This window comes from Hydra vulgaris, chromosome 12 (genome assembly GCF_038396675.1).
Source record: "Hydra vulgaris chromosome 12, alternate assembly HydraT2T_AEP".
NCBI lineage: Eukaryota > Metazoa > Cnidaria > Hydrozoa > Anthoathecata > Hydridae > Hydra > Hydra vulgaris.
In genome coordinates this window covers 7315482-7437560 of record NC_088931.1, presented here as the reverse complement: position 1 = coordinate 7437560, position 122079 = coordinate 7315482, and the positions used below count along the sequence as shown (strand labels likewise).

The window sequence follows — 122079 nt, the reverse complement described above, 5'->3', positions numbered from 1 at the left end:
AAGTTTTAATTTTAAACTGATTTAAATACGAGTTGCATTGCGTGGTATTATACCATGTCTAAAGCAAGGTAAACACAGTTGTGGAAATGACCCAAAAAATCCCTTGGAGGGGTGATTCTACAGGTTATTGTAATCACTTTAAAACAAAAGTTAAAATTTTTTAATTACGTCCGCAGGAGAAAATTGCATTTGAAGTTTTTGTGTAATTTACACTAAGAAACTTATTTTTTTAAATGCATTTTCACTGCTAAAAGTCACTAAAAAACCCTTTTGTTTTGTCTTATGAGTTGCAAGTATTGCTGAACAACATTGTATTAACCTATTGTTTAACTTTTTTCTCTTTAATAAAAATTCAAATTTAAAGGCAATAAAACTGAAATATGTTGGCACCAAATTTTTGCTGCTGAAATAATGTAAACAAATAAATTGGCATTTCTGTTAAAAGTTAATTTGCCTTTGTCAAAAAATGCCTAATTCAAAAAATACTCATGGTGATTGCAAAAAATATGTTTGCTTTTCGCATATTAGCCAATTTTTTAATTGAAAGAGTCAAGAATATTTTAAAGTGTAATATTAATTTCAATGATGAGAAAATTCCAACTGGCATTTGCAATTCATGTAGAAGCAAACTACAACGACTTGATACTGTTTGTATTGTTGGACAGAAACCAGACTTGTATTCGATTATAAGTACAAACAGCAACTGTTTACTGCTGAAACATTGGTGCAAGTTCAAAACAGTACGAATCTTTCTAATGTTGGTGTGAAAAGACTTGCATCAGCTCTAAACAACTTAATGTTAAAAAGAGCGAAAACTTGACAACCTATGGAAAAAATTAGCAGATTTTTTCATGATGTCTAATATTGTCATTCTAAACAAAGAAATAAAAAACGAAATTCGAAAAGTTATTCACTACAAGAACTTGAATGCATTAATAACCAATTCTTTCTGTAAGAAGACTTACATCAGATTATTTAGTTAAACTAGGAATTGATGGGGGTTGTTCATTCTTGAAAATTACCCTCAGCGTAATTGACACATATTCAAAGCAAAGTTATACTTAAGGATCATTATGTCTCCAATCAAGTTCTTCTACCCAGGATTTTTATCTTATGTTTATAATAATATAATAATGGTTTTATTTTGAGACTACTGGCTATTAAACAATGTTGCAGAAATTTAGAGAGAAATATTTAGATTATATTTATGCTAAAAGAATCAAAATAAGAAAATATATCTGAATTAATATTATTGTGCTGTTTTTTTCGTTTTGGTGATTTGTAGTCGGCATTTTGAAGTTTTTTAACGTTTTACAAACAAGTAAACAGAAGAATTGTAGAAAATACTACTCTGTTGCAAATGTTTTTTTTTGTGGATATTAGTGTTAAAGATTACAATGGTTCAACATCTCAGATTGCAGTAATTTATCATACTCTGATGATGAATATTTATTCTGATTAGCGATTTAGTTAATGGATAAAAATTTTGTATTTAAAGTCTAACTCTGAAAATAATAATAAATCATTATCAGATAACTCAATTCATTCAGATCATCCAAGAGCTGAGACAAAAACCTAAACAATAATACTTTTTGTTAAAGACTCGATAAAGTTGTCTTTATCAGAGAAAATTATGACGTAGACCAAGATAGGATGGCTTCACTTGACTTTCATGAGCCTTAAATTTTTGTTTTTTTTAATTTATTTCAATTCACCTTCCCAAAGCAAATTAAGACCACTACAGTCGAGTTGGCTACTTTTAGTTGTGGTTAGAACCCTCTCTCAACTCTGTAACTCCGAAACACGAACCTTGACAAACAAGGCAACTGCGTGGAGAAACAAGTTGAGCGCGGTACTATTAAAGACGTGGTGGGAATCGAACTCAGAACTTCTCGCTTATGAGGCGAGCGCTCTGCCATAAGGCGAGACTAGAGCTAGTTGCAACAAGGATAAATTGCAACAATGCGTTTTAAAGAATGGTTTTTATATATTATTCCAAAATATTTTTTACATCATTTAACTATAATTATAGCACGTCAATTATAAAAAACTTATAGTAATAAAGTAAAAACTTGAAAAGTTATTGATAGTTTTAAATTTTTCGATATAAAGTTCTATTTTTTGTTTTCAAAGTTTTATTAAGTGTTACTGTAAACTTAGATATATGACCATAATATAATAACGGTAAGTTAAAAAAATCATTTTCAAACAAAAAAAGATAAAAGAAAACTTAGATTTATTTAATGTAAATAGTTATATACATTGGTTAGAGTGATAATGATAATGATCATTTGCTTGGGGTAAGTTGAATCATAAAATTCAAAACTATCGTGTTTCACAATTTCATATCGCGGTCCCTATCTCTATCCATAATTACAAAATTAGATAACCTAAATTGTTTGAAAATCTTACTAAAAAAATTCGTTTTAAATATAAACAATTATATGAACTTACACTAAACTAATACTGAAACTAGAGCCAAAATTAACGTTGAAACGAAAATCTCAAAAAAACTTCAATAACAAATATTAATATAAAAAATATATAAATCAAAAATAATTTTATTTATGCCTAATCATATATTTATGTGTACAAAATCTAGCATTTATCAATTATTTATTATCTTACATTTTATTATATGTGAGTCCAATATAAAATGAACTACCACTATATTTTGTGAAACTAGAAACATGTAAAAACAAAAATACAAAAAATATTACCAGTACAAGCGGTTTCTTGATGACAAGACCATCTGGTCTTCTGCAAGTTTCCCGCGTTCTTTTAATAATAATGATACCCTGCAGTTATATTTTTTGTATTCTATAAAGTTGTGAGATTTTATTTTTTCTCTTACCATCATATATTTTATAAACATTGTAAATTTGTATCAGTTATATAGATAGAATCACGACATTGTAAAGATAAAAGAACAACAACAAAAAAAAAAAAAATTGCGGATTTTATTGATTTTGTTGATTTTACTCGGTTTTCTAGTTATTTCTAAAGTAATTGACGTTTTTTTAACGAAAGTAGTTCTAGAAAACAAAAATCTGCTACTACGCATCAATAAAAAAACCCATTTAAGAAATCTAATTGTTAAAATGAAATGTAATTAATTCTTTAGTTTCTTTTGTTTGTTTTTCAATGAAAGTCAGGAGTAGCTAGGAACTTCTTTTTTTTATCGTTATCTAAGATTATCTAAGTTTGATTTTTGTTTTTTTCTTATGAAATTTTAATGACCTTGCGAGGCTTATACTTTCAAACTATTGTGTTGCAACCTACCCCGTTCACTGTTGCAACTTGCCACGAAGCGGGGTAATTGCAACTTTTTTGTTTCACTATTGCGAAACAAGTAAGTTTTAAATTATATTTATCAATGTTGATTTAATACATCACTAAGATCTATTTTAAAACCCCCTGATAAAAAATTAAAAAAAATCAAAGTTATGGGAGTTGGACGCTGTTTTTTAAACTTTGTTGTAACTAGCCCCGGTCTCCCCTACACCACTACCGCAGTAAAGTAAAGTATTTTATAAATTTGTGTATAGTATAAAAAATTGACGATCTGAACTTGTGGAATATATTAAAGTATACTTTATTTAAAGTAATAATTATTTTAAGGTTATAATATTAATGTCTTATTTATATACATTCATAATAGATAGTATTTATTAATCAACCATTATGAATGAAAGCAACTATTAATCTAACTATTTATTAGTTAATAGTTAGAATTTATTGTAACTGTTGAACAATTATCAACTTTTAAAATAGATTATTAACAACCGTATGGTTTTCAATAAAACATTTTGCAATTTTGCTAATTAGTTTTAATTACGTCGTTGTTAAGATTTTCATACGATAAAACTAACATCCGATCAACGTTGTATTTGCATCGGAGAAAGTAGCCGAAGTTTGTGATGTATTTACATACGCTGGCCCAACGTAAGTGTGTATATATACATATATGTGTGTGTGTATATATATATATATATATATATATATATATATATATATTCATATATTTTGCTGCTCATACAATAATATAAAAAAATTATTCCATATACAAAAAGAAAAAAATATATTTATTTATTATTATTTTTTTTTTTTTGTAGTTATTTTAGGTGCTCCTAGAAGTCCTTACGGTCTTATCACATTTATATTATATTTATATAAACAGGCAGGGGCTCAAAGAAGATATGGATGACCAGAGTCAACACAATTTTTTCATAGAGCCCCGATGTGAGCTTTAACAAGTGCAAAGAAAAAAAATAAAAAAAAAACAAAATTAAAAAGAAAAACTCCGTTAAAATCTTTAGAAAATAACAAAACTCCGTTAAAAAAAATATAGAAAAAAGACAATAATAGGAATAAAGTCCTTTGAATATATCAAAAAAGTAGGTTAAAAAACGATAGGGGAGATATATTATTATTGTAAATATATAATAACATTAAGATATATATTTAAAACAAAAAGTTTATACGCTGCCCTCTTAATTAAATTCAACAAATATGAAAATATCGTATAACAAGAGTATGATTTTAAAAGGTTATAATACTGCTCTTTACGGCGAAGAGGTTCACAAAAAAAACGAAGAAAAAAACAAAAAACTCGAAGGTACGAAATGTAAACGAAAAATCTTCTTCAAAAAAGAATATCAAATTTAAAGGTGAAAATATAATGAATAAAAACAAGAGAACTTGAAGACCATTTTGGTCAAATTTTACCTGACGCCATTATATTATTTAATGAAAACTATTCGTATTTTACGCCTGTAATGTCTTCCTTTTTGACGGTTTGATGTAGTTTTGTAGCAAATTTTTTGTAACGTTTTTTATTACATCTGATGATGCTGACCGCTATAGGTCAGCGAAATATTGTAAATATATAATAACATCAAAATATATTTAAAACAAAAAGTTTATACGCTGCCGTCTTAAATAAATTCAATAAATATGAAAATATCGTATAACAAGAATATGATTTTAAATTATATTTTATTTTAAACTTGCCAAATATCTTTCTGATTTATTGTCTCCTTATATACCTATATTTTATTCCACCTGTGACTCTTTTTCTTTTGTTGAGGAATTAAAACAAGTTGATATAACTAACAAATATATAGTTTCCTATAATGTTGAAAGCTTATTTTCTAATATTCCACTTATTGAAACTATGAATATAGCTACTGATCTATACTTTAAAGATGAAACGTGCTTAAAATATTTTTCTAAAGCTCAGTTAAAAAAATTAATTCAAATCTCAACATCCGGTTCTCATTTCTTATTTAACGGTAAATATTATGATCAATTGGCGTTGCAATGGGTTCTCCTTTATCGCCAATTCTAGCTAATGTTTTATGGGGTTTCACGAACAAAAATGGGTTAGTAATTGCTCTTCCTCCATACCGATTTTCTATAAATGTTATGTGGATAATATTATCGCTATTTTTAATTCAGAGTTTGAAGCTCAGGAATTTTTTACACATCTTAATAAACAACATAAAAGCTTAAAATTTACTATGGAAAAAAAACAAGATAATCAAATTGCATTTTTAGATGTTCTTATCAATAAGTCTGTTTCGCTTTCCACATCAGTTTATCACAAAAAAACATATACTGGTCTTTTACACAAATTTTCCAGTTTTGTTCCCTATTGTTAAAGAATTAGTCTTATACGTTGTTTAATTGATAGAACATATAAAATCAACAGCACATGGCTAGGTTTTGATAAGGACATAAAAAATCTATCTAATGTTTTAAAAAATAACCAATATCCACATAAAATAATTGTCACTGAAATTAAATTATTTGTTGATAAAAAGTTAAATTCATCTGTAATAAATAGTATTGATAACCATAATATAAGATATTATAAGCTTCCATTTATAGGTTTTTACTCAAATTTTACTAAATCTAAAGTTAATAAAATCATTAAAAAATATTGTAAAGATGTTATAATTAATTTAATTTTCACTATCAACAAATTACAAAACAGTTTATGTATAAAAGATCCACTTTCTAAGCTGCTCAAATCCAATGTTGTTTACGAATTTTCTTGTGCTGGATGTAATGCCAGTTATATTGGAGAAACCTCCAGACACTTTTGATTTTGTATTTATATCCAGAGTTTTAAATTATATTTTATCTTTTGAAAATGTAGTAATGTAGTAGGTTTTGTAATGTTAACTACGAAACATGTCAATATTAGAAAATATTGTGTTTTTCTTTAAAATATGTTCACATTTATTGCTATTGCGTTGCTCAAGATATATATATATATATATATATATATATATATATATATATATATATATATATATATATATATATATATATATATATATATATATATATATATATATATATATATATATATATATATATATATATCTTGAGCAACGCAATAGCATTAAATGTGAACATATTTTAAAGAAAAACACGATATTTTTTAATCTTAACATGTTTCGTAGTATATATTTTATATATATATATATATATATATATATATATATATATATATATATATATATATATATATATATATATATATATATATATATATATATACATATATATATATATATATATATATATATGTATGTATGTATGTATGTATGTATGTATGTATGTATGTATGTATGTATGTATGTATGTATGTATGTATGTATGTATGTATGTATGTATGTATGTATGTATGTATTTATGTATGTATGTATGTATTTATGTATTTATGTATGTATTTATGTATTTATGTATTTATGTATGTATGTATGTATGTATGTATGTATGTATGTATGTATGTAAATTCATCGTAAACGTCGGCTGTCCGATGAAAATACAACGTTGATCCAATGTTAGTTTTGTCGTATGAAAATCTTAACAACGACGTGATTAAAAATAGTCAGCAAAATTGCATTCGTCCAACGTATATAAAAACATCGTAAAAGTTGGTTGTTTTTCCGATCTAAACCCAACGTTGATCCAATGTATATGAATCAACGTTAACTCAATGTTTATAAGGTAATGTTAATCCGATGTCTATGGATTAATGTTGGATTACATACATTGAATCAACGTTGATCCATATACATTCCCAGCTAGCACACATACGTTGATAAAACGTTAGAAAAATGTTGTGCGTTTCGTTGGCCCAACATCGACCGCCAACGTTGTTTTTATATCATTTTGGTTACAAAAACGACGTCGCCAACAACCAAAAAACTACATTGATCGAACGTTGTATTTAAAGTTGGCATTGCATAACGTTTTACAACGTTAGCACAACGTTGTATTTTACGTTGGCGAAACGTTGTATTTTAAGTTGATTCAACGTTATATTTTACGTTTGCACAACGTTATGTTAAACTTTCATTGGAATTAAATTAGTTTATATTATAGTTTAGCATATACATATAAACTTAAATTAATATATATTTATACGCGTGTATAGTTGTATATATGTACTTATATATACATATTTCCATCAATTTGATGAATCAACATTGTTGATGACATATACATATAGTAACTATTATTAGGGGGAGGGGGCAAGGAGGGTCCAAAATTTTAAGAACTTTTATTAGTTTTTTTTAATGTTTAACCACTTTTTCTTAATAATTATTTATGCTGATTTCGAATTTCATAATGTTTTTACTTCATTATCAATATTTAGCCTTCTATTCACTGTGAACCTCAGTAAGGTTTGAAATCTACGCACATCAGATTTTATTTTATATACACTTAGTTACATAAAGAATAATAAATAATTGATTACTTAAAACCTCCAGTTGAGTGGAAAAATGCATAAAAATCAAAAAATAAAATTAATACTTTTAAGTTATTTTAATTATCCGCAATTTTCAACAAAATAACTTTAATTTGTCGGCGGTTTTTGTTGTTCGAGCTGTAAAAAATTTAGTTTTGCAGCATATGCATTGGGATTAGCAAGTGCAGAACGTGTTGCTTCAAGTATCCTAAAAAATGCAAAATGCAAATATTTTTAGAGGAGAAAAACTTGCAATTGCTACTCATGGGAAACCGTTAAGTATTGTAGCTGGGATTATTGACAAAAAAAGTGATCGTGCAAGTTTAAATCAGTTGTTTTTTGGAACAACTATGGAGCTTGTAAAATGTTTAGAACTATCCCAGTGTAAAACCAAAAAAATGTGCTCTATATTTAGAAAGAATCTTGGATTTCAAATTAGTATTGAAGGAGATATATTTAAAAAGTTATAAACTTTAAAAGCTGAAATGAATGAATATTTTCTATGTTAAGAAGAAGAATTTTTGCTGGTGATATAGTAAATAAATCAATGGTTTGTATAGAGGATATTGATGAACTTATACATTTTATAATCACTGAAAGAAATATTGATCCTCTTTCTACAATTATAAGGGTTGCTGTGGATTCCGGTCAAGGTTTTTTAAAAGTCACAATGAATGTTTTTAATCCGCATGATAAAACTAGCAACCAAACTGACCTTGATGATGCTGGAGTGAAGCGTTGTTTTATTGTTGCTATTGCAGAAGGAATATCTGAACACAATAGAAATCTTAAGAAATTAGTTGATCCTCTTAATCTTCAAAATATTAATTATTCTGTTGGATTCAATTTAAAAAGTGCAAACTCAATGCTTGGCATTACAAGCCATGCTGGAAAATATAGTTGTTTGTGGTGTGGAGGAGAGAATCTTTTGGATTGTGGAGTAAAACGAATTCTTGCTTCTCTTGATTATCAATACAGTAAATATGTAGAAGCTGGAAAGCCAAAATAAAAGATGGTTGATTATAAAAATGTAATTAATCCAAGAGTTTTATATCTTGAAGAAGATCCGAGCACAATTATAGAAAATTTAGTTCCAGTACCTGAGTTGCATATATTAATTGGAATAGTTACATCTTTTGGAAAGTTTTTATCAAAACTATGGCCTGGCTTTAAACAATAATTAAACTCAAACTATATATATTTTAGAGGTTATCATGGCATTGGGTTTGATGGCAATAATGCCAACCAACTTTTAGATAAGTTAGATGTTCTTACTCGTGATATTGCTGATCAAGGAAAACTTGATTTATTTCCAGTTAATGAAGTTTAAGAAAGTTTAAAGCAGTAAAGCAAGCTACCTTTGGAGAAAAAATTATTGGTGATATGGAATCTGCTGTTATTGAATTTAAGACAACTAATGCTAATTCAATGGAATATATTAAACATTATTTTGAAAAATATTTCTTTAAATATAATATGGAAAGTTCATATTGCAATTAACCATATTGTACCACTTCTAGAAAGTAATAATTAATAAAAATTTAATAAATAGTTAACATGTTTATAATTTTAGTTATAATATTAATATATTAATATATTGTTGACCAACAATAGCAGGCCCGGATGCATATTTTGAAACCCTATACAGGCTCAGAAATACCTAAGAATAGCGCAATCTGATACGTTGGTTTTGAAAGAGAGGCATGCGCGCGTTTGCTGAAAGCAAAATAAATTTAATTGCTATTAAAGAGAAAGTAATTGTTTTTTTGTTTTTTTTGAATAGCATTAGAATTGAATAAACATAAGAAAGTTATTTAGTTAAGTAACTTTAATAAAAAAGAATTGCATCGGAGTTATAATAAAGTACCACAGATATATTTTATTTTGATATATATATATATATATTTTTTGGTATAATAATTATTTTTATGTATAATCAAATTTAATGTTTGCTATATTATATAATATAGATTATCAATATAATTATATTGACAATATAATAATCATTTTTACATTGTCGATATAATAAATGTAATAACATTTAAAAAAAAAAAAAAAAAAAAATATATATATATATATATATATATATATATATATATATATATATATATATATATATATATATAAGTGATATAGTTAAGTGATTTTCTACTAATATATAATTGCTCTGTTTTTTTAAGAACATTGAGCACTCTATTGTGTAGAATACTTTTTAAAGTATTCTACACAATCTATATATATTTTATATATATATATAAAATATATATATATATATAATATATATATATATATATATATATATATATATATATATATATATATATATATATATATATATATATATATATATATATATATATATATATATATATATATATATATATATATATATATATATATATATATATATATATATATATATATATATATATATATATATATATATATATATATATATATATATATATATATATATATATATATATATATATATATATATATATGGAAAGTGCTATGCAGCAACTCATTAATAATTTACATAAGCATTACAATCATACGTTTAATAAAAATTTAATGTCCTTTTCCATGTGATTTTGCATTTGCTGCATTATTATTTATATTTTTTGCCAAGCTTCTCTCTTTTTTTTTTTCTTTTTTTTTTATCTCCATTAGGAGGACGACCAACAGCTACACTTTTTAGACTGCGTGATTTTGCATGGGTGCGTCTGCCAACTGAACTTGGTTGTATTTTAATTATACTTTTACTCTTTACAGTGGCATGTACACTTCTTTTTATGCATAGCAGTGTATCTACAGCTTTAGGGATGCTAAGAACACTTTTTAACTTGGTATTAATTTTTGCTACAGATGTTATTCCTAAATTGTTATTTGCGCACATATTTTCTAATTGCTTCATTTGCATATAAAACTCTGACCATACTGTTTGTTGTTGAGTACAATCGAAGTCTTGCACAATTAAATTTATTGGTGTATTTTCTGCTAGTGAAAGGGAATTGGTTTCAAATGTAGTAATTGGATTACTAAGCAGAGACAAATTTTGTTGTGTCTCATTGTACACATTCATTTCCATTATAGAGAGAAAAAACTCTGGTGGAGGACCATCTTCTCTAAGTGCTAAAATTCCCAACTTATATCTACATTTTTGGGTTGTAGCTGGAGAATTTGGAAAAACTCCAGCATAAGTTTCTTGAACCATTGCTTGATGTTTGCAAAAAGCACCAAATTGCCCAATATAACAGGAACATAAACCTACTTCTATGTTTACTTCGTATTCTAGTTCCAGTGGTTTTGTAACACTTTTCACAGTATAACAATTACTAACACCATCAATGGGTTGAATGCAATCATGGTAGTTAATTTTAAGTCTTAAGAATTTTTTTTGATGCAGAAGGTACTCTATTATGAGCAAACACTAAAATTCTATCTTGGTAATATACCTCCCACACAAAGCATATATAATCAACAAGAGCAACAATGTTAAATGCTTTGCAACGTTGGTGAACAATGTCTTTTAGAATTCTTAGAGTAGCCTCAGAGTAATTGTTTGTATGGTGCCCTCTTGTAATAAACTTCTTTCTATCAAATGATGTCCATTCTTCTCGCCTTTAAAAAATTTTTCTGAATTGCTCAATAAATTTAACATGATTGCAATTTAGAATGTCGTTAACAGCAATGGTTAAGTCTTCCTCAGTCAAAGCATAGACTACCTATAAAATAAATTATTATTAGTGAGTCCTATATATATATATATATATATATATATATATATATATATATATATATTATATATATATTATATATATACATATATATATATATATATATATATATATATATATATATATATATATATATATATATACATATATATATAGATGTATATAGATATATTAATATATATATATATATATAATATATACATATATATAAAGTATATATATAAATATAAAGTATGTATATATGTATGTATGTATATATTTATATATATACAAATATAATTAAAGGGTTTTTTATTATAAAATAAAAAAAATACCTTTCTAAATAGGTTCACAAGTATTTGCCTATCTTTAGCATGAACACTGTTTTTGATTTTCAAAAGCCAGTGTCACTCAGCCTGTGCTACATGAAACTGACAAAGTAACTGATGAGTACCTGGCCATACCACTTTTATAGCATCTTTCTCAGCTTTACTGTCGTCAGTCATTGCTAAATCTGGATACTATAAAAAAACAAACAATTTCATTTTTATTTTTTTAAATTAATTTACTTCCAACAATTGTGTCAAAAACTTTACTAAAATCTATAGACTTTTTTATAAAACCTGTAGACTTTTAAAATATTTTATAATTGATAATTGTAACAAAGAAAACAACAATTAATGCTTATATAATACTGTTAAATAATCTACCGATTGTCCTCCAAATAATCCAGCATATGTTTCTTTAAGTAGACTAAATGCAAGTGTGTAGGAAGCTGTACATTGTCCATTATATATCAAAACACTTAACGGAACTGCACCTGCTGATGTTGCTGTAAAGACAACTGTTGTTGTGGAGCATGTAGAGTCAACGCTACTTGTAGAATCAATGAAAACTATTTCTCTAGAAGTTTTTATTTTCTGGGCACGACGCATTATTGGTGTTGCTATAACAACTGCCTAAAGGTCACCTTAAGTTTTGATATGAACTTCATGTCCTTAAAAAAAGTTTATGTTAAAAATATTACAATTATTTTATGATAACATAATCTTATGTATTTATTTAAATGTATAGTTATTGGTAGAGGTCTTCTCGCAACCTCATTGTTTTGAATTTATAGTTTTAAGTTTTTCATATTTATTTAGAAAAAATTACTAATAAATGGAAATTTGTACCAAAATATTGATATACATATATTTTTAGGGTAATGTTACTTATGTTTAATTAACTTAAATATCATTTATACTTTTAGTCTTCAGTGTTTTCTATTTTTATATTAAAATTTTAAAAATAATATATTATTAATATATTATTTTTAAATTTTTTTTTCTATGTTTGTTATATAAAGGAATATTGTTTAGAAAATTGTTATGAATAGTATTAAAAAAGACAACAGGAAAAAAATCTTTTGTTCAGCTTTTTTATGAAAACTTTTCAAAACTCAGCTATAAAATTGCATCAAACTTTTTATTTTTTTTTTCCCATACATTTATATCTATATCACAGGAGGATTAACTTAAATACTTTCTTGCTATCTATGCTTTGAATTATTGTTGTTGTAACTTGTAAACATTTTTATTTGTTATACAGGAATAAATATTAAAGTATTCAAAAAATGAAAACTAAGTTTTCCTTATTATTTGGAACAAGGTCTTTTAATCCAAATTGTAAAGCAGAAGCAGTATTTGCAAAAAAGCACACAAATGCAAAAAACAGACATGATAACATTATAAGATAAGGGTGTAAGAGGGCAGTGTTTCGTTAAATCAGGACTTTCCCCTTGATTAAAGATTGATAAACAATAAATTGACACCTGGATAGTAAAACAAAGACAGGGAAAGAACGGCAATACTGCTTAATATTATTAGAAGAGAATTCAATTGTACGCTTCGTGAAAAATAAAAATAGATGCTTGCAAGGTATCAATAAAGCACCATTGACCAAATAATGTTAGATACATTGAAAATAAGACATTACACCTACAAAAAGTTGAGTGGAGGGCAAAAATATTAGCCACTATCACCTGCTGCAAAATTGGCATTAAAGAATCAACAGTATGTTTTTAAATAGCTTCAATTTTTAGTATCTAAAGCACTCATATAGCTGAATTCTATTTACACAAACTTAATAAATTTTTTTTTTTATCTTATGATCTGTTTGCATAATTTTTTTAGATTTCGGTTTTCATTTTGGTTATGATTTCATGCAAAAGATGATAATTTAACAATCAAAGGCCAGGGACAAGTCTCAATCAACAGAGCCTTAAATTTTACAAGGAAAATGGTTCGCAATCACTAAGGTTTGTTTTTTTATTGAAAAGATATTACGTCATGTTTCTAGAGAATACGTATTTACCTTACCTTTTGTATTATAATAATGTGTTTCTCATTAATGCTCTTTCCTCCCTTTTAAAGTGTAAATAGGTATAACTGATTTAATCAGTTAAATTTTAGATGCACTAGCAGAGCAACTTCTTGCAGCTGCAGTTATGACAGAAGCAGAGCAAACTGAAGAAGAGATTTGGAAAGTAAATATTGACACCACAAGAGTTTTTAATAATGATGCAATTCGTCAATTCATTCACTATGATGTTGATGGAACTTCTTTTGGTTTAGTCTATGCTGCGAAAGGAGATCAATGTAAAAAAATGCAAACAAAAAACAGAATTTGTTAGCATCCATTCCTTCATGTCATTCTCAGGTTTGTTTTTATTTTAATTTTCAATATTTACTAACTTAATGCAGCATAGGCAGCTGTAAAACCTCTTATAATCTACATTTTCTGTAAAATTTCCTTTCATTAAAAATTGCTTTAACTTAGGTTCACTAAATATTTAACTACATTAAAAGTAAAAGTAATAAAACTGTGCTGCTTAGTAACTTTTTAAACTAACTTAAACTGAAATAATATTACTAATAAAGCTACACCTTACAATTCCAGGAAAGGTCTGTATGTGTTAAATGATATTTTGCAATGTACGTATAACAACCCTGATGTTATCTAATGAATCAGCAGCCAACATTAAAACATCTACATTCAATCTACAATCTAAATCAACAATCAAAAAAACCTCTTCAAAACATGGCGTATCAGATGGCCATACACTTTTAGCTGCTGTTAAAGAATTCGATGAGTACTTGAAAGAGAACAAGATTTAAAGAATTGTTGTCCTATTAATAAATGGAGACAGTTTGAGATTTGATTATCATGTTATGTCATTCCTTCAATCAAAATGAATGACTAATTATTAGACCTGGTAAACAAAAGTATTTATCACGGATATAGAAAGACAAAATGTTTACTGAGGCAAATGCGTTAAACAAAGAAGCATTCATGCTTATTTTAGCGAATATATAGGGGTTAAATTGGCAACAAAACCCTCTATATATAACCAATTAAGCTTTGAGCATTGTATTCATGCAACAGGATAGAGCAAAAAATCGTATGGAGACTATGGAGATTAAAAAAGTCTACATCTAAATCTATCAATCAAATCGACACAAATAACTCAAGTGCATGATAATCAAGAATGCTGAAGATGTTTTGAGTTTAGTTGAAGACATAAATAAAATGAAAGAACAAAAACTTCGAAAACAACTGCAAAATGCAGGAAAAAAAAAGAAGAAGAAAAGAAAGTCTTTGTTAAATGTACTGAAAACATTTGTAAAGTAAAAAAGTTGAGAAAATGCCCAAAATGCCACAATATTTAGAAATGCCAATGCAGCAAGTTAGCATGGCGTGTTGATGCAAAAAAAAACTTACAATGATTTTTCCTGCTACAGCTTTGCAAAGAATACTGACAAATCGAACAAATAGCTTATTTAACGCAGATAGTGATTTAGAGAGCAATGAAAAATTTATGAATATTGAGTTATTGTATAACTCAAACATTCTTCTAATGCTTCATTTATAATGTCATGTTATAATCAAAGGACAGTCAAGAGCTTATAAAAAAGTCAAGATAGCTAACTGACAAAGCTAACATTTGCATTTTTAAAAGTATTGTTAGATTTAATATTGTTAGACTGAAAAAGTTGCTATAAAAAAAAAGAGAAAATATTCGAAAATACTCAAAAAAGTTTTTTTATTTTTAAATAGGCCTGGCTATAAGTTGTAGCCAGGTCGGGTGGTTTTTTAGAGTGCTTTAGTTTTTGCGGTGCATATACCTGTAAGGACACTGCCTAAACATTAACAAATTAAAACCCGCAAAAAAAATTCAAGCTAAGTAACATTTTTCAATAGCCTCCATTCCCCAAGCGACAGGCAAAAAGGTAAGGATATCACTTGCAAAAAGTTTTAATTACATTATTTTATTTTTAGTTACTTAAAGTTTAATTTTATTATCTTTTATTCTTTAATTCCAGTGAATTGGTTTAAAAAATTAATAATAACAAACTTTTTAGCACTAGATAAGACTTTTTTTTGTCAAGTACCCTAACAAATAAACCTACCTTGTTTTTTGTAAAATTCCGTTTCGATAAAAGATCTTAGTTTACCAATAGGATCTGTGACTGCGCCGTAATTTTCCGCCGTATACATGCGATGCCAATAATAAACTTGATTTAGTGTAGGATTTTCTCTAGCATCTGCTGTCTTTTGCTTGCTAGCTATACCATATTTAATCGAAAGTTTTTTTCGATGAATACGTCGCGCCTCGCCTGGTGTCATATCATTAGAGAAATATTCGTTAAAAGTTTCCTAAAATGTTAAAAACTCGAATTCACTTATTTCTGGTTTCAAACGTTTATCTATTAAATTATCTATTAAAACTTATATTTCATAGTTAACTATTTGCCTCTATTACATGTTTTTTTAAACAGCATTTTTACAAATAGTTTTAATAACGTAAAGATTTCACTATCGGAATGCTCCAAATTTAAGAAACTTCAGACCGCTCCTTAAAAAGTGTTTCCTATATATATTATATTCATATATAAGTATTTCATATATAGTATATAGCAGGTTACCTGTAATCCATTGTCGTAAGGTTACCTGTAATCCATTGTCGCTTTGAAGAAAACGTAGTGCATCAACTGAAAAAAAATCCTTGATAAATTATTTGAAAAAAAGAATTACTTTGACTAACAATTTTTGGTAACGCATTTTAGTGTAACTATGATTACTTTGAAATATGCTAACGGAAAATAACTCGCCTCTTGGAATGAAGATTTCGTTGAATAATGAGTTTCGTGTTGTTTGCAGCTCCAAATTTTTCCATCCATTCCTCGGCTGTTTTATCCGAACTAACACTAATTCTTATATAAGAAAATTTTCAGTCTGAAGAACAACTTCAGTTATATAGTCGTCTGGATAAATAAAATTCATCGTTGTAAATTTTTCTGTAACTAAAGTTTAGAATCATATATAAAATAAATTTTTTTATTAACTTATAGGTGATCAATCTTAAAAAGAATATTGTATACAAAAACTTAAAAAAACTTTATTTAATGAATAAGCTGTATTTCGTTAATAAGTGTGCACACGTAAAAAACGTCCGTAAGACGTCGCAAATATGACATTTGCGACGTCTTGTGAACGTTTTTTAAGACACTTGTCTTAAAAAACGTTTTTATTGTTAAACGAGTTAATAAAATTTAAAAAATAAGGAACTAATTTTTTTATTATTAAATGCGGAAAACATAGTATTATTGCTTCAACAAAAAGTGGCTTAAAATTTGATCTTTTAATGATAAGATTTGTTAATAACGAATCATTATGTTCTAAAAATCAGTTCTAATCGTCAGGTTGGTATTTTTTTACTGAATTAATGTTAGGTTTTTGAGCTATTTTAAAGTACTTATATTACCAAGTGGTCTGGGTAATATGAGCTCTTTAGCTACTTTTTTAAAACCTTTGTGTTTTTGTTAAAAAAACTTCGGGTGCAAACATCTAAGTGGATCATGAGTAGGGATCCCTAAAAATTGTTTATTTGTAAAAATTTTGGATCCAGCATAATAATTTTTGAAAATAGTCTAATTTTCGCTTAAGGTGCTCATAATACCCTAATCTATCCTACATAAATATCTTAAAATTACATCAATATTAAAGATTGAAATTTTGCACAATGTTAGTATACTAGTGTAACTTGTGCCTGAACCAAAAATATTTAAAAAGAATTTAAATGATCTAAAATGGCAGACTTAATAGTAAAAAAATATATATATTTAGCGATAAACCACTCAGTTAATTGGGTAATTGCAAATCAATTTATTTTATTTTAGGATCAGGCACTAAAAACTTGAATAATGAACATATCCTGAAAATTTGAAGCTAAGATAATGATTTTTTTTATTGAGATATTGTTTTCCTACAGCTACTCGTGAAAAAAAAAGAAACTGAAAAAAATCAATTTTAAAATTAGGTCATGTACACTACCCAGTTAAATCACCAAAATTAATGTAAAATCATGTACACTACTCAGTTAAATCACCGAAATTATGAACGCTACTCAGTTAAATCACCCTTAACCAGGCCAGCACTTAACATGTTGCCCATATTGTGCAATATTCAAAAAGCGCTTCAATATTTTATTAAGTATGCCATCATATATATTGTATGATTAACACATACACTATATGGAAACTGCAAAGGAGCATGTAAAGTATTTTCACATTTGCAATGTGAGAATACATTACATGTACAATACAATAGCCATATCTATATTGTTTTTATTAATAGCTAAAAATACATTTTATGTAAAAAAAAATATAGAGATAAAAAATATAGAGATAAATAAATATAAAAAACAGTTAAAAATTTATAAAATAACTTTTATCAATATTTTCTAATAAATGATTAAAGTCAATAGAATTAATAAATTATTTTTACAAATGTTATTAACAGAAAAAGGAAAACACTGAAAAAAATATAACATTTTTGTATGTTCATTTAAACACAGAAGAATACATTACTATAATACGAAATAATATAAAACAGAGTAAAATTTTTTAAATAATTTACAATTTTTATTAATTTATTTTCACAAAGTATTTAAAAAATTTTTTAATATATAATTATTTCATAAGATCTGAATCTATTGAGATAATATCAAGATTACTTAGTCGGTTCTGCACCATGATTTTCACAAATTAGATTTTAATTTGAGTTTCGAAAGTGAAGATAAACAAGTGTTGCTATTTGATAACAAAAAACAAAATCCTGACATTATTGAATGTCAAATAGTAGTAGTAATAGCCACCATAAAAGCAAATAAACAACTCTTGAAGTTAACCGATAGATGTCACTGTTTTTGGTTACAATCACATACATGTAGCAAAGGATACAATTATAATTGATAATATATCATGATATAAATAATAGTCACAATTTTTGTTTTTATTGAAATGTTATAACTGACAGTTGGTATCTGAAAACAAAAATTATACTTAAATCATATAGTCAATATAATATAATACCATATACTATATAAATTAAAATATATTTATATAAATTAAAATATATTTATATAAATTAAAATTGTGAAATTTTTTACATTAAGGATATTTAAAAATAGTAAATACTATGCAAGTAAATTAAACACATGACAAAAATCAAAAATAATAATTAAAGAGGGACAATAAAAGGAGTATTATAAAAGGGTATATAAAAATATGAATATTATTAATAATAATATTAATTATGAAAATAATAAAAGCATATTTTGGAAAAAATATACCTTTAATAATAATAATAATAAATATAATGAGAATAATAAAATTTAATTTAAGAAAAATAAAATAACAAATGAAATAAATAATACTTTAGTTATTAATATTAAACGTATAATAAAAAATGACAAAAATTAGATAAATATTAGTTCAGAGAAATAACAAACAGTTGCAGAAAGGCGTTAGTTTTTAAAATAGATAAAAGTAAAAAAAAACTTCATGTTACTAGCTATCTTTAGAATGTACAAAAAAATCTAAGATTGTAATTAGTTAATTAAATAAATTTTAATACTAAATAATTTATACTCTGTGAAACATGGTACAAGCACAATTTTATGGTCAATGCCTTAGTTAAAGCAAATCTTAGTGCCAAATAAAGTTACAGCATCCATAAAGAAATTATATAACTGAAATTGACACTAAAATGCTCAGATTGCAGTTGAAAAGTTGGTCATAATTGACCAACATCTGCCAAACTATTTTCATCTGTCTGGTGCAAGAAAAACAAAAAAAGATCAGCCTTAAAGCAAATAAGAGGAAAATAATATCAAGGTTTCTAAAAGTAGTGTAAATCTTTTTAATTAAGGTTTTATTTTTTTGGAACAAGCAAGTAACTACTGTTGTATAGTTAAAAAAACAAAATTGTTCATCAGTTGAATAGGCCAAGGACCCCCGACATTTGTTACAGCCTAATATAAACTCCAGTAGGTGCAAAACATATGCATCAGAATAGCTACATATGCACATATGTAGCTATTCTGATGAGTTATTGCAAAGGAGATCAAAAGTCTTGTCAGATGGAGCTATGATTAATATTGTATTTTTTTGATTTTCCAAGAATTCAAATGGAAATTAAAACTGTAAGACGTAAAAGATTAGACGTAAAAGATCAAAAAGATGCCCAAATAAAAAATAAAACAATCAAAATAATAACAAGAAAATGAATAAATAACACCAGTAATTGTAAACTGTTTACAATTACTGTTTTAAAAATAATAATAGTAAAATAACGTTGATGGCAAAAAAAAAAAAGAAATCAATGTAGATGCAAGAATCAAAATTTAAAAATATTATTTATATAATACTTAATTTACTTTTATGCTTAACATAAAACTAATCTAAAATTATTTTATGTAATTAAAACTATAACTTTTCTGTCAGTGCATAACTATCCGACTGTTGTTTTGAAATTAATATTTGTTTATTAGAAACTAATTTTCTTACTATTGTGAACATTTTTAATTTATTATCATTACTATCTTTATTAATTGAAATTTATTATTTCAAAAAGGTGGCCACACTTTTTTTCTGAGTTAAAAAATTAAAAGATTTACGGAGATTTTAAAGGAAAACTTGGAAAAACGAAAAAAAAAATTAGTATTATTTAGGAGGATTTAAACATTTTTTAAATTATTATTATCATTAATAATAAAATAAACTATAATCATATTATCAAATACAACAATCATACCTGACAGATTGATCAAAGCATACTTCACTTAAAAATTTATTTTAATGATTAGAATAACTTTTTAAGCAAACTCTTCTTTTATTTTAATAGGATTAAGTTAATTTCATCAAAGATAGGCTTTAAAAACTTGGTGAGAATAAAAATTCACTATGAATATTTTTTTTTGTAGATTTCTTTGGATTAATTAATTCATCATTTGGATTTTTACAAAAAATAACTTCGTCACGAAAAAAACACTCGTCAAGATTTCACTAGACTTACTGTCTTGAAAAACAAAAAGAAACATTCCGCTCGAAAACAACTTGTTTAACTGCACTGTTTATTACGAAATTCTGATATAGTATATATTTTGTATTTTTAAACTAACGCGCGCATGCCTCTCTTTCAAAACCAACGAATCAGATTGCGCTATTCTAAGGTTATTCTGAGCCTGTATAGGGTTTCAAAATATGCGGCCCGGATTTACCCCATTTGGGGCCCTAGGCAGATTCAAATTTTATAATGATATATTAATCCTTTATTCAAGAATCAAGAATATACTTTTAAAAGCAACTTCAATTATTGACACTCAATCAAATTTAAAAAATGGACTTCGATATGTGAAAGTATGTTTTATTTTCAAATTTTACATTAACTTTTTTCAACACTTTTCCTTAGCAAATTCTTCAATCAATTCGTCGAAATCAATTTTTTTCATCAAATCTACATTACTTGATAGCAATGAAAAACTATTTAATGTATTTTGTATCATAGTTGATCTTAAATAATTTATCGTAAGTCTTAACGTTGAAAAACTTTGTTCTCCAGAACAGTTAGTGAGCATCAAACATAAATAGATTCTTAAAATTGTTTCGGAATTCGGAAACACAATTTTCATTTTTTTTCTTTAATAATTTTATATAATGATAAATGACTTATAGGTAAATCTTCACTTTTGCAAGTTAACTTAATATAATTATGCAAATGAATTAGTTCATTATACAAAGCTTCATCAATGTCTTCATAGTATTGCTCCATAATTTTTTGGACGGAAGGTGTCTGGAAGCAACTTTTTCGCTTCTGCTTCAATGACATTATAATCGCTAACTAATTTATCAAAAAAATCACCAAGAGATGAGTATAAATTCGAGCAAGTGTGTGGGGTAATTTTTGAATCTTGTAGACATTTTGAAACTAAGTTTATTCGACTCAGGACGGTGTTCCAAAAAACTGTTTGTAATGCAAATTCAAATTCGTCCATCTTTCCAATCAGATTATGTGCCTCCGCTCTCGAATTCGAAAACATAAATCTTCCGCGATTTCATTCAAAGAATCTTCTATGTCTTCGTAGTTACGATATATTCTATTCATAGAGTCTGCACAAGCACTCCATTGGGTTTTAGACAGATTTAACAGACCTATCCGAAAATTTCTCCAGAACAGCCCATCGTTTGGTTGATGACGAAAAAAAGTTATATATTTGTTAAACTATTCCGAAAAAATTAATTGACTCTATACAACAATCAACACCAGATGAACCCACTAAATTCAATGAATGTCCAGCACACGGCAAAAAGGTGGCCAACTTGTTGATATTCAAAATTTTCGTCTTCATACCTTTATATTTTCCAGAAATGTTTGGCGTGTTGTTATATGATTGTGATCTACAGTTGGATATGTCCGAGCTGAGAGTTGAATCCAAAAAATTGATGGTTACTTCAGCTAATTTCTCACCCGAGTGATCCTCAACTTGCACAAAATTGATAAATCTTTCAATTGGTTCAAATTTTGTATCATCAACATATCTCAAGATAATATAAAGCTGATCTTTGTGACTAATGTCTGGTGTAGAATCGACGGATAAACCAAAATATTTTGAAATTTTTACTTCGTTGCAAATCGACTGTAAAACTTTCTTGGCCATCAGTGCAACGAGTTCGTCACAAATAGTCTTTGATAAATAATTAGTTTTTCCAGATCCAACATTTCCATAATTTTTCACATGTTCAGATAGAAAAGGATCAAACTTCGAAATAAGCTCCAGTAATCCTATAAAATTGCCATTGGATTCTTTGCCGAAACTTTCGTTGGATCCTCTGAAAGCCAAGTTTTTTTCTATTAAAGAACAAATCACTGCTACTACTCGTTTCAAAACTTGTCGCCAGTAATTTCGTTCCTTTCTGATTTCAGAGTCCAGCTGAATTTTTACACTATAATTATTTTTATGCTCTAAATACTTCATCAAAGCTTCTCTATGTTCGGGTGAATTCTCATGACTTTTTAACAATAAAAACGAATTCTTCCAGTCTCTAAATCCATGCATTGCTAGGGAGAACTGAGAAACTCTAAACAGCAACTTTGCACACAAAGCAAAACACACTACCTAGCGATGGTAAATATATTAACCATTCTCGTTTAAATTCTTCACCATTGGCTTTTTTGCTAGTGAAAAGGTTTTTTGAGCAATAGCGATCGTTTTCTGCATACGACGTTTTTGAAGCCAAAAATGCGTCAATTATATTCTGACAGACTTCGGGCCCCTTTTGAATCTATAATTCAATATCCTCCTTAGACAAATTAGCCCATAGTCCGGCATCATTCTGTCTATTAATTTTAGCACTCAGATCATTTAAAGTTATTGCACTTATTGGAGATGATTGACAACAAGCTATTTGAGTTGATGTTCAACTTGTTTCTCCGCGCAGTGGCCTTGTTCGTCAAGGTTTGTGTTTCGGAGTCATAGAGTTGAGAGAGGGTTATAACCACTTTTAAGTAGCCTCCTCGTCTGTAGTGGCCTTCTGGGCCTTGGGGAGGTGAATTAACATAACCTAATATTTATAAACTAAAAAAATGTGAATTAACATAATAATTAATAAACTAAAAAAATCAGTTTATTAATTTAATTTTAACTCTACAAACTTTTTTCTCTCAAAAAGATTTACTTTATAATTAAAAAATGAAATTAAAACAAAACATAAATTACATATATATATATATATATATTATATATATATATATATATATATATATATATATATATATATATATATATATATATAATTTATATGTTTTATTTTAATTTCATTTTTTAATTATAAAGTAAATCTTTTTCAGAGAAAAAAGTTTTTTGAGTTAAAATAAAATTACAAAACCAATATATATATATATATATATATATATATATATATATATATATATATATATATATATATATATATATATATATATATATATATATATATATATATATATATATATATATATATATATATATATATATGTGGAGTCAGAAGTTTACATAAATTGTTCAAAAAAATATTTGAAAGAATATTTCCATTGTGTCGCTGCATCTCAAAATTGTAAAACGCTGAAATCATCATTAGAATATTGCTTAATGATACTCTGCGTACTCTATCCTTAATTGCATTGAAAACTATAAAAGAAAATATTACTCATTGACAGGTATTATCTGTGGGAATATTAAGCCCACCACGGTCAATTGAGTATTGTCCATACTTTTGGTGGTAAAAAGTGGTTTTATCTAGCAATTTATTTTATGAAAGTTCTTTATCTTTATTACGAGTTAAATACCCTGATATATATATAAGAGCCATATTTGTATCGAGAGAAATAAAAGATTCGAGATCTGGTAGGTTGTCAATAATCTCAGCAGAGGGCTTATCCAATAGAAAACCACAATTTGGACAAGAATGGGTTGTATCAAGACTTATCTCAACAGCTGGGTTATCAAGTAACAGCAAAAGCTTAGCTCTTGAAATATTTAACTTTTCAGTTACTTGTTGTACTGTTATGAAATATGTACCTCCTGAACCTTGGTGCAATTTGCTAAATTCTTTTTCCAATGGATCAGTAGAAACTCACTAAGAATGACATATTGATGTGAGCTATCCAATAATGATTTACATAGTTCAACAATACCATTACATGTGTGGTAAATTGGCTATGCAGTGTCACAAGTAAGTTGTTTCTTCCTTTTACCTTGCTTTCCAGCCATATTTCCAAAATTCAATATATTTTCTTATCTATTATCATTAGGATCTCTAATTACTACTTGAAGTTCATTATTGAATCTAATATCAGCACCTGTTCCCTTAACATTGAGAACTTTCCACCATGACACAACAATGCTAAAAAAATCTGATATATTTTGTCTTTTTTTTTATATGCTGCAGTCCTGAATGATTAATTAAAGCGTGGTAAGTTTTGTCACAAAATACGCTTAAACAGGTAGAAACTGATTGCCTCTCAATTGGCTTTGGAAATATTGAAGTTTTACTTAAGTTGTATAGTTGAACTAAATTTTTAGATTCAAGTTCATAAAGTTCATAAAGACAATCTGTGCTACTTTACATACTTTTTTTTTATCATAAAAAATAAGTTGAGCAGTTTTTTCAGTAAGCCAATTATTTCTAATGTTTTTAAGCAAATGGACATAATCAAAGATTAAGAAAATACCATCATTCGTCAACCAAGGTTTATCTGGAGTTGATCTTTCAAAGATTTAAAAAAATGCCTGATTAATTCTGTTTCCATTGCACATTATAGCTTTAACTTGACCCGAAGACTCCTTTATTGATTGGACAGTAATATTAATTTGTTCAAAAAGAAATTGAGAGCTTAGTTTACTCATAGGAATCATTTTGGAAATGAATGATGGTCCAACAAATAAGCAATTTACCATTAAACCCAATATAGTTTTTGCAAGAGAAGTTGAATCGTCGATTGCTTTTCCGAATAATGTACCACCATGGTGTAACAATATTTTTTTAACATAAACCTCATCATGCAATAAATAACAAAGATTCTGTTTTTCTTCAACAGATTGAAAAATATTAGTCAAAAAATGTTTCTCATTTAATTTAGAAACTTTTGAAGTTATTCTTGTCAAAGTTCTTACAGAAGGCAATTGGTAATCTATTCGCAATTGGTTATACAAAGTTCTGGATGTAGCAAAATACTGAAAAGATCTAATAAAAACCTCCTTAGAATAAATCATACTACCAACGCACTGTGTACCAGTAGAAGCTAAATATTCCTGAATTACAATTTCTTTTCAGCCTGGAATTAAATTTTTCAAATAACGCAAAACTTCTTCTAAGACCATGTGTTGATTTTTAAAATTCTGTTTTTAGAAATTGAAGGAACTTTATTTTCGGCACCATAATGATAAGTTTAAAAATGCAAATCCTCACTAATCTTGATTAAAAAATATGAAACTCCATTTTAATAAACTTGTGATTTTAAATGAATATTGTTATTAATCATAAAGCATTCTAATGGAACACCTAAATCTCTTTCATTATTTAAAAGAATTTTTTTCATTTCACCAAAAAGTACTCTATCTTTTCCTTAAAAAGTGGATAGTTTATCTTGAGCGAAATTTCCAAAACACGAAGAAGCACGAGTTGTTGCACGTAATGGAGGAAGATGGGTAGAAGTTTGACAAGACGGTAAAATAGATGGTGGAAATTTAGGACGATATTTTCCTCTAACTATTTGTTTTTTAAAATTTATCGGTTAATACAACTCACGAACTACTGTGTTATTAGTTACTTACAAGTTTGCATTTGGAATTACTTTAATCCACATTTGTTTTTCTTCTTCATTTTTAAGAAATTGGTATACTGAAAGCTTTAAAGTATCAGATTTCTTTTTTGCACATTAATAATTTGTAGTGCAGCCATAAATGCAACATTTTTTGCCCATATTTTGGTATCACTAAAATGGCGACTAAAGTTAAGCGAAATTTAAAATAGTCAGATACGTGGTTTGCACATTGGCAAGGCCTGCAGTATCGCAATGGTTTTTTCTAAAATAAAGGAAAAAGTCAAATATTCTAATATTTCTTTGCCGAAATGAATGAAATAATGCACTAATTAAATTCTTACATTAATTTATTGAATTGTACTATACTTAAAAATCATTTTTAATCTAAGTTTCTAGTTTATTCTGTAAAAATAAAATTCAAACTTTAACTTATTAAGTTGAAATTTGATTTCTATTTGAAAATTTGATTATACCCTACATTATAATTTTACAAATTATGAATAAACAAGAAAGGGGTGTATGTTTTCACTAAAAAATTACTCAAGTAATTTTTACGAGATGGCGCCCGTAGAAAAAACATGTTTTTCAAATTAATAATTTGAAACTATGAACGTTTATGTGCAAACTCACAATATATAAAGTTCAATTTTTTGTCAATACAATAGTTGATTTTTTATCAAAAGTTTTCAATTCAAATATTTATTTGTTTTGGAATTGGATCTCCTGATGCTTGGGGCCCTAGGCAGTGCCTAGTCTGCCTATAGCTAAATCCAGGCCTGTATGTATCATTTTTAAATTCCTAAATACATTTGAAAGTTTTATTTAAAAAGTAAAAGCCATGCGACATATATTTTTGCTTTTTATATAGCATTATACATTTTCCAAATTTATTTTCTCTAAAATTAACCCTTATAATAACTAAATACCTTTTATTTGATTTTTACATTTTTTTTACTGAACTCAAACTGTAATATTGTAGATAAAATATAAATTGCTGAAATAAACTACCGAATGCCTCTTGAGTATTAATGCAAGATAATTGAATCACAGTAAATTAATGACTGCTTTACAACTTGTTATGGCAGACGACTCAGTATGCAATGTATCAAAATTTTTCTGGAATTCTTTGAGATATTTACATGGGAATTCATGATCAAATCCACAGGAATGACAAATGAATCGGAAACAGTTGTGGGTCTGGTCTTAGTAATGCCGATGAAAAACTTTCAGAAGAAACCCTGATTTCGTAGCTGATAAGGGTTTTCCACAAGATAGATGTGACATTATTAAGACATTAACTGACAAAAACCATTCAAAAATGGAAACCCAGGAAAAAACTGATGCATATTCTTTGAAAGATGACAGAATTTAGTTCTTGGTAAAAATAAAGCTCGAACTTGACAAAAGAATTGATTTTTTTCTAAAAACATTGAAAAATTTTTATGAAGCGAAACGAGAAGACATTAAATAGTTAATGAAATTATTTTGTAGACCACATGTACCTTTATTTTAGATAAAAACGGTTTACGCAAAAAAAATTTTTGTTTGGAAAACATTAAAAACAGTCTAGTACCTTGCTCCATCATGCGGGAAATTAATGTACACTGTATGGTGGATCAGCAAAAACCAGAGTCTACCTCCCTTTGTGGTCTACAATGTCCTGCACCTTCATGATGCATGGTATAAAAAAGAACTAAAAAATACAATGTATGGAGTAATCAGGATGGATGGAGGATCATTTTTTGAAAATTTGATGTACATAATTGTGAAAAGAATTATGAAAGTCAACGTAACTGCTGCGTGATGGACACAGTAGCGGTAGTTCATATCGCGTACCAGTGTAAAACCATGACATCTCAAAATTACCTATTATGAGAAATTTAATGTTAAAGTTTTAGGTTTACTTTATTATAGAAATAACGATAGACTATTAGGAAATAGAGACACTGCTTTCATTGTTTCATTTTTTTTTTTTTATATCAAAAAACAAAAATCTTATTCTTTTTGTAGACCAATATTCCGATTCTTATATTTAAAGTAAATTTTGAGATGTTATGGTCTTGCACTGATACAGCGATATGTTGCTATATTATTTAACGTATTCTGCTAGCAAAAAAGCTCATATTACTTTGCAAACCTGCAAACACAAGTTACGTGTAGCAATCTTTTGGTGTTTTTTTTTTTTGCTCCTTTGAAATGTCATCAGAAAAAGATCCTTAAAAATTGGTTAAGAGAAGGCAGACTAAAAATGTTAAAAATAAAAAAATCTCAAGCATTACTAAAAGCAAAAAAACATGAAGTGTTGGTTTTAATGGTAATGATCTATGCTGATGATTTAAAACCTATAAAGATAGTGAATATGCAGCGAAGCGTGAAGAACTAGTTAAGTCTAGCTAAAAATTAGTAAATGAAAAGGTTGTGAAAAATCTACATAGAGCGATTGAGTCTATACTTACACCTAGATATAACCCACCAGTGGGGTAATATGGATATATGAAAAGTAATGTTAAAAAAGAAATAGTTATTTAAAAATATATTTACATTCTATTCATTGCGAATTTTTATTGTATACACCCTGAATGTTTAAAAAAAAAAAAAGGAATCATATGGTGGTTACGAACTAAAAAAAAAATTCCCATAAAAATAGAATATTCATATAATATTTTTATCCATATTACCCTGACAAACAATGGATTAAATATAAATAATATCAAAATTTTTTTTAAACAAAACAAAATTAAAAAAATAACATCAGGTATCTGAAAAATCAAATTATGATATTTTAAATATACTATTTTTAATATAAACTTAAAAAAAAAAAAAAAGTGAAAAGTGATTTTTTTTAAAAAAAAAAAATACAATTTTCCCTGAATAATGTAAAAGTATTAAGGCTCAAAAAAATATTAAACCGTCGCACTCTTAAAGTACTTAATAAGACAGAGTGATTCATCAAGAAGTTCGTCACATTCAGACCAAGTATTTTTTATCATATCCAACAAATCTGCGGCCGTTGTTCTTAACTGTTCAGTACTAATTATAAGGTCACCATGAAGCTGAATAAGAAAAATATTTTTAATACAATTTACAAATAACATTTTAAAATAAAATTCTTAAAACAAATTATTAAAAACTGTACCTTTAAAAACAATGCAATATACGCTTGTACTATCTCATAATCTTTTCCTAATTTCAAAGCATGTTCAAATAATCTGATTTGACATGTTAATAGGTCTATATCACCTCCAAGCTCTGGTGAGAGCGCTCGAAATTGTATATCTGTTTCTGATGGCGTTAACAATTTCAATTTTTCAATTATTTCAGTGACTAAAAATAGTATGGGCGTATTATTTCAGTGATAAAAAATACGAGTAACCAAGAAGCAAAAAACTTACCTTTGTGTGTATCAGGGAATTTTCCGAATTCGCGAAGTGACTTTTGTAAAGAAGTTTCTTCGTGGAACTTTTTAACTATAGTCAGGCGACTTTCTGAAGCCTAAAAAGAAAACATAAAAGTTAAAGAAACCGCTATCCTTTTATAATAACTGATATATAAAAATGAATACATTTTCTTGGCCACCAGTTAATCCTTTACTTTTGTCAAAAGTGAGTTCTAAACCAGCAACTGTGGGTAAAAAAAAAGGTGCAGCTTCAGGTTTCTTTGGAGGTTCCTTTGGTTTATTACGACTCTAAAGAAAATTTTTAAATACTTTTAATTTCTTACAACAATCACAATTATAAACTAATTATAATTATAAATTAATAATTAATATCATAAATAAATTTTTTAATTATTAAAGCAAATCAATTTTAATTAACTATATATTAAATGTATTTAATCATAAATTTTAAAAAAAGACATACTATGAATTCCTTTTATCTATTTAACCTTGAAAATACATAATGAATTCATGTTTTAAAACTTTGTTTTAAGATGTTTTTTAACTTTTTTTTTAATTATTAAAATTAAAACTTTTAAATAAAATTATTTTATTCTCTTACTTAATATCAAAATGCAAGATTCATACTTTGCATATACTATAATTAGAAATGAAATTCAAAGCCTTTAAAACTGCACATGTTCTTAAAAATATTTATTATAAGAAATAAGTATTATGCAGACTTTAGGATTAAAAGTCTTCATAATTATTCATAAAATCTGTCTCAAGAGAATACAGACTTTACTTTTTGTTTTTACTAGCTGATCCTTATTTGGAAATTTCAGTTAAATACTAGGCTTTAGATGCTAAAATCTATACCAAACCTGAATAGTACACTTTGAATACAATAACAATGATAATGAAATAAAAAGTAGTAATAAGATGAAATAGAAATGAAGTAGTAGAAGAATAACATCAATAATAACAAAACTAATAATAAAATAATTTTTAATCTAATATGTTTTATGTTTAATGTTATTTTTTTAAATCAATGATGATTATAATTTACAAACAAAATAATCATAAATTTTAATACTTTTATTAGTTCTAAACTTGTCAGGCATTTCCATTTTGAGTCAGGTAGTAAAGACAAAGTTATGACATAATCTCCTAACTGATCTGGAGATATATATTTTTCGACATTGCTTGTGATTTCTTTTTCTTCAAGTGGCTCTTCTAAATTTTCTGTTGGATCTGTAAGGTTGTGAAAAAAAAATAAAATACATTGGACAAAAAAAATAGAACAAAATCTGAATGAACTCAACAAATCAAAAAACTTAACTTTATTATATAGAATTAGTATGAAAATTAGTAGTCAAACTAACAAAAACAAAAAATAAATGAAACAAATATAATTTGCATTTCTTGCACAACTTTTAGTTGTGCAAAAAATGCAAAAAGATTTAGTTGAAAACAACCAAGTTGTCCAGTTTTAAAAAGTTCTTGTTCAAGAAATAGAACTTGCACAAAGTCGTGCAAGAAATGCAATAGAACATATAAAGCAAGAGCTTATTTGTCCTGTATTTAGCAAAAAATGCCACAAATATAATAAAAATTATTGAGCAAACTGATGCAATTGAAAAAAAATATACACAAACAGCACTGTTCAATAACAAGTTGAACCTGCGTAATTAGATAAAATAAGTTGTAAGTAAAAGCTTTAATAATCTTTAAAACCAACAATAAAATTGTAGGTATACAAAATCAACACTGGAACTGAAGTTGATGCCACGCTGAAAAGCATACAAACAACTAACATTACACTATAGTCTCACTTATGCAAACATCAAACTAAGAGGTTTTGGTAGTAATTAAACACGACTTTCACAAATTTTTAAAAACACTGCAAAGAAACGTGCAAGAAAGTCATTGTCATTTTAGTAATTACAATAAATTACAAAAAAAGTTTACTCTTTTCTCTTACTCTAATTTTCTTGCCATTAAAACAAAGCAGATGTACAAATTCAAAGTTATTTAAAAATTACAAAAAGCAATACTACCTTTTGTCTAATATAGTATTTCTAGCAAAGTTTTGAAAAACCAGAAATTACTAAAAAAAATTTTAATATATGTTAATTGTGCTTTTAAAAGGTTTAAATATACTACCAGCTAGAAATGGCTCAATACTTGCAAGAGTTCGAAAATACTTTATTGAGAACTATGATTCTAATAAAAAATATTTACCTTCAGCATATGTTGCTAAATGTAGACAATGTAAATGTAGACAAATGTTTTAAGATTAAAAATGGAGAGAGAAAAAATAATACCTGGCCTTTATGATTTTACTAAAGTTATTTTTACAACTCTGACAAGATTAAATCTTTTGTGCTATTACATTATTTGTAAAGTTGCTTGTTTCAATACAATTGAAACAAGCCAAATGAAAGACCTTCATAGCAATAAAATTTTTTATTTAAAACAAACTCACAAAGCAGCCACTTTTTTTCATACTTGGTCAGGTCACAAATAAATCAAATTTAGCTATAAAATTAAGTCAATGTGACAAGGCACTCGAATCTTTCTACAATTCTTCAACTATAGAGAGATCTATCAAATGGTAATAAAAAAGTGGAAAAACACTGCAACCAGACGTTTTTTGCAATGACATTGCTGGATTGGTTAAACATATTATTAATCAGTGTAGCTTTTCACGAAAGATGATATTAAACAGCCAAAAGAAAATAAAACTTTCACGAGATACATGTTCTCAAGCCTTTCATGACTCAGGTGTAAGAAAATGATGATCTTGTTAAGTTTGTATTTTCTTGAAAATGACACATTTTCAATTGGCATTCACACTAGAAATGTTTTTTTTGATTAGGCTAACTGCAGCAAAATATATAGATCCATCCTTAGGGTGAAATCTCTTAGAATGATTTTAGAAAAAAAGCAATGTTAGATCCAATTCCATTATATGAAAGCTCTTAGTGTTAATTTAAAGAAAACAAAACTTTCAGCTATAAGTTACAAAAGTTATAAAAACCTCCTTCTGCTAAATTTTTCTAATATTCTAAAGTCATTTAGCCAATTATGAGATTCCAAAAGCCAAGTGCAAGAGCTGAAATTGAATTTTGAAAGAACAAACAGGCTTTTTGATCATTTAATAACCATCCTTAGTACAAGTAACTCTTTGAAAGCTACTGACTGTTCAAACAAACTTAGCATCTACAGGCACCACTAACCCATGGAATAAAATTTAATAGAAACCGATGTAAACATCCTTTAAATTCTACTAAAATTCTTATATTGGTTATTTTATATATTATTTTATCATATTGGTTATTGGTATTCTTATATTTATGTGATTGAAATTGAAAAGTCTAAAATAAGAGCCAAAATACACTTTCATATGAAATATGAAAATGTATTTTGGCATTAATAAATAAATAAAGCAGTTGTGTAAGACATGTCTGGAAAACTCAAAAAAATAAAAGAAACAATTGTATTGAGTAAATTATCCATTTCAAATTGGTGGAACTGATTTTAATGTTGGAACTGATTTATTTCACTATAAAATCAGGACTTCTGATTTATTTCACTATAAAATCAGGACTTCTGATTTATTTCACTATAAAATCAGGACTTCTGATTTATTTCACTGAAATAACCAGAATAGAGTTAACTGATTTAATCAGAATAATAATAATCCGAATTGATTTCACTAAGAAAAAAAACAGTGGCAGATTGTCATGATTGATTGATGATGGCAGATTAACACTAACTGAAAACAAAAGATAAAAATTAGGATGCCACTATGTCAAACAATGTAAGTAACAACAATGAAACAAATGACGCATTTATAAACCAACACAAGTTGTCAACTGATAAAATAAAAATAAATCAAAAATAAAATACAAATGATAATAAATCAACAAAGCAAATGTAATTTCAACAAGATTGAGAAATACAAAGATTAGAAAGAACTTTTAGAAAACCTAAACACTATGATGGCTATGAAGTCAATTTGTAAAAGAAGGTATAATAGTTGTTACTCAAATGATTCACTTGGACATTAAATGATTGAATTTAAACAATGCCCTAAAGAAAATAGGAATGGTTTACACACAAAATGTAAATAAGTACTAACTGATTTTTAAATGAAAATTAGTTAGCTCCGAAGAAAGGTAAAACTAAAGAATGAGAGAATACTATATAATGTACTATATAACCTATTCAAAGACCATATAACCTATTCAAATATATATATTTTATATAAATCTAATATAATAAATCTTATTTACTTTTTTCCCATTCAATAATCAAAATAACAGATTTTAAGTAAGTAAAAGACTTTTATGGATTTTTTTTTGCAACTCTGATGCTGGGATAAAATGTTAAGTATTGGCTAATGATTTAAATATATACCTATACAACATATTATTTAGTAAAAAAAACATCCAACTGTTGATTGTACAGATGTAAAGTTAGATTGGTAGAAAACCATCACAAAATAAAAAACAAATTCACAAAAAGATTTAATAAGACCATTAAAGTTAAGATTTTTTAAAACAACAATAGAGGACACAAAACTATACAATGTTATAGAACAAACAGAAGAATAGAAAAATTTAAATTATATAAACCAAATAAAAAAGGGAAAAAGTTTTCAAAATAAAGTTTCAATTGTTTAAATATATTTCATGAATGATCATGCACAGAAGTTGCGAATTTGTCGATTTATGTTTATGAAAATAAACTACTTGTGAGTATTTCAAGTGAAAATATATTTTTGATGAGAAATAGCAGTCATCAAATATTTCTAGCTCTAGTATAGTGTTTTGAAAATAATTGTATATTTCTAGCTCTAGTATAGTGTTTTGAAAATAATTGTATACTTCTTGCTCTAGTATAGTGTTTTGAAAATAATTGTATATTTCTTGCTCTAGTATAGTGTTTTGAAAATAATTGTATATTTCTAGCTCTAGTATAGTGTTTTGAAAATAATTGTATATTTCTTGCTCTAGTATAGTGTTTTGAAAATAATTGTATATTTTTCAAACTATTGCAACATTAACACATATAATAAAAAGGGAAAAAAAAAAAAAAAAAGAAAATTAAAGATAAAAATATATATTTAATTTATTCAGGTAGCCTAAATATGATAAAAATATTTTAGGCTGCCTGAAAAATTAGACTGTTTATTATTATTTTTTTTAAATTGTTTATTTTATTTTATATATGTTATATATGCTCTTTAAGAAAATCATAACAGTATGTATATTACTTTAAGACTTCTAACTGTTAAAACAAAGAAAAAGAAAAATTATGCACAGAAATGGAAATGCCAAAATATTAAGGAAATTACATTTTACAAATTACAAAAAAAATATATTTTAAAAGATAATTTTACCATCTGTTTCTACATGAGTTTTTGGCAATGATAACAATATTGGTTCATAATTATTTGGAAGCGGAGAAGGATGAACTCCAGAATATGTCACTTTATTAGACCTAAATATAGATGTTACTTTATTAGAACTAAATACTTAACTATGTTACTTGATTGCATAATACCATATAAGGTGCTATTACAGAGTTCCCCAAACAGAGTGTTTTATTTTAATTTTGCCAGTTTTTAATAAAAGATAGTGTTTTAATTTTGACAAACCCTATAAATGAAATAAATATTTTATCTTGGATTAAAATTCACATTATGTTTATAAATACATACATACATACATACATACATACATACATATATATATATATATATAGTTTGTTGCATATGGGAAGCACGGAGGGTAAAAAATGATTCTTACGCCAACACATACGTCACTTTTAATTACTTTTGACTTTCGTCCAACATTTGCGTGTTGGACGAAAGTTAAAACCATTAATTTAATTACAAATTAATTGTTTTTTAAAAAAACCACAAAAACGCAAATTTAATTGACTAGAATGTTTTTAAAACATTCTGAATGTTTTTAACAATATAAACAATGTTTTTATTTTTATTTTTTTTAATAAAATATTTTTATTTTTATTTTTTTTACTGTAAATCATGCGCAGAGTGTTGCTACATCGACTATCTTATAGCCTGACTCGCAAGTGAGTGCTGCTACATCGACCGACAAATAGCCTGACTTGCAAGGGAGTGCTGCTATATCGACTGACCAATAGCCTGACTCGCAACAGAGTGCTGTTACATCTAATATCTTTTAGCCTGACCCGCAAGGGTGTGCTGCTACATCGACCGAGGGTTTGGTTGGGGCAGGCAGTCTATCAATTAATAAAAAAAAAAATTCCGGTCTTGCATTTTAATTTTTACTTTTTGTCAACAAAATATGGAAAAAACTTTCGGACAACATATAAGAGTTCTATATATATATATATATATATATATATATATATATATATATATATATATATATATATATATATATATATATATATATATATATATATATATATATATATATATATATATATATATATATATATATATATACACACTATAGCATATTTATGTGAGCACTTGCTTACTTTTTTTGCTTATCTAAATCGATACGGCTTTTTTAGAAAAAGAAGAAAACGAAGAATAATGAATGAAAAGATTGCTGACCCATGCCAAATCTTCAGACGATGTAGCAGTACTCCACTGCGAGTCAGGCTATTTGTCAGTCAATGTATGTACTGTATGTACTGAAGCCCCCAGAAGCATGCTATTTTAGTATGACATCACACTGCTCACCTAAATCACCATTATAAAATAAATATATATATATACACACACATGTGTTATAGAATTATTGATTAGCCAAGGTATGGGTTGTAAAATAAGTCCATATTTGGCCTGGGCTCCGGTCACTTCCTACATTTAACATTATCATTTTTTCCATAGACATTAAGCTGGCTATGGAAAAAAATCATTGCGCTAAACTAGCAGCAATGATAATAAGGAAATGGTTGTTGAAAGTTGGTTTACCAGGTTGTGTTAACATCAAAAGCCTCTTTTTACTGGTGCACATTGCAGGAGATTAGACTTTGCGTGTGCTCACAAGAACTGGGATCTTAAAGAATGGAAGAGAGTTTTATGGAGTAATGAAAGTTCCTTTCAATTTAATGAAAATTTAATGAAAGTTCATTTTGTGGAGCTAAAAAAGCAATTGAAAGGCATCACCAGTAGGAAAAATATAAGCCAGAGTGCATCATACCAACAGTCAAGTATGGTTCCAGGTCATTGATGGTGTGGATTGTATGACCTGGCATAAAGTTGGACATCTCTCAGGTGCGTAAATTCCATGGATCAATACCAGTGCATTAGAGTACTGAAGGAATATGATGCTGTCTACCAAAAAACTTTTTGGTGTAAACCCTTTATTATTTTATATATTAACAAGACAACTCTCCATGCTACAAAGCAAGGTTAGTGATAGCATACCTTGAAGAGTCAGACATGTCAGTGTTGGATTTGCTACCACAGAGCCCTGATATGAATCCCATAGAGCATTTATGGAAAATTTTATTCCGCAAGATTCAGGGAACAAGGCCTGGTTAAAAGATAAACTTTGGGCTACTCTACAAAAGGCCTGGAGGGAAATTGCACTGCCTACCATACAAGCTTTAAGTTTATGCCATGACGTATGAAGGCAGTAATTCTAGCTCATAGGGGACATTGACATTATAATATCAAAAAATATTGATATTGTTGAATACTTTTATGCAAAAAAATATAAACTTACAATATTTTAATGAATTATTTAAATAAATAGAATATTTGCAACTAAAAAATTATTAAAAACTGTAGTTTTTATCTTTCTTATTTAATTAATTAAATTCTTAATTAATTGTATGGGAAACTTTAACATCAACTTTAGCGTACTTAGATAACAAATAGTTACTAGTTTTTCCTAACTTTATTGCTTACAGCGTTTTCAGAAAAAGAAGAAAAAAAAGAAAAGATATTTGCCCCGTGCTAATCCTCAGTTGATGTAGCAGCACACCAAAAAATCAAGCAAACACTAAAAAAATATTTATTTGGTTTATTATTCTATACCATTTGCATTAGGTTTCCATAGCTCCACACTTATGTGGTTTGGATGGTTTCTGTAATGTCCTTATTTATTTAAATATAAGATTATGAAAGATTTTAAGGATTTTTTTTAATACTTAACCCACTTCCTAGCATTAATCTGTTTTGCAAAATAGATCTAAGTACTTTAATTGGGATACAACCATGTTTTATTTTTGTTTACACAAAAATAATACATGGTGCTGTGGTATTTATACGGCTATTATCTAATATACATATGTTAGGTTTTAACAGCATTGAATTTATCAAAAAGATTTTTCAAAAAATTGATTCCACATGGATTAATTGTTTCTTGATGGAGGTTATTTCACACCATAATTGTTCATTAAAAAAGTTCTATCTTGCCGAGCCGGAAACACCTCTTCAGAATATCTTTTGGTCATGTCTTTGTGTCCCCAAAGTATTTTCTGTGATCACTTTTTCATTTGAATTATGCCAATCAATTTTGTCTGTGTAAAATTTAAAAACCTGAATTCACCACAATGATGCCTCTCTTCTAAAGGCTGGAAAATATCTTTCCTTGTATTTGTCCTCAGATGTCCTATGCACTTGTATTATTTGTTTTATATCCTTATCATAGTATGGATTCTAGACTGAAGCAGCATATTCTAAATGGGGACAAACCAAAAATGTCTACAGTAGTCTCATTGAACTTTTGTGATTTTTAAAACTGTGTTCTATTAGACCAAGTTTTTTTTTTTGCTTTACTAATTGTCATTTTAATGAGTTGTTCCCATTTAAAATTTTATGATATAATCAGTAAGAATGGTTTCACAATGCACCTATAAACACTAATTTTTGCAGAAATTATTTTCACAATTTGAATCCAGTGTTTTAACATGCAATAGCATTTTTAGGTCTCTTTTACTTGCTATAACATTAGTGTTATAGCAAGTAAAAAAGAAAATAAACGCTTTATTTGCATATATTTTAATAATACATACAGGTACACAACACAAAAAATATAAATTATAATAAATATTTTAAATATTTTTATAAATAAATTTAGATACATAAATACATATTATTATAAATACATGATTATAAATACATTTATTAAAATGAACAATACAAGTATCTGCAGAAAAAGAAGAGTTTTGGTGCATTACCTGTTAATCTAAAGTTAAATCTCTACACAATTACAATCTTTAACATATCACCCAAGATGAATGGAGACAAAATAGCTCAATGGAAATAATAATAGTATAATGGAGACAAAAAGTAGACATATATATGAAAAGAATACTATTTCATTTAAATGTTGTGAATAAAATTGATTAATTGGTGAGTTCCAATAGCACATATTTTATAAAAAATATTTATTTTAAGAGTTCAATCAAAAACAAGTATATCTTATTAATTACTTGAAAAGTTTTACAGTAAAAGAGTAAAACAAGGTTTTATAAAAATTAAAATAAATACATTTATAGTTATAATTAAGCAGTAAATATAGTTAAACTATTAATAGTATTATAAACAAATAGTAATTATGATGGCATTATATATATACATACATACATACATATATATATATATATATATATATATATATATATATATATATATATATATATATATATATATATATATATATACACACACATATATATATATGGGGGATGCCTGCTAACTTGTTGGACGTACTCAAAAAAATTAAATAAAAGTATTTCAACAACAATTTTCAAACAAATTTTGCACAGTTATCTGAAACGGTTGGAAAGAAATTAAAAACTGGAAAACATAACAGTATTTCGGTTTCATAATTTTGCAATTAAAAATAATGATGTGATTATGATTATGATGATGAGGTTAAATTAACTTTGGAATTGTACGACTTAATTAGAAATTTAATTGACATACCTTATTTTATTTTGTCATATAGAACTTTATTTTTTAAATATTTTCTTCAATTAGTTAAAAATAAATCAAAATAATTATTTCAGTTAAAACAAATTTTGGACTGTAAAAATTTTATTAAGTTTTATTGGTAAACTATAATCAGGAGACAAAATAAGTTAGTAACAACAAATATACATCAAAATATATCAATGGACATTATTTTATTACACTAGACTGCGTATCTTTTTAATAAATTGCATTTTGAATTACAAATGAGAAAAAAAGTTTCAAATATGGAAAACAAATTTCGGACTCCCTTTTAAACATACACCCTGCTTAACTTGTGTTTTATCAAATTTGTGTTTTATTAAACATAAAACATGGCCATTGATTAGTTCAATTGTCGCTTAATTTGTTTATGTAGCACTTCAAATCATGGCATGGATACTTAACAAAGTTTTTTATTCCTATAGTTTTCTGTCACAAAGAATGTATTTATATCAATAGAACATTTAATTGTGCAACCTCTGCTACTGCTACTTCTACTGAAGTTAATAACAAATTTTTATTTTATTGTTGCACTGTGTATAACAAGACATGTTTTTAATATAACTCCTTTAATTACACAATTGTGCAAGCAAGTAATAATGATAATTTTTGTAGTTTAAATCTTTTAAAAGATTTTGTCTTTTTACTTAAAAATATTGTTAATCAACACCTTCAAATACGCTTTGAACAAGTCTTAAAATTGCATTTTAAATTATTTTAAATTGTTTACCACTGTTCCTTTGCTAGACCATCTGAGTACTGAGTTTAAAACAATGTTCAATGATACAACTTTAAAGTGTTATAAATCACCTGTCTTTTGGCTTCTTCAAAAAACAATTACAGAAATTCAGTGTTTTTGTTATACTAGTTGGAAATATTACATCATATCTTTAAGTGTCTTTTATTTAAACAAAGGTTTTATTAGACTTATTTATTATTGCCAAACCAAAGGCTTTATTACGTGAGTCTAAACTGTCCAAAATTTGATTGAATTTTGCTTCAATAACTGAGTTTCAAAAGTGAACTCAATATAATAATATTGATAATCACAAGCAACACATCTTTTCTTTACTAAGGCGTCTAAAAGGTTATACAAGAATTTAAAAAAAGAAGTTGCAAAGCAAAATGGTAGATAAAGTCTAAATGGTTTAGTTTTGCATTTTATGCAGTTATCTATAGATAGTTAACAAGTTTTGAACAAGTTTATTATGAAATTATTTTTTATAAAAATTTAATTAAAATTTTAAACCAACCTCTGTTAAGGCTTCTTTGTAGAAAACATTCTCAAGAACGACATATTTTACATGCAATAAATGCAATCATTAAAATAGAAAGCAAAGGTCCATCAAAATCTATATATACGAGATTCAAAACTGCTTGGCCAATGCATTATGAAAATGTTCAAAAAAATATGGATTAGTTATCAAGGTTTCCATGGTGCGAAGTTTGTGGAACTCTATTAGAAGATATGGCTAAAAAAAGTTAATCTTTTTGCAAAAAAGCTTTGGAACTTCATACTTTCCCCAGAAATGATTATAAACATCTGTGTCAATATGTCATTGTTTTTCTGGAAGAAAGGGAGGCAGTTCCTGGATTTATTATACACAAACCAGCTGCTGAACATGAAGCTAGATTTATGGCAGACGCTTTATACATTTTTGCAATGAAACTTACTCAACCAATCCTAAAGTTTTTAACCCTAGAGGAAGAAACAGTATTTTCAAAGGCTGCGATACATGTAGCTTCAGTTCATGCAAAAAACTTTCTTTAATCAAATCAAATTGTTTCTGCTGCTCATAATGATTTGTGTACGGTTAAAGAGATGATAAAAATGAAAGATTTTGATGCTGATGTTCCTCAAGCTTTTATTTCAAGCTATCTTAGACACAGTTATTATCTTTCTGAAGAAACAGTTATCTTTTGTTTATTTGATAAAAGTCTTGACAATAAAGTTAAAGAAAAAGTTGCTCAGCAGTTGTTAAAATCAAATAAACCTGAAATCTTTAAACTTGAAAAGTTAAGGCCTGTAGAAATAAATGAAAAATCAGAACTAAATGATTACATTGGTCAAAATTCATGGCTGTTATTTAAAATAGTTCCTTATTTTTCAAAGTGCTTAGAAAGTCCACCTGATTTGTGGACTGTTGATTCAGATTATAAAAAAATGCAAAGGTTTATAAAGAGATTAGTCTGTGTCAATGACTGTTGTAAAAGAGCTATTAAATTGGTAAAAGAAATTATTGATTCAACAATTAAAGAGGAAAAGTTACAAGATATTTTACTGGGTTTGAAGGAACACAGAATTAATTTTCCATTTTATAAGTGTAACTGGTCCAAAGAAATTCTTAATAAATTGTAAGAAAAGTTTAACTTTTTATAAGAAAAATTTTTTATGTATATTATTTACAAAACGTGCTTCTAAAACCTTTAGTCAAAGTCTTTTACATTTTTAACAGTTTACTTTTATTTTTTTATCTTTATTAAGTACAGTATTTGGATTCCTTATTTAACAAACTTCTTAAATGCAAATTTTATTAAGTTTTTTAATGAATATTTAGGAGTATTTAGATAAATATACAATTGAAAACATAGTAAAAACCAGGTCTTTAAAAGAAACCAGGTCAAAATGTGTTATCTCGAGAAATTTTAAATATTTTGAGCTCAAATTTTATACGAACCTACCTAATAGTAGAGTCAGCTCACACAAAAAAAAATTTATTAGTTTTGTTGGTCCTTGATGCAATTAAGATAGCAATTTAATGAATAATTGGTCAAAAATGACTTTTTTAAAAATATTCAAACCCTCACGGAGGTCAGGAAAATTGAAATATTTTTATAACTTGTTTTGGAATTGTCTTGTATATCAATGGAGAATGGGAAAATAAAGTGGCAAAAATACAGTTTTTTCGACCATTAAAAACGGATCTGCCTACTGTATATATACAATACTTCAGCTGAGTATTTTCAACAAAAAAAATTTTTTAATTTGCAAAAATCATATTTTTAGCTAATATGTTATAAGCAATTTAAAAAATTATTGAAACATTTTTATAAAACACAGTCCATCCAAAACTGAAACAAATGGGGAGGAGAGCATAACTTTTCTTGGACTTACCCAAAAATTTTTGGGTAAGTCCAAGAAAAGTATATATATAGTATAGTAAAAGTATATATATATATATATATATATATATATATATATATATATATATATATATATATATATATATATATATATATATATATACATATATATATATATATATATATATATATATATATATATATATATATATATATATATAGATCTATAGTTTGTTGGCTTTGGGAAGAGCGGAAGGAAAAAAGTGATTCTTACGCCAACACATACGTCACTTTTAATTACTTTTGACTTTCGTCCAACATTTCCGTGTTGGACGAAAGTCAAAACCATTAATTTAATTACAAATAAATCGCAAATTTAATTGAACAGAATGTTTTAAAAACATTCTGAATGTTTTTAACAATATAAACAATGTTTTTATTTTTATTTTTTTTAATAAAATGTTTTTATTTTTAATTTTTTTAATAAAATGTTTTTTGTTTTTTTTTACTGTAAATCATGCGCGGAGTGTTGCTACATCGACTATCTTATAGCCTGACTCGCAAGGGAGTGCTGCTACATCGACTGACAAATAGCCTGACTCGCAAGGGAGTGCTGCTACATCTACTATCTTTTAGCCTGACCCGCAAGGGAGTGTTGCTACATCAACTGAGGGTTTGGTTGGGGCAGGCAGTCTCTCAATTAATAAAAAAAAAATAATTCCGGTCTTGCATTTTAATTTTTACTTTCTGTCAACAAAATATGGAAAAAACTTTCGGACTACATATATATATATATATATATATATATATATATATATATATATATATATATATATATATATATATATATATATATATATATATATATATGCCTTGGCGGGAAGCAAGAGCTTTAGCTCTTGCTCTCGCCCACACTCTTCTAAAGCAGTTTACAGGGGCAATTTACGGCTCTCGCAAAAGTATTTTCATAAATATAAACCACTTTCTTTTCTTCTCTATTTTCAGATATTGATTAGAAAAGTTAAAAATTCTTTTGCAAACTACATCGAATAAACAAAAATCAAAGTGCCAGTTTCAGATTATTTTTTTTTAGTCCAAAATGCGATTGCTTACTTTTAGTAAAGTTCTATTAATCAAGTGTGAAAACCTTGATTTATAGAAAATTTTACTTTTTAATAAATTGCTTATTAAATACAAAATTTAATTTTACAAGCAAATGCTTGTAACACAAGTAAAATTAATTTTTTTATCTTATAAGCAATTTATTTAATAAATAAACAGGTAGCTCGCCTAAAAACTGAAAGTTCTCATTAAATGCTGTTTATAGGAGCAGCTTGCATGTTGGCTTTTATATATATATATATATATATATATATATATATATATATATATATATATATATATATATATATATATATTTATATATATGACACACACACGCACTAGTATTAGCAGTGTGTTTCAATTATAAGATATTGCAAAAATCCAGTAAAATTCCTTCTTATGCAAATTATATTATTTTCTATTAAAATTTCAAATTTCTTTAAAAATTAATCATTTTGTAATGTTTATTAAAACAAGATCTTTTGTCAATTGATTTTTAGTAAATTTAAGTAAATTTTAAATAATAATTATAATTGCATTAAATAATTATGGTTTAAGGTGGATTTTTATGTAAAGTAAAAACAGTTTGTTTTAGTTTATTTAATTTAAAGATTTTCATTTCTGTTTCGATCTGCGGAAAAATTTCTGTAAGCGGAAATTCGCCTTTAAAGTAAAGTAATACAAATTGTTTTTATTCATGGATCATAATTTAGAAAAAAAGGTCGCCATAGCACTTTTGTGTTTTAAGGCATCAATTTAAGCTTTGTTTTAAAATACAGACTCAAAAAATTCAATTAAAATTCTAACAAATGAGTTGTTTATAAATGAGTTTTTAATTTTAAAGAGTAGATTTTTAGGTTTGAATAAGTTACTCAGCTTAAAGCTCTTATAAAAATTTGTTTACACACATTATATTAGATTTAAAAACACTTTATACTTTTATTACAATTACATGGTATATAAATATTATTTTATATTATTATACTATTTATAATTATAATTAAACAATAAATATAGTTAAATTATTAATAGTATTATAAATAAATAGTAATATTGATAGCATTATAGTAACAAAATGAAAATTTTTATTACTAGAATATAAAGTTACCACAAATATATTCCAACATCATCTTGATGAGTTGTAGCTAAAAACTCGCTAGTTGGAGAAAAAGCAGCACTACTTGCAGGCGTATCAACCATAAAACAATCAACCAACCTACAATAATAATTAAAAAAAAAACAACTAACCACCAAATTAAAATTTAAAAATAAAAATGTGATTAACTAAACAACCTTGATGATGGTACATCCCATGTCCTAATTGTGCCATCCATTGAAGAAGACAATAACCATCTTGCATCAGAACTCCAACTCTATTAAATTATTTACCTGTAAATACACTATTTGCTTATGTTATAAAAAAGAAAAGAAAAGAAATATTATTGCTATGTTGCAGCTACACATGAAAATAATAGAAAATATTAATTATTTTATTTTGTTCAAAATTTGAAAAAAAAAACTTACCATGTCTGTTATAATATTTGAATGACCAACAAATGTTCTAACCATCTTCTTTGTATCGATATCAACAACTTGAATTGAGAAATCATCAAATGAAACAGCTAGTAATGAACTAAAAATTTTGATGAAACTTTAAAAAGTTACTTATTTTAAATTTTTACATTTTTTTCAGAATACAACTAAAACAACATAAGAGTGTAATAGATCTCTGATTTAGTACATTAAAAAAATATATATTGTATATGTTTACATAAGGATTAAAAGTTCAACTTAAAGTTCATAAAAATGTTCATGAGTTATTATATATAATTATATATATTGTTAAATCATTTATTTACAACTCATTGTAAACTCATATATATTAGAATTTATATGTTGAATACAATTCGCATGTTACGTATGTGAAACAAAATTTAGTTATGTTAGTTTATTTTTTAATTTTTGTTACAATATTTATACATTACTGTAATGAAAATAAAATTCTCATGAACATTTTTATGACAAAATTCTCATGAACCCTAACCGATAACATTTTTTCTGATAAAAATCTTATGAACCCTAAACGATAACATTTTCCAGATAAAATTTTCATGAGCCCTAACCAATAATATATTTTGCAGCCTTGTTTTGAATCTATTTTAAGTCAAAAACTCTGTAACATTTTGAGGAAAAATATTCCATGCAGGAAAAATATAGTAACAAAATTCGAATATGGTAAATATTTATTTTTAATGAATATATAAGTATATAAAAAAATATAAAGTATATATACAGTTAAATTGAATTTAAAACTTTTATTATTTATTTATATAATATTATGCCATATATTCAGTTAAATTAATATTGAGTTTAAATTTTAACAGTATTGAGTCTAGAAAATACAATTTTTTTAAATTGTCTTGTTATCTTGGAACTACTAAGGCTGAATCCTTATTACAGGTAGTTATAATTAATTATGTTACAGGTAGTTATAATTAATTATGTTACAGGTAGTTATAATTAATTACAGGTAGTTATAATTAACTATGTTAATAATAAATTAGAATTAACAATAAGATACTAATTAATTTTTTAAACCTATAGTCACTGATTGATGTACTGCCCATTCATGAGTGAAAAAACAGTAGTTTGAAAAAACAGTCAAATACATAACAAAATAGATTATAAAAATACCAAAATAATTGGTAAGATTCTAAAAGGTTTTTAACAACATTTTAAACAATACAGTAACTATTTTTTTTTTTTTTAAACATCTGTACTTCCAACTTTTACAAGCAACAAGGCTGCAAGCAACTACTATTAGAATTGAAAGCTACTGGAAGAGAAAAGATGAAGTTTATAGAGCAAGATAACAATAGACAGACGACTTAAAAGATTGCAAATTATATGAATCAGGAAAGCAAGATGAAGGAAGCAAATTCCAAAGAACAGATGTTTGAGGAAAAAAACTAGACAAATAAGAGTTTTTGGAGCACTTAGGAACAGTCACAGCAAAAGGATGAGACTTAATTAAATAACGAGTAACACGAGAATGAATTTTAGTAGATGACACTAGCTCTTTAAAGCAGTGCCTATTATAATATTTGTAGAAAAGAGAAAGAGAAGCTTTAAAAAGAAGCAACATTACTTTTATACTCCATCAAGGACAACTTTTATACTACTTTTTTACATACTTTTATATACTAAATTCAAACATGGTGAATATTTTGTTACTTGTCTAACTATTTGGACCTTCCATACGACCGGCAGGACTCTGTAAATCTATTGAAAGGGCAAGTGGATTTAGATAAACTCATTTTATCTTATTGATTTTCATCACAGATTTAAAATTTTGAATCATACCACCTCCTAACAATTTAATCTTTTACACTCTGATGTTTCTAGTTCCAGATTTGGGACAACTTGTTTACCTATTATCTAAATATAAACTTTCTTTGAGTCATAATTTGGGGTTTTGTGTGGGAATGTTTGAGCCTGATGCTGCTGTTGATGTTTTACTTGAGTTAGTGTTGTGGCTCCTTGCAAACACTAGGTGCATTTTTTAAAATTTAATTTAGAACATCACTTCAACATTTCTCTGTAAGTTTCCATATATTCTGTTTATATATCAGTTGTCATCAGTCGTTGGATTTTAAAAATCTGGAAATCATTTTGAAAAAAAAAAAAAAAATCCTGAAAAACCTTGTAAATAAAAGCAAACCAAAAGCTAGGACAGATCAAACACACTTTTATATATTTAGATAAAAAAATTACAAAACTCTTGTTTATAGCCTTAGTATGTCCATATTGGCAGTATAATAAAGATAAGCAAGAGAGTGTCCAGAGAGTTACCTGAATTAAATATTTGAAAGGATATAGTTATGAAGAGAGATTTAAAAAGTTAGGTTTACTATTGTTGGAGAACAGAAGAAGAAGAGGTGATCTGATACAAATATTCAAATATTTGAAAAGGAAAAAAATTTGAAAGATATAAATTTTTACACAAAACTTAAAATGGTAGTTAACGGCAATAAAACTAGAGGCCACAATAAAAAAATGTGCAATAGGCAATATACAGGAAATATAAAAATTTTTCACAATAGAGTGGTAAACGACTGGAAGAATCTTAAACAAGAGACAATAGGCGCAGTCAATACCAACCAATTCAAAAACAAATCAGATGAACATTTTAAATACTAACTTTTATTACGTTTGCATGATTGTGTGTTACAGATGTTTGCTTTAAAATCTGTTTTAAGACTCATTTATGAGTAATTAATTTCAATTAAATACTTTTTATTTTTATTTAAGAACTATTTATTTTACTTCAAAAGTTAAAAAATGTTATTAATTGAACTTAAAAAAATTTAGCATATAAAACTTATTTTATACATGAAATTTTTTTAAAACAATTTTTACAATACTTTAAGACAATAAAAAATTTATATTATTACTGTTTTCCATATTAATACAAAGATTTGATAATTTTTATAAAAACTCGTTTTTCATCATTTATATTTGAAAATAGTAAATAAATAAATAATCCCACTCCCTAAATCAAACAAAGACTCTTTCCTTACCTTTCTCTATGTAGTTTAGTTTGCATAATAGGATAATCAAAACTGATTGAACACAGTAAGTTACCATTTTTGAAATTCCAAAACTAAAAAAAGTTTACTGAAATGTGAAGTTAAATGTATAAGAATTAAAAATAATAAAATTACATAAGTAATAAATAACTATTTACACACATATAAAAACATACACATATGTATAATTACTGTATACTGAAGATTGCATTAAATGCTATCAAAGACATCATACTAAAATAGTGACCATTAAATACTAAATAAGGTATTTATGTGTATGTACAGGGTTCGAATTAACACTAAAAAATCTAATCGCAAAAAAAAAAAAATTTTAGCCCCCTCGCCTCATCTCTGGCATCGCTTAGCGGTAAGGAGGAAGGGGGGGGGGTGCATTAGTATAAATTGTATCATTTGTACACGAGTTTGTAATTGTTATATTTTTTAGCATAATATCTTTTATATTTAAATACTATCTTATAATATTCTTGTTTGGTGGGGTTTAAAATAGCCTGTTACTATTATAATTTACAGCTTAAGTTATAATTTAAAGTTTAAGTTGCAGTTATAGTGAGCAAGTTTTAATGTAATGAGCAAGTTATAATGTAATGAGCAAGTATTTCATACTATTAGAGACTTTTATTGTTTTTACTTAACATACTTTAAAAATGTAAAAGATACTTAAAAAAGTAAAAGTAAAAAAGTAAAAGTAAAAACGAATTATATTTAAACCTTTTTTTTATTATTATATTAAACCACTTTAATTAGTTAAAGAAAACTGTTTAATATGTTCATGTTGACAATAAAACATGTGTTATTTTTAGTAAGTATTGAATCGTTATTGTAAAAAGCTATAAAACATCAGTAAAACAAACTGCAAAGTTGTTTTGACAATATAATGAATTTGTGTTAATGTAAAACAACTTTGTGATGCTATATTATTGCTGTTATATACAGTTTATAACATTAATAACATAAAATGCATTTAAAATAAAACAAAATAAATAGAATTGTTCTAATTAATAAATTTAAACTTTGTTATACAACTTTAAACTGCATATTTGCACAAAAACATGACCAGGCGAGTCAATAACCTACAGACCAAACAAGTAAGATCAAAGAAAGGAAACATTAGATACCACGCTTTTTATAATTTATTGTTTCTTGATCTTGCGTACTAATAAAAATTTATGTATAATTAATTTTTTCATTCAAATGGTTTTTAAGTTGATGTTTTCATTCAATTTTTTAATTCAAATTGTTTTACAATAAAAAGTGAAAAAAAAAAATTTGTTTTAATAAATCGAATTATACTTCCTTATTTGAACAGTTTTTGAACATTCAATTTGAACAGAAGTAAAACAATTTATTTTTTTTAATTCAAATTTTTTATTATTGATTTTTTGGTTTAACGTTTGCAATAATCACTAGTTAAATGTTTAAAATAGAATGTTTTTACTTTAAAAACTATTTTCAAGAAACAAAAAATATTAACTATTTAAAATGTTTATGATTTAAATAAAACTTAATTTCAATAAATTTTCTAAATCTGATAATTTTGTTACTGTAGCTAGCTACAGTATATATACATTGAACTTTTCAGGAATGATCCTCGCTATGCCAATGAGTATTTATTGTCGCCGCTGCAATTAAATTTATCATTGTTGAGCGTTAAAATTCTTTTAAATTTTCCCAATTTTTTAATTATAAATTTTAATCGCAAAATTATTTGAATAAGAGAATTTTAGTAGACTAAAATTCTTTTGTTCAAATAGTTTTTTTTTCAAAAGATATATCCTAAAAACAACTTGCGTATTCATAAATATTCATAAAAAATGTTTAACTTTGATGTTGTTTTAAACAAAGTGAAAATATTAAAAAAAAAGGTTTTTTAAATTTTTTCGTTTTAACAAGCAATCTCAAATAGAATATGCAAATCATGTTTCACATATTCTATTTGAAATTGTAAAACATGATTTACATATTAAAAAACTTCTATTCAAAAGAAAAATTTAGCGCAACGTACTTTATGACCACTAATAAAAAACTTATACAAAAACACTACTTTTAAAAATGACCAAAAAAAATGCTAAATTAGAAAATAAAAATCAAACAAACAAAAAAATTGTGATAATACCTTTTTTAAGAAAAAACTAAAGGTGTGAAAAGCAATTGCTATATGCAACATACATACATACATACATACATACATACATACATACATACATACATACATACATACATACATACATATTATACATATATACATACATACATACATACATATTATACATATATACATACATACATACATATATACATACATACATACATACATACATACATACATACATACATACATACATACATACATACATACATACATCACACACATACATACATACATACATATTTACATATAGCAATTGCTTTTCACACCTTTGCGTGTGAAAAAGGTGTGAAAAAAAAGTTTACTTTTCTTAAAAATAAAGGTTTTTTTAAGAAAAAACTAAAGGTGTGAAAAGCAATTGCTATATGTAAATATGTATGTATGTATGTATGTATGTATGTATGTATGTATGTATGTATGTATGTATGTATATATGTATAATATGTATGTATGTATGTATGCATATATGTATAATATGTATGTATGTATGTATGTATGTATGTATGTATGTATGTATGTATGTATGTATGCATGCATGCATGCATGCATGTATGTACAGACACATGCGCACATAAAAGATTTAAGTTCAGAAAATTAAAATAGGCAGAGAATAAATGGACTTGGTTTGGCAGACAGCATATACTTTTTTTAAATATTTTTAAAAAATTGCCACACAACCAAGTTTGAAAAATTTAAATTGCAGAAAATTTAAAATTTATCTCTGATTGTTACCAATAGAAAATAGAATATCAAACCTTCATAGCTTTATCTGCAGCAGCTGAAATCATCATCATGTTTGCATTATCTATACAAACCCCTCTTAAAGTGGAAGTATGACCTGTCAATATAAATTATTACAGAGTGGTTAAAAATTATACTAATTATATTAAACTTTAAACGTAAGGTGTGAGCGAAATTAAAATGCACATAAGTTAGATAAAAATCAAGAGGTTAAAAAAAAAAAAATATTTTTGACTTTGACAAAATTTGTGTAGTAAAGCATTGTCACGCTTAAGGATATTTCAGTTTCAATACCTATCATAATACTTGGCATTAGGTACCGAATTCGGTAACTTAATGTAGTAAAAATTACACTGGCCACAAACCAAATTATGCACAATGTAAAACATCATGAATTTGCATTTTTAGCAAAATCATTGTTTTTTTTTTGTATTTGTTTTCCTAAAAACTTTCTGAAGTGTAAAAAAATATTTTCTGTCGCTCGTTTTGATTTATAGTCTCTATAACTTTTTAAAATTCTTTTTATATTTTTTAAATATATTTTTCTTTTGTTGTATGTAAATTGCGTCACCAAATTTTTGGTATTTACAAAAACAAAAAATTAAAAAAACAATTTTTTGGAAATGATTTACCTCCTACATATCAGAAACCGCAAGGAATCTTCAAATCATTCCAAACTATACTTTAATGATAGTAATGGTACCATCAAAAAAGATACTAAATGGGTTTTTCATTAAAAAATTTAGTTCTAATTTTAGGGCCAAAAAATTGTAAAATTGAATTATTCTTTTCAAAAAAAAGTCTGTTGACTACCCAATAAAATACCCAATAACTAAAAACACTTTTTAACTTATGTGTTTTAATTTAATGGGGTTCAGATATAAATTTGTTTTGCTCTGAATTCTTATAGAATTCCTTAAGACTTTTTGACTAGGGAAGTTGCTGAAATTAAATGCCTATGAGTTGGAATCGTCAATTTATCTTTAGATTATTTTATATTTAGTTTCAAGAAATAAAGTAATTTTAAACAAATTTCATAAATTTAATACGCTGTTTATGTTTGAAAAAGGGAAAAAAGTGAGTTAATCAACTAAAACTGCAAATCATCCTTATTTTATACACTATTACATTGTTATTTTATTGATGATAATTCTGAAAAATATTTAAATGAAGAACAGCCTTTATAAATAGCATTATTGTACTATTAACATTGCTTGATACTAATAACTGTGTGAATTTAGTTATTTCACTATGCACAGCCTAATGGTGGATATTCATGGAAAAGTGCTGATCTTGCCATATCTTTTTAAATTTTAGAAATAAGAATTCATTAAATTGATGTATATGTGCCTATAGATGTATTATATGTGCCTATAGAAGTATTATATGTGCCTATAGATGTATTATATGTGCCTATAGAAGTATTATATGTGCCTATAGATGTATCATATGTGCCTATAGATGTATTATATGTGCCTATAGATGTATTATATGTGCCTATAGATGTATTATATGTGCCTATAGATGTATTATATGTGCCTATATTATATGTGCCTATAGAATTTTTTTATAAAAAGTTATTGTTAAAATTTTTACTGCTCACACCTTGAAATTAAACAATGAAATCACACAATGAAATAAATTTACCATTACACAACTTTTTTCCATATTTTAGCCTTTTAATCCCAGATTGTAAATTAAACTTTTCGATATTTCCATTTTTGTAACCAATCACTGTAAAGTTACCACAACTACTTATATCGCAACACTAAAAAAAAAAATCCTAAATATTTTATTAACAATTTCTTAATACTTTACAACTTTTTAATACTTTTCTAGCCAAAAATTTCACATAAAAATCTTAAACTCAAAATCTAAGCATAATGGAATGCATAAGAACTTGAAAACGACTTATAATCAAAAAGGAAAATATTGTTTATTAAAAAGTTTCAAAAAATTAAATTTATAGATCTAATAAAGTTTCAAAAATTAATAGTTTTTTTTTATCTTAAATAAAAATTTGATAAAAAATATACATAAAAAATGACCTTATCTCTGAAATTAAATATTAGAAAAATTAAATTACTATAAAAAGAAATTTAAAGTTTGAGAAATTCAACAATTTTTACAGAAATTAAATAAATTTTATAGAAATTAATTAAATAAAAATGTTTTTAACTATTAGAACTAAACTAATTAACACCAATTAATAAATGATCATGAAAAACATAAAACATAAAAAACATAAAACAAAATAGTTAAAAATTATTTAAATAAAACTGTTTTATCTAAAAAAAAAAAAAAACTTAAGTGCAATCAATTAAGTGGCTTAACTTTAAAAATTTAAACTTTAAAAGTAAATTAAATAAAAAGTACACACAATGCTTTTAAAAAGTAATAATACCACACTATTATGTTTAAAAAAGTTCAGCATCAACAAAGAAAGACAATAATAATAAAAGCTTGACAAAATTGGTTTTTTATTAACATTTTATAAAGTAATTATAAACTTAATATTTTAAAAATATTCTTGTAAAGTATAATATTTAGTTATAAGTATAATATTTAGTTTATGCATATAAATGTTTATTGAAAAGTTTGAAAATACTGTATAGAATCAGGTTGTCTAACTTTTTTAGATAAAAATTCATTCAAGGACTTAGAGTTTAACTGAAAATATAACTATTGTAGATTTATATCTATATAAACTTAACACTTGAAAATAACCTAGGGAAAGAAACCATTCCTGTTCCCACCCCATCCCCATAACCATCCCCAATTAGTTTGTCCCCATCCCCACCTATCTCCATCAATAAAGCAAATTTTACAGACCAGTAATCCACATCATATATAAATACCATGTACTTTAACCATTTTTTATCAATTCAGAAATAGCATAATATTTCAAGCCATGTAGAAATAACTCAATTTTTTTTTCCATTTCTGCAAAAAATACTGCAGTAACTGCAGTATAACCACAATTCCCATTATCATGTCATTCTCTACTTAAGGCCCTTCCCTGCAATAAAGTAATTGAATGTAAATGATTCAGAAATCTATACATTATTAACCCATTGCCCAAATTTGTGTCTATTAGCGCCAGAGAACTTAAAAACTATTTTTTCAAAAAAGGTATCCAGCCCTTGAAATTAAATAAGGTCAGGAATTTTTTGCCAGTTTAAACCTGTTTTAGGTTGGCATCAGGCTGGCACAAAATTTTGAAAGACAGTTCCACAAAACCTGCAATTGTTTAGCATAAAATTAATGAAAAAAAAAATGCCGTGTTTGCTAACTTTTCCTTCAAACGTCAACATTTGCTCAAAAATTTGAGTGTGATTTTATTTTAACTATTTTATTTTGAGTTAAAACTACTTGTTGTTGTTGTTGGTTGTCTTGACAACTGTCAAAATGTCAAACTGGTTGTCATGACAACTGTCAAAACGCCTGGGCTAGTTTTTTAGTCATAAGTCAGTTATAAATCCATGCATAGGTGTTTAATCCATCATGGTTTTCTGGAGTATGACTGGGCTGGCGTGGTGAAATAAATCTTTTATGCTGGTTACTAACAACACAAGACTCTACTAAACCGCATAAACAGCACGGACTTACACATTACACCTATACACCCTTATGCACATACAGCCTGTTTACATTGTTTGCATGCTTTTTGTAGCGATTGTTTTTAACTAGCGGCTTTCAGCATATTTTGTTGATGAACGTCTTTTCGTTGTTGTTTTGTTACCGTCTCAAAATTACGTTTAATTCGGACCGTACAGATAGCTTTACTTTTTGGAAATTTCGATTTAGATATGGTCTCAAAGTTACTTTTAATTCAGACCGTAGAGAAAACTTTACTTCTAAACAATATTTTTTCCCGCTTCATACATTGTTTTTATATCACGACTTATATTATTGTTATATCACCCAAAAATAATTTTAAACCACTTATTTGGCTAAAATTTATCTGGTCTTATTTTAGTATTTAATTTATCTTATTACAATATTTTTTAATATATTATTCATCTGCTGATTTTCATATTATTACCACTATCAACTTTTATGCTATACTATCTTACATTCATTACTCAACTTTATTTTAATTTTCACATGCACAACTTTCATCTTTTATTATTATTCAAAGAATTTCTTATATCCTTCACTATATGTTTAAATATTTACATTTTTGCAGGCTATATACATATATTTTCTACTATCATATATTACTTGATTTTTAGTAATGATTTTAAGTTGTGCAGGTTGTTCATTTTTTTACACTTTAGATTGATTAGCGAAACTTGAATGAAGTATCTATGACAGTGTTAGAGTTTTTTGAAGACTCTATTGTGTTTTATTTAATTTTGAAAGGGTTTTTAATAGGGCATATTGCCATTTGATTGTTTTTGGTTTATTTATGCTGGAAGTACCTATTTGGTTTAAATGGTCTTAGGGTGAAATTTATTAGTATTTCCTGTGTGCATACTTTAGTTGCTTTAGTTTTGTTCTGGTGTTTTTATTAGAATTTTAATTTATTGTGTTTAGTGTTTTTTACCGGTGGTATGGTAAGTGGTTTATTTAGTTATTTTTATTTATATTGTCAGTAGATCTACACTTTTTACATCATATCATCAAAAAATATTAGTGTTTTACAAATTTGGGTATGGTTGGGTTTTGGCTATTTGTAGTGAATCCTATTTTACTGCAGTATGGATTAGGCATAAGTCATGGGGTAAAGCATAAGTGGCGATGATGTTTGTCTGACAGGATAAACTAGTTATAAGTGCTGATCCTCATCGAAACACCAGTAATAGACGCGACTCTGAGGAGATGTTTATTACTTAATCACTACACTCATTATGTTTACACATTGGCATTAATTTTTTAATGTCAATTTTTTAACGCCCTCAGGCGTTCACTGCTCGTGTGTGACCATTCGGTGAATTCTATATATGCCAGAATTATATATATGCCAAAGTTTTTAAATAACTTGTTGTTGTTGTTGTTGTTGTTGGTTCATAATTGTTTATAATTTAACTGTTTTGTTTACAATCTAAATAAAATTTAAAAAATTCTTCCCTTTTTTTTTTTTTTTTTTTGTTATTTTATTTTAATTATATCAAATTTAAATAAAATGTTTGCTTTGTCATTTTTATTTTACCTATTGTAGAATTTAAAAAATATGTTTTGCAGTTTTTGTAAATAATTTTATTCAGAATTTAAAAAGTTTTGTTTTTAATTTATTTATTTTATTTAGAATTTAAATAAAGTGTTCATTTGACCATTTTAATTTAATTAAAATAGAAAATAAATTTAAGTTGTAAAATTCTGAGGGTGGCAAAATATTGCTGACTTCAAACACTGTAAAGTCAAAAGTTATGTCGGCATTGCTGAATGCCAACCCTAACTCTGAGGGCTGGGCATTTAATAATATATCAGAACCATTTACATAACCATTGAAGTCTATAAATATCATTTAAAATGTTTATGACATGAAATATTATTGTAATGTTCATAAAATATTATCATGATACTTATAAAAAATTTTTTAATGAATGATTACTCACTGTAGGGATTTTAACTGTTGCTTTAAAAGAGCCAAACTCATGTTTTCCAATAGCACGCTTTTCTGTACTCCAAGATCTAGCAACAGGTAATTTTAAGTGACAAGTGACAATGTTATCCCAATCATGCTCTCTTAAAGTTTCTGTCATGGTAACATAAAAAGCAATTATTTAAAAAAAATACAATTTTAAGAGTTAAAAATTTTGCACATGAAATATTAAAAAAATAAAACTTTTTTTAATACAAAACTTTTGTTATATAAAATATTATAACATTTTTGAAATATAAAAGACCTGCAGCTATGCAAGTGATTGGTGGAAGACGAAGAGCTTGCACTCTAACACCATGCTTTCCAGCCTTTTTAATTAAGGAGCCTAAAAGTTACAAAAAATCAATTTTTTTACGAGTTTAATTGTAAAATTAAAAAAAGGGGAAAGAAATTAAGAGGGAGAGAAGAAATGTTTTAAACCTTGTGAAAATTCATGACATTGCTCTCCTCTCATAATACTTGTAAAACGTAGTGTTTGATCCATACCTAAAAAATGTTTTTAATATATTAAAACATTGTTAGTCAGAATCATGGTATATTTATAAGGCATTTTTTATTCATTATAACTTGAAAAGTAAATAATGCAAGCATTTTTAAATTTAATTGAAAAATTAAAAACAAACAAATGGTATAATTGAAATTAAAGCAGTTATACGTTATGTATAAAAGTAGAAACATATTTATTATTATTAACATTATTAATATTAAATATTAATATTATTATGATCAAAGCAATACTTAATTATTGATTTTATTCATTAGTATGTACAAATTATAGGTTGTCCATAAAGTATGCACAAAATTTGCATTACAAAATAAATGAAACACTCAGACACCATTGAAAGTACACATATTTTTTCATCTTAATTCTACTATTAAAATTTTTTGATTATTTTCATTAAAACTGCATTTTTAAATAGGCTATTATATTTTTTTTAAACAGATTTAGTTATTTTTATTCTAAAGTGTAGGAAAAATGTAACTGTACAATTTTTAGTTATTTATAAGTAATAATATAGAAATATAAAAATAATATTTTGTTTTGTTTTTTATAACAAACATTAGCTTAAACCAATCAAATTATATAAATTTTAGTGAATTTATATTAAGTTATTATGCTTTACTAACATATTTTATTGTTTAATTTCAGATTTTTTAAAACTCACCTCCAAAAGTAATTCAGGCTACTCTTTTTTTTTTCTTATTTAATTTTATTTAGTCCTTGTTTTGGTGTTTAAGATTGGGAATGAGAGTCTATTATCTACTGGAGCATAAATAGATAAACATTTAAAAATGTTTTCAGAGCACTAAAAACAAATCTAATCAAAAATAAAGTTAACAAAGAGCTAAATAGAATTTTGGTTCATTCCAAATAAACCAAAGTTCTATATTAATTAGCTCTTTGTTCATTTTATCTCACTGAGGTAACTCTGGTACCTTAGTGAGATAAAATTAACAAAGATGAATCAGGAGATGAATTTAAAAAATGAATAAATAAAAACTTTAACACTGTAAATAATGAAAAAAACCCTTATAAAGAGTAAAGGAGAGAGAACTTTAAAACTCTGATGTTCGTAAAAAAAAAATTGATAAATAAAAAGTTCAAATCACAAAAAAAAAATCACTGTTAAAGGATAATGGATAAGGAACTATCATAGATTAGTCACACAAGAAATAATTTGAAAAAATATTAGCTCACCCCCAATTTCCATTCCCATAGACTTGCAGATTGTAATTTAAAAAAGTACCTGCTGTCAAAACAACATTTCCATAAGAACCATAAAATAAGGTACGAGTAGGTGGAGCACTATGACCACTGCGAAATTTGAACAATCGTGCACTGCCATCAGGATTATCAAATATCCAAATCTAAAACAGATTTTTTTAATTCTAAAATTAAAAAGACAACTAACAGTAAATACCTAAGACAGTTTAGGTAAATTATTCACAAATTAGACAAATTATTTGCAAAAGTCAAAAAAATGTATTAAAAAAAAAGTTTACTTTCAGTGAGTTATCAGGAGCAGAAGTAATAAGGAGAGGTTGCTTATGAAAAAACTTCATCCCAGTGACACTGCTTGAGTGTGCTTTTTCTATCATATTGATTGTCTGCTTTTTTTCAAGATCCCAAAATACTATAGTCCCTAATGAAGATCCTGATGCCATCACAGGAGTTCCATCTGTAAATATCATCAAGAAACTAAATTATTTTACAAACACGAATTACTAAATATATTTAAAAAAACTTTAATATATTATTTTAAAAAATCTTCACCTGTCCTAAAAGACAACGCGGTCACAGGACCATACTCTTGGTAAAATGTCATCATCGTAACTTCAAATTTAATATTTTCAAGAATAATTCTACCGTTCTCTAATCCAATTGCAATTACATCAACAGCTGGAGCCTGAAAAATATATTGCAAATTATGTGAATTGTTTAAAGAATAACAAAAACTATGGCAGTACAAAACTTATATTCTAAAAACATACATATTCTAAAAACAGTGTAAACTTTAAAACTTTATCTATTATTGATTTTTAATTTTTAAAAAAAATCCTTTTATTTATTTATTAACAAATTAAAAAAATTCAAAAGATTTAAATAGATAAATATTATTACCTGTTCCAATACCATAATTGCGGCATTCCAACCTTTAAACTCATGAACCAATTTACTAAGCAATAATTTTTAAACATTTTTAGACTAGTTTGAAATAGGTATTTATTTTATTATATTTTATAGTTTATACTAAATAAACAAATTTTCAAATTTAAACAAACAAAAAATTGTATTGTTATCTTGGTTTGTCTAAACTTTTTATATTCAACACAATTTAACTCAGTAACTAACAAAAAAGAAAACTGCTGTTACCAAGTCTTCACATTCCATAACTGAAGTGTTCCTTGTTTACTACCAAACAAAACTTTGTTAAGATAGGTACTTGGGTGAACACATGTGGTTACTGTGAAAACGGCAGAATCCAGAGCAAATGAGACATATGTTTCTAAAAAAAAAAAATTATAATTAATGTTCAAAGGAACTTTTTTTGACTTAAAATCCATTAAAACTTGCATTGTCATAATAAATTAAAAAATTATTCTGACGTTAATTTTTTAAATTATTATGATTTTTGCAACAGTTTATTTATTAAAAAAACTTAAAGTGTAAATAATGGCAAAATAAAATACATTATCATTAAGTATAAAACTAAAAGTTTGTGTCTTCATATAAATTATAATTCACTTGTTTTAATCTATGTTGCATTACAATCTATGTTATGCACATATTTATAAGTTTACTGACACTTTTTTTGACATCCTCAATAGATAAACATAGTCTAATCATAAATAAAAAAACAAAAAAACCAATAATAATTATAAAGTTTTTTAAATAAAAAATAAAAATTTTAAATTTTATTATAGATAATTTTCAATTCGAGGTTGTGTTTTGCATGATTTAAATGCATATTATAAACTCTACATATATCCTTTGTTGATAAAAGCATGACTTGAGTATTTAAGTCTATTATGTAGAAGGGTTTGAAAAACAATGCCTCACTGGCGCCTCTTGCTATTGTATATAGGGCTGCTCCCTGAAAATTAGGTTTCATTTTGTAATCAATAGATAACAAATATAGACACTAACTTTTATAAAATCTTTTAGTAAATTGGTTTTATCATAAAATGTTTCATCTTAAAATATACAATATTTTAAAATATTTAATGTAGATGACTCTATTTGAATCAGAATTTTAAAAAGTTTTTTTGACTTTATGTTGTATTTCGATAACATTTTGTTTGAGAGTGTCAGTTAAAACTCTATGTATCCTTGCTTTTGGTTCTCCTTTTTTACATGTACAAATTTTTTACAAATATTTCCATATTTGACAAATAAGTTTCTTGTACAAGAAAATCTGATTTTTGTTAAATTCCCCCTAACAAAAACCAGATTTTAATGTTTCATGGGTTGATATAATTTTCAGACCTTGAGTAATTATTACTTAAACTTTTTTTCTTTAATTCATAATACTTGAATTAACTGGTGTTTAAAAAAACAATAAATTAAAATATGTAGGTTTTGACTGTTATCGATTTTGCAGTTGTTATTTTTTTAAATTTTCACAATATGATAAATGGACCCTTCCATTAAAACAGTGTCACGGTTTTTAATAAACTGAGAATTTGAAGACCAGAAATATTGTTTTATGTGCTCTTCCTTGGAGGTGCTTTATTTAGAAAATAGTTTTTGAAGTTTTTTTTTAATATATGGTTTTTGAAATTATATATTTAAACTTTAAGTTACATTTTGTTCATGTACAGAAACAATAACAACAAATGTTTCAATTCTATGTAAGTATAAGTTTTCACTTGTTCTAAATTTTTGCTGTCTAATTTAAAAAATATTGTTTTTAATATAAAAAAACAAAAAGTTGATAATAAGGTATCCTAGCTTTAGTTTTTTTAAGTAAATATTAAAAAAATAAAAAGGTAAGAAAAATTTTTAAATTGTACACAAACTTTTTGTTGTGAAAACTCATAAATGTTTATTCATTTTTTGACCATGCATAGGCCTAGAAGGTGCATGGCTTGTATTATCTATAAAAAAATTAAGATAAAATGGTTTTATTCTAAACAAGCACATTTAATTATTATAAAGAACCATTTCTAATATTATATCCATACAGCAAATAACTCTTGATTTAGTCACAAATAGGTCACATTATTTTAGGGAAACTAGTATAATATCTAATTATCAGACATTTTGAGAAAAGCTAGTAATCATGACATAGAGTTAAACAACAAGTAAAACTAAGTGACAATTTAATGATCGTTTTAAAAAGGTGAGTAGATTTGTCTGCTTAATGTATCTGTCTAAGCCAGGTATCAAAATATTCAAAAAATAACGTTCTTCAAATTATTACTATTATTATTTTATTTCTTGCAAACTTGATTTTCATAAAAGAAACTTATTCAAAGCTTATAAATCAATGTTTATAATTTAGAAAAATCTGAACACTGAATTTACAAACTCTTTTAAAATAAATCCCTCAATATAAGATTGAAAATAAAGACTAACCTAAATTTTCAAGCTCCCAAACATTAACTGTGTTGGAACAATCAATAGAAACAACATGCTCACCAAGAGATAAAAGAGAATATACATCAGATTGATGTTCAACATATTTTTTTTTCTACAAAAAATATGAAAGATAAAATCCTTTTTTTATTATAGCACATTGATATAATTACTATAAATAATAGAATTGATAGATTTCATATTATGCTACATTATTGATAATAGGTAATAATCTGGCTGATAGAATATCACTGATATGTTTTATACAAAACTAAGTTAATTTTAAAATGAAAGAATTACTCCTTTTTTTTTAAAAACTACCCTTCCAACAAGGCTGCAAGCAACCACTAATTAGAGTTGGAAGTTACTGGAAGAAAAAATATGAAGATTGTAGACCAAGATAGTGATTGACAGACGACTTAAAGGAATACAGATTATTTAAATCAGGAAAACAAGATGAAGGAGGCAAATTCCAAAGAACTGATGTTCGAGGGAAAAAACTAGACAAATAAGAGTTTTTGGAGCACTTAGGAACAGCCACAGAAAAAGGATAAGACTTAATTGAATGACAAGTAACACAAGAATAAATTTTAGTAGATGGCACATAAGGCGCTAGCTCTTTAGAGCAGTGCCCATTATAATATTTGTAGAGAAAGATTAAAATATTTATAGAGAAAGAGAAGCAACATTATGAAAATGTGATAATGGTAGGAGGTTGACTGCAAGAGCAGGTCTATGTTTACTATGCAATTATGCAAACTGCAAACTACGTTTACTACGCAATTATGCAAACTATGTTTACAATGCAATTTCGCACCTTGTCTAATAGAGAAAGGGCATCATTAGAAGATCTGTCCCAGATATGGCAACAGTATTCCATAAAAAGCCAGATTTAAGATTTAAAGAGATAGAGAATAGAATCCAGAGTAAGAAAGTATCGAGCTCAATAAAGAGATGCAACTTTAGCAGATGCTAATTTTGCAATTCATTTGATATATGGTTTTCAAGAAAGATCAAAAGAGTTAATCCTAGAAGATAAAGGGTATATGACTCATCGAGTACATTACCGTTCATAAATATAGGAAGATCTAAATTATTGCGATAATGATTGGCTGAAAAAAATTGAGTTTTATCTGAATTAAAGTTCGCCAGCCTCTGTGAGCCCCATGCTGTAGCAGAAGTGAGATCCTTTTCAAGCTCAAATACCCCCTTCAAGCAACCAGAGAGTGTTGGCTTCTTATCATAACAAGAATAAATGGTAGTATCATCAGCGAACCATGCTACCTTAGATGTTAGAATATCTGGAAGATCGCTAATGTAAATTAAAGAGTATAGGGCCAAGAATTGAACTTTGAGGACTGAAGTACAGAATAAGAAGAAGAGTGTTGTCCATCGAGGACAACTTTTATACTACGATTGGAAAGGAAGGATTCAATAATCTTAAAGATATTACCAGATACACCATAAGAAGAAAGTGATGTCCTTAACCTCTCCACCTTTATCTAATAAATGATATTGGTTATTACTTTCAGCAAATCAGCTGTGGTACGAGAAGATCAAAATCCTTATTGATGATCAGAAAGTAAGTTATTAGATTAAAGATGAGAAATTAAGTGTTTGTTAACTAAAGATTCAAAAATCTTGCTTATTATAGGAAGAAGATTAGTGGGACAGCAGTTAGACAAATCAGATTGCTCTCCAGAATTTTTGAAAATAGGGATAAAAGATGCCGCTTTCCAGCAGGCTGGAAAACAAGACTCTGATAAGCACTTGTTGAATAGTTTTGAAAGTATAGACGACAGCTCCAGAGAACACTTCTGCAAGACTATAACAGGTATGTTGTCCGGGCCACAAGCTGTAGAAGAGTCTAAGCAGGAAATCACTTAAGATACAGAAGATGGAGTTATACAAATGTCAAGCAATGGATCAACCTGTTTGATGGCTATATCAGGTAGAACGCAACTAGTGGAATCAAGAGATCATATTGATGAAAAGTTCTTAGCAAACAATTCAGCTTTGTCTTTAGGTGAGGTGACAAAGTCTGAACCATACAAGAGAGGTGGAATTCCAGATTTGCCATTATTACTGAATCTAAAAGTTTCTCCAGAAGTCACAAGAGCCTAATTTTTGTGATGAAATACGAGATTTCATGATCTAAGAATAGCAGGCTTTGGCATTAGACAAATCCTTTTTAAAATTGCTTCTAGCAGTAATAAACAGACGTCTCTTTTCTGGAAAATTGTTATGCTAATAGATATGGATGTAATGGTTTCGATTGGTAATTGCAGCAGCACAATGTGATGAAAAACCATGGAGAAGAGTGAGGCTTGACCTGGAATCGTCCAGAGAGAACAAAAGATTCCATGCCAGCCTGAATCCACGAAGTTATATAAGAAGCACATTTGTCGACAGGAAGACGAAAGCTTTCTACCCAAGGGCCATCACGAAGAAAATCACGGAAAGAGTTCCAGTCAGCTTTAAGGTAGTTGTAAGAGGTACAATGATAGGGGGATTCAGGTGATGAAGAAGAATGAGATAATAATTTTGAGATCAAACTGTGATTGGAAGCACCTAAGGGTAAATGTGGAGAAACTGAGTACTGACTAGGATCAGAAACAAGACATAAGTTGAGTAGAGAGGGTAAATGATTCGGGTTGTCTGGAAAGCGAGTTGGAAAGTTGACTATTTGAGTTAGGGAATGAGAAAGGCAAAAATTGTGGGCTTTAATGCCTGCAGAGTCACTGACACTAGAGCCAAGCCATTCAGTGTAATGAGCATTAAAGTTACCGACAATAACAACATTAGCTGATGGATAAAGAGAGAGGGCTTGGTCAATATGATCAGAAATGACATCAAAAAGAGTGCAGTCTTGAGATGAAGGAGAGCGGTATAGAACAAAGAGAAAGGCAATAGAGTGAAGTGGTGCTTAATAAAAGCACATAAAAGAATAGTCTGTGGATTTGAACCTAATTTCCTGACAAATGGGTGAATTCTTACAAATGTAAATGCCCAGACCTAGCATGTGACTATTGGAGTCTTTATGAATTAAAGGAAGATAATCATCAACACTAAAATCACAAGATAAGAGAGCCAAATTCAAATTAGTCTCACAAAGAGCAAGTAGGTCTGGTGAACTTTGCAAGAGATAAAAAGACTCAACAGAAGAAAAGTTACTTCGAAGACCACGAATATTAGTGAATGATAGGTTTAGAGAACTTGGTGATGACGATGGTTTTTTGTATTTTATAGTTTTTGGTACTTTATTCATTTTTAAATTTGTTAAAAAACTTTACTCAAAGCATAGATAGTACTCAGTACGCTGTTTAATAGCCCAAGCAATTGCCTCATTACTAATAATAAACCCTAAGCTTTAACAAAGGGCTCTAAATGTGGCCTTGGCAATGCACTCCAAAAATACAAACAGAGAACTATCCGTGCGCAACATGGCACTGTTAATACTTTGATATTTTTCAGCTATTGATGGAATCAGCCTCTTTGAGAGCTACGACAGAGTTCGAGATAACCTGACTACCAGCCAGCCGCATAACCATAAAACTGAGTTTTAGAGCTGTACCCTCATTAGGAAATAATAGAATGCATTGCCTAGTCATAAAAACAGAGACACAAGCAAAACCCATGCATTGAGTCAAGAAGATCCAGCATTCAACATCCTAAACTGGAAACAATGTATTAAAAATACATCTGCGCCAGCCTAATAGATGAAGGGGTGCGAGGCTGGTCAACAGATAGAATCTGTTTACCCCTTAAGTCTTTGCCTAGGAGGCCTTCTACAAGCCGGATGTATTTAACATCTGCCCAAGATGAGTATTTTTATCAAGACACCATCTGTAAATTAGTAATATTATTAGTAATATTATTCTTAAAATGTAAAACAAATTCATTTATAGGATTTTCAAAATAAAAACCCTTACAGTTTTTCCTCGTTCAAAAAGATAGACATTACATCCAGCAGCAACAATGTGCGTGTTATTAACAGAAATAACTGCAGCAATTTGCTCTGTTAAAGGCTCTCCTAAAAATGATATTAAATACATACTCGTAATTAACTAAATAATTATAACATAAACATAAAGTTATAACTAAAAAAATATATACTTATTCCTGCTTTTAAAGAAACATTCTAAGTGTAATATTTTATAATTATTATTTTGGCTTTTTTCACTTTCTCTTATAATTAAAAACAGCAAAAAAGATAAACAACAGTAAAAAAAGAGAGAGAGAGAGAAAAAAAAGATAACTGAACTTCAAACCGCTTTGATATATAAATTGGTCAAATAGACTTATTTTTAAGCACTAAACAAATTTTTCAGGATGTTTTAAAAAATACTACTTGTTGCATGGTATTTTTTTCTCATAATTTAATCCACTTTAAAATCCAGTTCTGGATAAATAAAACTGCTCATAATGGTTTTGTCTCTGTTATCAACAGAATAAAATGAACTTAAAAATTTAAATATATGTGAAATTTTTAATCTGCATTAGTCTAAGAATTTTATTTAAACTTATGAAGCATTTATAAAAAATTGATAAGTTAAAGTTTGTAATTAATTCCCCATTAGGTTTTGACATTATGTAGTGACTACAAGAAACCCTACAGATATTCTTTCTTGTGGTTGTTGCATCAAACATTATTGATAGCAGCATTTGTGGGTGCAATATGATATGAAAAATAAAATAGTTAAGAGGTCTTGGACTTTAAATAATTGAAGTAATTGTTGTAGTATTTTGTAGAAAAGAGAAAGAGATTAGAAAGAAGGGACAGAGATCTTGGCAGTTAGAGCAAGTTCAACAACATTCAAAATTCATTTTAGAACCTTATCTAAAAGATAAATAAAAGAATTCTTATTAGAAGAATCAGCCCAAATATGACAAAAGTATTCCATACAAAGATAAATAAGAAATTTGTGGAGGTAAAGGATAGAATGGATTCTACTAGTTACTATGGTTATTAGCAGAGTGATCATGATGATCCTAATCCTGAACTGAGATATTTTTCAAAGTTTGAAAAATTGTTTATTTTTACAACTTGTTGAGATAATAGTTTGAAAGAATCTCTTTTCAAGCTGATAACTAATGTATGATGTTACTCTCGAGTCATTAATAAAGAGGAAGGGGGGGGGGGAATATATTCAGATTTTATAAACAGAGGGAGGAGGGGGGAGGGGATTTTTTTTATGTTACAATATAAGTATTTTTTTAAAAAAAATTCAGTTTATAAATTTAAACTAATATTTTTTACAAAACACGCATAAAACTATTTAATTCTATTGTGGCTTGTGGTCAAATGCAGATTTTCTAACAGCTGTTTTATCATAATTTTAATAGGATTTAATTTGCTGATATAGGTTTTATACTTTAGTGAGAAATAAACCAAAAGTTCATTTTTGACAAACCAAGATTTACTAGGTCAGAGATTTTTAATGTCTGTTTACACTAAAAGTTTTTGCTTTTATCAGTGATTATTAAACGCCCTCCCCCCAAACCCCTTTTTTTATTAAGGGCTCAAGAGTATACAATAAAAGAGAATATGTTTAAAAATGAAAAATCTTATCAGAGGTGACATAAGTATGGATGTTACGATAGTAAAATAGTGAGGATATGTCTGTTTTAAAAGTGTAAGAGCTACAAAGAAAATATTAATAGTATGAAGGAAAGTACAAAGAAAGTATCAATTTGAAGTATTAATAGTATGAAAGAAAATACAAAGAAAGTATCGATTTGAAGTATTAATAGTATGAAAGAAAATAAAAAGAAAGTATCGATTTGAAGTATTAATAGTATGAAAGAAAATACAAAGAAAGTATTGATTTGAAGATTATAAAAACAAAAATTAAAACTTTATGCCATGAATACATCAAGACAGGTCATAATTACATACTAGTAAAGTTATATAGAAATTTCATTCATTATAATGCAATGTAAAAAAACATTAAAACTGTCAAAAGTTATCAAGTTTGATTTTCCCACCCAGTGCTGCTTGTGTAGAATGCATTTTTCTTAGAATGAAACTTCTGAAGACTTACCTGCGTAACCAAAACAAGCAAATTCGTAGCTCTTTTATTGTCACTGAAGCACTAAAAGAAGAGTTGCTAGACATTTTGTGTCGATAAGGCAAAAAGAAAAAAATTGTTCATGAATACTTTCTCTTTTTGGTTTCATTTTTGATGTTTCATCTTTTTCACAACTTTTAGATACAAAAGATAAAAGTTGATAAAAAGGTAAAATTAAAAGAAAAAAAATGAGCCCCTTTTTTTCTGAACAAAACTGGAAGGCCACCTCTACTTTGATGCCTCTCCCTTTTAATTTAGTTTTAATACATTTGTTTTCTTATTGTATTATTGAATTTCCTAATGGAAGAAAATTCCACATGCATTTATATTCTGGTTTACACACAGTTTAATGATATACATGCTTTTCTGTAAGCATATAATAATAAAAACAAAACAAACATACTATTTATTACTATTATCAATCTGATGATTGTCTGATTGATATATAACAAATTAATTAAAACATTTAGTATGCTGTTATCATTTATGTTATATTAAATAAAAAAACTTATTGATGAATACTATATGATCATTTTGTTTTGATTTCCATTTAAAAGTAATTCAAAGTAAAAGATTAATGAAGAGAATGCTACCAAAAAAAAAGACTTTGAATTAATTTAAAAATTAAAAAAAAAAAAGTCTACAAATAAGAAATACTTAAAATGGTTGAAAATTTTTTTTTGGATAAAAAAGGTTGGATATCCTTTAGAAGATTTAAAAACAGGCTCTTTGCCCATTACCAGTAATGTTTATAAATTTTTCAGGTTAGAATCAACACTATATTAGGTCTTAAATCATTATTTAAAGTTTTTTTTTAAAGTGTTAATAAACATCTTTTATTTTCATGTTTTCAAATATAAAGAATTTAAATAAACAGAATTTTACTCAAAAATTAGTACTTTTGATATTACTTCTCCTAGTTTGAAAGATGATATTAGAAAAACCAGACCACTTTATTAAGCCATAAGCCAAGCATATTTCATTCCTTTAGAATGGGAGAAAGATGGAAACTATTTAAATATAAAACATTTTATTAAAACAGTTGAGGTTACAAACAATGTTGCTGAGTGAATGAAGATGTGTCTTAACTTACTCATCAAAATTATCTTCAGATACTTACAAAGGTAAAACAAATGTATTATAAAAACATATTTAAAACTTGTATTACATTTTATATACAAAATCTAATTGATGATGCAGTATGAAACAAAATTATAGAATTGGTTGAAAATCATAGAAAAGCTGGTAATTTGAATAAAAAGCAATTATTCTCTAACTTGGTATAACTTAAGTAATAATTTTTTTCCACTACACCATGAAATATCAATACACTAAACTGTACTAATATTTCATGGGATAGTAGAAACCAAGTTAGATGGCAACAGAATTATGTAACATTTGGTTAGTAACTTTTTTGTTCCGAACAATTTGTCTGATAAATACTTTGGTTTGGCAGACATATCCTACAAAACCCAACAAAAAAAAATTACTTTGCAATTCTGTGCATGTGATTTCTTTGTGTATTCCTGACCACTCATATAACTTTTTTAACTGATTTAAGGAACTTTGAGGGCTTTAGTACACACATTGACTGATAAAGGGAGAAAATGCAAGAGATAAATTACTACATCGAGGGTTTAAGTTAAGGCAAACTTTTATATTTTTTTTTGTTTTTTTTCTTCATATTTTTACAAAAAAACTGGTTGTCAAAAAAGTTGACAAATATGTAACTATATGCGCCTTAGTACAAAAAAATTAATATAAAATATCTAGTGTTCATATAAAAATGTAAATGTATAATATTAAAACTAACCAACGAAAAGAAGATTTAACTTTCCAGCCTAGAAAAAAAAAATTCACATTCTTAACTTATTCATGTAAACAAAAAATATTTAAACATGTGCACTAGATTTACTTATTTTTGTTTCGATTGTTAATAATATAGATTTATAAGCAACACTAAAGCACCTGGAAAAAATTTTAAAAATTTAAATTTAAAAAAATTTAACAAATATATATATATATATATATATATATATATATATATATATATATATATATATGAACCAATAAAAAAAGAATCAATTTAACAACTAACATTACAGGGGCGACAACACTGGGGAAGGGAGGGCACTTTTTCTAAAAGACCTTTTTTTTTTTAGAAAATTCTTTATATAGAGTACTTTTTTTAGAAACGATTGCGCCTCTCCACTTTGAAACCTGTGACATCGGCCATGCAGTTTTATTAATAATAAAACTGTAGCAGTTTAAAATTATTTTAAAATGATAACTATTTCTAAAACTTTTTATATAATCGTTTAATGTTTAGCAACTCCTATAAATATTTTTTGTTTAGAAAATTTTTAAATCTAGTGTTATTTTATTATATAAAACTCATTAAGGGGGTGCCAATTTATAATTTTCAAAAATGTTGTTTTTTGAACTACTATAACATATATATATATATATATATATATATATATATATATATATATATATATATATATATATATATATATATATATATATATATATATATATATTTATATATAATTTGCTGACCTCAATCTTATAGAATTGAGAGAGGGTTATAACCACAATTAAGTAGCCTCCTCTTCTGTAGTGCCCTTCTCGGACTTGGGGAGGTGAATTAACAAAAAAAAGTATACCTAATAAACCAATAAAATAATTACAAAATAAATCAGTAATTAACTAATCAATATAATCCAAATAAAACAAACTGTCATTTTAATTAAATAGATTAATGTTATAATGGAAAGTTTCTTTGTTAAGTAAAGGATTTTCCCATTTAATGTGGAGCGCTATATTCTTTTAATTTATGTTCAGTTGAAGCGGTATCCAAAATCTCAAATGAATTCAACAATTTTACAGGTTTTTACAATGATAGTTTGTTTTATTTTGATTATATTGATTGGTAGTTTACTGATTACTGATTACATGTATGGTTACAAGATAGGATGTTTCTGTTAGTATAATTACAAGATAGAATCTTTTTGTTAGTATGGTTACAAAATAGAAGGTTAACAAATAAGAAGTAAAATAAGAGGATCAAAATCCGTCCAAAAAAATGCGTGGGATGCTTGATTAAAAATTAAGTTTATTAATTAAAAACTTGATAAAAGTAAGAAGAATGGCAAGAAAATAGTTAGAACTCAGTTGGATGGTCACAGCAATATCTAGAGTTTTTAAGAATAAGAAATACAAATACCATTTTCCAGCTGGCAGAAATATGAGAATTAGTTAAGCAGTTGTTAAATAACTTAATGAGCAGAGAGTTCTAAAAAACACTTTTCTAAGACTGTGACAAGAATATTACTTGGACCACAAGCTGTAAAAGAGTATAAATTAAAAATAACTTCAGCAACTAAAGCTAGAATACTCAGATGTCTAACAATAGATTAACCTGCTTTCTGGGATGACAAGAAGAGTATATAATATGGTCATTAAATTCAAAATATAATCCAGAAAAATATATGTAAAATAGCGTCACAAAAATTAAAAAAGGAAGAATTGTTTATTAATATTTGAGTCATCTGAATAAACGCAAGTAGATAAATCAGCCATTAATCTTGCTTCATGATGAGCTCCAGGCTGTTTAAATAAGAAGTTCGATAACTCAGCTCCTAGAAAAATGACAGAAACTCAAACATACCTGTAATCACCTCTATGGAAAGTACTCAAAATAATTGGATAAATTTATCCAATTATTTTGAGTACTGGCTCATTACTATTCAAAAGACAATTTTAAATAGTAATGAGCCAGGCCAAAAAGACAATTTGAGACTAGCCAACTTAACAATTCTTTTAAATTTATAAATCTTAGTAAATCTGCAACTATAGATTTTGGAGAACTACACAAGGCTTCTTTCTGGAACCACTTGTTGGATTAAAAACTTCTTTCATTATATGAGCCATGTATATTTCATAGATGTGATGTCTGAACCCTCAATTAATGAAAGTTTATGTTTTATAAAGATTTTTTTAAGCTCATTTTATTCCTTCATCACTTATAAATAGTCTCAGAAATTTTGGATTAAAAATAAACTAAATGCAAAAAGTAATAACCTGTTATATTTAGATAACTAAAAAATTTATCCTTAGAAATGCCCATAGCAACCAGAATATCCACAGAGCAACCAATGTTTTGACTTATTTTTAGATCAATAACTAGTCAAATTTTTTTTTTATTGTTGGTGAAAATTGTTGAAGTCAAAAGTTGAAAACAACTACATCAGGCTGTGATAGTTGTTTCAAAAAGTATTGTGCTGTGAATTTTAGGACTATTGATTTTGTTTATATGGCAAACCCATTTGAAATTAAATTTAAATTGTGGATAAGTGGAATAAGAAGATTTATAACAGGAAGAGAAAATTGTTTGAAATACTGCTTGAATAAAGAGAAGCTTTTTACCACAAACCCTGAGTAAGAGGAAGTTTTAAAAATACATAAACCATTTAAAATAAATATTAGAAATATTGTTGCCTCGCAAGAGATTGGTATGGGATTTGAAACCATGGAATGATTCTTTTCTTGCTTGAACATGAAAGTTTCCAGTATGACTCTGATTCCCAACACAAAAATGTGTTACCATTGATGGAACCTGGCAAACCCAAGGATATTCTTTCCTTAATGGAGTAGTAACAACAACAATGATAAAAAATGTGTTGATATTGAAGTACTATCAAAACTTTGCCATTGCTGTGTCTCTTAGGAAACTATAAGGCAACACCAGAATATTCAGAATGGTTTGCAAACCATCAATGCCATAATAACCATGTTGCTTTTTAGGGTGCAATAGAATCTGCTAGGGCAGTCAAGATATTTAATTGCTCAATTGAAAAAATTAACTTGATTTATTAAGGAGATTTGTGACACCTCCTCCTTTAAAGATGTTATGGATTGTGACCCTTACAAAGATTTGAATATTTAGATCATAAAATTGGAATGTATCAGACATGTACAGAAGAGAATGGGAACTAGACTTTGTAAGGTTGTTGGACTTACAATAATCAAAAACACCGCTCCATGGAAGCGGAAAGTTAACCATATCTGTAATTAACTCTATGCCTAGCTTCTATGGCCTAGCTATATGAAATAATAAAAAAGCTGTTTATGAGATTTTTTTTTTTTTTAAACGGGTTTAAATTTTCAAAAAATTACATAAAAGTATTAACCAAACTTGGTTGAAAGTACTAATTTAGCGCGTGATAATGTAAAGTTCACCCAAAGAAAAATAGACTAATTACGTACATTATAAATATGAAAAGAAGCTCCAACAACTGTAGTTACAAAGTGTTCTGTGCCTTTCACTTCTAAATTTAAAGGAATGTGATTCGATACAAAACCAACAGCTCTATAAGGAGCAAAGATTTGGCTTTCTTTTTTTGTTACATTAGAAGTATACTTCACCATGTTTATATTATTACTCACGTGTTTAATTTACCGCGTTTCGCTTTACCATATTTACCGTTTATGTTAAGGTAAAATGCGGAATGCTGAAACATTCCGCACTTAACCACGCTGTTTGTTGTTTTTTTTAGAAAAAGAAGAAAAAAATAAATAACAAAATGAAAAAAAACTTTTTTACTCTATAAAAAGTCTTACGTATCTAGATAGTACTTATCTGAACCCAAACCCTCAGTAAGTGCCTAAATATCGAAGCCAAACTGTTGGCTATTTGAGTATGATGCCATCAATGACGTTACAACCTGTGTAGGTTGTAACCCGCGTAGGTTGTAACTTACAAGGGAGGAAGGGGGTGTAAGGGTGTTCCACTCCCCCAAAAAAGGCGATTTTCAAGTTATAGTCAGTTTTTTTACGAATTTAGTTGGCTAGTTGGATATTTGACACAATTCAGTCGGTTATATTTAAGTTTTAACGACCTATTTTTTTTTTTTTTTTTTAGAAGCCAGTCGGTACTTTTTAAGAATTCACCCCCCTCATTTTATTCGTAAAATTGCCTCTGGTTGTAAGTCAAACTGCAACATGCAACTGCATCAAAAAAATAAGATTATGGAAAAAAAAAGTAGCAATAAAGTAAAAAAACTTGAATTTAAAGTAATATTGTTTGTCCAGTACTATTGCGTTTGTGTTTAAGCATCTGTATAAAGTGTTTTAATTTTTGAAAGTTTAAATTATATAAAGGCTCACCACTAAATAAATCTGAATTTTTATTAAATAGTTAAACAAATTAACTTTATTTTTTGTATTTATTTTATTTTATATCAATTCAACATAGCTGTAAATGTTTTTGAAATCTGTTTTATCATTACTTTAGTTTGTGAGTTATTTCATTTAGGCTTAATTAAGAGATTTAAACTTGACAACGTTTCCTAGCAACACAAACTTAGGTTTATAATTGTTTTCCCTCTTTGCATTAAATGAAGTTTTTTGTCAGATTTTGTTAATCAGGTGTTAATTTTAGCCAACATGGTTTGCCTAATGTTTACATGATAAAAGTGTGTGTAAGTTACTCGAGTTGTATGGTTCAATAGACAGTATCATGTGATAATTTCTTGAGGTATTAGCAAAGCTCTGTACTTTTTATACTGCCCAAAAAACATTTTTATTTGCAAAGCGTAATTTAAGTTAAGAGCAAACTCAGCTGTGTTGTATTTAATGAGAGAATTGCTGATTTTCTGAGAGTAATGAGTCACAAAAATCGTAAGAGTGGTTTAAAAACCACAATGTTTTCATATTTTAAAAATCAAAAGCGCATTATCAATATGAGCAAAAAAGACACTTTAAAAAAAAAGGAGAAAGTTGAAATTAAAAGCCATTAATAAGGGTTGACAATGTGAAAGCCATTAATAAGGGTTGAAAATTATAAACTTTACTCATCTGGAAGTTTTTCATTTTCTTTTTTAGTTATAAGATATTTATTTCCGTATTTTAGCTTTTGCATTTTTTTCTAACTTGTAATTTTTAAAAAATCATAGCTTATAAATGACGTGAGGTTTTTCTTTCAAATTTTCAGAGTTGGTTCTACATATAATGATAAAGGGCATTTTTCCAAATTAGGTTCAAAATGACTCATTAAACAACCTTCTTAACATATTTTGCAATTATTGAAAGAAATTGTGTTTCAAAATAAAACTTTTCCTTCTTTTTGTTAATAATATTCTATAATACCTCATTTAATTAAAAATAATAAAATTTGAGAAAGTTTTTTTTTTAGTGGTGAGCCACCCTAGTTTAAATTCATTATTATATTTCTGCATTTTTTCCATAATTTTTTTATTTGTAATTGTTGTTGTTAAAATATAAAACAAAAAATATTTTATTTCGACAAAAGTAAATTTAACGTTGTGTAAACGTAAAATATAACGTTGAATCTACTTAAAATACAACGTTTTAACAATGTAAAGTACAATGTTTAATTAACATTGTTCTAACGTGCAACACTGTTCAAATGTTTTATCAACGTATGTATGCTAGCTGGGTAGGGGACTCTTAAATTACTGAAGACTTATCTACAACTGCACAAGTGCGTTGTATTTTCCTAAAACAACCTACCTCTTTCGTGGTGAAGATGACAAAGCTCACATAACTTTCTTAACATCTTTACCGAGAACTTGTCGTGATGTATAGAGATACTCCTTATTTTTTCGTTGTTTTATGTTGTCACGATACTTTTTAGCACCAATTCTTGCCGTTTCTCGTTTTTTTCTTCAGAATTTCTGCTTGCTCAAAGTAAATAAAATACATATAAACAATAATTATATTTTCTGTTATTATTTAATTAATTTGCCTATTTAAAAGTAACCAAATAGCCTATTCTTAAAAAAATTTAAATTTTTAGACTCGATAACAAATTTTTGCATTTAAAAATTGTGCTAAGCAGTCTTTATTTCAATCCAAAATTGGTCTAAATTTATTGCGGTTAAACAAACTTTTGTTTCTACCAACTTCCACACACAAATTTCCTATCGGATATAGGTCAGGTTAATTTGCAGGTTACTCGAAAAAATCGACCTAGTTAGCGTTAAACCAGACTTTAACACTTTTGGTGGTGTGCTTGGGGCCGTTGTTTTGCTAGAATTTCCAAGCCAAAGGGAGCTTTTTCTTGGCATTTGGCAACATGACGTTATTCATTTTTTTTTTGTACATGTGTTGATCCATTCTTCTTTCAATTCTATGCAACGGACCTACGTCACACCATGAAAAACTGCTCCAAATAACCACATTATCACAATCAAGTTATGGTCTTTAAAGTAGACCGAGGGCTGAGTTTTTGATTTTCGGCACGACTAACATATTGTTTTCTGCAGGATGCAAAGCAATTAGTTTTGTAAGTCCAAAGCACATTTAAAAAAAAACTTAAAGCCTTGTATACATACTGTTTTGCAAACTTTAAACGACTGAAGAGATTACAAATTGAGAATGATTTTTGTTGGGCAAACTTTCCAAAAATTTTATTTTTGCAAGCTGGCAGACAGATCGAGTTTTAAATTTTGAGCAAATTATTTTTTAATTTTTGGCGCGCCAACAAAAGGATTTAGCTTAGCGATATGGGCGGTGGCTGCGGAAGTTGTCTTTTAGTCTCAAGACTTATGTTTTTTGTTGCTTAGTGAACCTGTGTTATTAAATAAATTAATATCATTGATTACTTTATTATTTTAACTTAATTTTTAGCTCAATGCTTCTCAAAAGTTGGAAGAGCTATCCACACAACAGCTCAAAATCTACACTGTAAAAGAATTTAGCAGAATATATATCAAAGGACTTTGTGACAGCTAAGAGAGTCGCAGTCTCATTCATTGCCAACAAGGAAACAACACCTATGGAAAAAAATTACCTAATGGAAAAATCCTAAAACTAAACATGTTTTATGTCTGGTTTTAAGTACTTGTGCGTATAGCACAACAAGTAACTGTTTTAAAGTTTTCAAGTAGTGGTTCTACAGGTTCTCAAAATTGGGTAAAATCACTCTAAATCTATTATTAACACCGCGAGTCTTTTTTTTAGTGTGTCACAAACTAGTTGATGTCACAAACTAGCTAATGAAGTTTATGAAACTAGTTAATGTAGCTTGCTTCCTCAAGCTCCATAAGTTTTTTATTAAAGTTTATTTCAGCTCAAAAACAAAGCTAGAGATAAAAATTGATTTTAAAGTTTTATAAAAATATAAGAATAAAGTTGTATTTAAAAAAATAAAGTTTTATAAAAAGATCTCTAGATTTTCTAGATTTAGTGACTGTACTTTATTTAGCTAAGGAGTGTAGAAATATTCTTTCATAAAGAGTGTAGTCATAAAGGGGTGTGTGTATTTTTTCATAAGGAGTGTAAACATATTCCATAAAGATATATTTGATTAACACTATAAATTGTAAATGTGAATAATATGTTGTAAAATCGCATTTTAAAAAAATTAAAAAATGCATTTAAAATAATGTTAAAACTTGGAAATGCTGTGTAACTGGAGTTGCGATTTGGTCTTAGCTAACTCAACGCACGGTTAGTATTTTGGTATGCAAATATTTTGTCGATAAAATAAGATAATTTAAGGTAAGTTGTAAGACTAACTATTTCTTTATAAAGCTGACAATATAAAAAATTGTGTGATTTGTGATAAGACTGCCTTTTATATCATGTTGCGCACATGGCCTGCTCTGGTCATGTATAACCATCGTTTGCTCTGGCCATGTATGAATATCGGTAAGGAAGGCGGTCGTTTCAAAGATCACAAAAAAATTGTTTAAAAAATTAAAAAAGATCAAAATTATACTTGTTCAAAAAATACATTAAATAAATAAAAAATTAAAAAAGAGTTTTTAAAAGGCCTCAATACTTAATTTTATTGCCACCTAGTGTTGGTTATCATTAATTATTTGTTGCTAAGTTCCTATAGTTCCTAATATAAAAGGTTTTAATTAATTTAAGATCTAGAAATAAATTTTCTATGTAAGTTTATTTTTGTTTTTAAATACTTAGTCATTTGAAATTGATCATCAGAAATTAACGCAACTATATGGGTAGGAGTTGGATCTTCATGGTCTGCTACCAAAAAAGTGCGTTTGTGGAAGGGGGAGAGGGGAAAGAGATAATCAAGCTATGATCCTTGTTAGTCTCCAATTTTTCCGTTTTAATTAAATGTTAAAATATTAAGGTTAAATTATTTACGTTAAAATACAAATTTTTTTTTTTTTTGAATTTATTATTTACTCATTTTCAGAAATTGATTTGCATAAGTTCAATTCACTGGATAAAAATAATCATTTATTACTTACCTAATCAGAATAAAAAATGGGTATTAATTGTATTTTATTTATAATTGACAATAATATAAAACGACAACTTTTATTTGTAACAAATATTCGATTTTTATATTATTTTTATTCCAAAGTTTATAATATTTGTTTATGAAAACTTTATAAGTTTTCAAAGTCTTCGTCATATATAAAACGAAGATTTAGTAACAAAAAATAAAGTAATTAATTTGTAATTATCATATTTTCTTGTTTGTAAGCCGTTTTCTCCTTCTTTATTGATGCCGTGAATGGGGCATCGAACTTCGAAAAAACTTAGATTTTAAAGTCCGTAATTCAACCACTGTGCACGGCTTCTCATGATATAACCAGAACCAAAAAATTGCAAATTTATGCAGAAAGGTGGTAAGAAAACAAAGGGAAGATATGTCTAAATCAATTATTTAGACAAAGAAACGACCAAAACTGAGTGAATTATAGTTAATTTTCTGTGTCACGTATTTAACGCTATTAAATACGTGACACAGAATTATTTGACCTTGTACCGCATGATGCTCTTATCAAAAAACTAGAAGTTTATGGTATCAAAGGCAATCTTCTTAAATGGTGTAGCTTATTTATTAAAGGAAGGATGCAGAGAGTAGTTATGGATAACTATTGTTGTGATTGGTGCAAAGTAGTTAGCGGAATTCAACAGGGTTCTAGTTTAGAACCACTATTTTTTGTTATATTTATTAATGATATGCCAGAAGTAATGACAAATTTCATTAAGCTTTTTGCAGATGATACAAAACTTATTGCGATCATAAAAAATCCATTAGATAGCATTTCATTTCAAAGAGACATTGACGCAGCTGCGAAATGGGATGAAGACTGGCATATGAAACTTAATAATGATAAATGTAAAGTTATGTATATAAGAAAAAAACAAATAGCAACATTTATAAACATAAATATTATATAAATGGTCAGGAACTACATGAAACAATATCCGAACGTGATCTTGGTGTTTAATTACAAACAACTTAAAATGGGAAACCCAATGCCAAAAAAAGCTAATTGTATTCTTGGAATGCTTACGCGAACTTTCACTTATTGGAATGTAGAATCATTCAAGATTTTGTACACGTCATTTGTAAGACCTAATCTTGAAATATTTCCTTCAGCATGGAATCCTTATAGAAAAAAAACATGGAAAATCTTGAAAAAATTCAAAAACGAGCTACTAAACTCGTGGCTGCTTTAAGTAAACTTAATTATGAATCAAGACTAAAAGTTCCTGGTTTAAGCACCCTTAAAGATAGAAGAATAAGAGGAATGCTAATTGATTATTTTAAAATTTCCAATAGCTTTATAAAAGTAAAATGGCAGGTCCCAATAATTAAACCACACTAGCATCATCTCCAAGGTCCAGCAGGAGCAATTAGAAATAATCAACACTCCATCATTAAGCAAACCAAGATTAACATTTGCCAAAGAGAATTCTTCTTCAATAAAAGAATCCTTACATATTGGAATCAACTACCGAAAGAAGTTGTCGAGGCTGATAATGTCTTCCAATTTAAAAATAAACACTTATCATTGTGATACCAATATTGAAAAACAATTGGACTTCCATAGTCTACAAATTATTTGTTAGATTCACAGAATATTATTCTGTAACAGTTGTATCTATAATAAATAAATAAATAAATACGCTGTTTTTTTATATTTAAGATCTAATTTCATATTTAAGATCTAATTGCTCCAAACTCACAACATTTTTCATTAAAACTAATCAAAATAAAATTGTTATAAATTTAAGTATTTTGCTTTTAAACTGTGTCTTAAATTGCAAAAAAAAAATTTTAAATTTTAAGAAAGTTGTTTCATGCCTTTGACATCATGTATATGATGGTTTTCCGCTTCCACTTTTACAGTGACAAGACGTGTATTTGCGTACGATTTTATCAACGAAATTATTATAAGTAAAAAAAGTTGAATAAAGTTAAAGCAAATAATAATGGTAAATGTTCAGTCAACTGAGTTTAATACTTATAAAGCCGAGCAAGATAAAATAATTGGAGCATTAAACAAGACAATAGATGAGCTAAAAAAGCGCAGTTCTTTGTTGTTAGAAAGAATTAAAACTTTAGAAAATGTTAAGTCTTCAAGCGCACCAACCTCAACATCTTGGGCAAACGTTGTTAGTGGCAGTGCACCATTAAAAAAGACAGTTGAGCGATTGCATATTATGAATGCTGTTGCTGCCGAAACAAAAGAAAGGGAGAAAAGGGAAAACAACGTAATAATTTTTGGCATAACTGCATTAAAAGTTTTGGATACTGCAAGTGCTAAAGAGGGAGATAAAAAATTAATCCTAGATACGTTTAGTTCAATCAACTTAAATATTGAACCTAAACAAATTATAAAGCTTAAATCTAAATCTGATAAAGAACCACCGTTTATTGTCGTCCTTAATAATAAAAAAGAACGAAATTCTATTTTAAAAGCTGCGAAAATCTTAAAAAGTTCAAGCAGGTTTAGCAATGTATTTATCAACCCTGACTTAACTGAAGTCGAAAGGTATAATGCCAAATTATTAAGAGATGAGTGCAAAAAACTAAATTTAGAAAATGCACAACCTTTGGTTCATTATTATGGAATACGTAACGACAGAGTTGTTAAAATCGTCAAGTAGCAATTAATTTCAAATAACAGGAAATCAAATCTGAACTGTTACGAATCATTAACTTCTGTTGGTTTTAACTATATGACAATTAATATTAAATTTTCGTCCAAAAATAACTCGATTTATCAAATAAGCAAAAAAGTTAAAAATGAAAAAATAAGTCGAAAAAATATTGCTAACAAACAAATTGATTTCAATAACAATGACAGCTTTTCTTTACAAAAAAATTCAAATAAAAAATTTTCTTTTCATCTTTTTAACGCAAGAAGCCAATAAACTTCATGAGTTTTATTTATATGCCGAGGCTACAAAACCAGCTGTAATCTGTGTGTTTGAGACATTTTTCAATAATAAACTTTCTAATGCTATTTTATGTCCTAAAGATTACTCAATTTATTGCAAAGACCGTATTAAAATTGGCGGAGGAGTTGCAATTTACTGTAGAAATGACATTCAAGTAGAACAAGTACAGATTAAGCAAACAGATACTAATATTGACATCATCTGTGTTGATATGATTTTTAGATCTCAGATACTCCGTCTAATAATTGCACCAATTTGTTAAAGAACCCACGCGCAGTATGAATTTTCTTGATCTTGTTTTTTCGAATAACAGTTCTCTTGTAAGTGATATATCTGTTGAGTGTCCTTTTTGCACTAGCGACCATAACACAGTCCAATTTTCTATAAATACGAACAGTTTCAACCAGTGTAAAAATAAACCAGAATCTTTCTACGACTTTTCTAATGCTGATTTTAAGAGCCTTGAGTTATATTTATCAAAGATAAACTGGGACTTCGAATTTTCTTGTGCCTGTACAATTGAGGATTACTAGAGCATTTTTCTAAGGCTTTTTGGTACTGGTATTAATGAATTTGTACCTATTAGAAAAAAGTATTATAACAAAACAAGTAATCACTATCCAAAATACATTTAAAAAAATCTTAAGCCGCAAAGTATTATTATGGAAAAGATGGACAAATAATAAAACCATTTATAACAAATCAGCATACAAACAGTACGCCAGGAATTGGAAACTAATCTTATCTAATTACCAATCGAAAATTGAATTAAACCTAGTAGAAGGAAATAATATTAGCAAGTTTTATAAATATGTTAATAATAAAATGAATATCCTTAATCAGCACCACCATCTAATAGGCAAAAATAACAATTACAAGGTCACTTCCAGTAATATAGAAATTGCTAACGTGTTTAATAATCACTTTAGAAGTGTTTTTTCGGACGATAATTGCTATTTGCCTAATATTGCCACCTATGTTAATGATCCAATAAGTATTGACACGGTTCATTTTTCCGTGGAGTCAGAGTATAAAACCCTAATGGGAATTAATCCAAGTACCTCGTTCGGTCCTGATGATCTACCTTATGCAATTCTTAAATAGTTAGCTCATGTTTTATGTTTTCCTCTTTCATATATTTTTGAGGCTAGTTTTACATCAAACGCTTTACCTAATCAATGGTGCAAAGTTTTGGTTTCCTCAATTTTTAAAAACGGAGCTACATCGGATCCTAACAACTATAGACCCATCTCTTTAACTTGTACTCGTTGTCGAATCATGGAAAAAATTATCAACTCACATATTGTTGAATATCTAAATAAATATAAAATATTATCTCCTAGTCAGCACGGTTTCCTTAATAAACGTTCTACATGTACGAATCTTTTAGAATCTACTAACGATTGGAGTACTGCACTTGATAATCATCTGATTACAGATGTTATATATATCGACTTCCGAAAGGCGTTTGATTCCGTATCTCATTCAAAATTAATATTCAAACTTTCATTATACAATATTCGTTGCAACCTTTTAAAGTGGATCACTGCATTTCTCACAGACAGATCTTAACAGGTAAAGATTAGTAGTGCTTTATCAGATCCGATTCGAACTGTAAGTGGTGTACCTCAGGGTAGTGTGATTGTATTCCAGATTGGTCATCTAACCCAAAAGATCTTGGAATAATTATGGACTCCCGCCATAAATACAAAAAACACATTGCCAGAGTCATTCATGTAGCAAATACTAGAGCATACCTAATCTTAAAATGCTTTAAAACTCGCAATCCTATTATATTAGTACGTGCATTTACCACTTATATAAGACCAATTATTGATTATTGCTCTCCTGTTTGGTCGCCACACCAAACTATGTTAATTAAATCTATTGAAAATATTCAAAAACGATTCACAAAAAAAATTGCTAATATTAGTTGTTTAAGCTATTCTAGCCGTTTACAGTTGTTTTTTTGGATTTTCTGGAACTCAGACGTTTAAAACATGATTTAGTCATATGTTTCAAAATTATGCATAATTTGGTTTGCATAGATAAAAACTTGTTTTTCGAAATTAACAATAATAGTTATACCCGTGGTCATACTTTTAGGATTCGAAAGCAACTATTTATTGGACATGTATGTCCTTTAGAACATGTATTTTTTTTTTAAACTTGTTCTAATAAATCTTTGTTTATTTATTTATTTTATATGACAAGTTTTTATATGAAAAAAGTATTGCTGTTCGCGTAAATTTTATAAGTTCAAAGAATATTTTATGATTTTTTTTTTCTTCTTTTGAATTACACAAATAGTTACATAAAAAAAAAAATATTATGTTTTAAAATTACCTTTCTAAATTTGTTTCCAATTTGCCTGCATTATCGATGAAATTGTGCTGCTTAGAAAGGTTTTTAATATTTTGGCATCCTTTAAAAATTCTTTTAATCCATCTTTTTGGGTCTTAATATAAGTAGCAATTATTATCAATAAAAAATATTAAATGGGCCAAAAATACTATTTAATAGGTGAAATTGGCAAAATATGCTCCGAACGCAAAATAGATAACGCTCAGAATTGCACAAATGCTATTTTTGTATTTTTGTGTGAAATTATGTATCTGTGTGTATATAAACTCCCTAACAGACACAAACGTCCTTGGGACGTCTTTGCAATATCTTATAGGCGTTACAGGTCCGTAAGATTATCCTTATAATGTTCAGCGGTCGTTCTGTGCCAGCTGGGTCATGACAATACTGTGTTAATGGCCTTCATAACCTGTCTGTATATTTTACAGTCGTAAAACGAAGTATGGAAAAAAAATATTACATTCCAATTAGGAAGTATTTATCAAATGATGAATTAAAAATTACTATAACAATAAAGAAATAAAAACAATAAAAATAAATATTGAATAGCTTTTGAACTGAACGTTAAGTTCAGTTCAAAAAAACGTCTTATAAAACTGGAGAAAAAAATAAATTTAAAAATGGCAGAAATTACAATAATGCTATTCAAGGTTTCTATCTATTTACATAAGAAAATGAAACTCTAAAAATTACGGTGTGTAAACTATAAAAGATGAGGACCGGCGAAGTCGACTTTTTAAGACTCGAATTTAAATGAAAGACGAATTTAGATCATATGCGTATACCGAGTTTAACTGAAAGAAGAATTTTAAGCCGTATATGTAGTCCGAATTTAACCGAAAGACGAATATGGACTTCTAAACCAAATTTAACTGAAAGCCAAATTCGGATTTTAAAAACACATTTAATTGAAAAAAGAATTTTTTTTTTAAAATTTTATAAGTTTTATAAAAAAAAAAAAATTTTTTGTTTTTTTTTGTTTTCTGCTTTAAATGTTCCAAGAAGACCTAACGGTTTTGCTGCGGTTTTGCATCAGAAAAGTATTAAACTAGGAAATCCTCCTTCCTTACCGATGGTGAGAAATATGCCCAGAACTTGCTTTGAACTCTAGGTCTCTTGCTTCTAAAGCAAGCGCTCTAACCTTTGCGCCGTGGTTGCTGTATAATCATTTTTTATAAAACTAGTTTCATAGTTTTATACTTATTTCAAAAATTTTTAGCTTGTAATTAACCATAATTTAAAACATGACATAAAACAAGTGAAGCCAAGTAAATTTTAATTTATTAAAAAAATATGCGCTTACAAAAAACAATTTGCGTCAAAATAAAAAATCTAAAAACTCAGTAAAAATAAAAACTTAAGTTATGGAATCTTTACAACTCTTTACAAAAGTTTTTAAACGAACATGAACAAAATAACATTTACAACGTTTATTGAAAAACTTTGATTGTCAATTTTGTAAAGGTAAAAGATCTTTAAGAATATTAGGTTAAATATTCACCTGTTTTTTACCTTTAGGATTTTTTGAAAGCGATAAATAAGATTTAATAAGTGATGAGTAGACTTTGTGTCTAAAAAAGACTTTTCAAATATTGACTCGGTAAGACAAATTCATTTCCAAAAAATTTTTTTTTTTTTACTGAATTCATGTTCCCAAGGTCGAGTGGGTCACTTTAGTCGAGGAAGCTACTTTTTATATTGGTTACAACCCTCTTTTAACTCTTTAACTCCGAAACACTTTTCGGAGTTAAAGAGTTGAAAGAGGGTTGTAACCAATAGAAACAGGTTGGTATACATAAAACATATAATATATTTTATAATTCTTCTTCTTAATAAATTGAAAAAAACTTTATAGCTTTTGAATTTAACTGAAAAAGAAAAAATAAGACAAAATATAAACTTAAAAAACTATAGACATGGACATATATTCACGAGAATCAACTTTCTATAATTTAACCGAAAAACTCTTTTTTACTACAAGCACCACGACCACGACAAACACCCAAAAAAAGTTATTAAAAAAGTTTAATCTTTGTGATTCTCTGCAACACGGTCTTCTTAGATTTTCCGTATTTATTTTTTATTGATATTCATTTCTACTTTTTTTTTCTTTCTATTTCATATATTGTATAAAAATAAATAATAAATGTAAAATAATTAAAAAAATATATATATGAATAAACAAATGGCCGTTTATTTTGAAAGTGCTTTAAGTCACTTTTTCAAAAAAATCAAGTTGTTACATTACAATGGAACTCTTCATTTGTGAAATAATTTAAACCAGTCGTGTTGAAAATTATTGAGATATTTTGGAAAGAAGTTTTACTAGTTAACGGTATATGTTTAAACACAAACCTTTAAAAACCTGTTTAAAAACAAAGTGACCTAAGTCACTTTCAAAATAAACGGCTTAAATAAATAAAATACACAAAACGTTAGCAATATAAAAAAATACTTTAATAATATTTTTACAAAATAATTTTTGAAACAAAAACAAAAAAAGGAGAGATAATCGTGAAAGTTAAAGTTCCACAAAAGTTGAGTTACTTTTTATTATAAATGATAATATATAAATAATTTTTAAAACCTGATTTTTCAATGAAAGCAAATAAACTTTTAGTATTAAAAGTTTAAGACGAAAAAAAATGTATTTAGTTTTATAATTTAAAGAGGTCTCATGATGATGGCACATCATTACAGCTCATTAACTCTTTAATATCATAGTAGTGTTAGTCGCGTAGGTTTGACAAGGTTCTAATCTGAAATTTTATATATCAGGAGAATTTAGAAAAAAAATCTCTTAATTTATTTTCAATGTTTAATTAAAATTATTTATATTATTTTTTTATTTTTATTTGTTTATGTATTCTTTTATTGGTTGATGTGTAAAAATACATAAGTAAAAAATAATTATATATATGTTTTTATTTAGACAGAAAAAAAGGAAAAAAAAAAGAAATCAAGACAAGATTTGCTACTTTCCTTAAATTAAAAAAAAAATAGTTTCCTAATATATACATATAAAAAAAAAACCTTGTCAAACCAACGCGACGAATTTCTAATTGACTCAAAACTATATAGTGTTATACAAAATAAAGCTTGGAAATTAAGATTTAAAAAAAATAATAAACTAAGTATTAAAAAATCAGTTGACGAGAAAAAGCTTTTTTATTTAAAAAAAAAAAGTTTCATATTTTATAAAGTTGTTGTATTTATTTCTTTAAATAAGTCAAATCCAATAAGGAAAATAAATTCTTATTTCTTCAGGGGAAGCAAATAATAAGTTATACGTTTAATTTCATTGTATGATGGAGAGTGATGCAAAGACTTTTTTTTTTTAACTTGTGACTTGAAAATTGAGCAACATTAGTGGTTGATATTTTTACGTACCGTAAAATGAGGTGACTTTGGCCAAATTAAAAAACCTAAAAGGAAATTATAACTATTGATTAAAATCATTTCATATTTTACATATTCACAGATACATGGATATTAGGTGATATGTTGTTAAGGCAAAAAAATATTAAAAACAACAGCTTGAAACTAACTAACAAACTTATTCAAGATATAAATCCCAAAGAAACCTTGTTAATATTTAAAACTCAAAAAACTATGCATCAATCATCAAACTATCAGTGCTAGAGTTATTCATTAGATTATCTGTAGTTATTTGCTGTTCAAGAGTGGATACCTTGGTTTTTTTTACAACAGTCGTTTTTTTTCTTGTCTTATTTGTATTTATAGCTGCTTGCATATTAACTACATCAATTGATGATACACTTTTTCCTGGGACAACAGAGACTTTATGTCGCTTTTTATTAGGGAGTATATGATCATCACCTCTAGCTTCAACTAAATGTTGTATGAAAGAATCACTGACAAGAGGACCAATTTCTACTGTGACATCTTTATTTGTAAATGTTCGTTTAGGAAGTCTATCTAGCACCTGTTTTGGATCAAGTGGGTATAATCCAGTTTTTCTGAAGCCTGCCTTAATACTTTCACAACCAGGTTCTTCAATTTTTATCACGAGACATTTAAACAATTCTGGAAACTAGTCTTTTGGAAGGGAAGGAGCTTTACGTCCTTTGCCACTTTCCTTCCAATTTGTTAATATTTTTCTCCACTGAGCTTTCCTTGGTCAAAAATATGCAACATCCAATGACTGCATTAAATGCATGGAATTAGGAGGAAGTGCAATAAACTTGACATTGTTTTCTTCACACAAAGACAATACATATGTATTTATTTGTGACGACAAATTGTCTCCAATTAGAACATGTTTTCCAGAAGTTATTTTTAGTTCAGGTAACAATAAAGATTCAAACCAATCTGTAAAACAACTGGAGTCAAACCATCCACTCTTTGAGCGGTTATAACGTTTACCTTTTGATTCATTTTCTGTCCAAGTTGTCCATAACGAATCTGCTTTATATACAATTTATGGAGAAAGGATATGCCCTTCTGCATTACCACAATACATCAAAGATGTAGCAGACTTGGTTGAATTAATTATCCTATCAGGATATTTTGATCCTCGCTTTGTTACTACTAGTTTATTACCAGGGTCATTGGTTAAATTAGTTTTATAGTAATTCCAAATGTTTGATGGAGGAACCCCTGCTAGTTCAGGAGTGACGTTATCAAAAAAGTTATTAATAATAACAGTACCTACTTCTGCCCTCTTTCTTTTAATGTTACTTGTAAATCTAACACTTAACTTCTTATTTCTCTTAAGGAATGATTTTACCCATTCAACACCAGGCATATTTCTTGCAAATTGCCTAATAAACATTCCTTTACGGTCTGCATAAGACTTCATAATACTTCATAAATCATAACAGTCAACTGGGAATCCAAAAGAATTAGTTATAACATAGTTTTTAAAAATTTCTTCAATTTCACTAAATATTGTGCAACTGCCTAGTTTTTTATTATGTACACCTTTCAGTTTATTCTTTATTGTTGATAGAGGAATTTTAAAGGTCAAGCAAACATCTGTTTGTATTAATTTTCCACTTCTTACTTCTTTTAAACATTTGGTTAATGTTTCCTGGATGTATGGAATATTTAATTACGACTCCCTGCAACACGTTTATATGTTTTTGGCATGGTTTCTTTGATATAAATATGATTATTAATATTTTGTCCTAAAAACAAAAATTGAAAATTAAACCAATAAAAATATATTTATAGACAACATTTTCTGAAAAATAAATCAAAAATATAATACTGAAAATCAAATAATTACATTTTTTCACTTAGGGTAAAGTCACCCCAAGTTGTGGCCAAAGCCACCCTATAAACTTTACTTAAAATTAATTTTATTTAGAAGAGTTATAAATTTGGCAAATATTGTACAAAACTCATCCTATTTAAATTTACTATTAGTTATAACATCACAAACCACTCAAATATTAACAGTAGTTTCAACCAACTCACAATTTTGCAGCATATAGATTTAACTATTTTTATAGACTCTAATAAACAAAAAAAAAATTATATCAATAGTTCCGCAAACTACAATTAATCTAAGTAATAAATAAACAGAACTCTAAGTAATAAATAAACAGAACTTTACTTTTGTGATAAACCTAAATTTGGAAGAAGTCGCAGAAGTACAAAGTAGTTTTTAAAAGTTAAAACTAATTTTTATAAATTAGCCAATTTGATTATCAGGCCAAAGTCACCTCATTTCACGGTACTAAATTTTTAAAATAAAATTTATTAACAATTCCACGTGTTTTTAGTCGATTTAGTAGACCAGAAATATGCGAATTTTAATATCTCGTTATAAAAATATTTTTAAAATTATTATTCAAATCTAATTATATTTTGACACAGGTTGTCTAGATAATAATCTAATTCACACTTACGGTATAAATATTTTGCTTAAAATGTTGTTTAAAAGAATACATTTATAACTTAAATGGGTTTAAAAAATGTTTCTGAATTTTTTCCCTACTCGAGTTTCACATTTCTGGCCCTGGTATTTGTTTATGGAAGATTTTATTTCTCTTTAGAAATGGCTGCCGTCGAAATGTGTGTTAAGATTAGAAGTTGTTAATTATTATGATTAATTAAGTCTAGCAATTAGGTAAATAACACAAGTAGTCTAACGTTTAACAAGATGAGTAATACTTCTACTCAAGATAAGTTAACACGTATTGCTATTGTCAATTCAGATCGTTGTAAACCAAAAAAATGTCGACAAGAATGTAAGCGATCTTGTCCTGTTGTTCGCCAAGGTAAAAATAAAACGTTCTTTACTCGCAGTATTAAAATTTTTATATTAGTATAAGTGTTTATTTTCTGCCTTGATATTTATTTTATTTTTCTTTCTAAAAACTATATTTTTAATACATTTTTAAAGTTTATGACTAAAATTTTTATTTGTAAAATATTCACATTTTTAAAAATATTTGTTGTATATTGTATTCAATGTAGTATCAATTAATTGTTTTATTTCTTTATTGTGAAGACTAATGTTTTTCTTAAGGAAAACTTTGCATTGAAGTTGTTCCAACTTCTAAGCTTGCATACATATCGGAGCAGCTTTGTATTGGTTGTGGTATTTGTGTGAAGGTAATTATGAAAAAGTTAAATAGCTATTTTGATTTTATAACTTAATTAATATTAAATGATCAATGCATATGATCAAGCATTAGCGTATTTTAATATTAAAAAAATATTTAAAGTTGAAAGTTTTATAATGGAGTTTATAATGCTAGTTATAATAATGGTTACATAAGCTTTTAGGTTTGTTAGAACTTCTTTGTAGAAAAGTTTCTTAACAACACTTATTACATGCATTTAATGCAATTACTAAAACTGAAAGCAAAGGTATCAAAATTTGTTTACTCAAGGTTCAAAACTTTTATGCTAAGACTTCAAAATATAGATCAGTTATCTAAGTTTCCATGGTGTTACTATAACTATAGTTATGGAAATAAACAACAATATCAATATTTTATTGCTATTTAAAAAGAATATCAGTTTTTGGATTGATATCTACAATTTATGCATTTTTGTAATAAAGTTTGCTCAAGTAATCATTAAAATTTAAACCTCAAAAATAGAAGTATTCTTTTTTGAAGTATAAAAACTTTAACATTATTGTTTCTTAAGCTTTTATACAAGTTATCATAATTTTGCATCACAGTTATTATCTTGCTGAGGAGACAGTTATCTTTTGTTTATTTAATTGTGGTCTTGATCACAACTAAAATAAATGTTATTAAAAAATTTACCTGAAATCTTTAGGTCTAAAAAGTTGAGGCTATAAAAGTTGATGAAAGCTCAAAACTTGTTGAGTATGAGGTTGCAATTATTGACTTATATTATTAAAAAGCTCCTTTTTAGATGGTTAGAATCTCCACCTGAAACATGGAATAATGAACCTAACCAAAAAAATAATGAAAAGTTTTACAGTTTTATGAGTGACAATTTTTGAATTCTTTATCTAAAAAACTAAATTGTTTTTATGTAATTACTTAAAGTAATTAGATAAAATCAATTTCAAACATTGTAGAAACCAGGTCATTGAGAAAAAACATTGTCATATTTCAAAATGTGTTATCTCCAGAGGTTTTCAATATTTTGAGGTGGTACATACAAACTTTTCTAGTAGTAAAGATAATTCACACAAAAAGATTAAATTAATTCTAATGACTTTTGCTTCTATTGAGACAGATTAGACTTGCACAAAAGCCTTTTTTTTTTTTATAATTAGTTAAATTCTCAGATTAGATTAATTTCTCATTTTAGAGAATTTTGAATCTTTTTAATTTTTTTTAACGTATCTTGTTTAACAATATAGATTGTGAAAGTTATGATTTTTCCTACCTTTATGAACATAAAAATTATTAAACTTGAATAATTAAGCATAAAAAACTTTCATTCTCTAAAAATCTTTATTGTTAGTCTTTGAAGTAACTTTTTATGTGTTAAATCTTATCTCTTGCAAAATTCAGCAAACCTACATGATCTTTGAGAAACTTTAATCTTCTCAAATCAGTGTTAATGGTTATCATCCTTAGGTTTGCAAAAGTCCAGTATTTATATTTTGGACTGGTCATGTATTAATTCACCTGTTTGTTATGAAACAAACAGTTATGGTTTGAATTCTATATTTTTTTTATAGAATTAAGTTCTCTCATTTTGGTTTTTTGTCCTTTTTTACCACTTTACTCAATCACCTTGCTTTTTGTTCTTTATTGTTTTTATTCCGGAGACTGTTTTTAAGTTTTTTAAGTTTGTTTGTTTTTTCTAATTTTATTTCTAAGTGATTCGACCAAACCCATAAATAATCCTGGTTTTATTTTATTTTTCTAAAATAATGTTTCAGAGATATTTTATCTCTGATATTTCAGTTGCTGAGATGTTCTTTTAAACCAGGGGTTCTTAAATGGTGGTCCATGGACTCCTGGGGGTTAATCTCTGTCTCTGTGCAGCGGCCTTGTTCGTCAAGGTTCGTGTTTCAGAGTTATAGCGTTAGGAGAGGGTTATAACCATAAGTAGCCTCCTCATCTGTAGTGGCCTTCTTGGCCTTGGGAAGGTGAATTACAAAAAAAAAAAAAAAAATTTATTCATAAACTTTAATGCTGATTTGGAATTACCATGTTTTTCTATACAATTAAATGAGTTCACAGTTGTTAATTAACCTTTCACCACGATCAAAGGGTTTGACAATTGGGGCTTTTTCAAAAAGGTTTCAAAACTGTGATCTTTAACACTAAAATATCGATTTCCATAATTTATAAATGGTACCACTGAATAGTGCATATTTTTTCTTTCTTTTGATATTATTTATATATGTTTTAATGTAAAAACAAATAATTTTTTTGTTGTTGTTGTTGTTGAATTTTTCTAAAAAACATTTTTGTTAAATTTTTCTAAACATTTTTTAATTTTATCAAGCAGTCTAAGGGTTAAATATATTTCTTAGGTATATTCAGAATTCATGAAAAAAAATTTTGTTTTCTTTCCTTGATATACAAATAACTAGCCCACAGTAAAAATAATTAGCTTGTACAAATAATTAGCCCACTGTAAAAATATTATCTTTTATGTTTTAGGCTGAGCATTCTTAATCTAAGTTAAGGTTTTTCTAGATTTAAAACTAAAAAATAATGTTGTCACAAAATCAAATACCCCATACTCCCTAAAATAAGTTGTCACAAAATTGCTAACCCCTCCCCTCACCCCTCCCTTCAACCCTATCACATGGTGTAATTTGTAGCCCCCTATGTCTGGATTGCAGGCTGAGGTGAAATTTGTCTTTGATTTATAGACAGGCATTGGTAACCAAAACTTTACCAGGTAGTTTTAAAGTTGTATTTAAACAATTAGTCAAATTGGTTAATCATAACAGTCTTCTGCTGTCAAGAGAGACTTTTTACAAAGTTTTAATAACAGAATAAAGTTTTGTAAAAAGTTTTCTGCTCTCAGCCAGACTTTATACAAAATTTTGTTCTGGCCTGGATGCTGAACGCAATAAGTTTATTATTTCATACTACTGTATATATAAAATTATAAAACCAAAAAAATGTCTTTAAAATAACACAAAATAATTTCTGGTTGAAAATGAGGAATTCGTATCTATTGTGTTCATAAATTGCACTTAAAGCCCTAATACTGTTTTCAACATGTTTGCATGAAACTTTCAACTAATGTCACATTGTAATGTTGCTTCTCTTTTTCTTTTCTATCAATACTGTCTCTTGTGCCAACTAAAGTTCATTCTTGTGTTACTAGTCATTCAATCAAGTCTCATCCTTTTACTGTTACTGTTCCTAAGTGCTCCAAAAATTCTTATTTGTCTAGTTTTTTTTCCTCAAACATCAGTTCTTTAGAATTCGCTCCCTTCTTGTTTTCCTGATTCATATAATTTGCAATCTTTTAAGTCTTATGTTAATCATTATCTTGCTTTATAAACTTCATCTTTTTTCTTCCAGTAACTTGTTGGAAGTGAAGATGTTTAAAAAAAATACCCCGGTTTTCAGCCGTGCTATCTATAAATACTAAAATTAGAGATAGAATTAATACAGATGCAAATATTAAATAGACCTTCATCAAAGATTAAATTGAATTTCCAGGAATTAATTGCTGTGCAGTGCCAGAATTCATATTGACAAGATTTTGTATCATTTATAAACTAAATAAGGTAACATAATTTTGTGCCATTACATTGCTCAACAGAGTCTATTGATAGTCTATTCAAAGAGACACTAAGTAAAATATTCTCCTTATTAAAACAGTAAATAAAAAATATAAATCTTGTAATAATTTTTAAAACTGAGGAGTGTTTAGAAAAGGTTGGGAACCCCTGTTCTAAACAGTTGTCATTTATATTGGGTTTTAATGTTTTTTTATGGCAACTGCTTTAACACTGCCATTATGTTGCTTTAACATTGTCATTAATTAATGATTTTTTTTTATTCTTTGGTTGTGTGTTTCTTTTTAATGGGCTGGTAAATAATAGAATATATATATATATATATATATATATATATATATATATATATATATATATATATATATATATATATATATATATATATATATATATATATATATATATGTATATATGTAAATTATATTAGTGTATTTTACAAATAGAGTGCTCAATGTTCTTAAAAAACAGAGCAATAATAAATTAGTAAAAAACAAGTTTCGCCATTGCTGGATCATCAGGAAGAGTTACTAAATCTCAAAAAAAATTCAATTTATAGAAAAAAATATTTTACAGCAGGTTATAAATTATTATCAACAAAATTTTGATTACTATATTTTTTTGGTTAACGGGAAGTTACAGAACGTAATTATTAAATAAATTTCTTTGGAATGGAGATTTTTCTTGGAGAATTTTCTTGATGTCACATTTAACCTCTCAGAAAGTTCCTATAAGCCCTACAAAAAGCCTAATAGCGAATTAGTATATTAATGTGAATTTGAACCATCCCCCTCAAATTCTAAAATTTGAGGGGGATAGTTTTCGAATTCACATTAGTATACTAATTCGTCATTAGGCTTTTTGTAGGGCTTATAGGAACTTTCTGAGAGGTTAAATGTGACATCAAGAAAATTTAATTCGAGCTAAAATTTGAAAAGAAAATTGCAAAAAAGCGTAATAGAAATAGAAACATAATTTGGTTCAACATAATTTGGTACAGCAAAAATGTTTCAACAAGTATAGGTAAAATTTCGAGCTAAAATTTGAAAAGAAAATTTTTCTAAAATTAGTAGACAAACATTTTCCTCCCTCTAAAAAATTACATAAGATTTTTAACAGAAATACCATTAAAGTAAGTTATAGTTGTACAAAAAATTTAGAAAGAAATATAAAAGGCCACAACTACGCGTTAATTAATAAAAATGAACATATAAAAGAAAAAAACACTGATTATTGTAATTATAAACAAAAAATAGATTGCCCTCTAAATGGAAAACGCGTTTCGAAAAATGTAATTTACAAGTGCATTGTTTCCTCACAAAAGAACCCTGATAAACAATATATTGGCTTAACCGAGGGGGAATGGAAAAAACGTTATGCCAACCACAAACAATTGTTTAAACACAAAAAATATTCAAAAGAGACTATGCTGTCAAAATATATTTGGGATTTAAAAAAAAAAAAATTAATTTACAATAGTCTATTCTAAAATCTGCCCTTGCCTATAATAACATTTCCAAAAAATGTATGCTATGGTTGCAAGAAAAATTTGAAATAATTACTCATTTAAATCAAGAAAATTTATTAAATAAAAAATCTGAATTAATTTGTAAATGTAGGCACAAAAATAAATACCTCTTAAAAAATTATAAAAACAAATGACCAAATTAAACTATCTCCATTCCAAAGAAATTTATTTAATAATTACTTTCTGTAACTTCCCATTAACCAAAAAAATATAGTAATCAAAATTTTTTTTATAATAATTTATAACCTGCTGTAAAATATATTTTTCTATAAATTGAATTTTCTTTTGAGATTTAGTAACTCTTCCTGATGATCCAGCAATGGTGAAACTTCAAGTAGAAGAAAAAAGTTAGATAAGTGTTTTTTACTAATTTATATATATAGCATCGATGTCGTTTCAGAGCACAGTGCGGTTATTCTGTTCTTCTCTAAATTGAATTATGGCAAGCAGTTTAGTTTCATTTGAAAATAATTTACGATTGACCTAATTATATTCAGCAGGTCATTTACAAAGATCACAAAGAGTATTGGTTCCAATTAGAACATGGCAACCGGTTTATTGGTTTTTTGTTCAATTTTATCAAAACCAAAAACCTTCTCAAAACCCAAAACCAAAGATCTCTAAGAATATTGGAGCTGTATTAAAAACTGGGATAAGGATTGGGATTTTTGGCTTTTGTAATGTAGTCCTATTATATTCTAATATTGACTAGTATGGCGTAGAGTGCAGGTGCTGTGATCTGTTGCAAGAACACACCCCTGATGAGTAGTGTTATTGCAGGTCTCTGGCTATCCGAAATGTCATTAGTGATCGCAGTGCAGTCCTGAAGAGGGGGATCACCATTCATCCACTTCTTAATTCTAATTGGTTATTATGGCACCAACATTTTTTTACCTCTTACATCTATGAACTTTAGCGCTTTGTGAGCTTTTTGCAATCTTTGTGTCGCATAAACAATTAAAAACTGGTCGTTATTATACATTACTGAATAGATTGATAGTTTAAAGATTTCTTGTTTTGACAAGCTAACAAGTAATGTGGAAAACACAAATATCATGAAAATATATATAGTTTTGAAAAGCACTTTGATATTGCATTTAGTTTTATTTATTTCAATTTTTTTTTACCAAATGTTAATAGATTACATATTTACAGAATCTTTCAACAATATTTTTATTTTAATATACTTTAAATAAAATCGTGCACCCATATTTTAAATAAAATAGTATTTCTAAATTTTGATCCTTTTTATGTTCTTCCTGTTTTTAAAACTAAATTTAAAAATATTCTTTCTATGAACATTTTAAAATTCTACTAAAAACGTATGTAAAATGTATTTGTTAAATCTTCAGCATATTATATATTTAAATGTTAATATATTCTATCTTTGATTATGTTAAATCTTTAATATATCTATATATTACAAATAAATATTTACTTTTTAAGGTTCTGGTGATAAGATCCTTATACTTTTTTTTCCAAAACCTAGCTTTATATTGTTAGTACACTGAGTTGTTTATTTTTTTTAAAAGACTTTTATGTTATTATGTATCACGGCTAACATTGTAGAGTGAAGGAAAAAAAAAATTAAACAACAAAAACAAGTTTTTTGTCAACATTTAAGATTTCCATCATTATTTTTGTAATTTTGACTTTAGTATTACTTTAAGTATTATAAAAGTTTTTACATTACACTTTTATAAACAGATCACATACATAATTTTTAGTTAAAACTAGTATATTCAGTTACTCAGTTTAAAAAAAGTTATTGAGTTGTCATAAAAAAAAGAAAGATTAGAAAAGAAAAAAGAAACTTAAAAGAAATTATGAAAAGTTCATTAGATTCAATTTAAGGTAATAATGAAAAAGATGTAAATGTTTCTGTACATTGATAAAAGTTAATGTTTAATAATGAAAAAAATTTAATTTTTTATTTTAGCTTAAAAATGAAAAACTTTCTTTTAGTTTACAGATCTAATTCCAATATATCAATCCTGTAGGTTTACATTTGATTTATAGAGCAATAATAAAAACTTGCTTTTATAATACCAGTTATCCAGTTTTACAATTAAAAAAAAAACTGAAAACCGGTTTTTACTGAGGCCTTAGTTCCAATAGTAACTCTTGGGGAACACCGCTGGAAATCGGCACCCAGTCTGATATTGCTTTGTCCAGAATTACTCTTTGTTTGCGGTTTAGATAAAAGTAAATAAATTTATAAAAAAATATCTTTTATATGATATTGTTTTGTTTTTATTATACTCATGTTTTTTCTTTGGTTTTAGAAATGTCCATTTGAAGCTATTACTATTATCAATTTGCCAAGTAATTTAGAAAAAGATACAACACACAGATACAATGCTAATTCTTTTAAATTACACAGGTGTTGTTTTTTTAAAATTACGGAGTTTTCTTTTGAATTTTATAGTTAAATATTTCTATTTTTAATAACAATACAATGTTTTATTTAGGTTACCAATGCCACGTCCAGGAGAAGTGTTGGGTTTAGTTGGTACCAACGGTATTGGTAAATCTACTGCACTTAAAATTCTTGCAGGAAAATTAAAACCAAATCTTGGAAGATTTTCTGTATGTTTTTATTATAAATATACAACTATATTATATTATAGGTTTAAAAATATGTGTGTACAATGTACACGCACATGCATATGTATTTACACTGTACACACATATGTATTATGTATTTTTAGTCCTTAAAATGTCGACTTTACTGCTGACCTAAAAATGTAAGAGGTTGGCAAAAAATTCGTGACCTCATTTCTATGTTTTATGGTGACCCCTTTGCATCTTTTTTTGCTGACCTGATGCCCACATCTAACAGTTTACAGGCATTATACATTGTATGCAAATATAATGTATGTATGTACACAGGCAATTTACGTTGCTTTTGCTGTGCACAAATCATTGTTGATGATATATATTTATATGTATCTACTACAACAGCTTTAGGTCAGCACATTATAATATAATCTGCTTACTTAAATTTTTTGAATCCAATCTTCCAACCAAACTCATGTATATATATGTGTGTGTATATACATACACACATATATATAACTACATACATATCTACATGCATACATACGAACATACATACATACATAAATATATGGATATATGTATCTGTGTGTGTGTATATATACATACACGTGTGTGTGTATATATATGTATATATATATATATACATACATACATACATACATCAAGCCTTCCCTGTAAGCGCGTGCGGTTGGACGCCTTATACATCCATGCTTAAAGGTATTTTTTTAGACAACTTGACCACGTTTTTTTATAGTAAGCGTTTTAAGAATTTGCGGCAAAAAAAAGCTATAAGAAACTAGAGAATAAATCAGCAATACTCAATGAAAAGAACCGAAGACCAAAATAGAAAATCTAAATAAAATAAGCTAAAAAAGATTTATAAATAAAAAAAAAAAATTTTTTACAAAAAAATAATATACTTAGATATTTACAATTTTTGTTTTCTTATTTTTAGAGCATTTGTTATTTTTCACTACCAAAATTGATACAAGTCGAGTAAAAAAGTAGATAAGAATATAACGAAAATAAAAATATTTTTTGATATACAACTTTTTTGCAACTTTTTTCAGTCAGTATATAAAGAAAATACTTTATAAATTGTGCTAGAAACATGGACAGTTTTTAAATTTGTTTTTGAATTTGTTTTTCAAATGTCTTTGCTAAACTTTACTGTTTTTATCAATTGACAGGAAAGCGAGAAAACTAATTGATATTTATTTGTGAAAAATTTTATTTTTTTTAAATGAGTTTTCATGTAAAAAAAATGAAACGACGCTGCAAAAATTAGTGGGCTAGTGCATTGTTAATTTACTTAACTTTCTTAACAAAATTTTTAAGAGCCTTTTTAAAACTTCTGTTTAAGTTTTTAAATACATTTTTTTCAACAGCAATTTTTAGGTTCATTATCTCTAGTAATTCATATTAACATTGGAAATTGGGCAATATAAAAGAAACAATTTCATATATGCTTCATATGCGGTAAATATATTTATTTAAAAATGTCATTCTTTTAATTAACTTATTCCATCATTAACAAAATTTATTAATCAAATAATATCTTTTACAAATATATAACAATATATTTTCTTATTTTCCTATTATATAATAATTGAGAAAAAACGTCAATATAACAAAAACTTTTTTAAAAACGAAAAGACGTAAAAATGAATAAACAAATTAAGGTAAGGAAAAAAATGAATAAAATTTCATATAGTTCTAGCGTAGATAGCAAAATAGTTTCTTGACTGATAAAAATCCTGAATAAATTGCATATCAAAACTTTCAATTGTTGTTAAATCGTTATAAAAGATGTTTTTTTCAACAACGACTCTTAAAAAAAAGAATAAAATAGTTGTATAAAAATTTTATAAAAAATTTTTTTTTTTTAAATTACTTTTTTTAATTAATAATTTTTCTAGTTTATTTAATTAAACTTGATATTTTGTTACAATTTTGTTTTCTTATTTAAGAATTGTTTTTTTTTTCTCAGTAAATAAGTTTAGCTTTTTGCCGCAAATTATCCAAGCCCTTTATAAGTTAAAAGATGCGAACTGCCCTGGTCAGTCATTCTAAAAAAATTACTTTAAATGTGAAAGATCAAGGCGTGTAATCGCACTTGCTTCCCGGGAAGATTTCATACATACATATTCTTGGCATTCTACCTCACAACTTTTTGATCCAATTTGTCAATTTTATTATATTAATAAGTTTTTCCATATCTTAAGCATCATTAGGCATTAGTTTTTGACATTACCTTTAATTCCTCCCATAAAATCTGATAGGAGAGAGTTCTTGTGATTAAGGAGGCTAAATCTTTTTTTTATTCAATATTTGATCGTTCTCAACTCAGTCAAATAAATTAAACAAGTTTTTGAAAAATATGCTTTAGATTTAAGCTTCAAGTCATTTTTTTTTGAAATAATTAATGGCTTCTCATTAACCCTACTTTCCAAAGGTGTAGCATAATTTTTTAAGTGTACAAGTAAACTAATTTTGTCATTACTCTATTTTCACTAAGTCCCCTGTGGTATTCTAATCAAAACAGTCCTACACCTTAACACTACATCCACTATGTTTTACAGTCAATAATACACCTTATTTTATCGTAAATTCAAAGATTTTTTTTCCCACACAAACAATTTTATCTTGAGACCAAAGATTTAAAACTTCGACACGTGAGTCCGCTTTTACAGTCATTGATGGTCCTTTTTTTATGTAGTTTTGCCCACTTTAGCATTTTTATTATTCTTATGATTTTTATCAAAGTATTTTAACCTAAATACTTTTAAATTATCTAATAGTGCAAAAAATAAACATAAAAAATAGCATTTAAAAAAAAGTTAATGCCATTCGAATAACTATGAACGGTAGTGTGTGTGTGTGTATGTATATATATATATATATATATATATATATATATATATATATATATATATATATATATATATATATATATATATATATATATATACACACACGCATGCACATATACATGCTTGGTCGGGAAGCGGGTGCAACATGGCCACAGCTTTTTAGATATTTTGAAAACATTTCAAAAAGCGCAAAAAAGAACCAAACTTGATGGAAGACAACTACTAAAACAAGTTAACTAATAAAAGAAATGAATTCTTAACATAGTAAAAAACTTAACTAAAACAAAATAAATTATGTTTAGAATAAATTATTTCTAAACTTCTCACTTTTGTAATTTTTATTATAAAATTAAGCAACACTTTTATAAAAAGTAACAACTTACTATTAATGATTGTTTAGTAAAGAAACAAACGTTCTTTATTAAAGTCTATAATATAATTCTTTATTTAAGTATTTATGTTTTATTTTAACAAAATTCTAATAAAACTAACGTTAGTGGAATTATATAATAAATAAAAAAGTAAACATATTTTTATAATCATGCTTTGCGTAGTTTGCAATATATAATATAAGTTTAATATATTTAAAACAGTTCTTGTTAAGATAAACAAAAGAAATAATGAAATCATTGCTGTAAAAAAATTCCTTTTTCTTATAGCAGAGTCTTTATAATGTTTTAAAAAATTCTGCAATTTACCAGACCACTGAAACAGCGGTCTATAATGATCAGTTTTCAAACTGCACACTTTGTATAAATTTAATAACTTTATATTTTACTTAAGTCCATCAGTTTATTTTACTATAATATACAATTAAAATTAATATATAAAAGGCATATTACATTCTAAATAATGTTTTTATTTTGTCTTTTGCAAACTAGAAGCAGGTTTCTATTGCATTAAATTATTAGAAAACAAACATTAATGGTTAAACTGATAAGGTAAAATATGTTTATGAAGAGGAAGTGGAACTGCTTCACAATACTGCTAATGTATTTAGTGAGAAGGCTTTTTAATATTTGTGTATGTTTTTGTCCTATATATATATATATATATAGGACAAATATATATATATATATATAGGACAAATATATATATATATATATATATATATATATATATATATATATATATATATATATATATATATATATATATATACACACACACATACACGCACATACATATACACACACAAACACACACGCGCACACACACACACACTTAGTCTTGCACAAAACATAATTTCTTCGATTCATGATATTAGTTTTTATATATAAAAATGTGTGGTCTTATTTATAATGGTGAAGCGGCAGTGTCTGGAGTTGTGTTATCTAGAATTAAGTTTATATATATGTGTATTGTGCATAAACTGCTAATCAAATAAAAGAAGGAATCTAGAAATGGAGGGCTAACCTCAGGTAGCATGACAAATATCAAATAGAGTGCCAAGTTCTATTCCTTAACTTTTTTTTAGTGCACTTTGTTGAGTGTTAGACGAGTATTAAATCTCTAATTTATGAACAGAAAAGCTAAGGCATCGTTTTTATCAAGTTAATTTTAGATAGGTAACTAAAATCAATAAGTAATAAGCAAAAAGACTTTTTTGCCCCATTAGCTGGAAAAGGTTGCATTAACTTCTCTCTCACCCTTTAATTCTGATCCCCCTGCACCCTTTTAGTTCCTTTACTGTCTAGAGCGGGTTGTATTAAAAAATAATCCTGCATCAGCCCCTGTTTTACCAAGACAGAAAATCTTTTTTCCATAAATGATTGTAGTTCTTATTTTACTACTATTTTAGTTAAAATATTTAATTTATTATTTTAATATATAATAATTTCTGTATTTAACTAAGAACATTTGTCTTTCAACTACACTTAGTAAAGTTTTATTTTACTATTATTTATTTTTGCTGCAAATTGTAAATAAATGAATAAATGATTTATAAATAAAATTAAAATTAATGATTGTGTGTTTGCGCTTTTTTTCTATAATAGGAATTTTAGAAATGTATATATATTTAGAAAAACCTTGTTTTATGTAACAATAATAATTTTTATAATTATTTTAAAAAATGTTTTAAAGAATTGTCTACTTAGTATTAAATATTCAGTTTAAATAATTTCTTCGAGCAAGAATTAACTATTTAATAATTAATTAATAAATAATTAATACGCCATTTGTACTGATGATAAAACATGTTTTATTTTAAATGCAAATTAAATTTTTATTATAAAAAGGTGTATAAAACAACAATAAAACACTGTGAAGTTGTTTAGACCCTTGTTATCAAATGTATTTATACTTTATAATGTTATCAAATATATTTATACTTGATAACATTATCAAGTATATTTATTCTTGACTAGCAGAAAGCAACCTGTAATACGGTTTACGGTCGGTCTGTTACTTAATTTATAGTGGCTGTTTTCCACAATTTAAAGTTACGAAACCTTAACTAATACCCTGTAAGAAAAATACTTTCAAATTAAAAAATAAAACCATCTGTAAAATTAAAAAAATTAATTTACCAATTATTTAACGTTACTTGAGTAATTTACAACTGACATAGGTCAGTGTATGGCAGAACCATTTTCCTAGACACTGCTAAGTTCAACACAATACGTTTTACTGACACAAAATAATAACACTTCATCATGCTTTAAATTGACGGAAAATTAAAGCTAAATTCTTGTTTTATTTTTTATAACATGAACTTTAATTAATAAGATTAATATGAATTGAGCGTAAATTATTCATGAGTTATTAATTTTTTGGTATCCCCTTGATACATGTTTCTTTAAAAAAGGAAATTGTCTTTAAAACGTTAAATGCACACAACAAAATAAATTTATTATAAATAACTAAGCAATTGAGTACAAATACGTTTCAAAAAAAAAAAAAGTTAATTTACAATCAAACATGTGTATAGCAAATTGCAAAAATATGTAAACTTTGATCTTTTATAATGCATTAATGCGTCATATGACAAACCTAAAATAAAAATTGTAACAGATAAATAGACATAAAAGGAAAAAAAACAAAAGAAAAAAAAAACTGAAAAACAATTTACCTGCTTTTCGGTAGCCTGTTGTCATACTTAAACTGCTGTCATGATGCAGCTTGTCGGTGTTGTTTTATGACATTATTTCAAATTGGCTTTTAGTAACATTTAGTTAAATTTAAAAGGCATTACAATAGATTTAAAATATTTTAATTAAAAAGAAAAAAATAAATGCTTCAAGGAGCCAAACTAAAAACATTAAAGATAAAAAATCAAATATAGATATAAATAAATTGCATTTATATAGCTAAATAGTCTTGGCTTATAGTAAATTTTAAAAGCAGTGTTTTCAATAAATTAAACTACCAATTAATTATTTTCAACAAATAGAATGTAGCATCATATTATGATAATTTGGTAATGAATTAATTTAACTATATTTAAGTTTAGTTGGTGAAAAACAAATAAAATTTTAATTAAAAAAGACAAAAATAAACCAAATATACAACAATATATTATTAAAAAAATTACAAAATTAAAAAAAAAATCACTGAAGAAAAAGTGGCAACAAAAAAGTTATAAATATCTTCACTGATAGAAGTCATTTACAACCTTTTGGTTGCTTAAAAACAAATTTAATAAAGGTAATAGACATGTTAAGATATGAAAAAATGTAAATGATTAAAATGATTAAACAGAATATAACTTACTTGAAAGATATGATAAGATGTATTAAAACAGATATAATAGAAACGTGCTTTTTTAAATGTCAGGAAATTCCAATCTCAAAATTCCAGAACAGAAGAAAAAATAACAGCGCACAAATGAAACTGTCCATCACTAAGTGTAACAAAACAACCAAAATTAACAAAAAAGTAAAACCGCATTTAACTTATTGCATTACATTATTTCAAATTAAATTACAATTAGCATATTCAATTATTTACATTATGATTATGATTAGCAATTTTAATCAATGCCAAAAATAACTCATCTATTTATAAATAAATCATCAATTTTATTTAATGCTTAAGATTCGTCAATGCGTCTAACTCATTACGCAACTAATTAGTTTATTTACTAAAATGTGCAGTAAACATATCTGGACATAAGAACCAATTTGTCTTAACTCCATTTTTTGTGAATGAGTAAAATACAAATTTTATATTTAAGTTTTTAAGCGACATTTCTTAAAGTACGTAAATATATAATAAGTTATGAAACATCAAAACAGCATCGTTCTAATTTTTCTTTTTTGTGATATTTTGACCTGTTTTAGCACAGATTGTCATCAGACGTAAAATCCAATACATTATAAAATAAAAATTTGATATTTATGTTGCATATTCTGTCTGGGCCATATAGCCTTCTAATCGTTATTTATTGTGGTTTAACTGCAATCAATTAAGTCTTAAATCCATTTTATGAGCCAAAAAATCTTAAAATAGTCTTTTTTACTATACTATCACATTTATACTTACAATGTACTATCACATTTAGCTACCAAAAATGTTTTAAATTGGCTTTTAAAGGTTACGTTACGTTCATAGTTTTTAACGTGACATAATTTCATGTTTGTAAACCAAGAAATTAAAAAAAATATTGAACTAATTGCATATATTTATATCACTTTAACTGACAAAAATTTACAATAAAAGGAAATCAGGTTTTTTTTTATAAATCGTATAAATGCGTCAATCGTAAATCTTAAAGAAAAAAAAAATGGTATTATGATACCATAATTACAAAAAATAAATAAAAATAAAAAAAAAATACCACATAAAAACTCAAAATCGATTTACCTATTTATAGTAACCTATGTTGACATGGCAGTTAATATAAACATTTATCAAAAATGTAACTTAATATCTGTTTCCAAGTACAAAAGGATTAACAATATTAAAAAACATAAAAATCAAATTAAGATATAAATTGCATTTTTGGCAAAATGTTGTCTTGGCTTTTAGTAAATAAATAAAAGCAGTAAGTTCCAATAATGAAACTACCAATTATTCATTTTTAACAATAGACACCAACGTGAAGGTAAGCCAAGCAGTCTATCAACACAAAACATCACAACAATAACACATAACAATAGAATATTTACACCCTTGATCCTAAAATCCAACAAAAATAACAAACAAAATTAAAATATGAAAGACAAAATTAGAAAACCAATTTAAAGTTAACTATATTTATCTTTTTACTAAACATGTAAATACATAAAAGTATATTTGCTTTTATATTCAATATTAGTTATTCAATTACTTCAAGTTTAGTACATTAGAATGCCCTAGATACAAAAAAAAAACTATAAACAAATATGGTTTTATATAACACATGTAAACACATTTTATAACAATATTAAATGACAGATATATTTATCAAAAACTATGAAAAAAAAAAATTAAAATAATAAAGTTATACATACAAAATGTACTCACAACCTACAAACAGTAAATAAGCCTAATGTCTATCAACTCAAAAGATAACAAAAAAACATCACAGCAACAACACACAACAATAGCACACACCATAAGTTAATTTAATATGTTTATAACATAACTTAAGTAAGATAACATTTATGTTTAACAGAACATAAGTAACAACATAAAGTAAAATGTTATTAACATACATTATTATGTATTTTTTGGCACTAAACACTGTCGTGTAACCCTCTGTTAAAAGTACATCACTTGGCTGGCAAAGTTGACAAATCTTACTCTACACGTTTACAAAGTCACAGCACTTTGAAACAACATAATATAAACATATGTACCAACTTTAGACACAATAGATATGTTTAAATATGTATGTAAGGTTAAATATATACCTTGTATACATATTTAAACACATTTTTAAAAACAATTATATAACACATATTAACACATACACAAACAATAAAAAACACTTTACATTATTATAAAAACACATTGATAAAACAACTATAAAGCACTTATTACCACATACATATACATATCAAAAAAGCATAAATGCAAACAATAAACGTGTATAAATAAAAAATTTAAAAATGACTCGAGAAAATTTAAAAAGATTCAAAATAAATAAAATATATATTTACAAACAATACTTCTTACCTTCTTTTTTTTTTCATAAAAACTGTAGTCCTCATAACAAAATTTAACCTTTACATACAATAACATGTGACATGCCATGTCAGTGTTGGCACAAAATTTTAATTTAATTTTTCTAAATTTTCTAAAAAAGAACAAAAATAGTTAATAGCATCACAGAAATTTTAAAGTAGTAATAACCAACTTTATGGAAATAGCATTAGTATAACTTTAAATAACATCCATACCGCTATTTTCCTTCTAAAAAATAAAATATTAAAACTGCTAAAAGAAAAGCTAAAACAAACAAAATATAAACGATTTAAAAAATTAAAATCCCTTCTACTTAAAATCCTTGTTACTTCATCTAATAAAAATTTAAATCCTTTCTACTTTATCTAATAAAAATGTATATACAACTATTTTATATACTTACTTCAATTATAATATTATCTTAACGATGATTATTTTAACGATGATTATTTTAACGACATCTTAGCGATGATATTAGTATGATTCTTTATGTAATATATCTAAACTAATAATTAAATTTCATAAGGAAAAAAGTTTCAACTCGCTTAAGAGATCTTTCTCCGATGATCGGGTGCATTTTGAATACTCGTTCTTTCGAAGCATAACTAATAAAATAACATTTAACATTAAACGTTTCTGTAGTATTAATATTAAGATAAGAGATCTAAACTCCCTCAAAATATTATTTTGAAAAGTTAATAATAGTGTTATATGCATAGAAGTTTTTTATTTAATTATGAAAAAATAAACTCTTTATAAAATGTCATTTAAAGTTTTTAATAATGTTTTTTTTATGTTTTTGATAAAATCAGTTATTATAACAAAACAAAAACAAAAAAATTAAAATATCAAAAGTGGCGCTAATGTAAGATTAAACATGTATTATTTTTTAGCTAAAAATTTTTTTTTTTTTTTTTTATATTTTTTAAATTTGGTAAAAGAAATTGTCTAAATAAATACCCTTGCACTTGCAAGATAATAAATAAAAAATTTTAAAATTATATTTCTTTTATGATTGCATTTTTTACGCGTCATATTTTTTCTTTTGCTAAACATTTTCAATGGAAAAGTTAAGTTTATAAAAATTTATTTGTTTTTTCTAAATTTACTATGTTGGTAAATTGCGCATTTATAAAATGTAATCATTCAAACTTCTCTTATCACTAAACCAATATAAAAAAATAAGTGGTTTTTGTAAAGTTAATTACGTCTCTTATCTTACCACTAAAATAATATCTTTATACTTGTTTTAATATTAAAAAATGTTAAAAAGTGGCTTGATTGAAATGTATACATATATACATATATATATATACATATATTTAAATATACAAATATATATATATATATATATATATATATATGTGTGTGTGTATATATATATATATATATATATATATATATATATATATATATATATATATATATATATATATATATATATATATATATATATATATATATATATATGAGACGGTCAGCTTCAAAACCGACCCTTTGCGCTAAAGCAAATTTTACAGGATGCGCCTTTTTTTGTGTGCAAATAAAAAAATAAAAATAAACATATGCACCTCATGTTTAGTCACTAATGAATGGTTTTCTATGTGAATATCAGTAATTGTGATTATCATTGAATAGAAATATTTAATTAAAGGGCATTTTTTTCCAAAAAGAGCCAGTTTTGATCCAGCCACTGCACATTTTAACAAAATTTTAATGGTTTTGTGATTAATTTCATTAGAACCTATGGTTATTTAAAGTCCACCGCGATTTCACACGCTTTTCAGTATTTTTACGCAATCTATGGACAATTTTAGAAAACTCTCTCCCCCTTTTTTTAGCAGGATAGCCTGCTAATGTTTTCAAAAAGTTAAATATATTTCGAAATAATTTTTGCCATGCATTAAATTTTTATTAAAATGCAATAACATCACTAATTATTAGTGATCATAAAAATCTCTGGCTTGGAGATCTTTTGTATTTTTGATTCTAGTTGTAGTTTGATTCAGAACATGCAGAGCAAGTGTCAACTCTAGGGGTCCCAAAACCTAGATTATACTCTGTATTGAATGTATTAGTAAAAAACCATTTGCTAACTTTTAATTGACTATCACACTTTTTGTTATACATCATCTACATTGCAGCAGTTGAGAGTTCAGCTGGTAAGTACTGCCTACATTTTGAGTGTGATCTACAGTAGTGCTTTTCACTAACTTGAAATGATTCTTTGAATTTATTTACTTTCTCTTTTTTCTCAACAAATTTCTCTGCTTTCCTGTCTCTACCTCTACTTTCTTTGGCTGAATTACCAGATTTGTGATATCTACTGATAACTCCAAGCAGTCTGTTTTTTTATGCCTAATATTCCTAAAAATGTTCTCCTACAAACTGGTATTTTTATAGGGGAAGAGACAGCCTTTGTAACAAAATATTTTACAGTAAATTCTCTTTTCCTATTCGATTCACCTTTAACACGTTTCGGCTGTAGGGATGAACAAGGCTTCAAAATGAAGTTGTCTTGGTCCATTTTCTTACTTGTTTGATAAAATCACTCATTGAAAGTGGTGGCATCACTCTGTGACAGGTAGTGACATTAGAAAGCACCCAATTTGTGCTTGCATGAAGGGATTTTTGGTGGACTCTTCTTTGAATGCCTGCAGAAAAATAGAAGTTAAAAATTAATAAACATAATTACAAATAATACTTCATCAGTAATGCATACCTAGCTTTCTTCTCCCTTGCTTGTTTTTTGTTTTCGGGGTCTGCCACGCGTTTGCATGACTGCAGTCTGCTTGTTTTTTTTTTTTCTTTTTGATCGTTTTCCATCGCAAAATTACAAGACATTTGTGCGAACAATTACTTTTGACTTTCGTCCAACATTTGCGTGTTGTCAGAAAGTAAAAACCATTAATTTAATTACAAATTAATCGTTTTTTAAAAAAGCCGCAAAAATGCAAATTTAATTGACCAGAATGTTTTTTAAAACATTCTGAATGTTTTTAACAATATAAACAATGTTTTTATTTTTATTTTTTTTATTAAATGTTTTTATTTTTGTTTTTTTTAATAAAATGTTTTTATTTTTATTTTTTTTACTGTAAATCATGCACGGAGTGCTGCTACATTGACTATCTTATAGCCTGACTTGCCAGGGAGTGCTGCTACATCGACTGATAAATAGCCTGGCTCGCAAGGGAGTGCTGCTATATCGACTGACAAATAGCCTGACTCGCACCAGAGTGCTGCTACATCTACTATCTTTTAGCCTGACTCGCAAGGGAGTGCTGCTACATTGACTGAAGGTTTGGTTGGGGCAGGCAGTCTATCAATTAATAAAAAAAAAAAATCCGGTCTTGCATTTTAACTTTTACTTTTTGTTACCAAAATATGGAAGAAAACTTTCAGACAACATATAAGTGTATATATATATATATATATATATATATATATATATATATATATATATATATATATATATATATATATATATATATATATATAATTGTTGATGTTTAGAATCCTCCGGATTGGCAAGAAATTTTGCAATACTTTCGTGGTTCTGAACTGCAAAATTATTTTACTAAAGTTTTAGAAGATGACTTAAAGGTCTATTACTTTATTCTTGTTTTTTAATTTGACATTATTTTACCTTTGATTATGATTTATATTTTTATTAAATTATAATATAAATATATAAAATATTATTTTTTAGCTTATTTCATCATTTTGTTTTTAATATGATAACTTATTTTTAATGTGGAGAACTTGTAAATCTTATATATAGAAAAATAATTATAAATATTTAAAATAAAATATCACAGGTTTTGTTGTATTTTTTATTCTTATAGTGTGTGTTTCTTGTTGCGTAACACTGTTATGCAACAAAAGACACAATATTTATCTACTTTTTAAAATTATTTATTATTTAGAACTTTCTTATCTTGAAGAAAAAAACGCTAAAAATCTAAACAAATAAAAGCCCAGATAAATTGTTTGAGTATTATTAAAGAATGATTTTAAAACTTAATAACAATAATATTCTGAAAAAAACTTTTTTTTAAACTCATAACTTATATATTTATTATGTCTATTAACTTTTGATCATATAATACAACATGTTTATAATGGCATAAAATGTTTATGCTCATAATAATGCTGTGAATCAAAACCTTTTTAAAAATGAAATAAAATTTCTTCAAATCAAATTTGAATTTGACTTTTGATTTTGACTAATTTTTTTTTTATTGTTTTTATATACTCTGCAAGGCCAAGTCACTACAGTCGAGGTGGCCAACTTTTTACTCTTTTTTTTTTTTTTTACTGTGGTTACAACCCTCTCTCAACTCTGAAACACGAACCTTGACAAGCTTGGTTGTTGTGCAGAAAAACAAGCTGAATCTTGTACTACCAAGATATGGTGAACATTGAACTTCTCTTTTACAAAGCAAGTACTATACCACTACCATATATTTTTGGTTACATAGAGTTGGTTTCATTTATCTTATAAAATGTGGGTTCACTTTATTTTTAATGCCAAAAACATAGTATTATTTCTTATACAATTTTTAAGTTAGTAATAGCAATCACTAGATAATAACAAATTTACATGTGGCTGTAAACAACTGCTGTTGGAGTTACTTGGAGTAAAGAGTTATAGAGATGTTTTTTACACAAACCTACAATCTTTATTTGTGAATGATCTAGAAATAAAATTAACGTGAGGTTTTTAGTAAGGTCCCATAAATTTTAGATGAGATTCAGATATAATAAGTACTTTAAACTGAATAAAAATGAAGCTGGCTTATTTATTATACAGAAATAATTTTCATGACCTACAAGACAGGTCATTTGTCACGAAAATGTTAAATATGCTATAATACTGAAATACTTAGAGTTATGGTGGGTAAGTAAATATTTAGAATATAAAAATATTGTAGATCAAAAGATTTTTATTTGTTTCAATATTTTAACATTTTATTTGTCATTATTATTACTTTTAGTAGTGATGGTCAAAAATATTTATAAAATTTAAAGTCTGCAAGGTATTGAATAAGTTAAATAAATGTAAAGAATGAGTAATGAATGAGTTAAATATATGTAATCAAAAATTTCTATATTTCAATAGCAATCAATTGTATTTGTATATTATATGTACCTAAAAAGTTTATTGCATCAAAAATTGTTGTTCTTTTTAGGCAATTATCAAGCCACAATATGTTGATCAAATACCAAAAGCAATCAAAGTATGTGATTTGGTCATTTTTATTTGTTAAAATGAAGTTACTTTTGAAAAATTGAAATGTATTTTAGTTTTTTTTCATTTACATAATATATTACTTTATTAAAAGGTGTTTGAAACTTTTTGCATTAATTATAACTACAACTCCTATTGTTTTAAAATATAGGGAAACGTTATTGAATTTTTAAACAAAAAAGACGAAACCAACACTAAAGATTTGTACTGTGATGAGTTTGATTTGCAGCATGTTCTTACAAGAAATGTTGAGGAACTTTCTGGAGGAGAGCTTCAAAGATTTGCATGTGCAGTGGTGTGTGTTCAAAGTGCCCATGTGTAAGCACCTACTAAAGTCTAAGCTTTCAATATTTTAAAAATAAAATTCATAAGTTTTCTTTTCAGAATATTGTGCATATGTTTCAATCCGAAATAAAATTAATGTTTATTTTTTTATTATTATTCAGTTATATGTTTGATGAACCTTCCAGTTATTTGGATGTCAAACAAAGATTGAAGGCTGCCAAGGCTATTCGTAGTCTTTCAAAATCAGATAAGTAAGTTTTAGTAAAGCTGTACAGGTAACTATGAAAATAATTTTTTTCTTTTCTTTTTTTTTCTTTATGGTCAGCAAAAATTTTAATTTTTGCTGACCATTAAGAAAAAAAAGAAGTTTGTTTTTTGAAATTTGCCAACTGACTTGTCTAAAAGGGTCAAATTTGCCAAATAAATGACCCCCCTCCCCCATCCTCCTTGTTTATGACCAATTTTTTGTAATAACAGTTTGAACTACCATTAAGAAAACAGTATGAACTACCATTAAGAAAAAAAAGAAGTTTGTTTTTCGAAATTTGCCAACTGACTTGTCTAAAAGGGTCAAATTTGCCTAATAAATGACCCCCCTCCCCCATCCTCCTTGTTTATGACCAATTTTTTAAAATAACAGTATGAACTACCAAAGATACAGAAAATTTATATAAATCAACTTTTTTGTTTAAATTTTGAATAAGCCATAGCATATATAATAATATACTTTCAATTTGCTATTAGAATTTATATATATATATTTATATATGTGTGTGTGTGTGTGTGTGTGTGTGTGTGTGTGTGTGTGTGTGTGTGTGTGTGTGTGTAAAATAATGGTATAATATACTTTCAATTTGCTATTAGAGTTCAAATGGCATTAACTTATTTAAAAAGTGCTATCTTTTATGTTTTTGCACTATTAGATAACCTAAAAGCATTTTGATTAAAACGCTTTGATAAAAATAATAAAAATGCTAATGTGGGCAAAACTACATAAAAAATGGGCCATAGTGACTGTAAATGTGAAGTTTTTAATCTTTGGTTTCAAGATAAGATTGTTTGTCTAGAAAAAAATTGTTAAATGTATCATAAAATAGTGTATGTTATCAAATTTAAAACATGGTGGATGTAGTGTTAAGGTGTGGGGCTATTTTAGTTGGAATGTCACAGGTGACTTTGTAAAAGTAGAGGGAGTAATGACAAAAGTAGTCGACAAAAGTTTACCTAAGAAATACACTTTACACTTAAGAAATCATGCTACACCTTTGGAACGATGGGTTAATGGGAAGCCATTTATTTTTTCAGAAGAAAATAACTTAAAGCTTAAATCCAAAATAAATTTTTAAAAAGTTGAGAACAATCAAATATTGAATAGAATGATTTAGCCTCCCCAATCACAAGATCTTTCTCCTATCGAATTTTTATGAGAGAAATTAAAAGTAATCTCAAAACTAATGCCTAATGATACATAAGATGTAGAAAAAACATATTAGTTAGTGGCATAAAATTGATTTTGACAAATTGGAAAAGTCATTAAGTAGAATGTCAAGAATGTATGGCAGCTATTGTTGCTAAGGGTGATAAAAAGACAAGTAAATCATAAACTAATCTTATGGGACTTTATATTAATTTTTTGTGAACCTAAAAACATTGTTAATTTTTTCGATCTGGTATTGAATTTAAAAGTAGAATGTGGTTGATCGTTTTTATGCAGACTAAATGTGATTGGATGGTTTGGTTTGTTTAAAATTTGGTTTAGTGTGCTGAGACATACAGCATCAAGATTTCAATGGGAAGAATACCATTGTAGGTTGCAACACAAGGATCACAAGAAGTTGGTATTCTAGCTGCTTTTAGAAAGTGGTTTTGAAAGACTTGCTTCTTGGATTAATTTTTATTGGACGTAGAGGTGAGGACAATTGTAGGTTAGGTGGCTACAGTAATAAATGATGTAAGCAGATATAAACAAAAATTGAGACCACTAATTATTCAGTCAGTAATTGAGTCCACTAATTATTCAGAGTTGCTTAAAGAGATATTCTTATAGGGCAGTTTTATTATATAAGCTAGTCAACTGTTTGTCATATTTGAGACTTGAGTTGAAGTTAATGTCAAGGTATTTATATGAGTTAACAACTTCAAGAGCTTTACCTTTAAATGTTATAACTGGCTTTTGCACTTCGGCCTATAAAAATAACTTGGCATTTATTTCTTTTGTGTAATGCCTGTTGAGATGTTGTCATTTATGAGATTAAAAAGAGGATTGGGCCAAGAATACTTCTTTGTATTACTCCTGATGATACATCCAGTAGACTTGTTGCTGAATATGATTTGTTGTTTACAATTAATATGATTTCTCCAAATGCTATCAATGGACTTGTGTCATTGACTAGCTGAAATTGTTTTTTGTTGATTTGAACACTAAAATGGTTTCCTATATTTTATACAAGTTTGTTATAGAACTAAGTTCGTTTTCCATATTTTCCATTATCTAAATTAATACTCCATTCATTGGGAAACAGTATCTTTTTGTTTCTAGGGATTACAAGACCTCTTGTCGTGCTTAAATAAATTTTAGATTGAATTTTATAGTTATAACTTTCACAGTTGGCAATTATTTTATCTTGATTAATGTGTGAATACATTATGAAATTATGTTTTGCTTTATTTCCTCCACAACTGGCAACTGTCATTCTAGCTTAATTGATGCATGAATAAAGAGTTGTTCTACTGATTCTATTCTGTTGGATGAATAGAAATTTGTTTTTTGTTATTTACAGTTATTTATCAAAAAATTTTACGTGTTACAAAAAAAGAAAATAATAATTAGTTATGATTATTTTATTTATGAAAAAGTTTGTTGTTTCTGTGCATTAATAGTTAAAAATTGTTCGTAATTGCCCAGTTTTAATAGTAGTTTTTGTTTTGATGTTAAGATTTTCTTTTTATATTTAGAATGGCTGATCAAGTTTTTGCTTAAAACATCTTTCTAAATAGTTTTAGTTGATTTCATGCAATACTTCAAATAAGTATTATGCAATACTTCAAATTAATAATTTTCTTTTAGATATATTATTGTAGTTGAACATGATTTAAGTGTTCTTGATTATCTCTCTGACTTCATTTGTGCATTGTATGGAACACCAGGTGCTTATGGAGTTGTGACTATGCCTTTCACTGTCCGAGAAGGTCATTAGAGAGCTTTTTAAAATTATAAATTTATTTGAAATTTTTTATGCTATTGAGCTTCTATATGGCTTTGTTTGTAATATTTTCAGAATACTATGTGTACTAATTTTCTTACCTTTTTATTTAGGAATAAATATTTTTTTGGATGGGTTCATTCCTACTGAAAATCTTCGATTTAGAGAGGAATCTCTTACATTCAAAGTTTCTGAAAATGCAGAGGTGTTGTTTTGTTGTAGCGGAAACATGTTGTTTGTTGTTTTTGTTGGAATATATTTCTGTAAATTTTAATCCTAATATTTTTTTCTCAACTTCTTTTTTTCTTTTTTCTTTCTTGACTTAAAATTAAAATAAAGGATGAAGAAATCAAGCGTTCCCGTAGATACTGTTACCCTTATATGGAAAAAACATTAAGTAAGTCTTAATCTTTACTTAAAAATTTCTAAAAATATCTAAGAAAAAGTTTAAACTGCTTTTAAACTTTTTCTTAGATATTTTTAGAAATTTTTGTTTGTTTTAGAAAACTTTCAACTGAAAGTGCACGAAGGTCAGTTTACTGATTCTGAGATAATTGTCATGCTGGGAGAAAATGGCACAGGTAAAACCACTTTTATTAGAATGATGGCTGGGTTGTTACCACCTGATAATGAAGAGACTGTTCCACAGCTCAATGTTAGCTACAAACCACAGAAAATAAGTCCTAAGTCTAGTGGCACTGTTCGAATGCTATTACATACTAAAATAAGAGATGCATATATCCACCCTCAGTTTATTACTGATGTTCTTAAACCTATGCAAATTGAACGTTTATTTGATCAAGAAGTCCAAAATCTATCTGGTGGTGAATTGCAGCGAGTTGCCCTCACTTTGTGTTTGGGAAAGGTATTATTGTAATGTATTATTGCTTTAATTTTTGTCTAATTTATTTGGATTTTATTATGCTTTCATAATACTGTCTGATATTCTTATCATTTTTTCTCTATTTGCTATATATCATTTCTCTGTTTATTCAAATCATTATTTCCTCTTATTTTTTCCATTCAGCCTGCAGACGTTTATTTGATTGATGAACCGTCTGCCTACTTGGATTCTGAACAACGTTTACACGCAGCAAAAGTCATAAAAAGGTGAATTAGGTCAATTTTTTAATGACCGATATTGTTATTTATTTTTAAATGACAAGCTCTTGAAGTTTTTTTTTTTAATTTAAGATTTATTCTGCACGCAAAGAAAACAGGCTTTGTTGTAGAGCATGATTTTATAATGGCAACCTACTTAGCTGATCGAGTAATAGTATTCGAAGGTCAGCCTTCTATTAGCACAGTTGCAAACTCTCCTCAAACGTTGCTGAGTGGTATGAACAAGTTCTTAATGTCTCTCGAAATAACATTCAGAAGAGATCCTGCTAACTACAGACCGCGTATTAATAAAATGTTTTCCGTCAAGGTAGTCTTCTTTAGGTTATGCAAACTATATTAGAAGCATTTATAGTAATATGTGTTGCTGGTTGTTTTTTTTTGTTGTTGTTGTCAATATTAGAAGTATTTTAACGTTTTAAATTTATAATATTTTTGTCAACATTTATATACAATTATATGTTTTAGATTTTTTTTTGTCAACATAATCTTAACATTTTTGTTAATTTCTTGAAGTTTTTTTAACTGTCTTAATGTTTTACATTTAGAATTTTTATATATTTATATATCATATCTTTATCTCTTTTATTATCTTTACCGTATCTTTTATTATCTTTACCGTATCTTTTATTATCTTTACCGTATCTTTTTTCAACATTAAAAAAAGAGCAATAAAATATAATTTGTCGTTTTGTTTATTTTCAGGACCAAGAACAAAAGAAAAATGGAAATTATTTCTTCATTGACAATGATTAAATCTTAAAACAATGTATAAATTAGTTTTATTTTTTGTTCATAAAATTCAGAAAAGCGAATGTTTACGAAAGAGAGAAAACATCGGAACAAACCTAGGTTTGTGTGTATGTGTGTAGTTAAAAAAACAAATCTATCCATGAACATTAATTTTAAAATGTCTTCGAACTGCTTGCTTCGAACTTAAAAATAATTTCACGATGTTGTTAAAGTGCAAGACAAGTTTTATTTAATTGCAAATCTGGTTTACAGCAAAAGTTAAAATACAGCAAAAGTTAAAACAAATTTTTTGAAGTCCTCTGGGTTTTTCAAACCTTTTATTATTTATTTTTAATTAATGTTTATTTTAATAAACTGATTAATTAAAAAAAAAATAATATCAAAGGATGGAATATTATACAACTAAAGTTCAAACACGCTCTAAATAAATCTTGCCGTGATATAGTAATATAGGTTAAGGTGTACAGCAATAAAAGTGAAAAAAATTTTTTCACTTTTATTATTTAACCAATATAGTCATCGCAGATTTCGAATTTTTAGTTGATTTAATTAAATAAAAAAAGCTTCACATGTTAAAACTTGTTTATAATGTATCGGTATTAAATGTTTTTTATTTTTTTCCCCTAGCAACGCTTTGTTTATTCTGTTGTTATGCGCTTTAGAAGCAAGTTAAACCATAAAATACTTACTTAGTCAACTCTTTTAAGTGCAAAGTTGTAGACTGCAACGACTTCTTGTTAATTAGTTTAGTATGATGGCTTAATTGACGTAATTCGCTTCTTGGTTCAAGCTGCATTCAAACTTTATTATTTATGCTATAGTAAATCTTTTATCTTTTTATAATAAAAAAAATATGGGTGGATCAATGAGAAAACAATTATCAAATTGAATATATAATAATAAGAAAGCAAAATTTGGTGGAAACAGATATACAAAGATTCCTTTTTCAGAAACGAAAACTTTATCTTTTCAAAAAAATTAAATATTGCTGATAGAGATTTTCAAAGTTCAGATCTTTGTCATGAACTTTAGTCTGCTGGAAAACGTTATATCGCTACTGAAATGCCCGAATTTGTGTGAAGATAATGTTTATTTAATGTTTGATTCCTCAAAAAAGTATGGTTTAAGTATTGGTTTAAAAATATGTTGTCACAGTTGCAATTGGAAAACTAAGTTTTTTTCATCTGCTACATTTTGTAAAAAAAATTTAATCGAACAACAAGAGCCTAGTAAAATCAAATGTAGTGGACAAAACCATTTGATATTAACACACGTGTCATTGTGGCTTTTCGTGAAATTGGTAAAGGGTTATCATTAAAAAAATTTTGTGGAATAATGAATATGAAGTCACCTATGAACAAAAAAAGCTACAATAAAACTTTACATAACCTGTTAGATGTTTATCAAAGTTTAGTTGAGCAGAACATGAAAAATCCTGCTGATGAATTAATCCCTGCAAGTAAAACATCAAGAGAAATTATGTGTAGCTTTGATGGTTCATGGCAAAAGCGTGGTTTTACTTCAAATAACGGAGTTGTTTCTGCAATTTCAGTTGAAAGTGGTAAATGTATTGACTTTCAAATAGAAACAAAAACATGTAAATTATGTTCAATATGGAAGTTAAAAAAATACACGTACCCAGTTGAATATGAAAAGTTTCAGTCATCACAAAAACCAAAAGTGTAAAATTAGTCATACTGGATCATCATCGGCTATGGAATCAAGTGGTGTTTTAAAACTTTTTCATCGTTCTGAAAAGAAAAACAATTTAAGGTATACCACATATCTTGGTGACGGAGATAGTAGTTCTTATACCAGTGTTGTTGCTGCTAAACCTTATGGACATAATGTAGAAATTAAAAAAGCAGAGTGCATTGGTCATATTCAAAAACGAGTTGGCACGCGTTTAAGAAACTTAAAAAAAAGCAACAAAGAAATTTTAGGTGATGGTAAAAAACTAGGAGGAGCAGGTCGTTTGACAGAAAATGTTATTAACACATTGCAAAATTACTATGGCAAAGCAATCAGACAGAACATTGGTAGTTTATATGCAATGAAAAAAAGTGTAGCAGCTGTTCTTTTTCACTGTTCTGAAAGTTATGACAATGAAACACGCCATCAATTATGTTTGCGCACTAAGGATTCTTGGTGCAAATTCCAGGCTGATAAAGTAACTGGAAAAAAAACATACAAAGAAAATATTTGTATTCCTGCTGCTGTTCGAGATTTTATAAAACCAATATTTATAGATCTTGGAAGTGATATTCTTTTAGAAAAGTGTTTGCACGGTAAAACACAAAATCCTAATGAATCCTTGAATCAATTGATTTGGAAGCGGTGTCCCAAAGAAATACTTGTTGAAAGAAGTGCCTTATGTGTTGGAGTAGCATCAGCTGTCCTATACTTTAATAATGGACTACAATTTTTAGAGACGTTATTTGATAAGCTTGAAATAACAGTAGGTTGCAATCTACATAACATTTGTCTTATAAATGACTCAAAGCGCATTTCTAAAGCAGAAAATCAATGCACAAGTATAGTGAAATTAAGACGCAAGAAACTAAGAGCTATACAAAAAGGTTTTTGTGATCAAAATGAAACATTAGAAGGTGCAGTTTATGGAAGTGGGGAGTTTTAAACAATTTTTTTTTTTTTTTTTTTAAATTGAGTTTTTCTCAAAATCATGTTTTATAGCCTGACGACGGAGATATTTTTCAAACCGATAATCGATTTGATCTGAAATTTGGTACACTTGTTTGTAACACATGTATTTGCAACCTCTACTAGAATTATGTTTACAACTAATTGTGTTCTACTTTTGTGAGTGATTTTGTGTTCTCAAATAACACCAAAACTTCCAAATATGACTAAAATGCATATGTTTTGACTTTTTTTGGTCAAAATCCGAAACTTTTAGTATATGTTGTAATTGCATAAGTAAAGGATCACAAGCCAAAATTTCAGTTCAAATTTATTTACGGTTACTGAAAAAACCCTGTCGCCATTTATTCATTTTTAGGCTTTTGTCCATCAATAATTATGCGCATAACTAATTTTTTGAAATTTTAAAATTTTTACTTTTATTTTAATCATATAATATGTTATGCACTATTAAAAATTGAAAAAAATGTTGAAATGCAAGATTTGTTTTTAATTGTATACTACCACTTTAAAGCATCGGATTTTTTCAACTGCATGTGTTGATCTTTCAGCTCTTCCTTCAAAATAAGGGTGGTGACAGGAAAAACAAAGCTTTTATCTAAGAGTGTGAAGACTGTTTTATTTGATTTGTAAATACACTTGCTGAAAATTATAAACATTATTTATTCAAAATCCGATGTATTTGAGAATAAAAGGTTCACAGCTTTAAAAACAAATCAGTTTAAAAAGATTTTTTACCTTGAAATATTTCAAGTTAAAATTAGCAATTTTGTTCCTTCTTATTTTGCCGCTTTGTTGAGCTTTTTTTTAAATACTTTTAAGATCCATTCCACCGTTACAGATAGTTGGGCCTACAAATATCTCGACCTACTAAGTTGTTCTACAAAGAGAACATCTACTAAAAAGTGGAACTAATTTTCAGTTAACCTACTGAAGCCTAAATTGTTTTCAACCGAATATATATCTATTTTATTTTCAACCGATTTATGACGTTTTAGACTGATTTATTTTTTGACCTATTTTATTGATTTTCATTTTCAGCTAAATTAAGATCGATTAATTTTCAACCGATTATCTGGTCTGTGTTTTTAAGGTTTTTTTGTTTTGTGTTGTTTTTTGTATTGTTTTGTTTTTACGATGTTTTTTACTACAAATTTTTTTTTTTTTAATTAACAGTCAATAATTTTTTTAAGCATCATTGAACCTTATACCTCCCGATTGTGAAGACAGCGCTTCAACCACTGTGCCAAGGCTGATCAAATTTGGCTCGTATTCAAATCAACAACAAAATATACAAAATACATGCCGGAAAGATGTAGTTATAAAATTGAAAAAACAGTAGGTTGAAAATTTAGAAGGTCAACGATTTAGTAGGTTGGAAATTAGTAGTACATGTTTTACTTAGGTGTAAATATAAAAATCAAAAATTGTCGGTTGAAAATCAAAAACGTCATAATCTAAGATTTACGAAATTTCAAAATTATTTTGAGTTTAGGACACCTATTCCAATGACGCATTTTTTAGACATCTACAAAGGAATGATGCACATTTAGGCTCATATCTGGTAATTGATTTTATGATATACGGTAATTGATTTTTACATTAAGTTGGTAAATAAAAACTGGCAAATAGATAGGTGCAACGATGTTTCATGAACTTATTTCATGAAATATTTTGAAAAGCAATTTTTTACACTCCTTTAAATCCTGTCTAGTTTTTACGTTGATTGTTTTTGCAAATGTAAGTTTTAGTCGGTTTTGCGATTGATTAATGGAACTTGGATAGATACAATGATTACAGATTTTTATAGAAACAGATTATAGATAATGGTTACTAACATTTCAATCTTCGAAACAGTTAAGGAAAGATTCTCAAAGCTTTTCAATAAAAAAATGTCCCCGCAAGCAACTTTTATAGAGAACGACAAGTATATACATCGGCTATCAAATAGCCTGACTTGCAGTTAGGCTGTTTGATAGTCGATGTATGTACTTGTCGTTCTTGACTTGCAGTCAGGC

The 122079-nt window shown here is 26.8% G+C and overlaps 3 protein-coding genes and 1 long non-coding RNA gene across 4 annotated transcripts; 2 read left to right on the top strand and 2 right to left on the bottom strand.

Moving 5' to 3' along the window:
- Positions 1-11840: 11840 nt before the first annotated feature.
- Positions 11841-12579, bottom strand: LOC136087826 (uncharacterized). Its single transcript, XM_065811399.1, has 2 exons — positions 12198-12579; positions 11841-12008 (listed from the first exon to the last, which is right to left on the bottom strand). Exons 1-2 carry the CDS (start codon positions 12420-12422, stop codon positions 11895-11897), a joined length of 339 nt encoding a protein of 112 aa, XP_065667471.1. The 5' UTR covers positions 12423-12579; the 3' UTR covers positions 11841-11894.
- A 400-nt stretch (positions 12580-12979) lies between these two features.
- LOC136087827 (uncharacterized) lies at positions 12980-15190 on the top strand. Its single transcript, XR_010642112.1, has 4 exons — positions 12980-13541; positions 13662-13786; positions 13941-14187; positions 14428-15190. It is a non-coding gene; the product is annotated as an uncharacterized LOC136087827 (long non-coding RNA).
- A 13808-nt stretch (positions 15191-28998) lies between these two features.
- Positions 28999-73479, bottom strand: LOC100206122 (WD repeat-containing protein 36). Its single transcript, XM_065811398.1, has 24 exons — positions 73243-73479; positions 69785-69812; positions 65833-65933; positions 61901-62015; positions 59696-59828; positions 59444-59498; positions 59096-59228; positions 58825-59000; positions 58569-58689; positions 57241-57306; positions 57065-57145; positions 56774-56913; positions 52860-52980; positions 51227-51309; positions 48296-48378; positions 45240-45348; positions 45009-45088; positions 44824-44931; positions 34959-35059; positions 30645-30802; positions 29735-29857; positions 29565-29664; positions 29309-29496; positions 28999-29225 (listed from the first exon to the last, which is right to left on the bottom strand). Exons 1-24 carry the CDS (start codon positions 73402-73404, stop codon positions 29076-29078), a joined length of 2715 nt encoding a protein of 904 aa, XP_065667470.1. The 5' UTR covers positions 73405-73479; the 3' UTR covers positions 28999-29075.
- Positions 73480-89501: 16022 nt separating this feature from the next.
- Positions 89502-117423, top strand: LOC100213121 (ATP-binding cassette sub-family E member 1). The gene is made up of 15 exons (XM_065811397.1): positions 89502-89786; positions 90038-90123; positions 97526-97623; positions 97712-97829; positions 110303-110392; positions 111982-112029; positions 112192-112358; positions 112487-112576; positions 115393-115514; positions 115642-115733; positions 115868-115925; positions 116032-116393; positions 116556-116638; positions 116723-116957; positions 117353-117423. Exons 1-15 carry the CDS (start codon positions 89669-89671, stop codon positions 117401-117403), a joined length of 1818 nt encoding a protein of 605 aa, XP_065667469.1. The 5' UTR covers positions 89502-89668; the 3' UTR covers positions 117404-117423.
- Positions 117424-122079: the final 4656 nt, after the last annotated feature.

Excerpts from the sequence above, each read along its gene's own strand:
- LOC136087826 (XM_065811399.1), bottom strand. The coding sequence starts at position 12,422 with ATGCGTCGTGCCCAGAAAATAAAAACTTCTAGAGAAATAGTTTTCATT. Across the intron at positions 12,009-12,197 it reads GATTATTTGGAGGACAATCG|TATCCAGATTTAGCAATGAC; the intron begins GTAGATTATTTA and ends GTTTTTTTATAG.
- LOC100206122 (XM_065811398.1), bottom strand. The coding sequence starts at position 73,404 with ATGGTGAAGTATACTTCTAATGTAACAAAAAAAGAAAGCCAAATCTTT. Across the intron at positions 56,914-57,064 it reads AATCACTTGCATAGCTGCAG|AAACTTTAAGAGAGCATGAT; the intron begins GTCTTTTATATT and ends TTACCATGACAG. Across the intron at positions 30,803-34,958 it reads AACTCATGTAGAAACAGATG|ATCCAACAGAAAATTTAGAA; the intron begins GTAAAATTATCT and ends ACAACCTTACAG.
- LOC100213121 (XM_065811397.1), top strand. The coding sequence starts at position 89,669 with ATGAGTAATACTTCTACTCAAGATAAGTTAACACGTATTGCTATTGTC. Across the intron at positions 115,734-115,867 it reads AAGTTTCTGAAAATGCAGAG|GATGAAGAAATCAAGCGTTC; the intron begins GTGTTGTTTTGT and ends ATTAAAATAAAG. Across the intron at positions 116,958-117,352 it reads ATAAAATGTTTTCCGTCAAG|GACCAAGAACAAAAGAAAAA; the intron begins GTAGTCTTCTTT and ends GTTTATTTTCAG.